Source organism: Phyllostomus discolor, chromosome X (assembly GCF_004126475.2).
Source record: "Phyllostomus discolor isolate MPI-MPIP mPhyDis1 chromosome X, mPhyDis1.pri.v3, whole genome shotgun sequence".
Lineage (NCBI taxonomy): Eukaryota > Metazoa > Chordata > Mammalia > Chiroptera > Phyllostomidae > Phyllostomus > Phyllostomus discolor.
In genome coordinates this window covers 11,104,175-11,226,070 of record NC_050198.1, presented here as the reverse complement: position 1 = coordinate 11,226,070, position 121,896 = coordinate 11,104,175, and the positions used below count along the sequence as shown (strand labels likewise).

The 121,896-nt window shown below is 42.7% G+C and overlaps 2 protein-coding genes and 2 long non-coding RNA genes across 4 annotated transcripts; 1 reads left to right on the top strand and 3 right to left on the bottom strand.

Annotated features, from left to right (window-relative positions):
• Positions 1-885: 885 nt before the first annotated feature.
• On the bottom strand, positions 886-13,283 carry LOC118498468. Its single transcript, XR_004900957.1, has 4 exons — positions 13,247-13,283; positions 11,715-11,824; positions 3,927-4,005; positions 886-1,155 (listed from the first exon to the last, which is right to left on the bottom strand). It is a non-coding gene; the product is annotated as an uncharacterized LOC118498468 (long non-coding RNA).
• A 12-nt stretch (positions 13,284-13,295) lies between these two features.
• LOC118498467 lies at positions 13,296-61,011 on the bottom strand. Its single transcript, XR_004900956.1, has 3 exons — positions 60,905-61,011; positions 14,059-14,132; positions 13,296-13,330 (listed from the first exon to the last, which is right to left on the bottom strand). It is a non-coding gene; the product is annotated as an uncharacterized LOC118498467 (long non-coding RNA).
• Positions 61,012-68,620: 7,609 nt separating this feature from the next.
• On the bottom strand, positions 68,621-70,957 carry LOC114505595 (transcription factor SPT20 homolog). Its single transcript, XM_028523422.2, has one exon. The coding sequence runs from the start codon at positions 70,931-70,933 to the stop codon at positions 68,621-68,623; it is 2,313 nt and encodes a 770-aa protein (XP_028379223.2). The 5' UTR covers positions 70,934-70,957.
• Positions 70,958-95,869: 24,912 nt separating this feature from the next.
• LOC114505594 (transcription factor SPT20 homolog) lies at positions 95,870-98,218 on the top strand. The gene has a single exon (XM_036016850.1). It carries the CDS (start codon positions 95,894-95,896, stop codon positions 98,216-98,218), a length of 2,325 nt encoding a protein of 774 aa, XP_035872743.1. The 5' UTR covers positions 95,870-95,893.
• Positions 98,219-121,896: the final 23,678 nt, after the last annotated feature.

Below are 121,896 nucleotides of genomic sequence, written 5' to 3'. Positions count from 1 at the left end.
GTTAGATACAGTGATCCTGCAAAACACACATGAGTATACCAACTTACAGATGAGAAAACCAAGGCTGAAAGAAGCTATGTAACTTGCCCAAGGTCAGCTACTGAAGTATGGTAGAGCCAGTAAATGCAACACTGAATAATTGTTCGGGGTTTTATTCAGTTGCCAAAGCTTTTCTGTCTGCCATGACTTGAAAACCTAAACAAGCAGAGGAAGTGATGCCGAAACAAAAAGTGGGAGGAGACATGTCCTCTAAAATTGAAATTGCTTCCCATAGACAAGCCTCATTTAAAAAATAAATAAAACTAGCCCTGGCTGGTGTAGCTCAGTGGATTGAGTGCTGGCCCACAAACCAAAGGATCACCAGTTTGATCCCCAATTGGGGCACATGCCAGGGTTGCAAGCCAGGTCCCCAGTGAGGGAGGTGGCGTGAGGGGCAACCACAGATTGATGTTTCTCCCCCTCTCTTTCTTGCTCCCTTCCCCTCTCTCTACAAATAAATAAATATAAAAAATAAAACCAATTTTGTTTTTATTGTATTTTTCCATTACCATTTAGTCCCCTTATACCCACTTTCCCCTTCAGAACTGTTGTCCCTGTCCATAGTACTTTTTCCTTTTTGCATAATCCCTCCACCCTCTACCCTTCCCTCCTCAGCTGTCAGCCTGCTCTAAGTCTATGTCTGTCTCTGCTTGTCAGTTTGTTCACTAGATTCCATATATGAGTGAGATCATATGGTATTTGTATTTCTCTGACTGGCTTATTTCACTTAGCATAATGTTCTCCACCTGAGGATATATTTATTGATTTTAGAGAGAGAGGAAGGGAGACAGAGAGACATCAGTATGAGAGAGAAACATTAATCTGTTGTCTCCCATACACGCTGGGACCAGAGATCAAACCTGCAAACTTTTGGTGCATGGGGATGATGCTCCAACCAACTGAGCCACCGGGCCAGGGCCCCACCAATTTTGTAACTGGTACTTCATTCACAAATGCTTGTTTGGGGTGATTTATTCCTGGCGGATTCCAGTGAAGGGGTTGTCCAGTTCAGCAGCAGATATGCAGGAAGAAGAGCCAAATGGCAGAGGTATCTCAGAGAACATAGTTCCAGCAGAAATCCTGGGGACTGCTGAGGACTGTGGTGGACTGTAGGATCTGAGGGTGGGGTGGGGACAGACAAAAAAGAGAATGAGAGCAGGAAAGGACACTTAACTTCAGTCCCTGGCAGCATAAGGACCCCTAGCTCATACCTGGATGACATATAATATTGGATTGTTAGTAAAAGCACCTAGGTGAGCTCCTACTTTCAACATTTAAAACTGGCTCTTCCATGAATGTTTCCAGAGTTCCATGTTCAAGCTAAAAGTGTCATCATTAAGATCTTAGATATGAGATTAATTTGGATTTTTCCCCAGAGCAGAGTGGGTGCAAGTCGCTTATTTGTGAGATGATGCCAAGCAAACAACACCAGGGTGCAGGGACATCAGCTATCAGAGGGCTTGCAATCAGGCAAGTTACTCCACAGGTCACTGCAGCTGCACCCCACTGGGGAGCTCTTGGAAGCTCCTGACACACGTCTGTGTTCTCCTAGCCAGAGAGGCAAGGGAGCTGCGGTATCTGTCCACCCATTCCTGTGGGGGTGGAGAATGAGGCATTTTCTTAGCACTTTTGGCCCCCTGTGTATACTACCCAAAATTGTATCCTTTCCTGGCTTTTACAAACAATTACTTTATCATGCACATATGTATGCTTCCATTATTTCATTTCTATTGTGTGGAACTTCAGAATAAGAGTACTGAGCTGTAAGAAGACTTTTGCAACTGGCTTTTTGCACTTAGTATTGTATTATATTACAAAGATTTATTTTATATTATGTGTGTAGGCATAGGAGTAATTTAGGCTGCTTGTACTTTTTCATTTCTCTCTCTCCTTCCTTCCTTCTTTTTAGTTATTTAGCTAGTGAATACAAATAGTAACCAGTGTTGATGTGAATGTTATTTTTGGACAGGCTTATGGATTCTGTAAGAATGTTTAACACTCTGAGATAATGCAACTTGATTAATCCAATTTATACTCCCATGGATGAATAAGAGATGTTAATCTATATCGTCCTCTTCAAAGTTTGGGATTGTCAGACAGCTCCATCGACTGTTCTAGTTTGGGGTTTGGGTGTTGAGTTCATGGGTGTTCATATTATTTATGTATTTATTTTAAAAGAGAACCATGCATGGGCCTGTGTATCTTGAGCCTAGGGCTATTATTAATTCAGTTGTATGTAATTATGGACACCCTCCAAAAATAATACAGTCACAGCATATTGATCAAGTTCTATAAATGTGTGCTATCAAGCTCCACAAGCACCTCCACCCAGTTAGGGGCTCAAAGACCCAACCTCATTCTAAATACCAGTCTGAGCTGGGCAGTATCGATTCTTTCTTCAGAGACCCCTTCTCTTCATGCTGCCTCCACATGACTGGTATCATCCTACTGGGCCTGAAAAGTTCTCCTTGCTTCTTATAGTTTCCCTTCCCAACAAAACATAACTCTTCAGGGTCCCATTCCCTCAAGACTCTGTTGTTTCCTAGCAGTAGCTCCAAGTGCAACCTTTAGGCACCATGGCCAAGGAGTTGGGTTGATAATTTTGGTGGTTGTAGGCCTTTAGGCATTCCTCATGACACCAGGCCAGGCCATCACCTGTTCCTGCTGAGGTGCAGGATCATCCCTAGATACTGATAATCCCTCCTTGTCTTCCCTCAAGATCAGACTGTTCCATATTATTTACTGTCTGTGTGGTCTCAGGTGAATTATCTAACCTCTTAGAGCTTTGGTTTTCTCATTAGAAAATGGGAGTGCTAAAGCCTCCTTTAAAGGTTTGTTGTGAGAACTGGAGATGGTGCCCTCCTGGCCTCAGGAAGCTTTCAGTTATGGGGGCTGCTGCTGTTCCGATATATTTGAGCATGACAGCATAGCCTCGTTGACACCTGACCTTGAAGTTCCAGGCCTACATCTGCCACAAACTAGCTCTGTGGTTTTGGGAAAATTGCTTCATCTTTCCATGCCCAGTTCCTCATATGTAAAGTGAGAGGGCTGGACTTCAGCTGATCTCTAAAAAGGAGATCATGAGTGTATGAGAAGAACTCTGACTACAATACTCAATTATTTATTGATGTCAGTGTAGTCACCCGCGGCTATCATTTCTTAAGTACTAACTTATTCAAGAGATCCCAAGGGAAGAGTTAGGACCAGCGCTTTCCAGAAAATGAGAGAAAATAATTTTGTTTTACTTCAGAGAATAATTTCCAAATCTGAAGAGCAAAGGAAATAATGAAAGGGGGGAAACCACCCCCAAGTTTGCAAAAAGCGATGTTTGTGTTCAAAACTGAGCTCAGAACTCTGATATTATTTGCCAATTACTCCAATTATTGTTTCAGCACTCAAGCTTATTTCATAAGCCAGAACTGTATTCTTTTTCTCCCTGTATAACTCCCTGTATAACCCTTTTCTTCATGTATTACTTCCCCTCAAAATGGCTTCATTCTTTCACTGCATTTTTTCTTCTTCTCAGAATTCCTGTCGTCACTTTGGTTTCAGTGAGAAAGTCACTTTTGTCTTGGGTAAGTTTTGTTTGGCAGCATGACCTGAGGAATACCTGTTCCTATTCCCATTGTTATGCTCTGTTGCTTCATGGGGCAGAGAAAGTTGGATTCCTATATATACCTCATAGTCATGGTCAAGGAACTCCATCTGAATTAGGTATAAGCTGAACTTCAGTAGGCAAAAAAAGTAAAGGAACATTTTCTCTTCCCATCATTTAAATCTTCAACCTGTGGCAACTCTTCTGGCTTTTCCAATAGCCTTCCAGGCTCCTCATGAGGTAAAATACTTACAATATCCTGCGCCCCCCTTAAACTTCTCCCTGAACTCACCTACCTAATATCCTTGTGTCCTTTGCTCACAGGACTGGCCATGCATGTCCCTGGTGAAGAGCTACTGCATACATACACGCTGGATAAGAAACAGTTGCAATAAAATGTTGATTAACTCAAATTGCGTGGAAACACAAAATCTCTCTAATAACACTAGGAAAATGAAAGGAAGAAAGAGAAAGAGAGGGTGAGTTCATGGTTCAAGTCTCAGAATAACCAAGGCTGGAGCCCAAGATGGCAGCAAGCGAGGACTAGGGAGCTAAGAGGTAGAGCAAGTGGTGGAGTAATCCTGGCCAAGGAGACAAGTGAACAAAGAAGTGCAGTGAAGATCTGGAGTCCTGTCCACCACCTACATTTTGCTTTCCATGAGGGCAAAGTACATGTGCAATTTTGTGGTGGACTTCTCACTGCCATGTGGCTTTTCCAGAAGACCCTGTTCTAACGACTGCCAGAAACACTCAGAAGAGATGACAATTACTAAGTTCTGTTCCCATCCCTCCCCCCATCAAATTCATGTGGTCACCAATGATTTTCACGAACAAGGGATACTTTTTAGTCCTTATTTTCCTTGACCTCATGGTCACTTTCTCCTTGTTGCAAAACTCTCTGTTCCTTTGAATTTAGTGGCTCCACTCCCTCCTTGTTTTTCTTCCTGCTTGCTACTCATTTCCAGGTTTGCTTCATCTTAGGGTTCCTTAGAGCTCTTTCCTAGGCCTTCCTCTTACTTGCTTCTCTCTTCCTAGGCAATCTCCACTACCCACATGGCCTCACTTACCATTAAATTTCTGACTCCCAAACTTGAATCTCCTGCCCCTATACATGCCTACTTGGCACTTCCACTGGAATGTCTCAGTGACCCCCTCAAGCTGTACATGTCAAAATTATTCTCATGATCTTCCCGCCCAAAATTCTTCTCTTCCAGTATTATTCCCATCCTTAGAAAATGGTAGCTCTGCTGAGCAGGTTGCTTAAACTAAGAGCCTAGACTTCATTCTTGATACCTCCCTTTCTGTAACCTCTCACATTGTGTCAATCACCAAGTCTTTTGATTCTGTCCTCTATGTCTCTTAAATCCTTCTACTTCTCTCCATCCTAACAGTTGTTACCATCCTGGCCAGGGCTACCATTTTTCTCACCTGGGCTATTGCAGTGCCCTTAGAACTGGTCTCCCAGCATCTTCTCTTGCCCCTCACTCCACTCTGTCATCTACTGCAGTCTAAGTGATCTTTTGAAAGGTAAATATGGCCATGACACTCTCCTTCAATGGCCTAGAAGGCCCTGCCTAGTCTAGCTCCTAGTCACCCCTCCATTTCCTCTTATACAGCACTAGCTCTTACTTAGTCTGCTCCAACAATACTGCATTTATTTTATCTCCTTAAAATGCCATGTTTTGTCTGCCTAGAGCTTTTGGAAATACTCTTCCTCCTGTCTGAAAGACTCTTCCCACCCCCACCAACCTGAGACAGTTAACTCCTGCTCATCCTTAGAGTCTGCCTTAAACATCCTCAGGAAAACCTTCCCTGACCATTCAGATGGACTAGGTCTCCTTTTAATCACTCTCATAGCATCACACAGTATTCCTTTTATAGCACATTGTACTCTTGAAGTTAATTAATAGCAATTTTTGGTTTAATGCCAGTCTTCCTCTTGTGGCTGTAAGTTCCACATCAGCAGAGCCCATGGCTATTTGTCCACCACTGAGTTCAGCTCAGTTGTGGAACCAACTCAGTTCCAAGCTGATAGTAGGCTCTTAAGAAAAACCTGTACAGTAACCGACTCTTTGAAAATTCCCACCAGTTGTTACTCCAACATTCTTGCTCACTAAACCATACTCGTCAAGTTGAAAACACCCTGTTGAGTCCTCCTGTATTAATTTCCTATTGCTGCTATAACAAATTGCCATAAGCTTGGGGGCATAAAACACAAATTTATTCTTTTATAGTTCTGAAGGTCAAAAGTCCTATAATCAAGGAGTTGGCAGTGGTGCATTCCTTCTGGAAGCTGTAAAGGAGAATTTTCTTTCCTTTTCCAACTTCTGGAGGCTGCCTAGGTTCCTTGGCTCATGACTGTGCATCACTCTGATCTCTGCTTCTATCATCACATCTCCTTCTCTGACTCTCCTAACTCCCTCCCATGAGAACCTTGGTGATTACATTGGGCGCATCTAGATAATCCAGGATCATCTCCCCATCTTAATCCTTAACCACCCCCCCTCACCCCATGTGACCCTTAATCATATCAGCAAAGTCCCTTTATCCATATGAGGTAACATTCACAGGTTCCAGGGATTAGGATGTGAACAGCTTTGGGGGAGGGGATATTATTCAGCCTACCACACCTCCCATGCCCAGTAGGGTAAAAGTTTTGCAAAGTTTTCTGGAACAAATTCTGAACTCTGCTACAAAATATCATACACCATACATATTCCACACACATCGTCTTACTGAAGACATGATAACTCTCTGAGATCCTCTTGTAAACAGTTTCAATTAGTCTGTCCTTCAGTGTGCACGTATACTCCATAGTGTCCACATACACATACCCAGATCCCTGTCCCCTTGGTGGAAGGCAGAACCATGGAACAGGACAGGGATGAGGTCCAGTGAAGCAGCTGAAGTGACATTGCCTTGTTTGATGCAAAACTACCTTCCCAACTCCAAGGCTCCCTTCTGAGCTCTCGAATTCTCCATAAACTAGATGACGGGGTAGCCACAAGGTGTCTCAGGTGGGAGAGTTTTAGCAAGAGGCTGTGGTTGAATGTATTTTTAGATACATTTATAATTTGTAAAACAGTGTACAGAAAGTGCTCTTACCACTGGCTGGTGTGGTTAGTGGATTGAGCACTGGCCTGTGCTAGTTTGAATCCCAATCAGGGTACATGCCTGGGTCATGGGCCAGGTCCCACATTGGGGGTGTGCAAGAGGCAACTGATTGATGATTTTCCCCCTCTCTTTCTCCTTCCCTTCAGCTCTCTTAAATAAATAAATAAATAAATAAAGTCTCTTTTTTAGAAGAACACTCATTTAGCAATGAGGAAACAAAAAGGGTTTCATGATACAAATAATTTGCATCTTAAACACTTGATTTAATTGGTATAAATATCCTTGTTTTTAAAAGAGTTTATTTATTTATTTTAGAAAGAGGGAAGGGAGGGAGAAAGAGAGGGAGAGAAACATCAATGTGTGGTTGCCTCTTGCATACCCCCCACAAGGGTCCTGGCCTACAGCCCAGGCATGTGCCCTGCCTGGGAATCAAATCAGTGACCCCCTGATTTGCAGGCCAGCACTCAATCCACTGGGCCACACCAGGCAGGGCAAGGTATGAATACTCTTAAGACTGAGAATGTTTTATTCTGAAGTGCTACCTCCAGACCAGTCTTGTTTTGTGGTATAGTTGCCCTTACATGCTTTTTCTGAAAGTTATAGAAATCAAACAGAAGATGTTGCTTCTGGCATCACTGGGGTACCAAGTAGGAGTGAATCTCTTGCTTCCAACAAGCATGATCTGGATTTTTGTGGAAGCAAAGACAGGCATGTTTTCTCTCATGGCATCTTCTCTCCTTGCAGTAACCAACTTTCATTTCTTTAATCCGTGATCCCATCTAGAGGCTACTGCTTTATGGACATTCTGTTTTTTTTCCAAGTCTTGATTATTTTACTCATGAGAGAAAAATTTCTAATTTTTAAAAATTTATTGGTAAGAGAGAGAGAGAGAGAAACATTGATTTGTTCTTCCACCTATTCATGCCTTCGTTGGTTGCTTCTTGTATTGAACCAGGGATCGAACCGCCAACCTTGGTGTACCAGAACATTGGTCTAATCAACTTTGCTACCTGGCAAGGCCAAAGATTTCTAAGAGGACAAGAAGGAATTGAAAAACACTTTTTGTACACTCTTCTTACCTTGATTTATTAAAATAAAACCACCACCAAGAAAAGGTCTAAGTAAATTGCTCTGTCATCTATCTCTGAGATGGACACGCCATTCATGTAATCTAGTCATGAAAGTTTAGAGCTTAGAGGGTAGAAGTCAGCTGGTCCACCCCCTCATTTGGTAGATGAGTAGCTGAGGTATGAACACCTAGAGAAAACACCGAAGGACATACAGGTCAGGGCTGTTGACAGTTTCATAAGGCCATAAAAGGTATCAATCAAGATTCTACATATCCAGTTGATAACACTCATAGATGCAGCTTCCCTATATTAAATTCAGTCTTCATTGTCTTAAGGTTTTATAATAATGGAACCTGAACTAGATCAAAGTTTATTTCACTCAATGAAAGAAAAGCTTACTAAGCAATTAATGGTATAAGAAGATCATAGAACATATATGTAGTTTACCTATCCCTAGGGGCAAACTGTTGAAAGGACATTTGCTTTTAACCACATGCAACTATACTTCTGATTTTAAAATCATTAAAATAGGCCTTGCAGCCCTGACTGGTGTGGCTCAGTGGCTGGGCATTGTTCAGTAAGGCAAAAGGTTGCTGGTTCATTCCCAGTCAGGGCACATGCCTGGGTGGCAGGTTTGGTCCCTGGTTGGGGCACATATGAGAGGTGATGGATGTTTCTCTCTTACATCAATGTTTCTCTCCCTCCCTTCCCCTCACTCTAAAAATAAATAAATATAATTAAAATAAAACAGGCCTTGGAGAACCTCAGTCTTGCAGGGGTGCCCAACCTTTTGGCATCTCTGGGCCACACTGGAAGAAAAAGAGTTGTCTTGGGCCTCACACTTAATACATTGTGACATGTAATCACAGACAGAAAAATCTCATCATGTTTTAAGTAAATTTATGATTTTGTGTTGGGCCACATTCAAAGCCATCCTGGGTTGCATGCAGCCCGTGAGCCACAGGTTGGACACCCCTCAAGAGTAATTTTATTAATTATTTAACCATCGTTATATACTTGCAATTTTAAAAATTATTTCTTTTAAACAATGAGCTTCAGGACTTTCACTGATCTAGCCTGATGATCCCTTCTGCTGACTCAGAATGAGAAGGGTTTAACTACAGGGCTTCAAAGAGAATCAGAAATTGTATGGTAAGACCAACTCTCCCAGAGTAACTGCCCTCATTCACCTTGAGTAAATTTCACATGCTTTTGCTTTGATGAATAAGGAGGGCAGAGTGTTTAGGAATTTATTTTCCCCACCAGTGCTAATGTACTACTTTTGATGGCAATCCCTAGTAATACACACCAAGGATTTCTTCAGATGAAAACTGATGAGACAAGCTACTACTAGGTACTAAGCCTTTCATGAGAAGTCTTTTGTCTTCCTGTCTCTAGCTCACACACCACTATCCTAGGCAGTTTTTGTCAGCCAGCTCTCTGAAAAACAGTGAATGGGTTAGGATTTGGTTTAAACTCTGAACCTCTAGCAAGACATTCAAGAAAAGTCCCCTAACTAGCCCTGGTTGGTGTGGCTCAGTGGCTTGAGTGCTGGCCTATGAACCAAAGGGTCGCCAGTTCAATTCCCAGTCAGGGCAAATGCCTGGGTTGCAGGCAAGGTCCCCAGTGGGGGGCATGCAAGAGGCAACCACACATTGATGTTTCTCTCCCTCTCTTTCTCCCTCCCTTCCCTTCTCTCTAAAGATAAATAAGTAAAAGAAATTTTGTAAAGAAAAGTCCCCTAATTCTTTCTTAATTGCAAAATCTGATTCCTAGTGTGGAAAGTTCTTTCCCTCATTTAGGAAAGGGACTGTTATCCAATACTAGGTACTTGTCAGAGACTTTGGCTTTGGGATAGTTTCCTGTATTGAAAACACATTTTTCATGTTCCCTATAACTACAGTTGTCTCTTGAACAGTATGGGTTTGAAGTGTGTGGGTCTAGTTTTACATCAGTGTTTATCAGTACATACAATAAATTTATTTTCTCTCCCTTATGATTTTAATAACATTTTATTTTCTCTAGCTTATTTTATTGTTAAGAATACAATATATAATACTTAAATATACAAAATACCGTATGTGTTGACTGTTTATGTTATCTGTAAGGCTTCAGGTCAACAGTAGGCTATTAATAGTTAAGTTTTCTGAGGGAATCAAAAGTTATACGCAGATTTTCAACTGGGGGGGGGGGCGTGTCAGTGCCCGTATATCTCCTTCCTTCTTCCTTTGCATCTCAGATTGCCAGGGAAAATACAGGATGTCCAGTGAAATTTGAATTTCAGATAAATGATGAATATATTTTTAGAACAAAAGTATGTCCCATGTACTACTAGGAACATATTCACACTTTAAAAACTTACTTGTTGAGCCCCAGCTAGTGTGACTCAGTGGACTGTGTGCCAGCCTACGAAGGAAAGGGTTGCTGGTTTGATTCCCAGTCAGGGCACATGCCTGGGTTGTGAGCCAGGACCCCACTGGGGGGTGTACAAAAGGCAAGCACACATTGATGTTTCCCTCTCTTTCTCCCTCCCTTCCCCTCTCTCTAAAAATAAATAAATGAAATCTTTAAAAAAAAAGACTGAATATCACTCATAGTATTTTCAGTCTATAAAAAAACTTACTTTTTGATTATCTGAAATTCAAATTTTATTGGGTACCCTGTATTGATTTTTGTTTTGCTAAACCTGACAACCCTGCATGATTCTCTTCTTCCAACTTTCTTTTGTTCTTTCTAAAATTTTATTTTTTTAAGATTGTATTTATTTATTTTTAGAGAGAGAAGAAGGGAGAAAGAGAGGAAGAGAAACATCAATGTGTGGATGCCTCTCGTGTGCTCCCTAAGGACCTGGTCCATAACCCAGGCATGTGCCCTGACTGAGAACTGAACCTGTGACCCTTTGGTTCGCAGGCCAGCATTCAATCCACTGAGTGATATCAGCCAGGGCTAAAATTCTATTTCAATAGGCTCTCTTCCCAATTCCATTCACCTCTTCAAGGACAATTTTTTCTTCACCTTCTGCTTTCATTTGGGGTGTCATGTTTTAGTGATTTGGGATTGTGATGGTCAGCACCAGAATTCTCTATAAAGGGGCTCAGAGCTGTGTTATCTGGTGAGATTTGAAGAGGGCCTGTCTGAAGCCATCTCTTTGGAGGTTCTGCCCTCAGCAAGTACTCCTTGGAGTTAAGCACTGCCTTCTCTAACTGGAACTTTTAACACACCCCAGGGAAGCATTAACATCGTGAGTTACTAATACCTTAGTTGAAATGTCAGTAATGAATGAATTTAAAATTTTATCTTTATGTACTTTTTTAAAGTACACTGTTTTTTGGAAGTACAATATGCATATAGAAGTGTGTCCAATTAATAAGTGCACAGCTAGGTGAATTTTCCCAATGTGAACATACCCATGTAACCAGCACCCACAAGAAAAAATATAACATTAGGGTATCTGAACTAGACAAATTCGTAGACATAGGAAGTAGAATGGTGGTTCCTAGGGGCTGGAAGAAGGGAGAGTGGGGAGTTGGTGTTTAATGGGTACAGTTTTAGTTTCATGAGATGAAAAAGTTCTGGAGATGTTTGACAGTGTGAATATACTTAACACTACTGAACTGCACACTTAGAAATGGTTAAGGTGGTTAATTTTCTGACATATACTTTTTACCACAATAAAAGAAACAAATACAACATTACCAGCTCCCCAGAAGTCTAGTGCCCCTTCCCAGTCACTCCCCCTTGTCCAAGTTAACCACTATCCTGACCTCTAAAAAGAGCCCATCTACATTTAAAAGAGTCCTTGAGTTAGTAAGAAAAAAAAAAAAAAGGTTAGTCAGACTCCTTTCCTCCCGACAGGGAGACTTCCTCAAGTCAGAAAAAGATTTCATCATCCCTACCACGTTGCTTGGCATTACAGTAGAAGTAGCTCAAAAATGCTTGTGAATTCCATGTTGACTCAGAGCCTCAGGCTTGTGGTTGTGGGAGGTGCCGAGGGAAGAAGAGGGCACTGCAGAAAGAAGATGGAAGTGCTGAAAACAAAGCCAGGTACTTTGCAATCTGGCCAAAGGTTAACCCTGCATATTCATTACAGGTTTATTCGCTGATGATGCGTTTTTTTTTTCTCCTTCACTGTGTTGACAACATGATCTGCAGGTTCATATTTGAATCCAGCTCCAAGTATATGTTTATTTCTTGTTACTATGTACATAGCACCAACTGCTTATTTTCTTACCAGGGTGTTTATTGCCAATATGCATGGCATGAGACAAAATAGATGTTCTTATTAATGTTTGCCTCCAAATTTCTCAGGGGAAAATTCTAAACTCAAGGATTTGGGTTCACTTCATTTTATAGTGGCCTTAAATATTTGATCCACTGGACTTTTTGAGTATGTCCTTTTTCCAGGAAGGCACAAAATGTTCTGAGGAACAAATGACAAAACTGGAAGCACTGATCAAGAGATGGATACAATTATTATTTTAGACCACAAATTATACTGACTGGAGCAGAAATGAATGATCTTTTAACAGTCTTGAAGCCAAGGGAATATGATATGGCACTCTCTGATGTCACATGATACGCAGATATGCTGTGGGCCTTGGAAACAGAAATGGTATTGTCATATTATGCTAAGGATAGTTATTTAGATCAGTGGTCTCAAACCCAACAATCCTTTTTATAATATATATTCACTAGTCCTCCTGTAATAACCTGTAAAGAAATTTGTAGGTGATACCACATAATCCTACACATCACTGTAAAAAAATTTATGCAATGACTTAGTTGAAAGGAAAAATAAAAGGAAACTAATTAATAATAAAACAACATGCACCTCCAAATGTAAACCCTCATGCTCGGCAATGCTAGCAGACAACACAAAGTAGGCAGATGCTTATACTAATCATAGCGTCACCGTGAGTGACAGCTCAAGACACAGACCGACACAGATGTGCTTTAGTGGCAACAAATTACGCAATCTGTACTGATGGTTTGTAATGACTTCCCAACATGGGAAACAACTCCTGGAAAGTTCTAAGCATAGTTAAGTGCAAGCATCCTTCAATTTGCATTCCTGGAAAATTAGGTGCTTATTTTCACCTATGTGAAGGTTCAGCAGGACGTTAGAAGGATACGTGGAACATGGGACAATTTGCAATTTTAGTGTCACTGGGCTTAACCCACCGTTTAAATGTTAGTAATGCCCCCCAATTATTGTGACAACCAAAAAAATACCATGGGCTTCTAAAATCTGCCACCCCAATACCACCTCCCATTTAGTACCCCTGAGGTGGAGTAAAAATATTTTATTTGCAGAAGCATTTTGAAATTCTTAAAATACATCATCACACTGACTGGGGTGGCTCAGTCAGTTGGCGTGTCATCCCATAACCGAAAGGCTGTGGGATCAGTTCCTGGTCAGGGCACATACCTAGGTTGTGGGTTCCATCCCAGGTGGCAACCAATTGATGCTTCTCTCTTCTCTCACTCCCTTCCTCTCTCCCTTCCTCTCCCTCTAAAAGCAATGGGAAAAACATATGCTCAGGAGAGGGTTAAAAAAAAAAACATGTCATCAATAATAGGATCCATATCCTCAGCAATTCCCCCCTTTGTGATTCACATTCTTTCACATTTACAAAACAACTTTTGATCTTTGATTTTACAATCCCGTCAAAAAGGAGTTTCCCAACATCTGAGTCAGTAAGATCATGAAGAGAGTCAATAAATAAAATTACACAGTAGTTTTTCCTTGGGAATGCTTACTTAGTATTTTAGTCATTAAAATAATAGGCTGACAAAAGGGGAAAAGAAGAGCAAAACCTTGCAGGTTGTCTCATCAAGAAAGCAATTTAATGAGAAGGTGTCATACAGATCTAGGATAGTGATACATATTGTAATTATTGTTTTTGTTCCCTTTTCACAGTTATTCTGTTTAGTTGTGTTTTTCAAAAATGTTCAGTAATTGTGAAAATACTTTACTAGTAGCACAAATACAAATCAAATACCCTCTGAACACTATCAGTTCGAATGTATAGAGCACTGCCCTCAGGTAGGGTTTCATCTGTCATGGGGCCAGTGGTGTGGAGCCAGCTGCTTCTAGTGCAGAAGAGCTCCCTGCACTCACATCTACCCAACTCTGCATTCGGTGATGTCAACTTGGGAGCCTGAAATCAGCAGTGATAGAATTATTCACACCACAGAAATTGGCAAATGCTGCAGGGCAGGTCCACAGCCAGCACACACCATCACTTCCAGAGAGCCCATTGTTAGAGTCACCAGATACCACTGCATGGGGCCAGCTCTTAGGAAAGAACCACCTGTCACGGAAGTACAAAAGAAGACTTTGTTACAAACCCTCTCGGAAAAGATCAGTCTAAATTGGGCTCTCCAGTGTTTCATCAAAGTCTAATAAAGTACTAAATGATGGCTCATAAATGACCAAGGAGCCAAAACTAAAGAGAAGCATTAATTCACTAGTATCCAAATAGTTATTTAGTGCTAACCATGTGTAAAACAGTCTACTTAAATCCTTTCTGGAACTAGGCAAGACACAAATTAAATAAGTATATAATGTGTGAAGGACCAGTGTATATGCTGCCAATTTAAAAGATAATTAAACATTGTCACTAATATTTTTCACCTTCATCAAAGGGAATACTAATATTTAATAAGTACTGTGCCAGGTATTAAGTATTATCTGGCTTGATCCTCACAACCACCCTGTAAGGTAATCATTAGTTTGAACCATATGAAATTGCTGCTATTTGACCATTTTTGACCTCTACAAATGGCAATGTCATAACGTTCCACCTAATATTTTTTCTGTGTTTTACAAACAAGAAAGTCAAGACCCCAATATAGCAATTTGTCAAATGTGGCACAGCTAGTAAGTGACAATGCCAGGATCCCTTGTAGACCTGACTGGCTCCAGAGGCCCACAGCACACACTCCCCAAATGACAGGTTGTTAGGTGCATTAGATATGTTGCACATGCAGAAAGAAATCTGAAGATTAAACCGTTTTGGAATAACTTGTAAAATCAATTAAGGATGTGCATTTTGCCATGTAACTAAATATTGGCTTCCTGGGTTTCTTAGTCATAAATGATTACGAATAATCATAACAGCTGATATATGTTAGAGACTGAAAACATTTTAATACAGATCGCATCATTGTTTAATTTGTTCTTTTAAAAAATTTTATTGAGCCCTAGCTGGTGTGGCTCAGTGGACTGAGTGCCAGCCTGCAAAGCAAAGGGTCGCCAGTTTGATTCCCAGTCAGGGCACATGTCTGGGCTGTGGACCAGGTCCCCAGTAGGGGGTACGCAAAAGGCAACCACACATTGATATTTCTGTCCCTCTCTCCTTCCCTTCCCTCTAAAAATAAATAAATAAATATTTTTTAAAATAATAAAAATAAAATAAAAATTTTATTGAATTTATTGAGGGTGACATTGGTTAATAAAATCATATAGGTTTCAGATGTGCAATTCTACAACACTTCATCTGTATGCCGTATAGTGTGTTCACCACCCCAAGTCAAGTCTCCTTCCATTACCATCTATCCCTCCTTTACCCTCTTCTATTTGTCCCCACCCCCTTTCCCTCTGGTAATCACCACACTGTTGTCTGTGTCTATGAGTATATTTTTCCTTTTTTTGCTTAATCTCTTCACCTTTTTTCACCTAGCTCCCAAGCTCCCTCCCCTCTGGCAGCTGTCAGTCTGTTCTCTGTGTCTATGAGTTTGTTTCTATTTTGTTTCTTTATTTTGTTCACAATTAGTTCTTAAGAGATCAAATTAATGTTTATTTGTTCTTAAGAAATTCCATTAGTGTTCAATTTATACTTGAGAAATTAATGCTGAACTTATACTTAACAATTGAGTTTTTAAAAGGCTTTGCTATTACTAGTACAAACTATCAAAGGTCTTATATTCACAGTCTGATTCTCAATCCATTAAAATAATCAACACATCAGAAAAAAAAATACAGTCACAAATCTTTGGACCACAGGGTATGGTACAGGAGTGTCTCTTAAATGTTTAAATTGAAACATTAAAATCTTGACATAATATACATATACATCTATAATTGGAACAAAAGTTTCATGAAAAGTTTTACTCTTAGTATGTACAATACACTCTGATGTTTTCTATTCTATTCATTTCATTTCAGCTGGCCTTGCCCTGGCTGGTGTGGCTCAGTGGATTGAGTGAGCACCTGGCTAGTGCTGTCCTGTGACTCAAAGGATTGCTGGTTGCATTCCCAGTCAGGGCACATGCCTGGGTTGTGGGCCAGGTGCCCAGCAGGAGCATGTGAGAGGCAACCACACATTGATGTTTCTCTTCCTCTCTCCTTCCCTCCCCCTCTCTCTAAAAATAAATAGATAACATCTTTTTAAAAAATGCTGGCCTCAACTTAGTATATCATTTTCACAAACTCACTAATGTGTTGTGACCCCCACCCCCAGTCCAAAAACACTGTCTTAGAGAAATTTATTTTAGAGATCTCACATTCCTCCTATTTTATTCCTTTCCCTCTAGGTTACTCTGTTCTTTTTATCTAGAACTTTGCCCCCAATTTACCAGCCCCTTCCTCCTTCCCTCCTTCCCTCCCTCCCTCCCTCCCTCCCTTCCTTCCTTCCTTCCTTCCTCCACAGATGTTTACAAATTGCCTGCTATGTGCCAGGCACTGCACTAGGTGCTAGAGATGCAATAGATATATCCACACCCTGGAATCTCAATATCCATCTAATCATCATACAAATAAACGCAAACTTTCAGCTGTGCTTAGTGCTACAAAGGCCAGGTTCCAAGAGAGGGAAATTAGACCTAGTTAAGGAAGACTTCCTGAGGAAATGGCACCTGAGATGTAAAGATATATTCTATTCTAAATATTTGGTTCTATTCTATTGTTCTCTTCTGCTCAATTTCATTAAGAGAATGCTGGCTACTCCCCATTACCCCCAACCCCTAGTCTATTCTCAGACACCACTAATCTATTTGTGATTCTATAGATTTCCTTATTCTGAACATTTTGTATAAATAGGATCATATGTCATATAAAATGTAGTCTTTTGTGACTGTCCTCGTCCACTTAGCATAAAGCTTTCAAGGGTCATCCATGTTATAATATTGTATGAATACACAATACTACATTTTGCTTATACATTTGTCAGTTGATGGACATTTAGGGTTGTTTCCACTTTTAGCTATTGAATAATGCTGCTATGAACATTTGTGTATAAATTTTTGTGTTGACATATGCTTTAATTTCTCTTGGGTATATACCTAGGAGAGAAATTGCTGGGCCATATGGTAACTCTAATTTTAACATTTTAAGGAACTGCTAAACTATTTTCTAAAACAGCTGTACAGTTTTACATTTCTACCAGCAGTGCATGAGAGTTGCAATTTCTCCACATCCTTGCCAACACTTATTATCTGATTCTTTGATTATAGCCATTCTGGTGGTGTAAAATGGTATCTCATGGTGGTTTTGACTTGCATTTCCTTAGTGGCTAATAATGTTGAATATCTTTTCATGTGCTTGTTGACCACTTGTATATAATCTTTGGAAAAATAGCTATTCAGATCTTTTCCTAGTTTTTAGTTGGGTTAGTTATCCCTTTATCATTGAGTTGTAAGAGTTGTTTATATATAACATTTTAGATACAAGTTCCTTATCACATAAATAACTTGCAAATATTTTCTCCCATTCTGTGGGTTGTCTTTTCATATTCTTGATGATATCCTTCAAAGTTCAAAAGTTTTTAATTTGATGGAATCCTAACACCCTATTTCATACCACACTTCCTTGATCACCTCCTCAACCATCACCTCCATTTTACCACAGCAAGAAGAGACCACGATATCACCCAAAGCTGCTTGAACAATGCTGTCTTGCGCCCCACTATAGACTTGCAGAGTGAAACCCTTTGTCCTCCTACCTTTCTCTCTGCCTGTTTCTGCCACATAGGCTCTGTTAACCCTGTAGGATTTCCAATGCCTCAGCCCTGTTTTCTTCCTGTTTGTCATACTCACCTCGTCCCAAACTTTTCTTAACCAGCTTAGCCCTTAGAGTTAAATACTACAAACTCTCTACCCCCAGAAAATTCTGCTCCTTCACCCCACTGTCTTTTTGCTATACATGTTCTGAAATCTCCAACCATGTATCATTCTAACCATCTGCCTTCTCTACTTCTATTGCTACTAAGCAGTGTTGAAAAAGTCATGCCAGCCTTAAGCGTTGGAACCAGTCCTGATTTGTAGTGTCAGCTGAACTCACAAACTTGCCCTGCATTCCTTTTTTTGACCCACTTTAGTTTCCTCTCCCATTCCCTCATGTCAACTCTAGTGTTCTCCCTTTCACACATGACATTCCCATCATGCTCTTCCTCAAACAAGCCAAGGTCACTCAAGTCTCCTTGGTGCTTGCTGTTCCTTTGCCTTAATCACTCTTCCACCAGATCCTTGAATGGCTGGAAACTTCTTATCATTCACATCTCAGTTCAACTGTTAGCTCATCAGAGAGGTCACTGCTACCCACCCTGTCTACTGTTGCTGCCTTCCTCCCATTGCTATCACATTACCCTGATTTATTTTCTTATTATCCTTATCTGTTCTATCTGTCTAGAAAAGTCTTACTCATACTTCTAAAACCCTTCCCTAGCTAGGGTTAGAGACTTGTTTGTCTGTGCTTTCAAAATAACCTGTGTAGAACTCTCATGCCCAGTATAGAACTCTATTGTTTAGTTGCTATTATTTGTGGATTACAGGTCTGTGTTCCCCTTCCAGATGCCAAGCGCAGAGTGGTACTCAATATGTGTGGGAGAAAGGTATAGAAACCCATTATCTATGAAGCATGGGGTCTACATGTCACAAATGAAAATTAACAATGGGGGGGGTGGGAAAACATACAGTCTAACACAAAATCCTGCTGTGCATTATTTATAATAGCAAAAATAGGGGGAAAGTATCTGAACATAGGGAAATGGATAAGTAAACTAAGGTGTATCCATTGGAATTTCACATTGCTATTAAGATGATGTCTGATATCCAGCAAGAGATAATAACACAGAATGTCCTTATGCCATGATGATAATGAAAATATAAAGCTTGTACACAGAAAGAGTGAAAGAAGATAAACTAAAATGTCATGCTAAGTTTCTTTTTCTATTGATTGATTTAAGGAAGAGAGAGAGAAACATTGATTTGTTGTTCTACTTATTTATTCATTCATTGGTTGATTCTTGTATGTGCCCTGACTGGAGATCAAACTCCCAACTGTGGCCTATCAGAATGATGCTATAACCAACTGAGCTACCAATCCAGAGCCCATGCTGAGTTTCTTTACATAGTACAAATACAGATGCTTTACTTCTTTCTTCAACTTTTATAAATTGTTCTAGTTTTCTCTGTGTATACATTGCTTTAATACTGAAATAAGCTCTAATATTTTATTTCTAAGAAAGAAATATAGCTCCATTCTTTCATGAAATCATATCATTTCAAATATTAATTTATTGACCAATACACTGGAAACCTGAAGAATGCAGAGTCAGTGATTTATCCAGCTTCCCTTAACAAATTAATGACAGAAAAAGAAATATTATGGGAGTCCTAAGGTGATGTTGGGGAACAAAACTAATTTCCTGTAGGCTCTGTACCATCAATATTGTATTTCAGATAGTTCTGTATTGGGTCCTTGGTAATAGGCTAAAAGGCAATAGTACAAACAGCATAAAAAAAACAGGGAGACTATAGGTGAAACCCCATTGAAATCAAGGTGAATTTAGTTCACTTTAAGAAAAATTATAAATTTGGGCTTGTTTTATGAAAGGATTTACAACAGAATTAGTTTGAGTTCAAAACCCTCCTACTATATTTAAAAACATGACCCTACTCATATAACCTATCAGAGAATACTTCTACCAGGTGAAGGCCTGTCTATGATTCAGATACAAGAACACATATTTAATATATTAAACTCCAGTCTACCAGAGAACTGGGAAAGTTCCTTAGAATCACAAAAGGATTGATAAACCTTGGGTATACACCTTATAATAAGCACATTGTTTAGATGGAGGAGCCACTCCGACCTGGCACTGAGTTTGAGAATGAACAGTTTAGAGGACAGTTAAAGCTGTTCAACAAGAGAACAGAGCAAACTGGAATAAAATGGATAAAGTCAGGAGGATGTCTTAGTTTGGGTTCCCCCAGAAGTAGGTATTGATATAAGGATTTCAGTGCAAATACTTGATTCAGGAGACTTATAGAAACATTGGCCGGTTAATGGGAAAGTCACACAAGGAAGAGAAGGGAAGGAGGCCACTTAAGGGTGTGTTGTCAGGCAAGTTGCCATTGTGGACCAGTGGAGCACAATCCTGCTGGAGAACTGGGTGACCAGGGTGGTTAGAGAGAATACATATATCTGAGTCACTCCACCTGGTAAGCAAGGCACTGACTGTTTGAGGGCTGCTCTGATGTCCAGACAGAGTCTCAGGGCTGAGCAGCCATTGCTGGCTGTTGAAATTGGGCCAGTGTGCATGAAAGAGTAAATGCTGAGGACTGGGAGGGGAGCAGCAAAGCACCTCCTATTGATGGAATAAACAGGCTTGTGCACAACATTTTAGTTCACGTTGGTGCATTTTTTCCAATTAATGCTGAAAAATCAGTCGGTAATTTTAATCACAATTAATGATTGATTAATGGATTAACAATTTACACAGTAATTTAGATGGCATAAGGTCCAATTAAGGGAACACTCTCAATGTGCAATTGTGCCCATTAGTAATACTTAAACCTTTGGTGCTTTTTAAAATGAGGTTTTTGTGATTTACATTTATGGTTGAAACTCCTTAAAGCTGTCTTTCTGTCTACCATAGTCTCTTGTGCATACTTTCCCTTGTCTTGCCCCACTGGGCAGAGGGGCTGTGCCCATACTGGTAAGGACACATCCTTCTCTTCTGCGCGCTCCACCCTGTTCCTGGAGGTTGTGCTGGTTAACAGCAGTGGGCTGAGGGCCTCCCTGCCTAGCAGCTCATTCTGGTCTGACCTGCCATCTGTTTTTGGTAGCTGTGGCCCCAAAAATATGGCCTACGCTGCTGTTTCAGCAAGAGGCCTGACACCTTTAAAGCATTTCTACAAACAACCGGATCCAGTTTTATACTTGTTGAACATGTTCCCTGAGCAAGGAACAAAAGACCAAATGCAGTTAGTCACTCCAGAGGGAAAACTGGCCATTTGCATTCCAAGACAATTTTGTCTCCTCCCCTTTTCCTCCTTCCCTTCCTCCCCTTTCTCCCCACACCCTCTCTTGAGGTGAAGAATTCTTTCCTAAGCAATTTTCAAAGTTCAGAAAAAGTAATTGCAGCGCTAGTAATGCGCAGCTTATGGCATGAGAACACTTGGCAGAGGAAACAATAACAAAGTCAATGCCACCTTGCTCTTCTGTGCGGTTATGTAATAAAAGGGCCAACTGCTGTTTCATACAGCAGTGAGAGGGCTGTGACAGGGTTGGGCAGACAGCTCTGCACACATCTGCGGTGGGGGGAGGCATTCTTCCGGGTGTCAGAAGCCTCTGACAAAGCAGATGTCTGGGTCTCTCCTCTCTGTCTCATCACCTAGTACTAGGGCTGCACCTATGATACCTTAATGCAGATCTCAAAAGGCACCCATTTCTTCCTCCCAGAGCACACAGTTTGGCAAGTGGTGCATGGGCTATGTTTGTGCTCCTGTCCCGTGTCCTCGGCCAAGTGTCTGAGTGCAGAGCACAGCCCACATGATGCACATGGGGACCCTAAGACTGACAGAAACTCCTCGGGGCCTGGCATCAGCCACCCCACCCCAGACCAGTGCTTACAGTTTACTCTTTGTTTGGCTCAAGATCCTGAAAGCTCATTCTTTCCACTTCAGAGGACAACTTCAAACTTGCTTTCTTTATAAATTACCTGGAAATCCCTGCCTCTCTATTTAGGTTAGTTGACTTAAATCATTTGGCCCGCTCTGTCAGCATCTCCCCCACGACCCTTAGGCTATATCTATCTTCCTCTGCAGTGGCATCACTTTGTGGCAAGGTGTCTGGGGAGGCAAATTATGTGGCTAAATAAACAAAAGGCTTAAAGGCAGGTAAAGGTCAGATTTGCATCTATATGAGGAAGTTGGCCTAAGAACCTCAGGTATCTTCTGGAAGGAAAGTAATCAAGACCTCAGGGCAGAGTCCCTTTCCCAAACCCCCATAGATACCAAATGACATTAATGGAGGGCCACAAGCCAGGAGAAAGAAGACAGGGAGAGTGGGGTGGACCTTGCATAGGCTAGAAGTAGAAAGAAGGCAGGATCTGTGTCTGGGATACAGCAGACACTAGACATGTGCTAACTTGATTCTCCTGACAGCAAACCACCACCCTCAGGAAGGAGTTGTGTGACCAAGCTGGCAAGTTGCCCTCTCAGCAGCTGGCTCCAGAGTCACAGACCTCAGACGTAGTCTAGGGATTCAGGAAACCACTGCAGACCCATTGGCTTCAGAGGCATACCAAACCTATTGTAAGCTACATACGCAAAGTTTCCCACCATGCCTCTTTCCTCAATTAAAGGGGGCTGAATTAGTCTCACTTGACTGCATCTGAGGGATGGAATGGAAATTACACACCTGCCAAGGAGTCTGGGAAATGTGGTTTTTTGATTTGTAGATACTGGTATATATAAAGGCACACTGAAAGGAGGTTGATATAGATGCTGAATAATCATTTCCAGCACAGTTCCTCCATTTGGAAGCCTTCAGTGGCTTTCTGTCTGGGTAGTGCTGTGGAAAGAAAGCAGGGTCTGGGTCCAAGATATAGCAGATTCCAGCAATAAATCTAAACTCTACACTACACCACTAGCCAGTGTGGCTCAGTAGGTTAGAGCATCGTCCTGTGGACTGAAAGAAAGATCATGGGTGCAGTTCCTGGTCAGGGCACATGCCTGGGTTGTAGTTCAGATCCCCATTTTGGGGCGCGCAAGAGGCAACCAAAAGATGTTTTTCTCTCACATCAACGTTTCTCTTCCTCTCTTTCTCCCTCCCTTCCCCTCTCTAAGTACATCCTCGGGTGAGAATACAAAATAAAAATAAAAATAAATAAACTGTAGACTACAGATCCTGGGGAGACCAAGACATTACAAGGTGTTCTTGACCTCCTTGCATTCCAGTCATTTTCTGTGGACTGGAAATAAAACATTGTGGCTTTCATATATGTGTTCACCTATTTTTCAAACATGGAGGGAATTTGGACTCAAAAAATACAAATCACTGGAAACCTTCCTTACAAACACCGTTTCTCACCCACAGACCCCACTTCTCTGCCTAGAATGGGAATACAATCTCCCTCCTCTGTTGACAATACCTATCCATCATTTGAGACTCAGCCCAGGCCACCACCTGCCCTGACCTAGAAGGTGATTCTCACTATTTCAAGGTGAGATACATCATCCTCATCTGTTCTCTCCTAGTATCCTGGGACGTTATACTAATGGTTGTGATAAAATAAAAGTGAGCTTTTATTGGCTTACTTTATGCCAGGCTCCATGAGGTGTGTATTCTTATTATCTCATGTTACAGATAAGGACACAGGCACAGAGAGGTCGCACAACTCACCCAAGGTCAATTATTACTCAGTGGCGGCCGTGAGTCAATCCCAAGCTGCAGTCTGTCTTCAGAGCCCATGCTCTTGATCAGTAATCTCATTTCTTCTCATCCATTCTATGATTACTGCCTGCCCTGCTATATCTGTCTGTCTGTCTGTCTATCTATCTATCTATCTATCCATCTATATGTTAATCTGTATATCTGTCTCCTCTGCAAATAACCAATGCCTTTCTATGATGTTAAAATGGAAAAAATAAAAGTCAAAAGTTTTTCTTCCCTTCCCAACACATTGAAAATTCCAGGACAAGGATCCAAATTGCTTGAACCTTCCTTCTCTCACCCTCCACTGTCTTTTAACACAGGGACTATTTTCTTCTTCAGCAGAGAATACCAGACTAAATTACAGAGCAGGCTATGAAATTGCTACCCTCGGCTCCCTTCTTTGCCTGTTTTCTCTATAATAGATTCTTTCTGTTGGTTGTATAAATACAAGACAGAACTCACCATTGCTTTGAATCACATGGGAAACTGTATTATCAGCACTGAGCTCTTCTGGAACAGACCTTCTGGCCAGGATCCATGGAACACTCCCCAGGACAGGATGAGGTTCCTGGGAATTCCAGCGCACAGGGCAGCATTCTCATGCAAACACTTAGGAGACTGAAACTGGGGAGAACTTGACATTTCCCCTGAAATCAGGAGGTATTTCCGTATCTGTGTTTTTACCTTCACTGTTTATTTCCCCCACCTCCCACAGACGACACTTGCCTGTTTCCTGTGTCTCGGCACCTAGAGGCTGTGCTTGCACATGCCAACAGCCCTAACAGGTAAGTTAGCTGGTCGCCCCGTTATTGGGCTCAGCCACATACCTTTCACTCGCTGGATGTGCCAATGTACCCCAGACCCATCTCTCTTCTTGGTTTGCTCAACTGCCATTCTCTTCCTTTTCTACATGAAGTGTTTGATTTCTTTTCAGCCTCTTTGTTTTGGCTCATAAAACAGGCATTTCCTTTTCCCTCTTGAAGGTAACTTATCAAAGAAAACTTCTTTAACCATCTTTCAAGTACACTGCCTAGGCTCCTGTTTGGGGAAAGTCCCCCACTGCCTACAGGCTTGTGTCTCTCTACAGGGACACGATGCCTTCTAAAGGCTTGTGTCCTCTACAGGAAACAGCTAGAGAACAATTCAAATGAATCAGGCATGTTGGGCTTCCCAAATGTCCCTTGTGGAATTTATACATCTGAAACCATCATTTCTTCCAGTAAGCACACTGTTTTATCAAGGCACATCATCTGCAAGAGAGATAGGAATGCATATCAAATATGCTTAGGGAGTGACTTTTGTAACTCATTGTTTTAAGACATCTTAGTTTCCATTCAGGCTAAATGACCTGGCATGTCCACAATCACTTTAGAGCTTGTCAGAGAGTGGGATGTTGTCAACATAGTGTAACACAAACACTTCAAGTGTTCCTCTAAGGAAAGCCAAAAAAAGTTGATGTGAATTACAAAAAATATTATAATCAATAAGATATGACATTCAGTCCTCGGCTAATGTTGATCCTGAGCAGCACACCCGCACAAGCCAAAGAGGATCTGAGGTTACAGAACAGGTTCTCAGCCTTGGCTACACAGTAGAATCACTTACGTATTTTTATCTTTATTTTTTCACTTTTGTATTTTTAAAAGTCTTCATGCCCAGGCCAATCAAATCGGAATTTCTAAGGGATAGATCTCAGGTATCATTACATTTTAAAGCTCTCCCAGGGAGTCCAATACGCAGCCAAGTTTAAGGTCGACTAGCTTAGAACATCTGGCCCTTTCTCACCACTGCTTAGACCTCATTATCAGCCTCTGTGAGGTGTGTGGGGTGGTCAAGAGGGCACCACATGCCTGGTCATGCCACTCACTCATGCCAGCCCAACTTTCCAGCTGCCCACTCAGCTACTGAAGCCACCCAAAAGGTGGAAACTCAACATAGAGCTGATGGTCATGTGAGGGTTAAGATTACCAGATACCAAAGCACTGAAAACAGGAGAACATAGAGAATAGTGACATGACTGCACATTAAGTGACAGCCTGTGACATCATTACCGGCCCTGCCCCCAGGGGGTGGGTGGACTTGTCAATCTGATATATTGCCAGCTGATATTCCATTGAAAAAGGGGGCATGAAGTGGGCTTCTGAACTGCTGGTCATGTTCTCTTTCTGGGTATCAATAACATAGATATGTTTCAGTTTGTGAAAATATGTCTACCTGTATACTTACAATATATGTACTTTTGTATTTGTACTTTGTGCTGTAGTAAAAAACATAAATAGAATCATAGGGTATGTGTTTTTGTGTGTGTATCTGGCTTCTTTCCCTTAGCATGTTTTCAAGGGTCATCTATACTGCAGCCTTTACTAAAACTTCATTCCTATTTATTGCCAAATGATCGCCCATTATATGGCTATATCATATTTTGCTTATTCATTCATTAGTTGGTATACAATGTGCTATTTCTCCTTTTTGGCTATTACAAATGATGCTGCTATGAACATCCATGTAGAAGTTTTTGTGTGGATGTATGTTTTCATTTTCCTTGGGTATATTATCTAGGAGTGAAATTGCTGGGTGTGGTATAATACAAAAATATGGTTGGTCTTTGCCCATAGTTCCTGGCCAAGAACTCTAAAACCCTTGGAATTTTCTGAGCAACAGGAGTGTCTTTTTGTTGTTGTTAGTCATAAGAAGCTCCTTCCAATCACACCTGAGTTTATGCTAATGAGGTGACTTAAATAGCCATAGGATAGGGTTGATCACTGTAAACACTGTGATTTGAGGACTGGAACTTTCAGCCCCATCTACAGACCTCTGGGAAGGGGAGCTGGTGCTGGAGATGGAGCTCTATAAAAACTCTTCAAGAATGAGATTCAGAGTTTTCAGGTTGGTAAACACACAGACTTGCTGGGAGGGTGGTACACCTGGAGAGGGCACGAAAGTTCCAGACTCCCTTCCCCCTCTAGACCTTGCCCTGTGCATCTGTTCCATCTGGCTGTTCCTGAGTTGCATGCTTTACAATAAACTGGTAAATATATCCCTGAGTTCTGTGAGCCTTTCTAGCAAACTACTGAACCTGAGGAGCAGGCTGTGGGAACCTCTGATTTAAAGACAGTCAGAAGTACTATTGGGAAGGTACCTGTGAATGGTGTCTGAAATGGGGGCAGTCTTGTGGGACTAAACCATTAAATATGTGGAATCTCATGCTAACTCCAGGTAGTTACAGTCAGAATTATATTGAATCGTTAGACATCCAATAGGTATTCAGAGAATTGGAGAATTTGTTGTTGGTGTCAGAATACACTCCAGACTGGGTCATATGGTAACTCTGTATTTAATATTTTGGAGAACTGCCAAACTGGTTTCCAAAGCAGCAGCACCATTTTATATTCCCCGCAGCAGTGTATGAGGATCACAACTTCTCCATATCCTTGTCAACACTTGCTATTGTCTTTTTTATTATAAGCCATCCTAGTAAGTGTAAAGTAATATATGATTGTGGTTTTCTTTTTTAACATATTTTATTGATTATGCTATTACAGTTGTCCCATTTTCCTCCCTTCACTCCCCTCCACCCTGCACACCCCCTTCCACCCACATTCCCCCCCTTCATGTCCATGTGTCCTAAGTTCTTTACCTTCTAGATTTCCCATTCTATTCTTGCCCTCCCCCTGTCTATTTTCTACCTACCATCTATGCTACTTATTCTCTGTACCTTTTCCCCCCCTCTCTCCTCCTCCCACTCCCCTGTTGCTAACCCTCCATGTGATCTCCATTTCTGTGGTTCTGTTCCTGTTCTAGTTGTTTTCTTAGTTTGTTTTTGCTTTAGGTGTGGTTGTTAATAATTGGGAGTTTGCTGTCATTTTACTGTACATGTTTTATATCTTCTTTTTCTTAGATAAGTCCCTTTAACATTTCATATAATAAGGGCTTGGTGATGGTGAACTCCTTTAACTTGACCTTCTCTGAGAAGCACTTTATCTGCCCTTCCATTCTAAATGAAAGCTTTGCTGGATAGAGCAATCTGGGATGTAGGTCCTTGGCTTTCATGACTTGGAATACTTTTTTCCAGCCCCTTCTTGCCTATAAGATCTCTTTTGAGAAATCAGCTGACAGTCTTATGGGCACTCCTTTGTAGGTAACTCTCTCATTTTATCTTTTAAGATTCTCTCCTTATCTTTAATCTTGGGTAATGTAATTATGATGTGCCTTGGTGTGTTCCTTCTTGGGTCCAACTTCTTTGGGACTCTCTGAGCTTCCTGGACTTCCTGGAGGTCTATTTCCTTTGCCAGATTGGGGAAGTTCTTTTATTATTTGTTCAAATAACTTTTCTACTTGTTGCTCTTCCTCTTCTCCCTCTGGTACCCCTATAATTCAGATGTTGGAATGTTTAAAGATGTCCTGGAGGTTCCCGACCCTCTCCTCATTTTTTTTGAATTCTTGTTTCTTCATTCTTTTCTGGTTGGATGTTTCTTCCTTCTGGTTCACACTGTTGATTTGAGTCCCAGTTTCCTTCCCATCACTGTTGATTCCCTGTATATATTCCTTTACTTCATTTAGCGTAGCCTTCATTTTTTTCATGCAATTTGTCACCAAATTCAATCAATTCTGTGAGCATCCTGATTACCAGTGTTTTGAACACTGTGCATCTGATAGGTTGGCTATCTCTTCATCGCTTAGTTGTGTTTTTCTGGAGCTTTGATCTGTTCTTTTGTTTGGGCCATTTTTTTTTGTCTTGACACACCTGTTCTGTAGTAAGGGGTGGAGCCTTAGGTGTTCACCAGGGCGGGGCAACCTACGTCACTGGGTTGTGACACTGTATGTGGGGAAGTGGTCCGAGAGGAAACAATGGCACTTGCTCTGCTCTCTGCTGGATTTCAGTTCCCCTGCTTCCCACAAGCAAATTGGGCCCTTCTGGTGCTGATTCCCAGGTGGGTGGGTTTGTGTACATCCTGGGACCCTGTGGTCTCTCCAACGAACTCTCCTGTGAGGCTGGGAGTTTCTCTGGGCACCTCAACCCCCACAGGTGTTTCCAATCGGTGTTTTTGAGGCTTTATTTCCACATGCTGGGACCCTGGGTTGCACGGTCTGTCTCACTCCACAGTTTCGCCTGATTTATCTGCGTGTGAATGTGGGACCACCTGATCCACCAGCTTCCTTGTGCACCTCGCCCCTCCATAATCCGCTGCCTCACTGGGCCCACCAACTGCACCCTGCACACCCAGGGTCTGCCTGCTACCGCCTTTTGTGTGGAGGTGGGGGAATGGGTTCTGCCAGCTGCCCTGCTACTCAAGCCTCCCTGACTCTGCCCCTCCTACCAGTCTGGATGAATGCGTCCACTTTAACTCATTGGTTGTCAGACTTCCATACAGTTCAATTTTCTGTCAGTTCTGGTTGTTTTTTTGTTTCTAAATTGTTGTTGATCTTATTTGGTTGTGCAGGGAGGTACAATGTGTCTACCTACACCTCCATCTTGGCTGGAAGTCCCCCATTGTGGTTTTCATTTGCATTTTTCTAATAACTAATGATGATGAGCACCTTTTCATATGTTTATCATCCATTTGTGTATCTTCTTTGGAGATATGTCTTTTCAGAGCCTTTGCTAGCTTTTTAATTGGAGTATTTGACTTAATATCAAGTTATAAGAGTTCTTTATATGTTCTAGGTACAAGTCCCTTATCAGATAAATAATTTGTAAATATTTTATCCCATTCTGCGAATTGTGTTTTCATTTTCTTGATGGTTTCTCTTGAAGTACAAAAGGTTTTAATTTTGATGGAATCCAACTTATCTATTTTTTTCTTTTGTCAGTTGTGCCTTTGGTGTCATATTTAAGGAGGCCTTCAGGAACAACATCTTCTAATATTCACATTCTTGCTGCCAAGCACAAAGCCTGGCATGTAGCAGGCATATTTAGAATAGAAGTGATATATCTTTCTTTATCTTAACTTGGGAATTTATGAGCACTCTATCAGTCATCAATTGTTGTTTAACAAATAATCTTGTTTTAGTGGTTTAAAACCACAAACATTTTATTTTGCTCACCATTTGATGGGTTAGTTGGGCAGTCCTTCTGATCTGGGCCAGCTCACATGACTGTGTTTGGCTTACAGATTGGCAGGTGTCAGATGATCTACAATGGTCTCATTCACATGCCTGGTAGTTGGTAGACTATCAGGTAGGATGCCTTGGTTATCCTCCATGTAGCCTTTTACCCACTAACAGGCTAGCTTAAGGTCATCTTAGACTTCCAATCGCAAGCTCTAATACCCAAGTACTTTTCAAGTCTCATCTTGTATCACACACCTTATTGACCAAAGCATTTCACAGAGCCAGGCCTACATTTAAGAGACGGAGAAATAGACTCCAGCTGTTATGAGAAGGGAAGAATTTGTGGCCATTTTTGCAATCTGCTACAAGTACCTTCTATGTTCCTGATACTGTTAGGCTCTCATGGAAGGTGTAAAAGGAGAACCTCTCTTCCTCTCAAGGAGTTTACAACATCTTTGTGGACATTCATTCATTCAACAGTTCTGGACTCTTGAAATTTCTCAATAAGCAGGATAGACTAAGATCCTTTCCCCTGTGGAATGTACATTCTAATGGAAATGACAGTAGGAATAATTGCAAATAGGGTTCCAACAAATTGTTCTGGTGATGGTGAAAATTTCTTTGATTGCACCTGTGTACAATCAAGATTAAATCTAAGACTTAGTTTCTGGGAGCAGGAGGGAAGTAGAAATGCCTTTAAGATCACATGGCAAAAGAGGAGATGATTACAAGAGATCTTAGGAAAGAAAAGCAGGCTCTGGTAGGAAATAGGACTTTGTTTTTATATTTTAAAAGTGAGCCCTGGCTGGTGTGGCTCAGTGGATTGAGCACCAGCCTGTGAACCAAAAGGTCACCAATTCAATTCTCGGTTAGGGTACATGCCTGAGTTGCAGGCCAGGTCCCCAGTTGGGGACATGCAAGAGGCAACTGATTGATGTATTATGTTGCACATTGATGTTTCTCTTCGTCTCTTTCTCTCTCCCTTCCCCTCTCTCTAAAAATAAATAAATAGAATCTTTTTTAAAAGTTTTAAAAAGTGGGTTTGTATCACTCAGAGTTCAACCAGAGATATGTAACCAACGGAAGATATATATTAAAAGATTTAGTGCAAAGAACTGTCTTACAGAATAGTGGAGGCTGGCTAGGCAAGTCTAAAATCCATAGGGCAGGTCACCAGAAAGAACCCCCTGGAACTCCTAGACACAAGCTAAAGCTGCAGTCTGCAGGCAGAATTTCTTCTTCTTCTGGGAAATCTTAGCTCTTCTCTTAAGGCCTTTCACCTGGTTGAATCAGGGTCACCCAGATTATCTAAAATAATCTCCTTTATTTAACTGATTATGGATGGACTTTAATTACACCTACGAAGTACCTTCACAGCAGCACCTAGATTAGTGTTCAGTTGAATAATTGGGCACTATAGCCTAGCCAAGTTTACACTTAAAACTGACAGTCACAAGGTTAGATTGCACAACTCCAAATACACTAAAAACCACTATACATGCTAAATGGGTTAATTATATGGTATATGAAATATATCTCAATAAAGCTGTAAAGAAAAAAAACATGAAAAAAAAAAACCCATAGGCTAATTCCATGCATGAAAGATCTAATTTTAAAAAAGTAAATGTGAGCTTCATTTTTTTAAAAGTTTTATCATAAATGTGTTTGATTCAGCCTGGGAAGTCAAAACAAAAGATGTAATCCATGAGAAATGCAGGTGAACTCACCCTGAGCCTGGCACTGTTCTGTCCTCTCAGCTAGAAGTCAGTAATTTCTTCATGGCTTCCTTACTGCCTCTGTGCCATAGACCAATTGATGTTTAAACTCCCCAGCCAGTCACCACAGGAGGCAAATGCTGGGAAAGCTGAAGCACACAGTCTGTTCTAAGAGCTCAGGAGGATCCTTGGGCCCATGGGCTGGTTTGGGGGATGTGGGACCTGGCGCCACCTAATAAAAACCATGTCACCCCTGATTAGGTCTGTCTTCTCTACACTCAAGTAGCTCTGGCCTGTGGGCACCTATTAGAGCTCAGTTACAGAGACAAATAAGTAGGTGGTGAGTTTTTTTAAACATGCGGTGAAGGCTAGACATGTTCCAGGGATTTGGAGGAGAGTGAGATCATTCTGGGCTGGAATAGCTTGGCGGAGGCCCATGGGAAAGGAAAAAATGAACAAAATGTGAGTGCAAATGGGACAGGACAGCGTTCATCAGGACCAGGAACAAACAAAGGGCTAGAGAAGGGTAGAGGCTAGGCTGGCTGGAGCAGAGTGTCCTGGAGGGGCTGGGTGGGTACAGGAAGGTGGGTGCAGGGCTCTTGAAGAACAGGCAGAAGAATGGGGACTGGATGCAACCAAACCACAGGCCTCCAAGGAGGGGCATACACTGTCAGGGGTGGCCAAGATGATGCACTGGGGTTGGGGGAGAAAAAGTGATAACTTCTATTAGATTTCTTTTTGAGCCATAGAATAAGAAAATAAACTCAAGCCCTGGCTGGCGTAGCTCAGTGGATTGAGCGCAGGCTGGGAACCAAAGTGTCCCAGGTTCGATTCCCAGCCAGGGTACATTCTTGGGTTGCAGGCCATAACCCCCAGCAACTGCACATTGATGTTTCTCTCTCTCTCTCTTTCTCTCTCTCTCTCTCTCCCCCCTCCCTTCCCTCTCTAAAAAAAAAATAAAAATAAATAAAATCTTAAAAAAAAAAAGAAAAAGAAAATAAACTCAACTAGTAGGTCATATATGGATTGATGCCACCACCTTCCCCTTATGGGTAGGTCAGACAGTCACAACATAAGAACAATACTCAAATTATTCTGAAGACAGAGTGTGAGTTCCTCAATGAAGGGGATGATAAGGCTTTCAGCATTTTGCAACATCTCAATGTTTTTTTTCTGTCAGGTTAAAATGTGTTTAGGGCCCTGGCTGGCATAGCTCAGTGGATTGAGCACGGGCTGGGAACCAAAGTGTCCCAGGTTCAATTCCCAATCAGGGTACATTCCTGGGTTGCAGGCCATAACCCCCAGCAACCGCACATTGATGTTTCTCTCTCTATCTCCGTCCCTTCCCTCTCTAAAAATAAATAAATAAATAAAATCTTTTTTAAAAAATGTGTTTAGGGATTCTAGTCTCCAGTTATAATGAAACCAACCCTCACAAAATAAACAGGTGACTTTGAAGAATCCCACACGCACACACACACAAAACAACCTGGTTGGAAATAACATTAATAAGACAAAAAAACAAACAACCGGAAAATATTAGATTTGTCCTGACAATGCAACAAATGTTGCATTTCTTGTCCTTCTGGAAACTTCTTTGTCTCCCACAGTTGAAGTCCAAACAGTAACCTTCTATTCAGATCTCAAAAGAGGTTGTTCAAATAACTCAAAATTATCTGGGTACCTATTGGAAATATGGATAGAGAGCTTGCCCAGGGTATGACCTCTGACTTAAAATCCTGGTTAATGATAGTATATTATTTATAAACAAATGCATATGAATATAATGGGGTATGTACTGATGAAGGTACACAAGTAAAAAAATCTAGACTTCATTGCTGTGAGCAGTGTGAAGGGCTTTTTTCAGAGAATATTGCTTAGTATATGAAGTGTGTTCTAGGTTGGGTTCCCCCAGAAACAGACCTGGAAATGAGGATTTGAGTGTGAGAAGCTGAATTGAGAGATGGACCCAAGAAGCACTGATAGGGACGTAGAGATGTGAAAAGGAAAGGAAGAAAATCAACATAGGTCACATTAGTGAGAAGGTTATCACTGAGTGTATAACTGAGGCAACTGAAAATTGGCATCCCATCCTAGAGGAAAGAAAAGTGGAGTAGTTATGGCCAATTTCTGCCATCATTGGTTGAGAGCCACTCCTGGGGCATTTACTCCCTACTCTGCTCTCTGCTTGGGAAAGCCCAAGAAAGCCCTCAGACTGATAGGGACAGGGCTTGAAGGAGGAAGCCACTGGCATGGATGGGAATGGTGAGGGCCAAACAATATGGATGGGGTACATGCAGTGTCAGCTACCTAGTCTTGTTTATGGTTTGACTTTTGACAATATGCAGCATTTATTCTCCATCTCAACATTCCTTGTGTTAAACATTTCCCTTGTCAAACTCTGGGCAGGGCAATGAGCCCATGCATGGGGGTCCTGAAGGCCTTGGAAATAGTGTACTACCAAAGGCAGAGAAACAGCAGAGGCAACCTTTCCAGTACTCTAAAGGACATCACATGGTACTCCCAGCCCATTTTAAAGGCTCTTCTGGGCTGTTAGGTTCTACAGAGGAGGATGGTATTTGAAATACTGCCTAGAATTCTAATATGTAACCCTGCATCAGAAAATACAGAAAGGAAGGGTTAGGGCTGGGAGTTCTCAGGGAGGTTGCAGAAGGTTCAGAATGTTCACTCCTGCTAGGAATGAGGCCAAGACACCCAGTTTAGCCTAGTTCAGAAGTCAAGTTGAATTAATGCCAGGTTGGCCAGAGAAGATCAGGTGATTTATGAGTTGCTGTGGGCCCTGGTTTGCTTAGTGTCATCCCAATACCTCAGGGTGGCAGGTTTGACACAAGGATCAACCAATGAATGCATAACTAAGTGGAACAACACACTGATGTTTCTCTTCCCTCAACTCATTCTCTAAAATCAATAAATTAAACATTATAAAAATAAGTTACTGTGGGCCAGCCCAGAGAGGTCCAGGTAGTAAAGAAGACATTTTGAGGAACTCCAACACTAGAGGTGAGAGTAGATTTTGCCTATCACCTGCCTACACTAAGGGCATCCCATCTACCAAGCAGAACCTTCTATGTGCTGTGCTTGAAGCATGTGTGCTTGGAGGGATAAGCATGCCCTATTCTATTTGGTCAACCACTCTGGTGTAAGTGGAACTTCAAGCCCAGTCTAGACTGCCATTTGGGAATGTAGTCCTTAAAAGGAGAATCCAGAGCAGTGGGGACAGCATCCAGACCAATGAGACTGGCAGCCTAGTCTCCTAGGTGCCCAGGGCAGACGTGTCCTATGGGCAAGAGGAATAGCAGCTAAATTCAGAGTAGGCATGAGGAGCCCTCACTGGCCTGTCCTCCAGGACAACAGGCTTTAGTGGGGACAGAGAAGAGATAGCTGAAAGCCATTCCTCCCACCACATGGTGTTAGGAACAGAAAGAGAGGCAGAGAGGGGACTTAGGAGAATACCAAAGATATACCACCATTTCATTATTTATTTAAGTTGTTCTATTGTTATAATGACTTAGAGGTTATGTCACAGAGGCCACATAATCATTAGTACTTTAACACAGGTGAATGGAGGTGGGGGGCATGAAGCTACTTGGTACCTTGAGACCTGAAGGGAAGAACTACAAGGTACGTCAATAGAGTCAATGGAGAGGAGCAGAAATGGCAACATGAAGGCAAAAAGCTGGGAATTAATGGTATCTGGTATCTTCTGGTACCAGATACCAGACAGATTTCTGAAGTATATATGTTGATTCTTACTGTGACCCCAAAGAGAAGTTAAGGCCTCTCCATTTAACAGATGAAGAAACTGACTCAGAGAGGTTAGGTGACTAGCTGTGTTAATTCCTTGGGTCCTCTGAGAAGTAGATGCCATGACAGAAAAAGATGTATGGGGGTAAATGCCTGTGAAAGGCTCAGGGGAAGGAGCAGGAGAATGCAGGGTATGCCTTCTGGATGGCAATGCCAGTCAGGTCCCTGTGGAGGAGAGAGAGAAGGGAGCAGGACTTCTAGGAAGAGTCCTAGGGAGGTGCAGCTCCTAGGAAAGTCAAAGCCATGCTGACGGAGCATTCTCAAGCCAAGGTGGAGAATGTCATTGGCTGGGAGCAGCCCGTAAGAAACAAGGCCTGGGTGCAAATGCAGCAGTGGATCCAGAGGGGGAAAAGCTGTGCCCTCAGTCAATCATGCTCCTGAAGCATGAAATAACATTTCTATAGCTGCTATGATAGCCTAAAACCACGTGGCCAGTAAATAGTGGGAGTAGAATTTGAGCTGAGACATTTCTGAGTCTCAATCCCACCATTATTTTTGCTACTGCACTATACACATATAGTCATAAACATGAACAAAGTGGCATCAGAGGACTAAAGCAAACTTCATAGATGCTCCAATTCCAGCAAAGGCTCCCCCCATGCCAAGGATAAAAAAATCACTGGGAACAGATTCTGAACTTTCTCAGATCATCTTCAGAAGCCACACAAACTCTGCAGCACAAATTTCTAAAATCAAAATCTAGCTGGGTAGCATGAGTCTTTATGAAGAAATCAGAAAGATTTTTAAAATCATATTAAAATTGTTTTGTCAATTCTCATCCATTCCTCCCCATCCCCCACCAAAAATACATTCACAAATATTTATTAAACACTTACTCTGTGCCAGACTCTACATTAGGTACTGGGTACACCTACATGGAATTTACGATATGGTGGAAGAGGCAACCATTAACAAGTAATGATGAAAAATCACAGGTAAGGTTATGAGGGAAAGTTCAAGGTGCCTTGATGGAGAAGGCAGGAGAGACTTAGATAGTGGGCATTGGGATGTCAAAATGTCTAAAGCAATTAATGACCCATAGAAGAACAACCCTGGTGTTGGCAGAGCTAGGTTCTAGCCCAAAGCATGTGCTGTTGACTCCTTTGAGTGTGAGGAGCTGGAAGCCAGGCCACTGTGCTTAACTTCCCTTCTGTGAGCCCTGTATGTTCCAGAGGGCTCAGTATATCATTTTTAGGAGAGGGTGTTACTTGACTATGGTATTTATAGTGCTTGAATTGTTGATCTCTTGCAGGTGATTTAAACACATAAATAAAATAAACACATCCCATTGTTCTAAGCTTATTTTTTCCCCTAGGAATAAACTGGATTTGAGCTTCCTATCAGCCGGCTGTTCCAGCTATCACAGTGTAATGATTAAAACCCATGTATTTTATGTTGCCAGTTGGTAAAACAGCAGGGGGTACTCTCAGATTATATTGTTTAAAGGCTGTAAAGCTCCCCTATCTCCTGGTTACAAAATGTTTGCCTTTTGGTTGACTAACTGATTTCGAGGCTCACTTATTATACTGCTTATTCAGGTTGGAAATCATTAAACGAAATGACAGGTCTTGGTTTAAGAGGACACTATCTAAAAGCAAAACATTTCTTGTGATAGAGTGCTCATCAGTTTCTCAGTCCTACTAAAAATAATTCTTTTCCTGTATGGAAGCCCACAAAACCAAGCTTTTATTTAACAGGCTCAAAACACTTATCAATCATCACCTCATTAATCCTCACACTCTTCCCTGTTAAACAGGCACAAGTGTCATTACATCACAGTGAGCCAAGACCAAAGAGATTACAGTTCAATGGGAGATTATAGGTCTTATAAGAACAAACAGGGTACCCAATTGCCACTGAGGTATCAAGGTTGAATCAAAGAACAATAGCATATTAAAGCTGGAATTTTCCATAAAGATGGAGACACAGGGTTTAAGAGCAAGTGCTCTCTACTCAAATGGAAGCTTTGACTTTTACCCCCTTTTACTTGGGCTAAACCCTAGCTCTGCTAACACCAGGGTTGTTCCTCTATGGGTCATTAATTGCTTGGAATCCTTGGGTAAGGTTCCAAGCCTGTTGAGGCCTAATTTTCCCATCCATAAAATAAAGTAAGTGATATCTGCTCCATGCTGAGGTTGTAAGGATTTAAATGAGATAGCACACATGTGGCACTTAGTGGAGTGCTCAATGAATGGTAGATTATTATTAGGCTCAAGATCAATTCTTCAGGGACTTTAGAGATGAGGATACTGAAGCCAGAGAGGCTACATGATTTGTCCAAAGTCCCAGAGTAAATTAGGGACAGGTTAATGTAGGGGAGAGGATCTAAACTTATCCTTCCAATGACAAATCAGCAAAGGGAGTCAAGCATACCAACAATGTCTTATTAATTTAACACTCTTTTTTTTTAAGATTTTATTTATTTATTTTCAGAGAGGGAAGGGAGGGGGAGAGAGAGAGAGAGAGAGAGAGAGAGAAACATCGATGTGTGGTTGCTGGGGGTCATGGCCTGCAACCCAGGCATGCGCCCCGACTGGGAATCGAACCCGTGACACTTCGGTTCGCAGCCCAAGCTCAACCCACTGAGCTACACCAGCCAGGGCTAATTTAACACTTTTAATGGACTGGAGCAGACTCATCCCCTCCCCACCCTCATGCTCTATACTGGCCTGAGAGTCAAAAGACCTCGCACAGGTCATATTATCTTGGTAGGCCTGACTCAATCAGTAAGGAAATCTCATAGTCTATTACATATTAAAGATTGTCATAAGGTTTTAAAATCCAAATTCATTTGTTTCCTTAATTGATGATAAATTGAACCAGGTGTCATGGACTCAGAGCTGAATGGTGTGTCTAGGGTTATATGTACTGAGTCTGGGAAGTTCCTTCGGAGCAGTCACCTGGAGCCATTGGGAGCTTTGTCTGTCTCTCTAGCTGTGTAGCCTTCAAGTCTGGCTCTCAGTCCCTCCCCAAGGCTCTGAAAGTTATCTAATATTTTGAATAAACTCCTTAATCTAGTGAGAGTGGATTCTGATGTTGGCAAATAAGAACTCTGATGGATTCACAGTAGAATATACAGGGTGAGGCAAAAGTAGGTTTACAGTTTTTTTGTATGGAAAATAATACAATAATTAATAGATAATACAAGAATAAACTGTGTTTTGCATACTCACAACTGCAAACATACTTTTGCCTTACTCTGTATTTAAAATTAACCCAATACTCTTGCCAGAATTCCCAAAAGTTTCATAACCAATGTCTCACAATATTTTTTAAGTAGGAGTAGCAAAATAAGAATGTTTTTGGTTCTTCCATGTGTGCATTTACCTCCCAGAACACCAACAATCTCTAAACTGAAGAATGTTCATAGGCAAGGAATCTATTGAAATAAAGATTCCTACTTTGTGATGAGACTCTGCCAATACATTTCTTGGCTGTTTCTTCCATGGTATGTCTTAGGAGCCTCATTAGAAGATGCCTGGCACTAACCTATCAGATGAATCTCAAAGTCAGAGCTTTCCTTTTACTAGTGCCACCATCTCTTCTTACTGTGAACTTTCTAATGGTGAAGCTGAAATACCATGTACAATATACTCACTGTAATCAAAAATATTCCCAAGCCATAACACAGTGTTTTATATTCTGCACTGGCATGATGAAAACTATTTAGGGTTATCAGAAATCTCCCTACAAGGATAAGGGAATAAAAATGTCATTGAAAACAAAAATGTCACATGCACGAATAGTGTTACTGACTTAATTGACAAAGTCTGACCACTTCTTTCCATTATGTAATGGACAATGGTAACTATTATACAATTACTCCACTCTTTTTTACCTCAGGAGGAAAATAAATGGTGCCATAAATTTCAGGTTTACTGGAATTTGGACAAACTCCCTCTCTAGTGAAGTTCCAACTTACTTTCACAAGAACTATTTAAAGACTCATAATTTCAGCCATACATTAGTATTTTGTTCTTATGTTGAGACTACCCCTTTTAAAAGCTATACTTTAAACCCCTAAATATTCTACAAAAAAACCTTGTTAGTTTCAGCATACAAAATAAACACATAAAAACCAGTTACACTTAGTCTGTACACTAACATTCTGAAAAGGAAAGAAAACAATTCCATTTACAACAGTACCAAAAGAAATAAAATACTTAGGAACATACATAACGAACAATGTGAAAGACTTAGTTATACACTGAAAACTACAAACCACTGTGGAAGGAAATAAAAGAAGGTACAAATAAATCAAAAGACATTCTGTGTTCATGGATTGCAAGACAATATTGTTAAGACATCAGCACTACCCAAAGTGATCTACAAAGTCAATGCAATGCCTACCAAAATCCCAATGACATTTGTTTTTAAAGGAATAGAAAAATATCTTAAAATTCATATGGAAGCTCAAGGGACCTCAAATAATCCAAACAATTTTGCAAAAGAACAAATTTGAAGGAGTCACACTCCCTGATTTCAAAACATATTGCAAACTAAAGTTATCAAAACAGTGAGGTCTAGCATAAAGACAGACACATAGATCAATGGAATAAAATAGCACAGAAATGAACCCTTACATATACAGTCAAATGATCTTTGACAAGGGTGCCAAGACCACTCCATAGAGAAAGGATAGATTCTTCAACAAATGGTGTAGGAAAATCAGAATATCCACATGCAAAATAATGAAATGAAACCCTTATCTTACACCATTTACAAAAACTAACTTGAAATTGACTAAGGCTCTAAATGTAAACCCCAAATCATAAAACTCATAGAAAACATAGAGGGAAAGCTTCCTGATATTGGATTTGGCCATAATTTCTTGGATATGACACCAAAAGCACAGGCAACAAAAAAAAATAGACAAATGGGACTGCATCAAACTTAAGACATCAAAGGACACAACCAACAGAGTAAAAAGGCAACCTAAGGAACAGGAGAATATACGTGTATTTGCAAGTCATATATCTGATAAGGGGTTAATATCCAGAATATATAAATAACTCCTATAACTCAAAACCCACAAAAATCAAGTGATCTGGTTTAAAAATGGGCAAAACTCCCTGGCTAGTGTGACTCAGTTGATTGAGCACTGGCCTGAGAACCAAAGGGATGCTAGTTGAATTCTCTGTCAGAACACATGCCTGGGTTGCAGGTCAGGTCCCCAGCAGGGTGTGCATGAGAGATGACCATACGTTGATGTGTCTCTCCCTCTCTTTCTCTTTCCTCTCCCCTCTGTCTAAAAATACACAAATAAAATCTTTTAAAAAATGAGCAAAAGACTTGAATAGACATTTTTCCAAAGATGATGTACAAATACCCAACAAGTATATGAAAAGATGCTCAAAATCGCAAGTCAGCAGATAAATGCAAATGAAAACCACAATGAGATATTACCTCACACCCATTAAGATGGCCACTCTCCTGGCGTAGCTCAGTGGATTGAGCGCGGGCTGGGAACCAAAGTGTCCCAGGTTTGATTCCCAGCCAGGGTACATTCCTGGGTTGCAGGCCAGACCCCCCCCAGCAACCGCACATTGATGTTTCTCTCTCTCTCTCTCTCTCCCTCCCCTCTCTAAAAATAAATAAATAAATCTTAAAAAAAAAAAAGATGGCCACTCTCAAAAAGACAGAAAAAGACAAGTGTTGGCAAAGATGTGGAGAAGTTGAAACCCTGGTACACTGTTGGTAGGATTGTAAATGGTGCAACTGCTATGGAAAAGAGAATGGAGATTCTTCAAAAAGTTAAAAATAGTACCAGCAATTCCACTTCAGAGTATATATCCAAAAGAATTGAAAGCAGGATCTTGAAGAGATGTTTGCACACCCAAGTGTACTTACTTGGCAACTGGGGTATGGTTTTGGTTTCCAATTCAAGTGAGTTCCCCCCCTCACCCACTATTGCTCAGAATGCAATCCTTAAGACCTTACCTGCCCAGACTTATGGAAATCTACCTATTCCCATTCTCTTGCCATGCCCTTATAAGAATTCCACATGATTTTCAGTTCGGCCTGAAAATTCCTGCCTGTAGTGATGGGAATCAGAATGCATAGCACTCTCTTGACCCAGGAGAACACTACAATCACAACCAATTGGCCACCAGGCCAGGAGAACATTGCAGCCGATGAGACCACTTGTCTCTACTACAGCTGCTAAAACAGGGTATAGACCAAGAAGCCATACAATGTGACAAAGAACAGGTCCAGTAACCAGGGCTTTTTGGAGCCATCCACATGGCCACTTTACTAGGCTACGCCAGTCCCCAGGAAGACTGCACTGGGACAAGTCCATTGATGTCCCACACTTCAGAATTAGGAATAACTTTCTGATTCACAGCTATAGCCAGCCCACTGCTCCAGTCTCACCCAGCCCTACATAGTAACTGCATTGCAGGATCCTTGTTGCCCATTCCCTACCTACCACTGCTGTTTGCTCTGTTTCACCTAAGTCCACTTCAACAGATTTCATCTCTGAATCTCAGGGAGAAAGTTTGGTGCTGACAGTGCCTTCCCTTCCAGAAGGCCCTTGGCCTTCTTATGCTAACTTTCCCATTGGTCTGCCAACAACATTCAAACTCAATATATCATGAGTTTGCTGAAAAAGAAATAAGAAGGAAAATTCACTAGGTACCAAATAACAACCCTTCTCTCTTTTTCTAATGGAAGGGTGGGATAGAGGTAGGGGTCAGGTAGAAATACCAAGGTGGGAAGATTCATGGAATATTTTTCACCAGTTTTTCCCCCAGCCACTGGGTTTACCACCTCTGAAAAGCCTAATGATCTTCCTTCATTCAGTAGTCCAATCACTCTCACTCCTATGTTTCTCTTTGAATCTGCAATTCTGTCTTTGAAGAGTTCCTATAAGTGTTCATGGAATCAAATTGCAAGTGAGGTTGAAGAGACAAGGATTATTTCAAATTTCCCTGGCTTTGGAGCAACTGTCAATGTATTTTAATAAGGTATGATTATCCCTAAAGGCAGTGGAAGGGGGTTTATTCCAGGCTTGGCAGTGAGGAGCTACCTTAAGTCTTAAAGGCTATCACCTCCTCCCATCAAGGAATTCCTTGCCTGTGCCTTGATAGAGAATGCATTGCATTTTGGAGAAGACACAGCCCTATGAGGGAAAGGTGTGTGCAGTTTGGGTGGAGTCACATAACCACCCAGCTGTGGGCATGAAGAAAGAGCAGAGGCTGAGAATCAGGTTAGGTATGAGGAGACCCTTGGGTGGTCTCCAGATGCAGAGGAACCAGTTCTGAGTTTTCCACAGTGCAGTTCAAGGCCATTTTGACACTGGCTGACAGCTCAGACTTTCCTGGAAAACAATGGGCATTTTCCCAGAAAAACAGCTTAGAGTATAATGCATCTCTACAGGTTTTAAAGTTACAATCTAAATTTTAAAATGTATCCCAGATATAATATTGGGACACTGTGATACATGATATTATGGTAACATTGCCTTCCAACCAAAAACATTTATCAAGTGCCTTCTATGTGACAGGCATCATCGGAGATGTTAACAACCTTGATCATCTAAACTACACAACATCCTATGAGGTATGTAGAATTATCTCCACTTGGTTAATGAGAGAACTGAAAGTCAGAGAAGCTTTCCCAAATTCACGTGATTCGTCAGCACAAGGTATGAATTTCAAACCCAGGTCTACCAAACCTGTATGTGCCCACTACACCATGTGGTGTAGTGCTACACTGCAGCACCTAGAATTTCTTGCTTTCTCCCCTCATCTCTGTGAAAGAAAAAATCATTCAGACACATGTTAAAGATGGTATGGAAGACTGTTCAAGAAGGGAACTACTTCAATGGCAGTTTTGCAGTAAGAGACAGAGATCAGGCTCAACTCTGAATACAACAAGGACAAGTAGAGATTTATAGCCATGGAGCAGCAAGGGGAAATACTGAGGAAACATCAGCTAGTGGGATTCTTGCTAGGCTGACAGATTTAACAGGATTCTTGCTGAAGGCAGGCCAGGGTGATAAAAAATATTGGCAGTGGGATTGAGAACTTTGATCAGATATCAAGGGTGATCGCATATCAAGGTTGGGGATTTTCACTAAACTGATCCAGCAGGATTTTTGCTATAGTGGAATAACCAAACCAAAGACTGGGCCTCAGGTCGAGACCTAGTCAAAAAGAGAACTCAGACTGTCGGTGGGAATGCAGATTGGTGTGGCCACTATGAAAAACAGTGTGGGGGTTCCTCAAAAAATTAAAAATGGAACTCCTTTGTGACCCAGTGATTCCACTTCTGGGTATATATCCAAAGAAACCTGAAACACTGACTCGAAAAAATATATGCACCCCTATGTGTTGGGGACTGCCCTGCCTGGTCTCAGGAAGCTGTAACCCCCCGTGACTTAGGCTGAGTGAAAGACCTCCGGACCAGAAGCCACTAAGATGACAAAACTTATTTCCCTGGCATGAACGCTACCTGTGCTAATGCCTGGCTTCCCTTTTGCATGATCGGCAGTCAATGACGGGTAACAATTCTCTAAGAAAGAGAATGAATCTAAGAGACACGATCAAGTGGGAATGCCCTAAGGGAAGAGACACAGGGCTGTGGAAATGAAGGGGTGATCAACATCACCCCCTGCCCCCTCGGCTTTGTCAAAGCCTGAGTCCTTGTGAGAAATCCAAGTCTCCTGGCTGCCTTTGTCTTCTCTGCCCTTCTCAGGCCTGCAGGGGCGGTGTAGCCCAGACCAGAAACAGCGGACCCCCGGAGTAATCAGGCCTGGGACACAGAATATGCAAGATCCTGTGAGATCTGTTTGCTGGAGGATGTTATTAGATTAGAATTTGAAGGCACAGACAGGAAACCAAAACTGCCCTTTGAGCCCTGTAGTGAAAAAACCCCAATCTCTGCCCAGAATCACAGCAGGGGTTCTGTCTGCACCTTTGTAAGTCACCTACTTCTTTTGATCTTTTCTGTCAGACTGTGAATCCACAAACTAAGTCTGTATTCTCAATAAAAATCTTCTTGGGAATGGAAACGGCATGCTCTCCACTAGAGAGAGTGGCCATGGTGCTCTCCCCACTAGAGAGAGTGGCCCTTCTGTTCCTATTTCCCCACAGGACCTGGTCGTCTCTGTGTATGTTTTTTCTCATGTTTCAATGAGCATCCGCAGCCGAGATGGATACTGCTGGCTGGTATCCTCCACACCTATGTTCACTGCAGTGTTATTTTTGCCATAGCCAAGCTATGGAAGCAGCCCAAGAGCCCACCAGTAGATGAGTAGATGAGAAAACTGTGGTATACTTATACAATGAGATACTTACTGAGCCATAAAAGAGAATGAAATATTAATGATTTGCAACAGTATAGGTGGACCTAGAGTGTATTATGCTCAGTGAAATAACCAGTTTGAGAAAGACGAATGCCATATGACTTCACTTATATAGAGAATCTAAATAACAAAATTAACGAACAAACAAAACTGAAACAGACTCATAGATACAGAGAATAGACTGGTGGTTGCCAGACTATATCCCCTATGCTGTACTTTACATCCCTGTGACTGCTTTGTAACTACCAATTTGTACTTCTTAATCTCTTCACCTTTTTCACCCTGTCTCCCAACATCCTTTGTGTCTGGCCACCATCATCAACCTGTTCTCTGTATCTAAGAGTCTGTTTTAAATACTAACCTATAGGACGGCTGTTTCTACAAATGCCCATAACCGGAGCATTATGAATGAGAAACTTCTAGCTGTCTCCCTTCTCATTGGGGGACATCTAAGAACCCAATTTCCTCCTGGATATCCATAAGTATCTGGAAGCTTCCATGATGTAAAGACAGCTGTGGTGGCTATAAAAAAGACTGGATATGGGATCAGATCAGTGGTGTGACCAGCAGGCTTGAACCAGCTTGCAAGAGCCGATTGATAAGTTATCAGGAATTGGGCAAACCAGTTGTTAAACACAGTCATTATGAAAAATTAAATTGTAGAAACTGACACTGAATGGTAGACCAGCCCTTGAACCTCAGCCCTAGCCTTCGTTCCCCGGGTCCATCCTAAGGAGGTGGCCATTGCAACAGATCACCTGACTGTGAGTGCAGCCTGGAGGTGGGTCCTGGGCTTCTCCTGGTACTCAGGGCCCTGGCCACTCATGGCTCGTTCCCCACAGCCAAGCCCAGCTCCCATCATGGGGAGTCTTCTTCGATCCTGTTCTGTTTCTCTTTAGACCTGATTGGGGATGTAATCCTGAGGTCCTTCTTATCTGCGGTCTGGCTTTGCTCTTGAAAAATCATCTCCCCAGGTTCCCAGACCCCAGCAAGTGCCAACAGCTTTTAGCCTCAAACCATAATCCTTAACCCTAATCTCTAACCTCTAACCCTAAGCCTAACTTTAATTTCTAACAGCTAAGCTTAATCAAAACCTCTAACACTAAAGAAAATCTTAAATGGTTACTCCAATCCTTAATCCTAATCTGAACACCCAACTCTACCATCAATTCTATCTGTAACCTTCTAACCTCAATTCTAACATGTAACTCTAACCCCCCAACCTAACCCAAACTTCCCAAGTCCTTTCTCAGGGATTCTGCTCACCTGCCCCAACTCCTTCCCCTTGTTTCTTCTCAGGGTCAACAGCTTTTTTAGAGAAGGACTTGCTATTTCCCAGAACCCTTTAGCCAGGCTAGTCTAGCCAGCTGGAAATTCTTTGGTCTACACTTGGAGGGTTGTCCAAATAACAGAGTCATTTGGGCCTGACTTCCAATCCCAGCATTTCCCTTCCTACACCATCCTGCTCCAGGAATGTGTCATTTCCCAGCCCAAACCTGAAACAGGATGAAAAGCTTCAATTAACTGGGAAATTAATTTAGGAGGAAAATGTCTTCCTTTATAATGTTCGCTAAATTAAGCAGCTTGAATTCTGGAGCTAGCCTGCTCAGCCACTTAACTCCTGGTGTAACCCTGGCAAGTCACTGAACTTCTGTGCCTCAGCTGCTTTCTCTATAAAATGGGTTCAATAATAGTACCTCTCCCATGGGGTGGCTGGGAAGATTTAATGAGTTAATATGTGAAAGCACTCAGAAAAGTACCTGGCACCACAGTAACCACCAAATAAATGTTTGCTTTTGTTCACATTAGTATGAATATTGCAAAAAAAAAAAAAGTATACATTTGCCTTTTCAGACTCCCACTTTCTTTTATGAAGGCAAGAAAAGAAAAAAACTAAACATGCTTATTTTAGAAATTTCACAAAGAACAGAAAAGTATTAAAAAGAAGAAAAATGGCCCACATCCAGCCAGTTACTTACGTTTCAAGGACAAAGGATAATTTGACTTTGCTAACAGTCTGCATTTTAGCAGATTTTCAGTTGCTGCAGCCCTGCCCAGCCGAGCAGAGCTGTACTTTGATTTTATTTTGCTCTTGGCACTCAACTCTAATTCCAGGCATAACATGGGGTCCCTGTATGTTTGTCTTTCCCACCCAGTTGGAAGCTCCTGGAGGAGAGGAACAGTGTCTTTTTTATTTTTTATATTTATTGATTTTAAAGGGGGAAGGAGAGAGGGAAGAAGGGAGAGAGAGAGAGGAAGGGAGAGAGAGGGAGGGAGACAGCAAGGGAGGGAGGGAGAGCGAGAGAGATGGATTGATTTGTTATTCCGCTTACTTACGAGTTCATTGGTTGATTCTTGTATGTGTCCTGACCAGGAATCGAACCCACAACCTTGGCATATCAGGAGAACACTCCCACCAATTTAGCTACCCAGCCAGGGCCAGAACAGTGTCTCTTTAATCTCTTCATTCCCCAGGACACCCAGCACAGATCCAAGCCTAGGACCATGTCCTCTCAATGACATTATGACTGATTCCCCCACTTTGGATTTCTGTTTCACGTGTTTTTGCTCTCAAATGCTGTGTTCTAGCAGAACTATCTTTGAAATAAATGTAGGAAGAAAAGAATTATCCACTTTGAACTGGGTGGGGTTCTGCACAACCTCTTTTCACAAATCTTAGAAAGGCCACTTTCCTCTATTGGGTAATTTCAAACATTTTTTCCATGCGGTATGTGGTTCATTAAAGTGGTGATTTTCCACTTGCACATACAAAAATGAAAAGTGAGCTGGCCAAAGCCATGCCCCAAAGAAGCATGGCATCTGTTCTGAGCTTATTTCTGCTAACTACCTGCCAAAGACCACAAACCAATGAGGAGGTTCTTTCTCAACACAGATAACTATAGTCTGATCAACACTGGCTCCTCCCTTAAGCTTAGCAAGTGCCTTCCCAAGCTGTAAAATGAGAAATGGAAATATGAGGCTTAATGTACCATGAACATGTTTTTTTTTTAAAGAAACTGTTATTTTATTTTTTAGGGTTAATAAGATTTGTTTAATGTATAACTTTATTTTCATTTTTAAATTTTTATTTATTTTTTTAGAGAGAGGGGAAGGGAGGAAGAAAGGAGAGAAATATGTACTGGTTGCTGCACACAGGTCCCCAAACTGGGGACCTGGCCCACAACTCAGGCATATGCCCTCACTGGGAATCGGACCAGTGACCTTTTGGTTTGCAGACCAGTGCTCAGTCCACTGAGCTACAGCAGTCAGGGCAAGAAACTTTTTAAAGAAAAATTTGGAAAGAGCAAGAGAGGATGGAACAGACATGTCAATTTCTGGTATAATTCTGCTTTCCATCTCAGCCACGTATGCCCTCTCCTTTCCCTCTGATATTCTTTCCAGTTGGCCTGATGTTTACAGCAGAGAGAGCTGATCTAATTTTTTTTCCTTCCCAGAGAGGCATTTTATGATGTTTATGTGCAAACTGAATATTCTTACTGGAAGTCAAGTAGGGGACAGACACAATAAAAGAACGAATGTGCAAGCTTACAATCCAAAAGAAAAACAGACTCCCCCACCAAATCATGAGCAGCTTCTAAATCACACAGAGCATCAGCAGAGGCAGAAAATATATGTATATATGTATGTAGATGAAAGAAATGCTTACGTATAATATAAATCTATGCATCTGCCTACAAAAGCTGACAAGAAGAAGAAAGTAATCAAGGATTGACTCTGTATACCAAAACTCAAGAAAGGGCTGTCATGTCATTGCTATTTTTGCTCCTCCATAATAGATTCTCTTCATTCTTCCACGAGCATTTTACCACGCTGTTTAGGGTGCACGTCAGAGCTGGGAAGCCAACTCCGAAAGCAAGACTTTCCCAAGGGTGTCATCTGGTGGTGCTTCTGTGTATTACAACATGGCTTCCACCTCAAGCAGACAAAGCTGGAAGCAAGAAGCAAACGACTTGACATCAGTCCTTTCAGGATTTAGAAAGCTGACCCTTTGGGATTTGGCACTGGATCATGAGTAGCAAGTGTCAAACACACAGGTGTTGAGAGACAGTGCTGCTACAAGGTAGAAATCATACATCAGGAAATTGAAAGTGTTGGGTCAGCCCGAATACACAGCTGGTTTCATTAATTAGCACGCCTCGTCCTTTTTTTTTTTTTTAATCCAGCCATGAAAAGATTTACAAAAGACCACTGAGGATAGACTCATAAAAGTGCAATTTATAGGGAAAAAAGTTAGAATTTCTACATTTTAGGGACAAAATATAGCAATTCCTTTAGCTGTGGGCTTCTTAACCTAGGGACCATGATCCTGCTTTAGGGAAACTGAACTCCTCAAAATTGAAGAGAAAAAGAAGTAAATATGTTGGCACATCCGGGTACTTTACTAGAGAGGATCCATGTTTTTTTATCAGATTCTCAAAAAAGTCCATGGCCTAAAATAGGCTAAGAACTAATGCTTTAGATCCTAACCTAACCTGTAAGAAAATTCTGTCTACAACAGCCTTGACAAATTCAGTTTCTCTCAATTTGGACTTTACTGCTGTGGAGACATCATTACTTTGAGGCAGTTGGTAACTGCTTCTAAGCATTTGAAAGTGTCAGTATTAAGTTGGACTGTGTTTCCCCAGGATGTGAACCCACAGGGCTTAGTCCCACTCTCTATCCCAGCAGAGGATAATCTACTCCTTTTCCAAATGGTCTTCCTTCACACATATAGTGCTGGCTTGGATGTCCACCTTCCAAATATCCCTTTTCCCTCAGCTAAACCCAAGCAGCATCTACAGCTTTCAATTGCCATAATTTTCAGATCTTCCCTTTCTCAAGTATCCTCTCCCTTTTCTGAGTTGGCACTTCCTTCAAAAGTGGACATACAAAACTGAATGCACTACCCACCACAACAGCCCCTTCCACCAACAGATTGCCTGGCTTGTACTTGTTCAAAACGTCCTGGGACTCTTTCTATTTCTGCATCTACCTCCAGTTTCATCAAGAGTCTTTCACCCTTTCCAGTTGATTTTTTAAAGATTCTATTTATTTACTTTTAGAGAGAGGGGAAGGGAGGGAAAAAGAGAGGGAAAGAAACATGGATCAGTTGCCTGTCACGTGCACCCCGACCAGGGAATGAAACTGCAAGCCAGGCATGTGCCCTGACAGGGAATCAAACCTGCGACCTTTCGTTTTGCAAGTTTATACCCAACCCACTGAGCCACACTGGTCAGGGCCACCCTTTCCAGTTAAAAGAGCACTCTCTTTAGTAAACAACAAGGGAAATGAAAAAGGCAAAACGAATAAAAAATTGTGTGATTTTCCTCCCTGACATTTGTCCCTATCACTTCACTCACCCTGAGCAGACCTATCCTTTCCTTATTTCATTTCTGGTTCAAACACAGTATAAAAGCTCTTTTATTGCTATCATCAGTATTGTTCTCAAATCTGACCTTATTCTTGCCTTTTGATTTCAATTCTGAGACATGTATGACAGGCTTTGTGTTTATCTTTTAATGATGCCAGGTTTCTGGTTTTGTGCATAGCTCTTTAAAACCAAAGCTACTGTAGAGTCCTTTCTGCATCCCTGATGGCTTCCTTAGATCTGCCCTATTTTCTCCTTTCTCTGGCTTCTTTTGTAGTTGTATCTTATGAACAGGCTTTAAAAATATTTTATTTTATTTTTGACTTTAGAGAGAGAAGAAGAGAGGGAGAAAGAGAGGGCAAAAAACAGTGATGTAAGAGAAAAACATTGATTGTTCGTCTTCCATATGTGTGCCAGGGTACTGAGCCCACAACCCAGGCATATGGCCTGATGGGAATCGAACCAGAGACCCTTTGATTTGTGAATGATACCCAGTCCACTGAACCACACAGGCCGGGGCATGAACAGGTTTTCAGCAACTATTTTCCCTTATTCATTTTTATCTTTTGGACTCTTTGACCATGAGCTCATACCCAGATTTTTTGGTAAAATTTTAAAATTCTTCTTTCTTAAACTCTGCAGACATGCCTGGGGGTCCCTTTCTTGGCTAGGTCAAATTGTCCTTGTCATGTCTTCCCTGTCTCCCATCGCTCCCCTGTTACTTCACTGATGATAATTAGGATCAGTGTATTGGTTCTTCTCATACCTTCATCAGCAATGTAAGGTATGAAAAGTACACAAAAGAGACACTGTCAAATGATGAAGGCTAGAGACAAAACTATGAAAGAAAGGATAGAAAAGGCAGTTTAAGAAGGAATGCTAGACTTGCTGTTTGCTTCTCAGTTCTCCGCCTGGGCTCAGCCTGGGGGCAGGGAGTATTTTCAGAGACCAGGCATGGAGATCTGGTAGTGGAGTAAGCAGAAAATGTACAAGGGTGGGTGCAAGCTCTTGCCTCCTCCTTACCTTGGGACACTAATTCCCGAGCACCAGCAGCACAAGTCCTCTGGAACGTCATGAACTGGAAGCTGTGGACCTCGTGCAATCCCTTAGCTCCAATTGTTCCAGAAATCCGGGCAAGCTGAGCAGGACTACTGAAGGCATCAGAGCCTGCAGCCGAGGGACCGAGTACCTGGTGGGACAAAGCTTGCCCTCTAGCTGCACACAAGTGGACTCTAGGCCAGTGCATGCCCTGTGTGTACTGGTATATTGATATCTGGTGTTCTTCATCACTTCTCTCCTGCCCAGTCCTTGCTCATCTTTCTTTAACCACCTCCTCTGGCTACAGGCCCAGGCTTTGTCCTCTTCTTCCTGGTCCATCACCCTCATATGCCATGAGAAGTAGGTTGTCTGAATCTTAAATACTATCCAATGAAGTTGTATGTACACTGGCCTCATTTCATGAATATTCATGAAATGAATATGTTACTCATATGAGTAACACCCAAGCTTATATAAACCCCCAGGTCCTCTGCCTTACATCAAGATATATCTTGCACACTTGGCTGTGTTGTCCAATGTGGTAGCTTCTAGCCACCTGTGGCTATTGAAATTAAAATGAATCCCCTGGCTGGCGTAGCTCAGTGGATTGAGTGCGGGCTGGGAACCAAAGTGTCCCAGGTTCGATTCCCAGCCAGGGCACATGCCTGGGTTGCAGGCCATAACCCCCAGCAACCGCACATCAATGTTTCTCTCTCTCTCTCCCTCTCTCTCCCTCTCTCTCTCTCTCTCCCTCTCTCTCTCCCCCCTTCCCTCTCTAAAAATAAATAAAATCTTAAAAAACAAAACAAACAAAAAAAGAAATTAAAATGAATCTTTAAAACAATAAAATAAAATGGAGTAAAATTAAATTAAATTAAAATTCAGTTCCTCAGTCCCACTAGTCACATTTTCAGTGCTCAATAGCCACATGTGGCTTGAGGCTACTGGGATGGAACCGCACAGACAGGACATTTCTGTCATCGCAGGAAGTCCCATGGGATGGTAAGTGCCACTTCCAAGGCTAGCGTCACTGGTTCTTCTCTTATAGACTGAATAAAATGAGTTCTCTTTTGCTGGCTTCCATAGGCTCCTGTACATTACTCCTATACTGTGTCTACCCTAATTTACAAGGATGCTAACATGCTGCCTGGGGTGTGCGCTGGAGGATAGCAGTGAAGGTAACCTCTTCCCCAACCTCCCTGGGTCCCAGAGAGCATCAGGGGCAACTGAAATTCTTTGGGCTGTAGGCCTGCTTCTTCATCCAGGGACTTTCTTGTGCACCACACACACTCAACCACATCTCATCTGGTTTGCCAGCACCTACCTCCCCTGAGTCCCCAGTCCGCACAGGACACTGGGAATGTGGTGAAGGGTTTTAACACAAAACTACACACAGCACACTCCCCTCGCCCGCCCCCTGTCAATGTTGAAATCTCTGGTTAAAAATAAAATGAGGGGCGTGGACCTTGCCAGCATCCCTCTTCAGGACCTCAGAGGGATCAAGACTCCCCCCACCCCATTTTAAATGGGTTTTTTAGGACCAACACAGCTGACATCCTTTAAGCAGTTGGGCGCTTTCTGCCTTTAGGCAGGAAACTCAGCAGCAGTTTTGTGGACCCTTGTCTTAAAGTCAATTAAACTCCTTAACACTTGAGTAGTCAGTTCCTGCCAATCCACCACCTTTATCTGCACCTCAAAAGAACTTACTTATGCTGATCACGCCTATTAACCTGACTTCTTAAACAGCCCTGAGGAGTTAGCACCAAGTCTCTTGCCAGGTGCAAACTGGCCTATTAAAAGGGGTTTGTTGGGGGTGGGGAGGAGGCAGGGTGGAGAGAGGGTTCCTAAGCCACTACACAGCTCTCTAAGGAGAGTCCAGGACCCAGGACTTCTATCCTCAGTTTTGTTTTCCCTTTCTAGCTTGTCATTTCTTGGGGTTATCCCTATACCTTCATCGAATGTTTGTGCGATATCATGAGTTTGTGTTTGGGGAACTAAAGGACAGGCTTGTGTCCACTGCTGGGAGGAAAGCTGTAGAGCAAAACCCACCAACCATGAGGCTCTGCAGGCACAGGCTGGCTGGGGAGAAAGCCCTGGCCAGAATGTATCTGTGTGCATATGGTACGTAGACCTTTGGCAGAGGGGTCTTTCAGAAATATAGGGCAGAGCAAAAGTAGGTTTACAGTTGTAATACAAACGAATACTATAATAACTAATAAATAATCATACAAGAATAAACTCTGTGTTTTGCATACTCTCAATTGGCATCCTACTTTTGCCTCGCCCTGTATTTAGAAGGACAATCCAGGAGGACTGGAATTGCCATGGTGTGGGGGATGGGCAGTGTATCAGGCAGGTCCCTGCAGTAACAACACAGCACACTCAAAAGCGGAACTGGCTCGGCCTGGTGTGGCTCAGTGGACTGAGCACTGGCCTGTGAACCACAGGGTCACCGGTTCGATTCCCAGTCAGGGCACATGCCTGGGTTGAGAACCAGGTCCCAAGTTGGGGCCACATGAGAGGCAACCACACATTGATGTTTCTCTTCCTCCCCTTTTCCCTCCCTTCCCCTCTCTAATAAGTAAAATCTTATTTTTTTTTCTAGTGGAACTGGTGATCATTTAATGGAGATGTACAAAATGAGAGCAAGGTTTCAGGAAATCAGCAAGGGGTAGTGAGGTGCCCCAGGGCAAGCGACAGAGGAAGCCCCCTCACACCCAGGCCTGAAGAGGCATGGGGTGGGAGCAGTCACCAAAGCTGGTGGTAGCCCTGGCCTTTCCTAGGAGAAAACAGCTGCTGTGCTACCCAGCCGGGCAGAGGGTGAGCTGGGGGAACAAATAGTCCAACCACCCTCTTCCAGTCTCCAGTCTCCTTCCAGAGACCCCACTGGTTGGACTCAATGCAGGGGCAAATGGAGAATCTCCAGCTCAGGAGCTCAACTTATTTTCCAAGTTATCGTCTGGAGGCCTTGAAGACATCTATCTGTGTGACACAAAGATACACAGGAGCCACTGTCTGTAGCTTGTCTCTGTCCAGCACCTCCACCTTCCTTCTTCTGCAAACAGAAGCCCTTTTATCATGCAGAACTGCCTTTCTCCTATTTTGTGTGGTTCTCTCCCCTCTAACAACAAAGTTGGCTTGTCATCAAGGTCTGGCCAGTTGTAATATGCCATCTCCCCAGCCACTGGAGGTAGAGGTGGGAACATGAGCCAAGTAGAGCTAAATGGGATTCTTCCCTAATATCTCTCTCTCTCCTGTCCTTTCTTGCTTCCTTCCTATTGTCTGTTTGTCCATCTATCTGCAGCTGATAGACTAGAGAAGCTCTTTTCTATGGGGTTAACTAAGCTGGGATGTTGTGAGCTTTGCTCTCTCCCCCCACTACAAGGAAGAATGTCTGGAAATAAAGAGACCAACACGGAAACTCAGAGCTAAGAACAGAGAGTGGCAGAGAGCCCTTATGATGTAATTTGACATCTTAGGGTCCTACAATAGGTTCTACCTCTGAACATGTCAGTTTCCAGAGCCAATAAATCCCTCTTTTTGCTTAAAGTGGCTTGAATTGGATTTCTATGACATGCACTAGAAATGGCGTGCCACAGGAGCCCTGACCAACACAAGCACACACTCAGATGCACACTGACCTATCACTACCCTCTCTCCAGGGCAGCCACCCCACACTCTGCCAGCCTCCATGCTTTATAACCTGCATTCACAGAAAGCTGTAATCTCGTCAACCCCCACAGAAATGCTAAATCATTGTGTAATTCTTTTTAGTATGGCATATAAGGGGAAGCAATTTTAAATTTAAGAAAATGGACTTAGATGAGTATACTATTAAAGATTGTCTTATAATTTCCATTTTAATATATTCTTTAATAGTATTCATAATATAGAAAGAGAAAGTTTAGCTCTTCCCCATTTAACAAGTGATGCATGCTGCTTAATTTATTTTAAATTAAGTATGCAAGAAAGAGCATGGTTTATCTACAAATTCAAATGACATATTAATACCGCATTTGGTCTCCAAATGCGGTATTAATATGTAGATTGAAATTTAACTATGTGTTTCAAGCCTCCAAAGTGCTTCCATGACCTGATATTTGGAATTCTTAAATTTTGCACTTAAAAAAAATCAATTACTTTATTATTATAATTTTCATGTTTTGTTTCTAAAAGAGGAGACAGAGCACTTTCTGGCTGCTATTTGCAAGTGCTTCTCCAGAAATAACACACTGTGGGTTTGGATTATTTTATTCCCATAAAGGAAATGCCAAATTGGATAAAATTTTTCTCCTTTTAACTTTTGTTTTGAAGAACTAGAAATATCCTGATGTAACAAGAAATGATAATATGAATGTACCTTACAGGTCTAAGGTCAAAATTCAAAATAACCATGTCTATGTTCCTCATTAGCTCATTCTATTTTTTGTACCATCTCATTTTTAAGTGTACAGTTCGGTGGTTCATTCTATTCACTAAATCAGTATTCTTAAATCCTCCTCTCTTTAACCAATGAACCATTGTGTTAAACAACTGAATAAATAACTGAAAGATGTTAAATGGTGAGAACCACTACTGTAGCAGGTGAAGTTGTCAGCTGGGTGATAGATAGAAGAATCGTCTTCCTGGTTTGTGCTAAGCAGCACTGTCTGACAGACTTTCTCTGGTGACAGAAATGTCCTATAGTTTGCACTGATCTCTACAGTCCAATACCGTAGCCACTAGGCACATGTGGTGCTTGATGATATGGCTTGTGCAACCAGGGAATTGCATTTTACATTTCATTTCATTTTAATCACTTTAAATTTAAATAATAATATGTGGGGCATAGTTATACTAACAATTATTCATTATTTACTTGAAACTTCTACTTAATTGGGTGCCCTGCATTTTTATTGGCTAAATGTGGCAACCTTAGTTACAGAATCTCAGTAACATTGACCTTGACTCCTCCAATGGGAAGTTTGAGTGGAAGGTTCTCTACCCGTGACCAGAGGAAGCAGATTTGACCTTATCTTGGCCAGAAAGGGCATCTGGCTGATGTTCTTTTTAAAAAAATAAAGATTGTATTTATTTGTTTTTTCAGAGAGGAGGAGGGAAGGAGAAAGAGAGGGAGAGAAACATCAATGTGTAGTTGCCTCTTGCACTCCCACAACTGGGGAGCTGGCCCACAACCCAGGCATGTGCCCTGCCTGGGAATCAAACCTGCAACCTGTTGGTTTGCAGGCTGGCACTCAACCACTGAGCCACACCAGCCAGGGCCTGATGTTCTTTTTTTAAGACAGCCTTTTAGAGGAATATTGGCTGAGAAAATCAATATAACTGATGACTAAAAAGATAAACTTGTTACTATCATTCATATAGTCATACTTATTTCTATGCAATGGAATCCATCCTCCATAGACAGGTTGCAATGGGAAATGGGGGGCTGTCCAGGGAGCCTAATTTAGTCAAGGATAATTTTGGGCTTGGGGCATGGTCCTTGGTACTAGGACTGCAACAGGGAGAAATGGAATCCTTGGGTCATGATACTGATTGTAAAGCAAACCTTCCCTCCAGAATTGCTTAATTCCTTAATCACTTCAATAAGTGACTACCACACTAAAGTCATCTTGTGGGAATCAAAAAAAATAACATCCAGATTCTTTCCTTATGACTATACTTACACTTTGCTTCAAAAACAAACAAACAAACAAAAAAAGTATAGCAACTAGAATATTGCTGGTTCTCAGGAGGACTTGGTAATATTTTCCCAACAACCCTGTAATTTCAAGATGTGATCAAACATAGGTGCCTTTATACCTCCATTTGCTCTAGCCCTCATTCTCTGCCATAACCATCTCTTCTTTGGCTTTTGTAAGAAACAGGTTCTTGATGCCTCGAAGCTCACACTTCATATAACAAAGCGGTATTTTATAGTTACTTATTAAGTAGATATTTGATAACATCATTTTTAACTAGAGTGGGGGATCGTGAAATTGGCCCTCCTTCCCCAGGGATAGCAAAGAAAGCACACACAGTATTTTTATGAAGGAAATGGCATTCCAGAAGGTAGGTAGATTCTTACAAAACCCAGGCCCTCATGTTTCTAACAATGTCCAGGTCAAAGAGTAGTGATTGTAGTTTTTCTCTTGCAAAACGTTTTACTGTAACCAACATAGCCAGCAGGCTTAAAAACAAAGCCTAATAACACTGTGTCTAGACCATCACCTTTGATATCTTCTCTATTGCTTAAAATATCCACATGGATGTATATTTAGCTTTGGAGATCTGGAGACTTAGAAACCAGTGGGCCTCTAGCAAGATTCTTGGGTGATCCAATTGTTCTCCTCTCCCAGCTCCCCCCTCTCACAAGTTCCTTCTAGTTATTGTCATTGTTGTGATTGTTTTACCCATTTCACCAAAAAAAGGGGGGGCACTGAGTCTGGAAGACAACTGGCATTCTGCCCAGAGGACTCAATTTTTTGATAGGGCTCCTCTAAAAATAGCTCAGGTTTAAATTTGGAAATAGGGCGCTCACCCTGGAGGGCCACCCTGTGATTGGCACACAGACTGTGGTTCTTAGTGAGGGTGGTTCCTGGCCTAGCAGCAGCAGCAGCAACTAAGAACTTTTTAGAAATGCTAATCCTCAGAGCTGACTCATGCAGACCAATCTGTATGACTTCAGTTACCTGAGCATTTTATCCTGTTTCATTTTTTAAACCTTTCAGGCTTCTCTTTCTTCCTTCAGAAGCAGAGCACCTTTCCCCATAGAGTAAGTAGAGCAGTGGTTCTCAAAGTGTGGTCCCAGATACCAGAAGCATCTGCCTCACCTGGGAACTCATTAGAGCAGCATAGTCTCAGCACCATCCCCTCCCCCGCCCCACCATCAGCCTTCTGGGTTTTAATGAGGACCCCAGTGATTCTGATGCACGCTAAAGTTCCAGAAACAATGACATCAGAGAAATCCCTGCTACTGAGCCTTTTCTGTGACCTGGAAGCCTGCCCCAAAAGCCCTGTGATTTTATTCTCACGGGATTTCATTCCTTTGTTAGTCTGCCTTATTCTCAAAAAAGTATTAAAAATGGTAAATGCCACTCACAGTATTACTGGGTAGGCATAAATCTGTGTGGGATCTGTGTGGATGGGAGGCAAGCAGAGAAAGCCATAGATTTGAAAATGCCTCCTTTCCCCCTTGATGTAGGTAGATAGATGAGTGAGTGAGTGAGTTTATTTGTTTGTTTGTTTGTTTGTTTGAGTTGGTAGACCAGTCCACCAAGATTTGGATCTACTAGAGCATAAAAGCCCATTTTTACAGTCCACCCAGGAGCCTATTATTGGGAAGAAATTTAAACTCTCAATCTTGAACTTTAAAAGTTAATGCTAATTTAACTTGTCAATCTACTTATATTATGGACGCAAATGTAGGGGTGTACTTCAAGTATGATGGGTATGAAAGTAAGGTTTAATCCATGGGTCTCCCTGTCCAATCCTTCTTTCACATTCTTGCCAGCTAAGTTTTGATAAACCACAGCTTCAACCATAGCATTTTCCCCAAACAGTGGCTCCCCAATGTTTACTGAATTAACTTCATATTTCTCACCTGGCATTCAAGACCAAAACTGTAGATATTGAATTGCACCAAGTGAAATTGCCATTTTAATTGGGCAATAAAGGTCAAATACCAGCAATTTCACATGATTCAACTTAATATTATCTACCTCACATTTAATTTGTTAAACTTCTCTGTTTTGTTTTCATATTCTAAGATTTTAAACTTTTTGGAATTTTCATGTTTGGGCTTAAAACTGCCGGCCCAAACTGCTGGTGAAAAATCTCAGAAAGATAAAGAGAAAATGTCTCTTCTCCCCCCTCCCAGTACAAAAAAACAGTCACTATTGGGAGGCACAAAGCCAGTTCTGTGTCATAAATTAGAATTGGGAATATTTACACAAGTATCTGTCACACTCTCCTGGCCAGTGCAGAGGTTTGAGAGAAAGGCCATGATCCTGTTTTGTTTTCTGTTACTATAAAACTGTCCTTTCGAAACAAGCCAGGCAGTGAAAGACAAATACCGTATGATCTCACCTTTAAAGGAACCTAAACAACCAAACAAACAAGCAAAATATAGCCAAAGACACTGAAATAGAGAACAGGCTGACAGTGACCAGAGGGGAGAGGGGAGGGAATTTCAGGGGAAAAGGGGAAGGGTTTGCAGGAACAAGTATAAAGGACACATGGATAAAAACTAGGGGGGGAGAAATGGGTGGGTGGGATGGGATGGGGAGTAAAGGACTAAAAACTGTACTTGAACAACTATTGAAATAAAATTTTTTTAAAAAACTGCCCTTGGTGGTGTTATTTGTAAACAAACATATCTCTTCAGATACTTGGATATTAGAGTTTATTGCTATGTTCTCTAAAACAGAACCTATAACACCTGAAGGTCTGCGACTCTGGTCATCTTGTTTAATAATGTGTTGCTCTGGTGATAATACTTAAACTGTCAATTATGCTTTCTGTAAAGCAACCAATATTTCTGTCAGATTTCTCTGTGAAGTGGAAGAAGAGCTTTGGAATTTCTTTGTCTCCCTTTAGGCACCAAAATATTATAAATCCCACTGTGACTCTGTTGGATTCCTTATTGAAAGAGTAGAGTCTTTGTTTCATTTAAATTACCAAGAAGATCCATGATATGGGGCCAATCTGTCACTTCAGCCTTATCCTTTACTTCCCCTCTGCACACACACCACGCTATAGAGAGAGGTCCTCCTCTGTATACAATATCCTTTACCATTCCTTTGCTAGTACTGTTCCTCTGCTTAGACAACCTCTTCCCATCCCTGAATATAAAATCCAAGCCAAGATCCACCCAAAGATCACCTCCTTTGTGAGGCCTTCCTCAATTCCATCCAATAAGATTTTATCTTTAATGGTATTTGCCATAGTCTACTTGATTTATAGTCATTTGTGTATTTCCTTTCTCTCTCTGAGTTGACTTTCTTTCTTTCCAGCTTCATTAAGATATAGCTGATTTTTAACATTGTATTTGTTTTACTTGTACAACATAATGATTTGACATATGTATGTATTGCTAAATAATCACCACAATAGATTTAGTTAATGTCCATTACCTCAATGAACATGTATAAAGGACCAATGGACAAAGCCAAAGGGGGATAGGCTTGAGGGTGGGAGGTAGGGGTGGGTGGGGGAGGGAATGTGGTGATGCGAAAATGGAGTCAACTGTACTTGAACATTAATAAAACAATGATGAAAATTTAAAAAATTCATTACCTCACATAGCTACAACTTTTTTTCTCTGAGTAGACGTTAATGCCACTGAGGATAATGTGCCTTACTCCTCCTTCAAGGACCCAGTAAAAGGCCTTGCATGTAAGCATACTGTCAATAATTAAAGGGTGACCTGGAAGAAGTCTCCCACAACCAATATTAAGGAACATCTTAATTTAGTTGAGCCCTAAGACCAAACCACCCTCCGTCCCTACTGTGTGAAGTCAACTCCCTCACATACCTTAAAGATTCTAGGGCCTGATTCACTGTCACTCTCTCCAGAACTATTAGAATTAGAAGCGTGGTGATTTGGTATCCTCCTAGATGATCCTTCCAACAGCCTGGCCCCTCAGCTCCTGGACCTCCCCTCTCCTCTCTTCCAGTGATTGTGTTCACCACCTGCCTCATGCGGCAACTCTGGATTTACCCTAGACTTCATCATTATCAATAACCAGAAGCCCCCATAATCTTAACTTCAAATGCCCCATTCTCCAAACAATGCCAAAAAAGAATTCCAAAATAACTCTGGTTTCTCAAAGAGTCTGAAAAAGATGCATAGGCCCAAATAACACTTCTTAAAATCACCCCCTTCCCTCTCCACCTCTTCGAGTAGAAGCTCCAATGGTTGAGGAACAGGAGCTGCTTAGAGCCCAAGAGTAATCCTGCTGGGTGAGGGCGGGGCATGAGAGGATTTGTGCGGGACAATATTTGCATAACACTACACAATTCTTTTCCAGATCAAAGAATGCCCCCCAGCTATTATTAGGGTGAATTTCTCAAACAGCACCCCCCCCACCGACTTCTTACTGAAGTCTAACAATAAACTCTTTTAAAAAACTCACCCCAAACAGTCCTTTGAAAAACTGTTCCACCCGCCGTAGGCCTCTGCCCTTTTAAATCCACAAGGATGGGCGAAGGCTGGACAGCATCGTGTGTGTGCGCGTGCGTGCGTGCGTGAGTGCGCGCGCATACAACAGGACTTTTCCTGTTGTCCCAGAGTTGCAAAAGCCCACAGCTGTGAACAAAAAGCATCAGGTGCTCCCACATCCTGAACAAAGACTTCAACTTGCCAGCAGAGACGTCCTCTCAGAGACAGTACAAAGAAATGGCACAGCTGAGCCCTATCGCGACTCAACTGTTCCCTCCAACCGCCACCCACTACCCACCATCCACCCCCGCCCCCCACCCTTTGTAAATACAAGAGGATTGGGGAGGTGTGGGAGAGGAGCAAAGTGTTCCTGCTGAAATGTTGCTTCTCTTGGGGCGGAATGGGGAGAACAGGGGAGAAAAGGAGTGCTGGTGCCCCTGCTCCCCTAAGCCCACAGGCGTGTAAGGGAGAACCCTAAAAGAGCTTCTCGAGGAGGGTGGGAAAGAGCATGAATGGAAGATTGGCTTCCAGTTTCTTGCCTGGACTCTCGCTGGGCTGCACAGATCCGCTGACCCACCCTGCAGCTGTCTGCTAGCAAAGTCTTGGAGGAACTCAACAAATACTCTCTGTGCTGTGTGAACCTGGAGTCTGGTGCCCTCTTGTGGCCGAGAAATATATGAATGAGAGGCTCAAAAGTACTGAGACGCTTGGAAAGAAAACAGGGAACATCATTCCCACCTTGATCCATAACCCCACAGCCTTCGGAGTTCGAAAAAGGACCTCAGCAATTCCCAAGGCTCCAAATGAAGGAGTACAGGCTTGTTAAAGAGGTCCTCCAGGACACGGGAGACAACCTGGAGAAGGGGGTAGGACTCAGCAGGCAGAGAGTTGATCTTCTAGCAAGGCCCCGGAGAAGGAGGAGCCCGGGTGAAAACCAGAACGGCCCCCTATGCAAATACCCCCCACCTCAGCAGATCGCAGCAACAGAATTGGAAAAGGACCATATGGTCTCTGTCTCCCTTCTCTCTCTGCTTCCAAGACCAGAGGACATAATATTGAAATTCTAATTCGAACTGATCAAGTTTACCAATCAAAAGAGTCCCCAAAGCTATGAGATCTGCCAAGGTATCATAAAAAGTGGAAAAAGGAGCTCTGGGCGAGTGGCTCAGTTATTTGGAGTGTCGTCTGTCTGTACACCACAAGGTTGTGTGTTCAACCCCTGGTCCAGCGCGTACGGGAGGCAACTGAGCATAACATCGATGTTTTTCTCTCTCCCCCTCTCTCTCAAATCGATAAATATATCTTCAGGTGAGGATTTAAATAAATAAATAAAAATGTTTAATGGAAAAAAAGCTTGGTACTACATGGTTGAAAGCTGTGATTGGGAAAAAAATAAGTTTCATGTATACAGCCCACCACTCAAGACCTGTCAACACATCCCTTACATGGACTCAGGCACAGGCATGGACTTAGGCAGGGGAGAGAATATACTGACTGTGCCACTTAATAGCTTTATTGCCTCAGGCAAGTCCTATCTGAGCCTCAGTTTTTCATTTGTAAGAGGGTAATATCTAATGGGCAAAGTTACTAAAAGATTAGAGGCAGGGTATGTAAATGAACAGAAGCTACTATTTATTTATGCACATGTTTACAAATGTGGGGAGGCATTGTTCCCCGTTTCCTTTAACAAAAGATGTAAAGTAGTCTGTGACAAAAGAAATAAAAATTAAAAATAAGGAACAAGAAATGCTGAAGTGCTACCCATAAACGCATACTTGGTGAGTTCAGTTTCAAATTTGGGTTTGAGTTTCCTGGCAGCCGAGGTGCAAAGGGAAACCTGACAACTCCTTTTATCAGAAAGGAGGAGGGATGCCACCTTCTCAGAGGAGACTGGTTTTTCTTGGCTCCAAACTTCAAAAGCAATGTCTCAGGAGTTTTCTGCATGGGATTGTAACTTACCTGAAACCTTGACTATTATTCTTCACCATGGATTGCCAAAGCGTTGGAACCAGTGATACAGGAATTGGGACTGGGGCAATTTACTGAAGGTGAATAACATAGATTTCTACATTTCTGATCACAGTGGTATTCTGCAGCAATTGTTATCCCTCAGTTCTTCCAATTTCTTCAGATGAGCTTTCCCTAACACAGGCATTGGTGAGATCACACAAAGGGAATTTAGAATCATCACTTCCATGACCAAGGAAATGTTTTTATTTGTAAGTCATGCAGAGGCTTTAGACCCAGGAGTGTCCAACCTTTTGGTGTCTCTGGGCCACACTGAAAGAAGAATTGTCTTGGGCCACACATTAATTACGCAAACACTAGCAGAAACAAAACAAAACAAAAAAAAACAATCTCATAATGTTTTAAGTAAATTTATGATTTTGTGTTGGGCCGCATTTATAGCCATCCTGGGCCACATGCAGCCTGTGGGGCTGCAGGTTGGACACCCCTGCTTTAGACCAAAGACAGATATCAGCAAAAGGATAGATGTATTTTTAGATGCAATAGGCTAAGTTCAAAAGACTGTCTCCTTCCAGACCCAATTCAAGCCTATGAAGACCACACTGGTCTCCCTTGAAGGCTAAGGTCACCTTTCTGGGACATTAGTACATGAAGTCAACAGCCTTTGCAAAATAGTGCCTCAGTGAGCTTTCCCACCCCAACCCCAGAGGCACTGCAACTCATCTGCATATGCTAACAGGAGTTTCCATGGAAGATGCCAAAATAAGCTCCTGTCCTCCCTCACCTTTACTTTAATCCCCACATAGGTTTTGCTTTTACCATATGGTAATTATTTCCAAATCACAAGTGCAAACACTCACTCTGATTGGAAAATTAGCAGATTTCAAACTCAGGTAATTTGTCCCTAATGAGGAACTTGTTGAACTGAATTTAACAATTAACTCGCACACCCTTTGCTGCCTGCAGTGATGGGAGTGAAGCAGGGAAGGAGGAAGGGCAAGGCGAGGGCCTGGGTCTGGCTGGACTGCAGGCACACGATGAAAGTTGGGATGGGGAAGGTGTTTAGTGGGGCTGTAGGAACACCAGAAACTTGACTGTTCAAATTGACACACAAATATATGCCAAAGGAGACATATAAAGAGAGCAAGAGTGTGTGTGTGTGTGTGTGTGTGTGTGTGTAGCCAATTATAAATACATGCCAAAGTAGACATATAAAGTGTATGTGGACGTGTGTATATATACAGGATCTGGCACAAATAACACCCCCTTTTAAAAAAAAGATTTTATTTATTTTTAGAGAGGGGGAAGGGAGGGAGAAAGAGTGGGAGAGAAACATCGATTGGTTGGCTCTCATACACCCCCAAGTGGGGACCTGGCCCACAACCCAGGCATGTGCCCTGACTGGGAATTGAACCAGCAACACTTGGGTCCACAGGCCTGCGCTCAATCACTGAGCTACACCAGCCAGGGCATACCATCCCTTTTTATTACAAAATCTTTTATAACAAACTCATATGCATGTAATTCTGTAACATAACAATATCACACTCAAGCACATCATATGGCATTTTAGGTGAAGTGTTCAAATGAAAACTATAAATTATTACACCCATATTATTACCCCACCAATCACACTCAAGCAGGTCTTACTTCTGCCAGGCCCTGTGTGTATGTCTGTATCCAATTACGAATATATACCAAAGTAGAGAGAATAATATAATGACCCTCCTTGTACCCATCACCCAGTTCCCACATTATCCAATCATGGCTGGTCTGGTTTCTCTGTGCCGAGGACTTAGAAACCCAGAAAATGAACAGGGAGGAGTAAAACAAAGAAGGAAAAGGCAGGTGGTGTGACTCCTGTCCTGCATTCCCTCAGGTTCCATGCTCCTGGGGTCCAGGTGGGATGGCTGAGTTGTTCAATTCACTGCTGGAATAGTTAGTGTCCTCTAATTAGATGTTTTGCATCTGAAAGGGAAGAGCCCAGCTGACCCTTGTGGCTCCATGGCAAGGGCCACTTACTGTCTACCTGCACACCCAGGCCCAGGCCCAGGCCCAGGCCCAGATGATCTCAAGCCTGAGGACTTCCTGGAGGTACAGCTTAGCACACAGAATCACTTCATCACACATCCTTACTTCTACTCCAACAATGTGTTCTGATGATCACCCCCCACCTCATCTCAATAACTGGTACCCACCTCATGCCTGAGGCACCCCTCAGATCTGCTTTGCTCCTTCGTCGCTTTAGAAATTCACCGTCCAGCACCACAGCCATATGAGGCTACGGACCACCAGAAACATGGCTCGTGAGACTGAGGAACTGATTTTTACTTAAGTAATTTAAATTGCAAAGCTGATAGTTGATCAGATTATTAGAAAATGCCTAAGAATGTTTGTAAGATGAATCCACATTTTCAACTGTAGATTTTATTAAAATCTAAACTGAGATCAAGTATTTCTGATGAAAATCTCACACCTGAGTTACGATAGGCTGTAAGTGTCTGGATATTGAAGATTTAGTAAAAATAAAACAATGTAAAATATCCCATTAAAATCTTTGAAATATTGATTACAAATAGAAATGATAATCTTGGATAAATAGGCATTCCTGGTTTGATTTATCACAAGACCCTCCACCAGCAAAAAGGTCACAACTTGCGCAATGCTCAGATGATGGTGAGCATTGTTTAGCCACAAAGTATTTCTAATTAAGATGTGCATTGCTTGTTTTACACACCATGCTATTGCACACTTAATAGGCTACAGAACAGTGTAAACATAACTTATATGTACACTGGGAAACCAAACAATTTTGAGTGACTTGCTTTATTGCAATACGTGCTTTATCTGAGTGGTCTGGAACCAAACCTGCAACATCTCTGAAATATGCCTATGTTGCGTTAAATAAATGATTAAGGGTAATTTCTCTTCTTTCCTGTTACTTACTAAAATGTGGCTACAGGAAAATTTAAAATAATAAATGGGGCTCATATATTTCTATTAGACAGCGCTTACCTACAACTAGAGTCCTCCCTTCACTTGTGAGTATCCTCGGGAATATAATTCTGTTCACAAATGGCCATCCTGTGACAGAGACATGTCATGCTGTACTGGGCCCACAAGGATTTTCCTGGATAATCATCTCCTGAACCACCTTTGCTAACATCTGTGGCAGCATTCTGTGGCCACCTGCTTCCCCACAACTACCTCCCTATGATTGGTCAAACACTAGGTCATGAAACCCAGGCTGCACAAAACTAATGAAAGACAAAGTGTATGGACTTGACCAGGAGTCAGCAAAAGCCTCCAGGTTCTCATGATACTAAAAGGAGGAAGAAGTTCAATTATATAACATGGCTAGTTAATAGTGTCACAAGGGACCTTGTATTAAGTACCAACTTTGGTAGGGATCATTAGAAAGATATAAAAAGAGGCCACAAAAGGTTATTGAAACAAAGCTAACTTTATTTGCTTGCCAGGGAAGGGAGTGCCACATCACTCTAGAACAAGGTCAGTAAAACAGAGGAAGTACATCAAATCTGGCTAGAATCTGAGTTCAGGTCTCTGGTTGGTTCCCAAGGCCGAGAGTGGACGCTTCTTGGCAACTGAACATTGCACTGGTTCCCTTCGTGAAAGTGCGGGGACCATTCCCAAGAGGTCCAAGTGGGTGACGGAGGCTCGGCCAAGCGCAGTGGTCCTCAGATGGCATACGTGAGCAGTTTGTTTGAGCTCATCTCAAATCTTGCCTTAATGGAATCAACAGCACAGGAGGACAGCTGACTTCATCAAGTAAGACTCACTGGTCACCTGTCCCTTCACTCATCTCTTTTGGAACTACCAGACCAAAGTTCCCTTTTTTGTTGGGGCGAAAGGCATAGAAACATACATGTGTACTCAGAAAAACAAATCTTATGTAGACAGGGTGCCCTTTAAAACCGTAACAGAGTAAAATATGAGATACAAAAACAAATAACCTGTACAGAAAAGCTCATAGCAACATCACACACAACAGCTAATAGGTAGGAGCGACTAAAATGCACACTCATGGAGATTTAATCAACAAATGTGGTACATTCAAACAATGGGATATCACTCAGACATAAAAAGGAATCAAGTACTGTACATGTTACAACACAGATGAACCTCAAAAACATCATGCCAGGGAAAACAGGCCAGACAGAAACGGCCACATACTGTGTGATTCCATCAGTGTCTAGAGAGCAGGGAAGCTCATCCAGAAAAAGGCCAACAGGTGGCTTTGGGGCTGGGGAAAGGGAGGATGGGAACCACAAACTAAAGGGCTTCAGAGATTTCTCTGGGGTGATGAGGTGTTTTTGGAACAGAGATGGTGGTGACACAACACTGTAAAGGAGTAAGTGCCACTGAGTCGTACACCTCGCATGGGCTGTTTCTTATGCCCATCACAGCTCAATAAAAAGAGAGGGGAAACGAAAGCAGAAAAGTGCAGGGACCTTGGGCGGCCCATGACACGCCCCAGAAGCAGAGAGGAGCTCAGGGAGCCAGGCTGCAGACAGCTGGCAGTCAGCAAGCAGGGAAAGGGAAGGGGTGGGGGTTCTGCTTTCAGAATCTAACCAGGCTGCAAACACTTGAAAGACAGACAAATAAAACTCATTTCCAAACATTTTAGCTGTTTACTTTTCTACAAACAAATAAGCTAGAAGTTCTAACAGTAGAAACGGTCACATAACGAGAGAACACCAGACATCCCAGAAGTGCCTCTTCCAGTCCTCCTCTGCCGCCTGGGACCACGGCCCTGGCCGCAGGTCCGCCCGGAGCCGTTCTGCATGCTGCGAAGTCTCCCAGGTCCTCACTGCAGGTGTGAAAAGCATCATGTTTCCCAGTTTTAGCATTTGTCCAAACAATTTTTTAAAATTGATTCTCATACACTGCCTAAAACCTCCTGACCTAAATATTCAAATACCAAAAGGACCTTCTTCTCCAAGATGTTTCCAGTATTTCACAGGCCACTCCAGCATATGTCATGCAGTGGGAAACCATTGAAAAGGCTGGGACCCTCCTGTTGCATGCTAACGTGGGTGACCTGGAGGGTGTCACACTAAGTGACAGAGGCCAGCCCCAAACTGACCACGACTGCATCACTGCACTCACACCAAGTGCCTGAAGCAGTCCGACTCAGAGGAGCAGAAAGGAGCCCGCTGCCCGCCAGGCTCTGCAGGGAGAGCGACATGGGCAGCTGGTGCTCACCCAGTGCAGCTTCTCTGTTGCAAGACGGAGACAGCTCTGGAGACTTGGTGTGCACCACGCAACTCGAAAGAGGCTAAGATGGTGCATTTTATGTGATGTGCTCATTTAACTCCTAAAAAGTTTTAAAAAACCGTTCACCTTGCTAAATTAATGTAATTTTAACTTGATCGGTATTGCAGATTTATTGTTTCAGAGAAACTATAGGCTTCAGGAGTTTCAGCTGAGCCTACTGTGGATTTGATACACTTTGGAACACTAAAATAGAACTCACTATGTTAACAACAGCAACCAAAACAATGGCATAAGCCAAACCATCTCAGGTTATTAAACACCTTCTTGTCTCTACGTACAGTCATGAGGTTGTGCTTCTGAATAAAGTTTACATGTCTAACGACTGAAGTACTGACACATCAAAATAAGGCAGAATGAAGTAAAAACTCTATCGCTTTGGGTCAATGCCCTCATGTTTTGCAAAAGAGAGGACCCAATGCAAGGCTCAGGATTTGGAAGGGCGGGGCAGACCTCCATTCTGTTTGCCTTTGCCCTGGCCTGCTACCTGCTGGCGCCCACCCTGCTGAGCTATTTGGGGTGCTGCTGCCACTGGGGATGGCAAGACTCTGAGCCTTACCTGCTGGGGCTGTGGCTGCTGTGGGAAGGCACTGGAGAGCTGGACCACGTGTTTCGGGCGGCTCTGCCCAGGTGCTGTCTGGGCAGAGGCAGGCTGAGACTGCACCACGGTCTGGGGCTGCAGAACACTTCCGACCTCATTGCGGTTCATGACAGCAGCTTGCTGAGCAGAAAAGGCTGTTTGTTGACTGGCCGAACCTTGTACAATTGAACCCTGCAACATGTGCTGCTGAAGAGTAGTAGGGGGCTGCTGAAGCTGTGGTGCTGAGATCAACTGGCAAATCAGCTGCTGTGTTTCCGGGCTTCTCCAAATGTCAACACCATGTGGAACCCAAAGTACACCAACGGGCTTAAATCTTGAAAGGTCTATATTATACTGAACTCCTCCTTGAGAAGCAGCCTGTGGCACAGTGGGTCCTATACTTGGTGGCTGGCCTCTTGAGGACAGGTGGCTGGGCCTAATTGGTACAGGAGCCCTAGCCCTAGCAGTAGAGCCCTTCGTGGCTGTAGAAACTCTCACCACAGTCCCTGCAGGAACAGGGACTGCCAATTTGATGAGGTCGGACCCAGCAGACTCAGCCTTGACATGGCTGGCTGGAATTGTTTCTGCTGAGTTGGCAGCACACAGGGAGGCTGCAGGAAGTATTCTAACGTTGTTCGCTTCCACAGAGGGTTTCTGGGGAAGACTCGGTGGCTTTGAAGCAGGGACAGGAGACGGCATTTTAAGAAGGCGAATGCGGCTTGCCTGCTGGGGAGTCAAACTGTTATTACCTGAGGAACTATTTCCTGAGCTGGAGAGAAGGCTGATGGGTGGAGGGGTGTGCTGGACTCCCTCCCTAGGTACTGAAGGCTGAACTGCCAAGGCCAGAGGCTGTGCTGGTTCTTTCTGCACAGAAAGCTGGCTGAGAGGGGCTGAGCTGCTAGAGCCCTGTGACACCTCAAAGGTACATTCAGGGCTCAGCGGCTCCAGTTCCTCAAACAGACTCTCTACTTCCCCAGTGTCAATGCCTGACTCAGGCATCAAACTATAGCAATGCTCAACTTTGGAGGACCGGTACTGAAACACACGTCTCCCGCATGTGGCTTCTTTAGGTGCACTTTCTATTCCAGAGATAAATGGATCATTAAGAGACTTCATGAAGGTCAGCTTTGTTGTCTGGGACTGATCACCAGCTTCACATCCAAATAGAGAAATATCATCATTTACCCCATAGGCTGGCCAGTCTGTTAGTGGTGAGTCATCGTATTGGACAGACCTCTCCTCTCCAGCATATTTCTCTACATCCTCCTCAAAAGGGACTGCCAAATCACAGGGTCTCTGGTTCCACATATCCACACAATTTCCTGCTTTGGAAATTTTGAGGTCATTTTGCTCAGCTGCTGGACTTGCCTTGCTTTTTTTGTGAGGGTCTGGACTACAAGACGGCTCCTGCGGCTCATTTGGGGAGGCTGTGGAGTACCTCTTGAGGTTCCTTCTCATGGTGGGCGTGTTCATCTTTTGCCTGTTATGGAGCAGCCTGTTTGCAGTGCAGGCTACTGATACAGAAGGGTCAAGACACAGGGGTTCAGCTGTAGCTAAGATCAGCTGGCTCTCAAGTAACAGTTTGTCCTCCTGGGTCCATTTCTGGTTATTGCTGGTTATGGACTGTACATCGCAGGCTAACGTCTGCATCGTTGGGCGTAGGAGGACGTGCCTGCTTTGGTAACCAAGGGGCCCTGCATTACCACCCTGCCTATAGTCCCGTACTTCTGCTATGACACACCCACTGTGAAACATGTTCAGTTCGGACTTTTCCAGGAGATCCACCAATGCAGGAGACAATTCCTCTGCATCCAGGTATTCTAGAAATGCGCTTTCTTCGTAAGGCAGTTGAATGGTCTCTGAATGTGGTTCACTTGGCCCCTTGAGCATCAGCGAATAGCCCTGCTTTCCTGGGTACAGGCTGACCACCAAGCGGGACAAGGACTCCCTCTGTACAAGCTTTTCTAACAAGTTCACATTGCTTATTAATTCCTCCATAACCTCGGGCTCTTTTCCACATTCTTCGACATATAGGTCATACAGTTTTTCATGGAGAGATTTCCCCCCACCAGATGACTCTTTACGTTTAGGGGGTCTCTGCCGCGCACTTTCAATGACACACTCTGCACGATCTAAAGCTCGTTCTAAAGCTTTTTCCATTGTGGCATAAAATGGCGGCCCTAAAAGGATAAAAAAATGTAAGGCCGCTGATGCACGGAGCGAGTATTGTGTCTTTAATGTCGATGTATCCCTTTGCAAAAGCCACGTCTCCACCATGGAGCCACGAGCCTTACTACAAAATGGACACCGCGAAACCCGCTACCCGGAAAACCCCATAAAATACTTACGATTTGGGGGTCGCCTATGCACGCAGGGGTCCTGCAGAAGCCGCCGTCTGGCAGCGCCTGCCTCGAGGACTGCAGGCTGAGCCGGATTCTCCCAGCCACCTGTGCGAAGGTGTGCTTGGCGCACTCTACTGTAGTGGCGGCTAGCACCACCCTTCATCCCATTGTCTCCTGCTGCCACCCCTAGGGGGCGCGAGGCCCTTTCGTGAGGACCTCACTTTCCACACTTCCTGTTCTGGTGCCCACACTTTTGCCGGAGAGCAGGACCAGGAAGGGTCGTTTCTTTGCTTTTACCACTAAAAGTGTGCACACCAAGACAGAAGCCACCAACGCAAAAAATGCCTCCTGGTTTGGTACGGTTTTGCTACACACTAATTTGTTCTGGAATGCGACTGCTGGGAGAGTCGGGGAAGGTGGTCGTCTCTTTTCTCTGCGAGACCTCCATCAGGGATGGGTGACGGTTTTTGGACTTTCTTGTCATCAGTGGCAGGGCTGCTCCTAGAGCCCAGCAACTGAACACACTCCGAAGTGTCCACGTGCGTGGCTTTTGCATAGGTGGAGGCTTTGGTGCGGGCATTGGAATTCTTCATTGACTCTTCCGGGAATGTCCTGCCCGCTGGTTTTCAGAGACTCGTACATGTGCAGGGAGCACGGTGTTCTTTCACATAAGTACTGACCTTTTATATCCCTATGTATTACATAAGGGCATCTGGTAATTTGTTACACAGTGTGGGGTAGGTAAATCATATTGTCTATGAATCCCAGTTCAGGGTGAAACTATTTACTTAGAAGGTGATTTGCATCTGAAGGGGTTGAGAACTATTGTTCCAGGCGATGGCAGCAAAGTTCATTGAATACTGGAACTCTAGACCATAGCTACGGTCCTAACGACAGATTTGGACTGAGACGGAGTCTTAGATACTTTATGGGACATTGATTGCCATCACTTCTATTGCTTTGAAGCCTGCCAGCCTTTCTGGACAGGTTTTCAAGAGAATCTCTTGATGTCGAGAGGGAGACCTAATGATGAAATGATGTTTGTAGTGAAGTCTCACAAATGAGAAGAGGTCAAGACAATGTGGTGAAACTCCTGAATTACAGACTGGTATAACATAGATGTGCTTCTTTAACTGATAGCAATTATGATAAGTATACACATAGTAGATGCAGTTTATTGCACTAGGATTAAAATCTCCTTGACTACTAAGTGTTCTTTAAAGACAACCCTGGTCTGGGACACAAGAGCAGTTTTTTCCTGGCCTATGAATTGTCTTAGAGCAAATGTACCTTTGTGGAGCGCCACAAGAGGGCACTAAACTAAATCGGTTTAGTTTCTGAACTCTTCATCTTTCCCTGACTCTCTTTCTTCCCCTCCACCTGCCCCAATTTAGGCGAAGCAGAAGACTGGATAGCTAAGTCTATTTTGCCATCCAATAATCGAAGTATCTGACTTTAATAAAGCCCGAGTTAATGAGGTGAACATGAGCTCTGACTGTCACTCAAAGCACTGCCTTATTCTTCCCACTTAAACACGTGAACTTAGCTGCCAACCAGACTTGCAGGCTTGTCACCAACCAGGATCCTGTTTCCCTTCTGTCCCCAGGAGTTTGCTGAGTGTTGGGTCTGAGAAAGGGTCAGTCTGTAACAGTGGTCTGTGAGATGGAGAGGCTAATTAGGAGGGCACAGCTCTGCTTCCTCATTGCTTGGAAGTAGGTATTTTGTTGGATGAGAAGTGGCACAGGGGACCTGTGTTTGAGTCAGGTTATCCTCCTAAAAGGGAAAGAAGCCGACAGCTTCTGCCCGCTGCTCCTGGCCTGCAGACTAGACTTTCTGGCTCCTGAGCGTGGCACAGGAGGAAAGCCGGGCAGGGCTGGGGCTTGTGGGGGCCTGGGGCAGCAGCGTGAAGGAGGCACCCACTGTCTGGGTCAGGCAGGTCCCACCAGGGTCAGGGCCTTCCATGCCTCACTTGCCACCCCTTGCCCCAGCCCTGCCAAGGGTTCCTCCCCACCTGGTCCCTGCCTCCTGCCCAGCCTCATCTCTCTGTCTCCTGTGTTTCATGTGTCCACGCTCCGAACGTGGTCACCATGCCGCAGATAGGCCAACACTTGCAGGGCTCTGTGCCCTTGCAAAAGGCTGTTTCCTCTGCTGAGAGGCCCCTCTCTGCTCAGCCACCTGCTGATCCCCACCTTCCCCCTCAAACAGCGCTTCCTGACCACCAAGGAGCACACCTCCTCCTCTCTGCTGCCCCGCCAAAGCGCACCCACCACATGCCTTATCACAGCCGGGCTCCCACAGGAGAGAGAGGCATTGCGTGTTTGCGCGGTTTCCCACACACAGCCTCTGGATTTTCTGAGGGCAGAGATGATGTCTCTTCCCTGTCTGCTTGGTCACCGACTTGGTCATTATGTGGCACAGGGTTGGCACTACAGAGTGAAGGAATAGGGGACTCCACATTCTACCTACCTCAACTCAAGACTCATGAAAACCTTGCAAAGTAAATGTCTCATCATCTTTTTGGAGATGAAAAAAGTACCCGGTCCTGGGGATCTGACTCTGGTGCCACACTGTGCGGGGGTTTCTGTACATGGCACCAGCGGCATTTGCTGGTGGGAGGGCGTCCCGTGCGCTGTAGGATGTTCAGCAGCATCCTGGCCTCACCCCCTAAACGCCAATGGCACTCATCCCCACTTGTGATCACCCAAGTGGCTTCTGAGATTGCCAATGTCCCTGGGGCAAATTGCGCCCTGGCTGAGAGCCACCCCACCACCCTGCCCTGCAAAGCAAGAGAGTCTCCCAGATGCAGCTCTGGTCGGCTGTCCCGGGTGTGTGTTCCTTAGTAGACAGGTGTGTCTGCCCACTGTGCCGTGGGAGGGACTCGCTCTCCAGTTGCTGCCCTGACTGTGTCGCAGGTTGGGCTTCCTCAGAGGCCCACCCCGGTAAAGGGATATCAGTGTGAGTCATTGGGGATGTCCTCTGGAGCAGCCCTGCTGAGGGAAAGGGGAGCTGAGTCAGGGCTGGGAGAGAGGACAGTCACAGGCATGTTGAGGGTCAGGAGGCTGCTGTGGACAACTGGTTCCTGCTGGGGGCCTCTGGGAGATAGCCCAGAACAGGCCTTGGGTTGCATTAGCCCAGAGACAGCAAAGCCCAGGTGTTTACTCCTTCACTCCTGTCTCATGGGCCGTGGGCAGTCCTGGGGTCATTGTTCCCTGTCACTCTATGTTGCCATATGCGAGAGCCATCTGTGTGGATGTGGCCCGACAGTGCCCTCATAGAGAGAGTCCCTAGTGCCCACAGTCAGACTGCCTGTGTGTGTACAGCAGCAAGTGCAGGAGGAGATGGGCAGGGCACCTACTGTACCTGTGACTGCAGCTAAGCGGGAGAAGTGGGCCTTTCAGTCCTGAGGATGTAGAGAAATGGGCCTTGTACCATACCTCAGGTCATGCAGAAGTGAAACTGTCCTTCATCCCAGTGAAACAGGAAACTTCATGTGCTTTTGTTTGTCAGCTATGAAAGCCAACATGGCCCACAATGGAGGCTGTGGCCCACACCTTACTTCCCCCCTGGAGGACCCCAAGGTCACCTGGGCTACAGGTGCCCTGGATGAGCCTGTGAACGTGGCTGTGCATGTATCTGTGTGCATGAGTTTGCCTGGCATGCTCTTCATGGCTCAGCCATTCCCTTCGCTTGAGCTCCCTAATGCCACAAGATGAGGGCTTAAAAAAAATTACTCTGTGCACCATTCTTGGAGCCTTCCAAGCACGTTAACCAGCATGCCGGCCGATTTGAAGGGTCCCAACTCCTGCCTTTCCCGACACCAGCTAGATATAGATACACATGCATAGAAAACTCATGGGCAGACTAAACTACACTGGAGGAAGAAGTGAATTATATTAATTTTAAAATAATTTATCTAATTTACAATTATCAAACTGGTGTGTTCCATATATTGAGATCTAGGTCTTTGCCACTTCTCCTTGATGCAGCTAATCAGAGGGACAAGCCAGATAACTTGGAACTACAACGAGCAAAGGTGGAGGAAGGTGACAATATATTCATTGCCTCTTGGTCTTATCTCGGGTTAACCCTCCATCACTCACCCTGACACTTAATGTGTTTCTCCTGTGATTGGGCCTCAGACACCAGAGAAAAAACCAGGGAATGTTGTTGCTCTGTGAGGTTATGTGAGTGAAAATCACTCCCACAGCCTATTACATCATTCAGTGCTTTCACATCTGCTAGTTGCTTAGTGGATCTAAGAACTTCTCTGAGCCTGTAAGTGCTGCACAGCATACTTATTTCCTCTCCTCCTCTTCCCCCCTTTTCCTTTTCTCAAACTCTATCCCCTTTCCCTTTCTTCCACTTGAGCATCATTTTACTATTTTACTGAAATAAAAATAAAATTAGATTTCATTCTGGTTTTATTCCTCTGCAAAGATTTGCATTCTGCTCCCTGAGATGGATAGCCATATTCTAAGCTAGGGTTTCTCAGTCTCTGTGTAGTTTACATTGTGGGGGTAGCGGGGCTGTCCTGTGCCTTGTGGGGTATTTAGGAGCATACCTGGCCTCTACCCACTAGATGCCAATAGCAGCCCTCTCCCAGTTAAGACACCCAAAAATGTCTCCAGACATGGCTACACGCCCCCTTGGGGGCAAAAATGTACCTAGCAAAGAACCACCACCCATCCCATGGTATCACAAAACTGGATCTGGAGAAATGAGGCAGCCATCCTCAAAACATGAAACGCTTTACAGTTCAATTTCTAGTCCAGTTTGAAGGATTGATGTGACTTTTTATTTTATTTTTGTTTTATCACAATTACTGTTATGGTTGGCCCTGAATTATCTTGCTAATACTGTGAATTTTCCAGTGGATTTGATCAACTGAGTTTCTGACCAGTGGGAGAGATCCAAACAAAAACATCTAAAATCTTTAGAAGGTAGATTTAAATAAATTAACTACCAGGGATTTTTTTTTCATTCATCTGCCAGATAAACAGTCACTAACCACTTCCAATTTTTCAACAATTGAGAAACTTTGCTCATTTCAATAATTTTTCTTTGTTCTTCATTTAATGTTTGCTTATTCAGTGTATGTTCTCTGCACTTTATTTTGTTTTCTTCTTTTTTAATTTTTTATTGTTGTTGAAGTACAGTTGTCTCCATTTTCCTTAAAATGCCAATGACAGATTTCACAGATATAGAACAAATATTTTGTTTCCTTAATGTTAGACCATCCATAGATTCGGTCCTTCCACCACTTTTTTTTTCTATTTACAGGCAGTTCTTGGATGACTTCATGTAGTCTGCTGGATTTAAGTGCTATCAATACACAGATGGTTTCAAAAGTCATGTCTCCAGCCTGCACCTCTCCCCTGAACTAGAGACTCATAATGTCAAACTTCCTATTCAAAATTTCCACCTGGATGCCTAATGAGAATTTTAAAATTAACATGTCTAGACCCAACTCCTGATCTTCTACCCAAATGTGTTCCTTTGGCATTGTGTCAGTGGAGTCTGACCAGGGAATTGGAACCACTATGAAGATATGGAATACTTTATTTATTTATAGGGATCAGACCTCACACAATTGTGGGAGAAGCTAGGGAAGTAAAGGTATAGAAGAGGACAGTTGGAGGACCAGAGAAAACTCATTAATCAGGGTTCAGAGGAAAGTCACTAATCAGGTGAAGAAGTCTATGGAGGGCTGTTGCTTCTGCATCTAAGCATGCACATGAGAACATGGGAGATCATTAGAGCAGTCAATAAAGAAGAAAAACTGGGCATGAAGCAACAGAGAGAAGACCAACTGGAACCCACAAGGACTAGCTGGAACCAGTGAGGACTTACCCATGATGGTCTTTCACTGCCTCTAACTTTAGTGATGGAGGTGACCTGATGCTTTCTACCATGGAACTGCACATGTATTTGGTCCAGGACTCAGAGAAACTGAAAGAAAAGAGCCAATGAAAGATAGAAGAGTTATGGACCCAGGTTCTGCCTATCCTGCTGATCCCCACCACAAGGGGATCCCGATAATCAGTGACAATGTATGTGAGCTGCAGTGACCTTCAGAGTATAATGGCTGCTGCTTCACTCCAGCCTTGCTGATCTCACAAAAATTTCTCTTTTGGTTAACCCTAATCCAGAACCACAGAGGAAAGGGAATTCTAGGAAACATAGCCCCAGTCAAGCTAATCTGACACAGCATAAAACCACCAGAGCAGCCCTCCCCATCTCAGTTAATAACAATTCCATCCTAGTTAGTTGCGCAGGCCAAAACCCCTAAAATTAGTATTGCATCCTTGATTCTTCTCTTTCTCTTTTTCTCCCTGCATGAAATTTGTCAGTGCATCCTATAGGCTCTATCTTCAATGTATCTTCAGAATCCAGCTATCTCCTGCCACATCCATAGCTACCACCCTGGGCAGAGGTGCCATCATGTTGCCTAGACTGCTATAGTAGCCTTCTAATTAGTCTCCCTGCTTCTACCCTTGCCCTTATACATTTTATGTTAACACAGCCCCTACAGAAAGCCTCTTATAACACGTCTTATCATGCTATCTCTCTGCTCAAAACCTTCCAATGGTCTCCCATTTCACATTCTTTCCTATGGTCAACAAGATGGATGTTTCCCTCCCCATCGTCGTCTCCCATTATTCATCTCCTCACTCATTCATTCCACTCTGGTCAGAGTCTTCCTTACTGTTCTCAGACATGGCACCCATCTCACAGCATTTGCAGTTGCTGTTCCATCTGCCTGTAATGCTTTTCCCTTAGATATCTGTATGGCTTGCTCTGTCATATCTTTTAGTCTTTGTTCAGATGCCATCTTCTCTGTGATGCCTTCCCTAGCCACATCCACACAGCACTCTATCTTCCTTTATTGCTCCATTTCCTCTTCCTGGCTCTTATCACATTATAATTTACTTACTTATTTTATTTACTATCTGTCCCCCCTTAAATGTGCATTTCACAAGATCAGATTCTCATGCACAGGGATCCCCCACCCATTTAGTGCTTATAACAGTATCTGGAACATAGTAGGTACTCAGTACATATATGTTAAATAAATGGATGACTGAAAATAAAAAATGACCTATGAAGAGAAAACATATTCAGTTGTAGGGTTGTTTTGGGGGGTCAGAGAGAGGAAACACACAATAAGGTAAGAGGAGTATAACCTCAACTGTTTTTTCCCACACTAGTCCTGCTCCTTGATACCTATGCATTTCTTAGTTACACCTATCAGCTGTGGATGCAATTCTTAGGGGTCTCCTCTTAGTTATCACAGGGAGGACCCCCAGTAGTGAATTACTGATGTTCTTTAACTGTCATACCCTCCAAATCCCTACCTCTTGGTCATTTCACTGTCCACCAGCCCCTCAGACCTCTGCCATAGAGAATAGAAGAAATAGAAGCCATTCAACTTTCAACTTGTCAATAGTGAATAAGTTTGGTGGCTTAACCAGTAAAATTATGTATTGCATTATTGCCTCATTCTGAGCTATCATCAACCTATTGGCTATGACAAGGTGACTTTCTATGGGCCTCCTTTTCCTGCTTCAGCAAGACAAGCTTATGGATAAAGAATGCAAATTTCTGTATTTGCCTCATATTTGAAGTATTTACAAGATAGTCCTGGGTGTGAGCTCATGGGCAGTACTTGGGCTTACTTATGGCAAAAGGAAAGAATGCAACAAGTGTCAGGGGTTCTCCTGAATTTACTGATTCAAGTGACTGCAACCAAGTAGGCCAGTCAGGGACATGGCAGAAAAGGTGAGTTATAAACAGGTAAGCCTTTTAGAGAAGGATTTCTTCTCATTTTCTATCAAATGATCTCTAATCAAAATAAAATACCACCAGCAAATTTGGAATGTAAACTAGGGTTTGGACAAATGAGTCAACTAACTGAAGCTCAAACCTCAGCCCTTCCACTTTCCATGTTACACTTAAGTCATTACATCTCAGTCACTTCATCTGAAGAATAGGAACATTACCTACCTTGCTGGTTTATTATTATGACTACATGAGTCTTTTGTGTGAAAATACTTCTTAAACTGTAATAAGCTATGCTCAGGTACTATGTTATTGCTGTTACAGTGAATGTCTGCAGCCCTTTCTATTTGGGTGTTCATTTGTGACTTGTTCCAAGGTTGGTGCCTCTGGGCTCTGACTATAAGGCCTGTGAGTGGTTAAAGCTCTGGGTCAGTAGCACAGCATCCTGGATGACAGGCATCCTTTGTTTTGAAAACATAACCTGAATCCATTATTACAGCAACACATTTTTTCATTATATTTCTTCTCACAGCCTGCAGTTTTATATTTGTGTACAAATAATAACAATACTATTGAGCATTTACAACCTGCTTAGTACGTTTCTATACATTTATTTTTTGAAAAATTTTATTTATTAATTTTTAGAGAGGGGAAGGGAGGGAGAAAGAGAGGGAGAGAAACATCAATGTGTGGTTGCCTCTCACATGTCCCCAACTGGGGACCTGGCCTGCAACGCAAGCATGTGCCCTGACTGGGAATCAAACTGGCAACCTTTTGGTTCACATGCTACCACTCAATCCATTGAGCCCACACCAGCCAGGGCTTTTCTACACATTTTAAGCATAATATCCCATTTAATCCTCCCAACTATCCAATAAGGTCATTATTTTTTCAATGATAGATATTAATTGTTACAGAAATAAAGTTGTAGTATATGTTCAAAATATATGTTCTGTTTCAATCAATTTGTAATAGATTGTGAGAATTTTTCTCTTATGGTCACCGTGATTATCTTTTAAAAAGTTGTCAGACTTTTCCCTGGCTGCTGTGGGTCAGTTGATTGAGTGCTGACCTGGGAACCACAAGGTCGCTGATTTGATTCCTGGTTGGCGCATATGCCTGGGTTGCAGGCCATGTCCCCAGTGAGGGGCATGCAAGAGGCAACCATACAATGATGTTTCTCTCCCTTTCTTTCTCCCTCCCTTCCCTTCTGTCTAAAGGCAAAATAAATAAAATCTTAGAAAAGTTGTCAGACTTTTAGCCTGTCTCTAATTTCTCATACGGATAAATAAAACTATAAAGAACATATTTGTACATAAAAATTATATTTACCTAAATATTTTGACTTTGGTCCTGTAATTTTTTCCCTAACTCTTTATGGAAATGTTACATTCATATAGAAAAGTTCATGTGAATGTTCAGCTCAATGAATTTTCACAAAGTAGGCACCCTCATGTAAGCAGCACCCAAATCAAGAAACAAAGTATTACCTGCACCCCAACCCCTTCATGTCTCCATCCAGTAATCACACCATCACCTTCCACCAAGGGTAACTACTACTGTCTTGACTTCTGATGCCATAGATTTCATTTTGCCTGTTTTTTAACTTTATATAAATGGAGTCATATGGTGTGTACTCTTGTGTTTGGCTTTTTTCACTAAGTATTCAGCTATCTTGTGTGTACCTACAGTTGGTTCATCTTAAAGAAGGTAGGTATTATTATTAACCCTACTTAATAGATTAGAAAACTGAGTCACAGAGAGATTAAGCTAACTTTCTCAGAATCACACACTAGCAAGTGGCAGAGGTGGAACTGGAGCCCAAATAGTTTGACCCCATTCTATTAACTATTTTGCCATAGTGGTCTTCATAGTTATTTATTTAATGTCTATCTTCTCCTCTATAGTATAAGGTCCATTCTTATGCAACAGCTAGCACATACATGATGATCAATAAATATTTCCTGAGTGAATGAGTAACAAATGAATGAATGAATGAATATGAGACAGGCCTGCTTCTACAATTCAGTGTTTTGTCTAGTTTACTTGATATGCTTCAGAGGCTCTGTATCTTCCTTTTGTTCACCTTGATTATGGCTACCTGCTCTGACTCATTCCCACCACCTGTGGTCACTGCCCCCTGTTATCCATTTGGCCACTGCACCATGTCAAAGAAAGATTGGCTTGTGTCTAGTCCTTGGAGAGTTCCTGGGCCTCATTTTGTTGTCCCACATGAAGGAGATGCAAGGGTAATACCACTTGAACACTGCTCTAGCAATTGGAACGACCCCTCTACAAGTTCCTGCCTCTGTAAGTCCCGCAGCAATTGGAAATGATTAGTACACTTTTAACCCTCAGCTTTCTGAGCAAAATTGTGATGTCCATGGACAGTTGATCTCCTGAAACAAGAAGGAAATCCTACCATTTGCAACAACATGAGTGGACCCTGAGGACTATGATAGGTGAAAAAAAAATCAGATAGAGAAAAACAAATACCATATAGTCTCAGTTTACTGTGAAATCTAAACCCTCCCTCCCTCAAAAAAAAAAAAACCTACCCACAAACTCATAGAAAAAGAAATGAGATTTGTAGTTACCAGAGGCAAGGGGTGGAGGGAGAGAGGATTGGAGGAAGGTGGTCAAAATGTACAAACTTCCAGTTATAAGATAAATATATACTTAGGATGTAAGGCACAACATGGTGACTATAGTTAACAGGAAGCTGGCCTTTCACAATTCTGCCCTTGTCTGTGCCTCACTCTTTCAGGCTCTTCAAAGCAGTTCCAATAGCCTAAGAATACTTTTACAAAAAGAGTTACAGACCATTAGAAGCAGGAGCACACAGAAGCCAGGGGAGGAACATGTAGAAACTGTAAATGGGATCCAAAGGGACCTGGGTGGGGTCCAAGGAGTATCCACATTAGAATGTGATATGCCCTAGCAGAGGCTAACACTGTAGGGTAAGGGGTGAGGTTTTCCTACAGTGTAGTGAAAATTGTATACTGAACAAATCTAAAAAGGGGACTCTCTCTTTCTCCCTGGAAGGGACAGAGAGTGGGCCTGGAAACAATGCTGAAAACTGGGATGTGCCTTCAAAAAGACCCCACTGTTGTCAGTGAAATGTTTAATGTCCTTAGTTCTTTTCCTTTGGACTATGATAAGAACAATAATTAGCATCCAGTGAAAAGTATTTTCTACCTTGTAATGACACTGAGTTATCCCCAACTGGGCAATAAAATCTTAAACACATTCTCACCTGCTGTTCTGTTGGAATGGAAGGTAGGCCACCACAGGGAGTGTGGCCCAGGCCATATCACTCTATAATGCTCAATGATAGCAGTGTCACATGGAGGGGAAATGGCTGCAGGTGGCAACCCAGAGCAGAAGTTCGTGAAGCAGAAATGGAAGTGTCAAGCCGGTGACTCTGGAGCAGATAGGTGACAACCCCCATTTTCTCTAAGTATAATAGAAAAAAAGTCACCTTTGATGAGAGTAGACAGAAAGTAACTCTTGGGATACATTTAAATTGTCACACCAAATGTGAGAGGTTTTTTTACAAGAGATGACATCTTCATACCTTAGCCTCATAAGGGCCAGATTGTTATCAAAATGACAATGGCACAAGGCATTGACTATCTGAGATATGAACAGATAATGAACAATATTTCCAGAAAAATGTAAGCCAGGAGTCAGCTTTTATATCTGACAAAACTAAAATTACAGTTGGGGTTATCATCCTTTCTTAGTAATGCATTTCAACTATAATTTGGTATTAGACAGTGTTATATACTTAGTAACATTAGTCAGCCTTATTAAAACAGATCTGATGACACAATTTTTTCTTTTAAAAATATTTTAAGTTTTTACTCTTTTCAAAATATCGGATGACTAAATAGAAGGTACTTTGTCTACAGGGACTTCTTTGGGTAAGGTAAAATAGTGAGCTTAAATACACATATAATTTAACATATAAATACAGTATATAATATTAAAAATATAAAAATATTAAAATTACATACACCAAACCTCACTCTCTTCCCTTATATTTTTATATTTACTATATATCTATATATACTATTTATCATTTATTTATTTATGTATTTTTTAGAGAGGGGGAAGGGAGGGAGAAAGAGAGGTAGAGAAACATTGATGTGTGAGAAAAACATCAATTGGTTACATCTCACACAACCGCTAAACTAGGGTCTAGCCCATAACCCAGACGTGCTCTGACTGGAAATTGAACGAACAACCCTTAAGTTTGCAGGATGATGTCCAACCCATTGAGCTACGCCAGCCAGAGCTATATGTATTATTTAGACAATGTTTATATGTAAAATGTAAGCATTTATATAAAATTATAATATATATACACCCATATATACAAGTATAATTTAATTTTTCTGAGTACCAAATTTACTTTTCATTTTCTAAGAAACATTTGGTATTTCTTGCAAAACCATGCAATCTATAGACTGGTTTTGATATCAGAGTGTTGTGGATAATGGAAAAAAAAAGGTCTTCAGTTTTAGCTCTTGTCCTTGGAAACTTTTCTAAGTCATAGCATTAGTCCGCTTCCCAACCTAGCAGACATAGTGGATACAACTGAGTCTTTGAATGATGATGTTAACTTAGCTTTGCTTCCAGATCCTGATCCTGAATGTTGTCTGCATGGTAAGTCTCTTGGATGTGAATACATTTTGGACCTGTTTATTTTCTTGTTATTTTCCCCTTTCCAGTGTTTTTAGGGTCTGCTAATTGAAATTCTAATGGACTATACACTTCATCTGAATTAAGTGCTTCACCTTGGGAAGAAATAGAGGGGAAAAGCAGAAGCTAGAATATCCTTGCTAGAATATCTGCCATCTTTAAGATAGATGCTAAGAAGCCTATAGGCTTCTAGGCAGCACATATTTAAAATATTTTATTTGTTTATTTTTAGAGAGAGGGGAAGGGAGGGAAAAAGAGAGAGAGAAACATCAATGTGTGGTTGCCTCTCATGCACCCCCTACTGGGGACCTGGCCTGCAACCCAGGCATGTGCCCTGACTGGGAATCAAACCAGCAACCCTTTGCTTTGCAGGCTGGCACTCAGTCCACTGAGCCACACCAACCAGGGAAGCAGCACATTTTAATCCCAAGAGAAAGATGAAGCTTATCTTCCAGGGGGAAAGAAAAACAAGCCTTGACTGGTATAACTCAGTTGGTTGGTCACCATCTTGCAAAGCAAAGAGTTGCCAGTTTGATTCCAGGGTCAAGGCACATGCCCACACTGTGGGTTCATTCCCCACTCAAGGTGCATGCAAGAGGCAATCAATCAATGTTTCTCTCCCTCTCTTTCTCCCTCCCTTCCCCTCTCTCTAAAACTAATAAATAAAATCTTTTTTAAAAACCCAAGAGATATATTTTGCTAGTGGGGTTGTTTCTGTGTGCTTTTCCAGGCCACTGCTGAAGAGATGGAGGAGGTCTGTGGGGGAATGTTCCATTTCTGCAGGCCTATTGGCCTGGTCACTTTCCCAGCCCATACACTGCCAACTCCTCTTTGCCCTCAATTCACAGTTTACACTCAACAACTCCATCTCCCTGCCCTAAATGTAACCAGAAGCAGGGATTACTCCATGACATAAATGGAGATTACCTGCTCTTTGGTTCCATTTAGCTTTATAGAATAACAGTTATTGAGTGCTCACTGTGTACAGAGTGTTTGCATGCCTTAATCTCTCCAAGTCCACTATAGGCTCAATTTTACAGATGAGGAAAGGACTCAGAAAGGTTTTAAGACTTGTCAATACTTACATAACTGGAGCAGACCCAGGAATATGAAACAGCCCTGCCTGGTTTCAGAGCCTGAGTTCTACCCATGATATTGTTCTTATTAGGTTTGTTTTACATTCCCCAAAGACCCTAAACTTCTTACTTATTTGTTTATGAGATTTGAGATCTGGAAGACAAAGACTGTTATGAAATTAAAGAATTATGACATTAGATGTTCTGGGAAAGGCTGCATTATCTTTTGCGTGTATCTTCTTTTCCTTTAATTTCAATCAGATATTAGATAATCAGGTAGCATTTTTTAAAAATTTTTTTATCCTCACCAAGGACATTTTTTTCACTGCTTTTAGAGATGAAGGGAGAGAGGAAGAGAGAAACATTGATGTGAGAAAGAAGCACTGATTTGTTGACTCTCATATGTGCCCAGACTGGGCAAGGAACTCGAGATCCAGGCATGTGTCCTGACCAGGATCAAACCCATGACATTTTGGCTACAAGATACGCTCCAACCACTGAGCCACATCAACCAGGACCAGGTACCATTCTTTCGTTACAGAGGGATGGAGTTCTGCAAACTTGGATTTAGCAAACTGCAAGCAGCACAATACAGGTCTTCCCTAATTCTCAGCATCATCCATGACACAAAACATGTATTCATTTTCTAAAGCTGCTATAACAAATTACCGCTAATGTAGTGGCTTAAAACAACACGAAGTTATAATCTTAAAGTTCTGGAAGTCTGAAGTCTGAAACAGATCTCGCTACGCAAAAATGAAGGTGCTGACAAGGCTGCATTCCTTTTTGGAGACTCTAGGGAGAATCAGTTTCCTTTGCTTTTTCCAGTTTCTACAGGCTGTCTGTATTTCTTGGCTCATGGTCCTTTCCTCTATTTTCAAGGCCAGCAGCATAGCATCTTCCAATCTCTCTGACTCTCCTGCCTCCCTTCTTCCCTTGTGAGGACCCTAGTGATTATATTGGGCCCACCCAGAAAATCAAGTATAATAGTCTCATCTCCAGCTCCATAGCTTAACCATACCTACAAAGTACCCTTTGCAGTGGAAGGTAACATATTCGTTGGTTCCAAAGATTAGGATGTGGATATCTGGGGTGGGGGGCACATTATTCTCTCTACAACTACCTAGATATGTGCAAGGCATTGTGCTGTGTCCTGGGTAACCAGTGGTGAGCAAGACTAGCAGTCCCTGCTTTATGGTGGCTTACAATCTAAAGAATGTCACCATTCTTCAAGTTCTTACTATGTGGACCAAAACATAAAGGTTGTGAATTATATGTTATATCATATAAGTCACCAGAAGCTATCCAATCTCTTAAAACTAGCAACTCTGGGGTTCCAGTCAAGATGGCAGAGTAGGTGGGTGTTACACTCACCTCCTCCCATGAACACACAAAACCTACAACTCAATTACAGACCAATCAACCTGGAGAACTATATGAAGACAAGCTGAACAGAAGTCCTATAACTAAGAATGTAAAGAAGCCACATCAAGACTAGTAGAAGGGGCAGAGATGGGAAGCTGGCTGACCCCATACCTACATGTGGCAGTTGAAAATCCAAAGGGGTATCTTAGTTGCAGAGGTCCCCCCTGAAAAGTGAGAGGTCTCAGTCCCAAGCTTTGCTGCCTAGCCTGGAACCACCATACCAGGAATAGGAACCCACAAAACATCTGGCTGTGAAAACTAGCAGACCTGGCTGGTGTGGCTCAGTGGATTAAGTGCCAGCCTGTGAGCCAAAGGGTCACAGGTTCGATTCCCAGTCAGGGCACATGCCTGGGTTATGGGTCAGATAACCCCCAGTGGGGGGTGCACGAGAAGCAACCACACAGTGATGTTTCTCTCTCTTTCTTCCTCCCTTCCCCTCTCTAAAAATAAATAAACAATATCTTTTTGAAAATTGGTAGAAATTTCTCTGTCCCTCCAGGTGAGATGAAAGACTACTAGAAACCCAGGTGTCCTCTTAAAGGGTCACACATGAACTCTCACTCACCTTGGACTCCAGAGGAGGGACAGTGGATCGGGGGGTGCCAGAGACATACAGTATGAGACTTAGTTGTATGGCTTTGATGCAAGGGATAGAAGGATGGTGCCACTGTCCCTGTGCTGAGTGCTCCTCCCCCCAGCCACCAGGTACCCTCTTTCCTGTGTTGAGCCTTCCCCCACCCCACCCACCACATCGGAAGCTGCATTAGCCTGGTAAACTCTGCTGCTCCACCCTGATGAATCCCTGAGATCCTACCTTACCCAACTCACTTACTGACTGAGGCTCTTCCAGTGACTGAGCCTTATGCACTGCTGGCAGGAGCAGCATGTCTTGGGGAGTCTTGGGTCTTTTGCTGACCTGCCCCAGGCCTGGTACTAATGGCTGCCAATCTTGGTTCACAGCATGACCACTCCCATGTACATCCAGGTGCAGTACAGCTACCTACAACAGATCACTTTGTATGTCCTAACAGGTAGCCCTGGGCCAGTCACAGGCAGTGTCTGACATTAACTTATACTGGAGTGCCTCCCAAGAGGACACAGAACCAACACACTGGATGGCCAGCTTCAGAATGCAAGAGAACGCCACCTGATTAGCTCCGCAAGTGGCACACACAAAAGGAGGTCTCAGCAGGCAGCAGACGCCACTGGGGCAAATCCCGCTCTGTGGGGTCATCCCCCGTACAGCAGCTTGTACTCTTTGATCATGGCCAATCCTCACAGCCAGGCAGCCTGAGGGTCAATCCCACCCACTGATGTTCCAACAGTAATCAAGGCTCAATAACAACAGGAGGGCACACACAACCCTCACAAGGGACACTCCTGGAGCACCCAGTTTAGATAATAATGGAGACTGTGCTACTGAGCCCCACAGGGCACCTACTACATAAAGCCACCATTCCAAGACTGGGAAATGTAGCAGATCTACAAAGTATATACGAACAGAGAGGCAGCCAAAATGGGAAGATAAAGAAACACGGCTTAAATGAAAGAACAGGAGAAAACTCCAGAAAAAGAGCTAAAGGAAATGGAGATAAGCAATCTGTCAGATGCAGAGTTCAAAACACTGGTTATAAGGATGCTCAAGGAACTTACTGAGGACCTCAACAGCATTAAAAAATCCAGTCACAAATGAAGGATACACTCATTGAAATAAAAAACAATTTACAGGGAAACAACAGTAGAGTGGACAGAGCTGAAAATCAAATCAAATCAAATCAAATATGAAAAGATGCTCAACATCACTAATCATCGCAGAAATGCAAATTAATACCACAGTGAGATATCATGTTATACCTGTCAGAATGGCTATCATCAATAAATGAAGAAACAACAAGTGTTGGAGAGGATGTGGAGGAAAAGGAACCCTAGCACATTGTTAGTAGGAATGCAGACTGATACAGCCACTCTAGAAAACAGTATGGAGTTTCCTCAAAAAATTAAAGGTGGAACTGCCTTATAACTCAGTGATTCCACTTCTGGAAATATATCCAATGAAATTGAAAACACTAATTCGAAAGAATATATGCGACCCTATGTTCATTGCACCATTTACAGTATCCAAGCTATAGAAGCAATGTATATGCCCATCAACAGACGAGTGGAGTAAAAAGCTGTCATATACCCACACAATAGAATATTACTCAGCCAAAGGAAAGAATGAAATCTTACCATTTGTGACAACAGCTCAAGGATGGACCCAGAGGATGTTATGCTAGGTGAAATAAGTCAGAGAAAGAAAAATACCATATGATTTTCACTTATGTATGGAATATAAAGAACAAAATAAACAAAACAGGAACATAGTCATGGATACAGTGAATAAACTGAGGATTGCCAGGTAGGAGAGAGTGGGATGGATGGGTAAAAGAGGTGAATGGAGTAAGAAGTACAAACTGGTAGTTTAAAAATAGTCATGGGGATGTAAAGCACAGCATGGGGAATATAGTCAATAATACTATAATAACCATGTATGGTGCCAGGTGGGTACTAGAATTATCAGGAGGATCACTTCATAAATTATATAGTTGTCTAACCACTATGCTGTATACTTGAAACAAATATAAAATAAAAAATAAAAGCTACCAACTCTGAGTTAAGTTCATCTCTTTCCTTGTTTTCAACTCCTATAACCAATTACTAATGTAGCTCTACTCAATTTATCTGAGGCATGTCTCAAGTGTACATCTTGAGATGTACATATATTCTTTCAAATTAGTGTTTTCAATTTCATTGGATATATTTCCAGAAGTGGAATCACTGAGTTATAAGGCAGTTCCACCTTTAGTTTTTTGAGGAAACTTCATACTGTTTTCTAGAGTGGCTGTATCAGTCTGCATTCCTACTAACAATGTGCTAGGGTTCCTTTTCCTCCACATCCTCTCCAACACTTGTTGTTTCTTCATTTATTGATGATAGCCATTTCCTGTACATCTTCACAAACATTGACCTCATGAGTTGCCACTGGGGTATTGCAGACTTCCTAAGCTGTTTCCTGCCACCAGTACATTGTCCTCACCATAACTCTAGTTAACATGTTAAAAGAAGTTACTCTTTGTTTTCAAACCCTTCATTAGTTCCCTACTGTACCTAAGAAATAAAGTATAAGGGTTCTCAGGCAATCAGAAGGGTGGTAGTGAAGGAAAAATTGGCTAACCTTTAAATGAGTTCCCACTACATGCCAGGCATTGTTCTATGGACATGGTTTATGTGGACTACGTCACTTAAACTTCAAAACAGCTAAACAAAGTAGGCATCATCATCATTACCACCATCCCAATTAATAAATCAAGAAATAGAGGCACAAACGAGTCAAGTAACTTGCTCAAGGGTACACAGATAATTAGTGGAACTAGGATATAAACCAAGAAATCTGTAGAAACTGACAAGGTGATTCTAAAACGTGTATGAAAAGACTAAAGAACTAGGATAGCCAATAGTTACTTTGCTAAAGAAGAACAGAGTTGGAGCTTTATTACTACCTGATTTCAAAACTTATTTTTTTATTTTTTAAAGATTGTTGTTTATTTGTTTTTAGAGAGTGGAAAAGGGAGGGAGAAAAAGAGGGAGAGAAACATTGATGTGTGAGAGATATATCGATGGATTGTCTCTTGTTTGCCCCCAATTGGGGGCCTGCCCCACAACTCAGACATGTACCATGACTGGGAATCAAACTGGCGACCTTTTGGTTAGCAGGCTGGTACTCAATCCATTGAGCCACACCAACCAGGGCTCAAAACTTATTATAAAGCAACAGTTATTAATACAGAGTGGTATTACCACAAAGATAGACAAGTAAATCAGTGGACCAGAATTCAGAGCCCAGAAACAGGGCTTCACATAAATGGTCAATTGATTTTTCACAAAGGTACAAAGGCAATTCAATGGAAAAAACACAGTCTTTTCAACAAATGATACTGGAGCACTTAGACATCCATGTGCAAAAAAATGAACCTTGACTTATACCTCATACCTTATGCAAAAATGAACTCAAAATGGACAAGCTTAAAAATCTAAAACTTCCAAGAGAAAACTCAGAAGAATAATTTTGTGACCTTGGGTCAGGCTATAATTTTTTAGATATGACACCAAAAGCACAACCGAGAAAAGAAAAAAGTGATAAATTAGACTTTGTCAACATTAAGAAATTCTGCTGTTTGAAAAACAGACTGTTAGGAGAAAGAAAACTGCACTAAAGAAAAGGGGAAAATGTTTTCTAAACACATATTCTTAAATGATTTTTTTTTAAAAAAAGATTTTATTTATTTACTTTTTAGAGAAGGGAAGGGAGGGAGAGAAACATCAATGTGTGGTTGCCTCTCGTGCACCCCCTACTGGGGACCTGGCCTGCAACCCAGGCAGGTGCTCTGTCTGGAAATCAAACTGATGACCCTTTGGTTCACAGGCTGACACTCAAGTCACTGAGCCACACCAGCCAGGGCATATTCTGAAATGACATATCCAGGCCATATCAATGAATTTCAAATGTCACTAATAAGAAAACAGCCCAATAAAAAAATAGGCAAAATATTTGAAGAGACATGTCAACAAACATATGTGGGTGGAAAATAAGCTCATAAAAAGATACTCGAGATTACTAGTAATTAGGGAAATATAAATGGAAACCACAATGAGATATACTAAACACCTATTAGAATGGTTCAAAACAAAACAAACCTGACAATAACAAGTGCTGAAAAGGATGTGGAGCAACTAAAATTCTAAATGTTGCTGCTAGACATATAAAAGGGTACAGCCACTTTCAAAAACAGTTTGTCAGATTCTTATAAAAATAAACATAAACCTACCACATGATTCAACATTGCCCCACATGGATATTTACCCAAGTGAAATGAAAATGTATGTAGACAGAAAATCTTGTTTATAAATGTTTACATCAACTTTGTTCATAATCACCTAAAACTGGAAACAATCCAAATATCTTTCAGCTGTTAAATGAACAGATTCTGCTATATCAAAAAATGGAATACTAGACAGCAATGAAAAGGAAAAACTAATTACATATGAAAGAACATGGATGAATCTTACATGTATGCATGTGATGGAATCTAGTCACAAAAACTATATGATTTACAATTCCATTTATATGACATTGTGGAAAAGGTCATTTATAGGCATAGAAAACAAATCAATATCAATAGTTGCCCAGGATTTGGGGGATAAGAAATTGATGACAAATATGTACAAGGGCATTTTGTGCATGAGGGAACAGTTCTATATCTTCTTTTAAATATTTTATTTATTTTTAGACAAAGGGGAAGGGAGGAAGAAAGAGAGGGATAGAAACACCAATTCACATAGGCACCAGATGCCTGTCTCACACCCCCAACTGGGGACCTAGCCCCCAACATAGGCATGTGCCCTGACTGGAAACCGAATCAGTGACCTTCCAGTTTGCAGGATAACACCAAACCAAACTGAGCCACTCCAGTCAGAACAACAGTTCTATATATTGACTGTAGTGGTGACAATGCAACTGACAACATTTTTCAAAACTCATAGAACTGTACTGGAAAAGGTAAATTAGACTCTATGCATATTACATTTAATTAAAAATTTCATGCCTGACCTCAATAAATGTGGAGCAACACAGTTTACTATTGCAAAGAAGGTTAATTATCTTGAAATTAATTCAATTCACTCCTTCCTCCAGTGTAGTTTAGTCTGCCCATGAGTTTTCTATGCATGTGTATCTATATCTAGCTGGTGTCGGGAAAGGCAGGAGTTGGGACCCTTCAAATCGGCCGGCATGCTGGTTAACGTGCTTGGAAGGCTCCAAGAATGGTGCACAGAGTAATTTTTTTTAAGCCCTCATCTTGTGGCATTAGGGAGCTCAAGCGAAGGGAATGGCTGAGCCATGAAGAGCATGCCAGGCAAACTCATGCACACAGACACATGCAAAGCCACGTTCACAGGCTCATCCAGGGCACCTGTAGCCCAGGTGACCTTGGAGTCCTCCAGGGGGGAAGTAAGGTGTGGGCCACAGCCTCCATTGTGGGCCATGTTGGCTTTCATAGCTGACAAACAAAAGCACATGAAGTTTCCAGTTTCACTGGGATGAAGGACAGTTTCACTTTTGCGTGACCTGAGGTATGGTGCGAGGCCCATTTCTCTACATCCTCAGGACTGAAAGGCCCACCTCTCCCGCTTAGCTGCAGTCACAGGCGCAGTAGGTGCCCTGCCCATCTCCTCCTGCACTCGCTGCTGTACACACACAGGCAGTCTGACTGTGGGCACTAGGGACTCTCTCTATGAGGGCACTGTCGGGCCACATCCACACAGGTGGCTCTCGCATATGGCAACATAGAGTGACAGGGAACAATGACCCCAGGACTGCCCACGGCCCATGAGACAGGAGTGAAGGAGTAAACACCTGAGCTTTGCTGCCTCTGGGCTAATGCAACCCAAGGCCTGTTCTGGGCTATCTCCCAGAGGCCCCCAGCAGGAACCAGTTGTCCACAGCAGCCTCCTGACCCTCAACATGCCTGTGACTGTCCTCTCTCCCAGCCCTGACTCAGCTCCCCTTTCCCTCAGCAGGGCTGCTCCAGAGGACATCCCCAATGACTCACACTGATATCCCTTTACCGGGGTGGGCCTCTGAGGAAGCCCAACCTGCGACACAGTCAGGGCAGCAACTGGAGAGCGAGTCCCTCCCACGGCACAGTGGGCAGACACACCTGTCTACTAAGGAACACACACCCGGGACAGCCGATCAGAGCTGCATCTGGGACACTCTCTTGCTTTGCAGGGCAGGGTGGTGGGGTGGCTCTCAGCCAGGGTGCAATTTGCCCCAGGGACATTGGCAATCTCAGGAGCCACTTGGGTGATCACAGGTGGGGATGAGTGCCATTGGCGTTTAGGGGGTGAGGCCAGGATGCTGCTGAACATCCTACAGCGCACGGGACGCCCTCCCACCAGCAAATGCCGCTGGTGCCATGTGCAGAAACCCCCGCACAGTGTGGCACCAAAGTCAGAATCCCCAGGACCGGGTACTTTTTTCATCTCTAAAAAGATGATGAGACATTTACTTCGCAAGGTTTTCATGAGTCTTGAGTTGAGGTAGGTAGAATGTGGAGTCCCCTATTCCTTCACTCTGTAGTGCCAACCCTGTGCCACATAATGATCAAGTCGGTGACCAAGCAGACAGGGAAGAGACATCATCTCTGCCCTCAGAAAATCCAGAGGCTGTGTGTGGGAAACCGCGCAAACACGCAATGCCTCTCTCTCCTGTGGGAGCCCGGCTGTGATAAGGCATGTGGTGGGTGCGCTTTGGCGGGGCAGCAGAGAGGAGGAGGTGTGCTCCTTGGTGGTCAGGAAGCGCTGTTTGAGGGGGAAGGTGGGGATCAGCAGGTGGCTGAGCAGAGAGGGGCCTCTCAGCAGAGGAAACAGCCTTTTGCAAGGGCACAGAGCCCTGCAAGTGTTGGCCTATCTGCGGCATGGTGACCACGTTCGGAGCGTGGACACATGAAACACAGGAGACAGAGAGATGAGGCTGGGCAGGAGGCAGGGACCAGGTGGGGAGGAACCCTTGGCAGGGCTGGGGCAAGGGGTGGCAAGTGAGGCATGGAAGGCCCTGACCCTGGTGGGACCTGCCTGACCCAGACAGTGGGTGCCTCCTTCACGCTGCTGCCCCAGGCCCCCACAAGCCCCAGCCCTGCCCGGCTTTCCTCCTGTGCCACGCTCAGGAGCCAGAAAGTCTAGTCTGCAGGCCAGGAGCAGCGGGCAGAAGCTGTCGGCTTCTTTCCCTTTTAGGAGGATAACCTGACTCAAACACAGGTCCCCTGTGCCACTTCTCATCCAACAAAATACCTACTTCCAAGCAACGAGGAAGCAGAGCTGTGCCTTCCTAATTAGCCTCTCCACCTCACAGACCACTGTTACAGACTGACCCTTTCTCAGACCCAACACTCAGCAAACTCCTGGGGACAGAAGGCAAACAGGATCCTGGCTGGTGACAAGCCTGCAAGTCTGGTTGGCAGCTAAGTTCACGTGTTCAAGTGGGAAGAATAAGGCAGTGCTTTGAGTGACAGTCAGAGCTCATGTTCACCTCATTAACTCGGGCTTTATTAATGTCAGATACTTCAATTATTGGATGGCAAAATAGACTTAGCTATCCAGTCTTCTGCTTCTCCTAAACTGGGGCAGGTGGAGGGGAAGAAAGAGAGACAGGGAAAGATGTTGAAAAGAGTTCAGAAACTAAACCGATTTAGTTTAGTGCCCTCTTGTGGTGCTCCACAAGGGTACATTTGCTCTAAGACAATTCATAGGCCAGGAGAAAACTGCTCTTGTGTCCCAGACCAGGGTTGTCTTTAAGGAACACTTAGTAGTCAAGGAGATTTTAATCCTAGTGCAATAAACTGCATCTACTATGTGTATACTTATCATAATTGCTATCAGTTAAAGAAGCACATCTATGTTATACCAGTCTGTAATTCAGGAGTTTCACCACATTGTCTTGACCTCTTCTCATTTGTGAGACTTCACTACAAACATCATTTCATCATTAGGTCTCCCTCTCGACATCAAGAGATTCTCTTGAAAACCTGTCCAGAAAGGCTGGCAGGCTTCAAAGCAATAGAAGTGATGGAAATCAATGTCCCATAAAGTATCTAAGACTCCGCCTCAGTCCAAATCCGTCGTTAGGACCGTAGCTATGGTCTAGAGTTCCAGTATTCAATGACCTTTGCTGCCATCGCCTGGAACAATAGTTCTCAACCCCTTCAGATGCAAATCACCTTCTAATTAAATAGTTTCACCCTGAACTGGGATTCATAGACAATATGATTTACCTACCCCACACTGTGTAACAAATTACCAGATGCCCTTATGTAATACATAGGGATATAAAAGGTCAGTACTTATGTGAAAGAACACCGTGCTCCCTGCACATGTACGAGTCTCTGAAAACCAGCGGGCAGGACATTCCCGGAAGAGTCAATGAAGAATTCCAATGCCCGCACCAAAGCCTCCACCTATGCAAAAGCCACACACGTGGACACTTCGGAGTGTGTTCAGTTGCTGGGCTCTAGGAGCAGCCCTGCCACTGATGACAAGAAAGTCCAAAAACCATCACCCATCCCTGATGGAGGTCTCGCAGAGAAAAGAGACGACCACCTTCCCCGACTCTCCCAGCAGTCGCATTCCAGAACAAATTAGTGTGTAGCAAAACCGTACCAAACCAGGAGGCATTTTTTGCGTTGGTGGCTTCTGACTTGGTGTGCACACTTTTAGTGGTAAAAGCAAAGAAACGACCCTTCCTGGTCCTGCTCTCCGGCAAAAGTGTGGGCACCAGAACAGGAAGTGTGGAAAGTGAGGTCCTCACGAAAGGGCCTCGCGCCCCCTAGGGGTGGCAGCAGGAGACAATGGGATGAAGGGTGGTGCTAGCCGCCACTACAGTAGAGTGCGCCAAGCACACCTTCGCACAGGTGGCTGGGAGAATCCGGCTCAGCCTGCAGTCCTCGAGGCAGGCGCTGCCAGACGGCGGCTTCTGCAGGACCCCTGCGTGCATAGGCGACCCCCAAATCGTAAGTATTTTATGGAGTACTTTCGGGGTGGCAGGTTTCTCAGTGTCCATTTGCGGTAAGTCTGGTGGTTCCACAGTAGAGACGTGGCTTTTGCAAAAGGATACATTGATATTAAAGACATAGTAGCCGTTCCGTGCATCAGCGGCCTTACATTTTTTTATCCTTTTAGGGCCGCCATTTTATACCACAATGGAAAAAGCTTTAGAACAAGCTTTGGATCGTGCGGAGTGTGTCATTGAAAGTATATGGCAGAGACTCCGTAAACGTGAAGAGTCATCTGGTGGGGGGAAATCTCTCCCTGAAAAACTGTATGACCTATATGTCGAAGAATGTGGAAAAGAGCCCGGGGTTACGGAGGAATTAATAAGCAATGTGAACTTGTTAGAAAAGCTTGTTCAGAAGGAGTCCTTGTCCCATTTGGTGGTCAACCTGTACCCAGGAAAGCAGGGCTATTCACTGATGCTCAAGGGGCCAAGTGAACCACATTCAGAGACCATTCAACTGCCTTACGAAGAAAAGACATTTCTAGAATACCTAGATGCAGAGAAATTGCCCCCTGCATTGGTGGATCTCCTGGAAAAGTCCGAACTGAACATGTTTCACAGTGGGTGTGTCATAGCAGAAGTACGGGACTATAGGCAGGGCGGTAATGCAGGGCCCCTTGGTTACCAAAGCAGGCACGTCCTCCTACGCCCAACGATGCAGACGTTAGCCTGCGATGTACAGTCCATAACCAGTGATAACCAGGAACAGACCCAGGAAGACAAACTTGAGAGCCAGCTGATCTTAGCTACAGCTGAACCCCTGTGTCTTGACCCTTCTGAATCAGTAGCCTGCACTGCAAACAGGCTGCTCCATAACAGGCAAGAGATGAACACTACCACCATGAGAAGGAACCTCAAGAGGTACTCCACAGCCTCCCCAAATGAGCCACAGGAGCCGTCTTGTAGTCCAGAACTTCACGAAAAAAGCAAGGCAAGTCCAGCAGCTGAACAAAATGACCTCAAAATGGTCATTGCAGGACCCAAAGCAGGAAATTGTGTGGATATTTGGAAACAGAGACCCTGTGATTTGGCAGTCCCTTCTGAGGTAGATGTAGAGAAATATGCTAGAGAGGAGAGGTCTGTCAAATATGATGACTCACCACTAACAGACTGGCCAACCTATGGGGTAAATGATGATATTTCTCTATTTGGATATGAAGCTGGTGATCAGTCCCAGACAACAAAGCTGACCTTCATGAAGTCTCTTAATGATCCATTTATCTCTGGAATAGAAAGTGCACCTAAAAAAGCCAGATGTGGGAGACCAATGTCTCCCCGTCACTCCTTCAGAGAGGACCATTGCTATAGTTTGATGCCTGAGTCAAGCATTGACACTGGAGAATTAGAGAGTCTGTTCGAGGAACTGGAGCCGCTGAGCCCTGAATGTACCTTTGAGGTGTCACAGGGCTCCAGCAGCTCAGCTCCTCTCAGCCAGCTTTCTGTGCAGAAAGAACCAGCACAGCCTCTGGCCTTGGCAGTTCAGCCTTCAGTACCTAGGGAGGGAGTCCGGTACACCCCTCTACCCATCAGCCTTCTCTCCAGCTCAGGAAAGAGTTTCTCAGGTAATAACAGTTTGACTCCCCAGCAGGCAAGCCGCATTCGCCTTCTTAAAATGCCGTCTCCTGTCCCTGCTTCAAAGCCACCGAGTCTTCCCCAGAAACCCTCTGTGGAAGCGAACCACGTTAGCACACTTCCTGCAGCCACCTTGTGTGCTGGTAGCTCAGCAGAAACAATTCCAGCCAGTCATGTCAAGGCCGAGTCTGCTGGCTCCAACACTGTCAAAGTGGAAGGCCCTGTTCCTGAAGCCCAGATTGTGGTGAGAAGGTCCAACCCTGGGAGGGCGTCTGTTGCTAGGGCCAGGGCTCCTGAACCAGTCAAGATCAGTGGCCTGCCCTCAAGAGATCAGTCCCCAAATATGCAACCCACTGTGCCACAGGCTCTTTCTCAGGGAGGTGTTCAGCATAATTTAAGAGATTTTTCAAGATTTAGGCCTATAGGTGTTCTCTGGGTTCCAGAAGGTGTTGACATTTGGAAAACCCAACAACCACAGCAGCTGTTTTGCCAGTTGTTTCCAGTACCACAGCTTCAGCAGCCCCCTACTATGCTTCAGCAGCGCATGTTGCAGGGTTCAAGTGCACAAGGTTCGGCCAGTCAACAAACAGCCTTATCTGCTCAGCAAGCTGCTGTCATGAACCGCAATGAGGTCAGAAGTGTTCTGCAGCCCCAGACCGTGGTGCAGTCTCAGCCTGCCTCTGCCCAGACAGCACCTGGGCAGAGCCGCCCGAAACACGTGGTCCAGCTCTCCAGTGCCTTCCCACAGCAGCCACAGCCCCAGCAGGTAAGGCTCAGAGTCTTGCCATCCCCAGTGGCAGCAGCACCCCAAATAGCTCAGCAGGGTGGGCGCCAGCAGGTAGCAGGCCAGGGCAAAGGCGAACAGAATGGAGGCCTGCCCCGCCCTCCCAAATCCTGAGCCTTGCATTGGGTCCTCTCTTTTGCAAAACATGAGGGCATCGACCCAAAGCGATAGAGTTTTTACTTCATTCTGCCTTATTTTGATGTGTCAGTACTTCAGTCATTAGACGTGTAAACTTTATTCAGAAGCACAACCCCATGATTGTACGTAGAGACAAGAAGGTGTTTAATAACCTGACATGGTTTGGCTTATGCCATTGTTTTGGTTGCTGTTGTTAACATAGTGAGTTCTATTTTAGTGTTCCAAAGTGTATCAAATCCACAGTAGGCTCAGCTGAAACTCCTGAAGCCTATAGTTTCTCTGAAACAATAAATCTGCAATACCGATCAAGTTAAAATTACATTAATTTAGCAAGGTGAACGGTTTTTAAAACTTTTTCGGAGTTAAATGAGCACATCACATAAAATGCACCATCTTAGCCTCTTTCGAGTTGCGTGGTGCACACCAAGTCTCCAGAGCTGTCTCCGTCTTGCAACAGAGAAGCTGCACTGGGTGAGCACCAGCTGCCCATGTCGCTCTCCCTGCAGAGCCTGGCGGGCAGCGGGCTCCTTTCTGCTCCTCTGAGTCGGACTGCTTCAGGCACTTGGTGTGAGTGCAGTGATGCAGTCGTGGTCAGTTTGGGGCTGGCCTCTGTCACTTAGTGTGACACCCTCCAGGTCACCCACGTTAGCATGCGACAGGAGGGTCCCAGCCTTTTCAATGGTTTCCCACTACATGACATATGCTGGAGTGGCCTGTGAAATACTAGAAACATCTTGGAGAAGAAGGTCCTTTTGGTATTTGATTATTTAAGTCAGGAGGTTTTAGGCAGTGTATGAGAATCAATTTAAAAAAATTGTTTGGACAAATGCTAAAACTGGGAAACATGATGCTTTTCACACCTGCAGTGAGGACCTGGGAGACCTCGCAGCGTGCAGAACGGCTCCGGGCGGACCTGCGGCCAGGGCCATGGTCCCAGGCGGCAGAGGAGGACTGAAAGAGGCACTTCTGGGATGTCTGGTGTTCTCTCGTTATGTGACCGTTTCTACTGTTAGAACTTCTAGCTTATTTGTAGAAAAGTAAACAGCTAAAATGTTTGGAAATGAGTTTTATTTGTCTGTCTTTCAAGTGTTTGCAGCCTGGTTAGATTCTGAAAGCAGAACCCCCACCCCTTCCCTTTCCCTGCTTGCTGACTGCCAGCTGTCTGCAGCCTGGCTCCCTGAGCTCCTCTCTGCTTCTGGGGCGTGTCATGGGCCGCCCAAGGTCCCTGCACTTTTCTGCTTTCGTTTCCCCTCTCTTTTTATTGAGCTGTGATGGGCATAAGAAACAGCCCATGCGAGGTGTACGACTCAGTGGCACTTACTCCTTTACAGTGTTGTGTCGCCACCATCTCTGTTCCAAAAACACCTCATCACCCCAGAGAAATCTCTGAAGCCCTTTAGTTTGTGGTTCCCATCCCCCCCTTCCCCAGCCCTGGAAGCCACCTGTTGGCCTTTTTCTGGATGGGCTTCCCTGCTCTCTAGACACTGATGGAATCACACAGTATGTGGCCATTTCTGTCTGGCCTGTTTTCCCTGGCATGATGTTTTTGAGGTTCATCTGTGATGTAACATGTACAGTACTTGATTCCTTTTTATGTCTGAGTGATATCCCATTGTTTGAATGTACCACATTTGTTGATTAAATCTCCATGAGTGTGCATTTTAGTCGCTCCTACCTATTAGCTGTTGTGTGTGATGTTGCTATGAGCTTTTCTGTACAGGTTATTTGTTTTTGTATCTCATATTTTGCTCTGTTACAGTTTTAAAGGGCACCCTGTCTACATAAGATTTGTTTTTCTGAGTACACATGTATGTTTCTATGCCTTTCGCCCCAACAAAAAAGGGAACTTTGGTCTGGCAGTTCCGAAAGAGATGAGTGAAGGGACAGGTGACCAGTGAGTCTTACTTGATGAAGTCAGCTGTCCTCCTGTGCTGTTGATTCCATTAAGGCAAGATTTGAGATGAGCTCAAACAAAGTGCTCATGTATGCCATCTGAGGACCACTGCGCTTGGCCGAGCCTCTGTCACCCCTTGGACCTCTTGGGAATGGTCCCCGCACTTTCACGAAGGGAACCAGTGCAATGTTCAGTTGCCAAGAAGCGTCCGCTCTCGGCCTTGGGAACCAACCAGCGACCTGAACTCAGATTCTAGCCAGATTTGATGTACTTCCTCTGTTTTACTGACCTTGTTCTAGAGTGATGTAGCACTCCCTTCCCTGGCAAGCAAATAAAGTTAGCTTTGTTTCCAATAACCTTTTGTGGTGTCTTTTTATATCTTTCTAATGATCCCCACCAGAGTTAGTACTTAATGCAACTGTCATACTAATGAAGAGGAGAGAATATCTCCCTTGAAGTAAAACCCCAGAGAATATACTGATTCAAACAGCCATGTAGGAAAGACTCCCATGTTTCTGGCAGTGTGTTTGGCCTGGAGTGGGATGGGGAGAATACAGATACCAAAGAAAAGTACCATAGCTTTTTACAATATAGATCTTATAAAAACTTACATAATTTTATACTTCAGCAAGTTAAGCTAGATTCCAACTATGATAAAGACTCACTGGAATAATGAATGTTACACATATAAAGATGATTGCAGAATAGAGAAAATGCCAAATACCAGAAGGTTCCAGACTTTAGTGGCTATCACCATGCCAGAAATTTGAGGTCAGAACTCAGACCAAGGTGATAATAGAAACAAGAATCCAGACAGAAAAGTATATTGCCCACCCCATGAGGTCCAAATATGTGTATCTGCATAGAGAATTTGTACTTATTTATGAATGATAAGTTTAAAAATCTATTATTTATTTCAGATTTGTCTTGAGAAAATTTGGGGGAAAACACACAATTCTCGTAGGAAATTTGTTTATATCTAAAAAACAACAGAAACATGGTAGGTTCCTTGCTGGACAGACTGTCTGCAGGGTCCCATTCTCACATGTCCTACCTTCCTACTGATTCCAGTATTTTCTTTGGTTCATGTCATGTGCTGCCCCCTGAAAACACCATGACCACCTGTTCCTTAGAGAAAGCTGAATTTATTCTTCCTGGTGAGGGACAGGAGAACCTTGGCAGAGGCTTAGTAGTGTTTCAGTGAGTTAAATCTTTTTCCATGAAATCTAATAAAATAATCTATGTCCAGGACTTCAGGCTTTTATCTGCAGGGAAAATATACTTATCTGCTTTCATTGCATTTTGAAAAATACCTAGGCTATAAAATACAGGATTTTTCCTCCTGTTCTCTAGGCACCATTTTATGTCACATTTTAATTCACTCAGCCCTCGCCTAGACCATGCAAGGAAAGCGCAATTATGGATGAGAAAACAAGGCATTAGGAGCTGAAGTAATTTGCCCAAGGTCACCCATTTATGAAGTATCAGAACTCAGATTTGGACCCAAACTGCTGGCGGCCAGAGACACTGTCTTTTTCCACACTGCGCTCTTCACTGCTTCAGGGAGGGCAAGACACAGACCCGCCCATAGTGGGCCCACCATATGGCTGGAGAGACCCTAAGACACATGGTTGAAGTGACAGATTACAATCTGTCACTTAGTCTGTTGCTATTGGACAGGACCTAATAACTGCCATCTCTGCTGTAATCTGGAACCACTTGAAAGAGAACGATTCAGGAGTCAGACATCTGGACATCAATATATTCTCTTTATAGGTGATGCTCATATATCCAAGGACATAATTTAGATCTGCATTGGACCAAGTAGGTTCCCCAATACTGCACCATGTAATTAGGGAGATTCTTCCACTCACTCACAGGCAGGGCTGGAGAACTGCAGACCCTTCCGGATAGGTCTGGCCCTGTCACTAGGGAAAGTTGAGTGGGCAGAGCAAGGCCAATTTTATTCTACCAAAGAGCTACTTACCCACTGGGGATTAGGCAATAAGCCCCTTTGGTGTTTGGTGAAGCTTACAGATCTGTTCTTAGAATAATCTTTTCATGTGCATAAAATAAATTATATATGGCATTACAGAGGAAGCCAGTTACACTAAAATACAACTCTGAAAGCATAAATAAATAAATTTATGATAAGCCATATGTGCTTTTTGTTAATGTGTTAAATAATAAGATTTAGCCCTGGCTGGTGTCGCTCAGTGGATTGAGCGCGGACTGCGAACCAAAGCATCGCAGGTTCGATTCCCAGTCAGGGCACATGCCTGGGTTGCAGGCCATGGCCCCCAGCAACCACACATTGATGTTTCTCTCTTTCTCTCTTTCTCCCTCCCTTCCCTCTCTAAAAATAAATAAATAAAATCTTAAAAAAAGAAAAAAGAAAATTAATAAGAAGAAGAAGAAGAAGAAGAAGGAGAAGAAGAAGAAGATTTACTGGCAGGACTAATAAGTATTATAATTTCAAAGTAGTGATTAATGTAAATGATGTTTTCAGATGTTTGCAACCAGTGAAATGTCATGTGAAAATATCTGTGATTTCTACCCTGGCTGGTGTGGCTCAGTGGATTAAGTGCCAGCCTGGGAATGAAAAGGTCGCAGGTTCTATTCCCAATCAGGGTACATGCCTGGCTTGCAGGCCAGGTTTCCCACTTGGGGGTATGTGAGAAGCAACCAGTTGATTTATCTCACATTGATATTTCTCTCCCTCTCTCTCTCCCTTTCCCTCTCTCTAAAAAGTAAATAAATAAAATCTTTTTTTAAAAAGAAACATCTGTGATTTCTCTTTAATACAAGTTCATAGACATTGTTAATACTACTGTGGTTTGTTATCTATATTCATATTTGTAAGAAATATTATGCTTCAGTTAGACATCAGAAAAAAATAAAGATGTAAGTTCTGTGGATGTCCTAAAAGTATCCATGGACCTCAGGTTAAGAGTACTGGCTCTGCCCCAGCTGATGTGGCTCAGTGGATTGAGTGCTGGCCTGCAAACCAAAGGGCTACCGGTTTGATTCCCAGTCAGAGCACATGCCTGGGTTGTGGACCGAGTCCCCAGTCAAGGGAGTACAAGAGGCAACTGATCACTGTTTCTCTCACACATCAATGTTTCTCTCCCTCTCTTTCTCCCTCCCTTCCCCTCTCTCATAAATAAATCTTAATTACTGTAATGGAAGCCCCTCCCTGGACATAGAAATATGTAATAAACATCATCTCCAACAGTATGTGTTATATGAGCAAGGCTATGGGTGATGATCAAGTTTGCTTGAATTGTATGTAAGGCGCCCAGATTATAGAATGGTTATCACAGCAGGCTGTAAAGGAGTTGCATATGAGGTGTGCATTATTCATTCAGTCCTTAAAATAACCTTATTGGTGATTAGTGTTGTTAACTCCATTTTCAAGTGAGGAAACTGAGAGATTAATATAACTCGTCAAAGGTCAACACATCTGGTTCATGGAGGGGAAAGGATCTAAATCTAGATAGTCTGGCTCCAGAACCCACGGTTTTAACCACTAAACTAAAGCTGCTTAATACGTTTTGAGAGCTAGTCTAAGAATAACGAGGGTTAGGTCTGACTGCTGCCTTTAAAGTTATTGCCATAGAAAAATACATATAAATAAATCCTTAGAAAATAACTCTTCTATAGATTGGGACTTCCTCCATAGGGACATTAGGGAGTATTGAACACTGTGTAGTTGCCAGTTATCCACTGTATTAAAATAAGCAGAATTATCTACAGGAGCCTCATTCTGGCTTGCTGGACAGAGCAGAGTATGGAGGGGGGGCTTCCACTGAACTCAGATTTTTGACGGAGGGCACATCACTTCTAATGGGCTTTGTCATGAAACTGTGGAAGGTATAAGACTTTCCCTGCTTACAAGCTAACAGATTAGTCTGCCTCAATTTCACGGATGCTGACAGAAGATACAAGAATATTGGGTCAGAGACAAATTACTTTATTACTCATAGCACAACAGGCAGTATGAACTTCATGTTTGCCCTGGTTCCCTTCTGCCCCTAAGTCCCATGGGGGCAACACAGAGGTGGGCCCAAGTGAATGTGTGCCACAGGGGAAGAGCCCACGCTTAGGAAATTCCAATATCTTAAGGGGGGCTACAAGTAAACCAACCTGCCCAAGTTTTGCTCTAGAGGCAGATACTATCTTTATTACACTCATTAACAAACAATTTTGTCTTTGGCTCCACAGGGTCACACTGTCTCTATCTCCTAAAGTTGTTCATTATACAAACTTCCTTAGAGAGTTAGTCTAAAATAAAAGCTATGAAAGTCTTTGTTCACAAGATGTGCAGAAACAAGAGAAAACCATGGAGAACTGTCTCCCAACGGAGTTCATCTGCTGGCAGCTGGAATTCCCAAGCGATTTCTTTAAATAGCTAGAGCCTAACTCCAGAGTGCCTGGCACCCGAGCACTTTGTGTGCCCCTTCACTGCTAAGGTTGTTTTCTCATGCTCATCCTGTAAAAGGAGAGCAATGAGGGTGCAGGTCCCTGTGTTGGAACAGAGGCCCACACTATGCATCCAGGAGGGGGAGGTGGCACTGGCACTCCTTTCTAATGGATGTTGGGAGGAAGTGGACCCTACCACCTTCCCTTCTCTTGCTGCCCTGGCCTTGCAAGCTCTCCTTCCCCCCAATAAAGCTGATGACTAAATTCATTCCAAGCGTGACAGGCAAGATCCACATGGTCTCATAGATGATAAAGAAAAATAACAAAACATCTAAGAATTCCCAGCAGCCAGAAGGGAGAAGATCAAACAGAAACAGGACAGGCACCCAGCAAAACAGAATTAATAGAGGAAACAGATAACTTAAAAAATAAAGCTAGGATTTAAAGAGATTCAAATATAGCATCAGAGTGACCAACTATTTCATTTTCCCTGGAGCTGAGTTTCAGGGACTTGGGGCTTTCAGTGCTCAAAGCAGGACAGTTCTGGATAAACAGGGTAAGTTGGTCACCCTGTACACGCACACCTCTTCCTGTACATATGAACTTTCTGTACCTAGATGTTATGCTTTCAAACTTAAAATACATTAGATGAACTAAAAGAGGCTACTACAGTTGCAGCCAGAGTTAGTAATCTGGGTGAAGGGGAAAAAAATATCTCAAAGCATAATATCTCAAAATTACAAAAATGTGGGACTCATTGGGAAAAAAGATAAGCAACTTGGAGGATAGATCTAGGAGACTTAAGCAAAAATAGGAGATCAAGAAGGATAAAAAAGGAACTGAGAGAGGAGTAGTATGATTAAGCAAGTGATAAGTAGAAATTTCCTTAAACAAAACAAAGACCCAAGTTTATAGTTAAAAAAGTGCACTGAGTTCCCAGGAGGTTCGATGAGAATTGTAGTAGCTAATCAACATATTATAGAATAAATTACTGTTGAACAGCTCTGGCTGGTGTGGTTCAGTGGATTGAGCACCAGCCTGAGAATCAAAGGGTCACCAGTTCCATTCCCAGTCAGGGCACTGGGTTGTGGGCCAGGTCCCCAGTAGGGGATATGCAAGAGGCAACCACACATTGATGTTTCTCTCTCTTTCCACCTCTAAAAATAAATAAATAAAATCTTTAAAAAAATTACTGTTCAATAATCATCAATTCCCTCCCCTTTGTCTAATATGAATTAGCAGGTTATACTTCCCTATATCCTAACTTCTGTTTTTATTTTTAGAGAGAGGGGAAGAGAAGGAGAAAGAGAGGGAGAGAAACATCAATGTTTGGTTGCGTGTCGCACCCCCTACTAGGGACCTGGCCTGCAACCCAGGCATGTGCCCTGAATTGGAATCTAACCAGTGACCCTTTGGTTCGCAGGCCAGCACTCAATCCACTGAGCCACACCAGCCAGGGCATGTGCACTAACTTTAAGTTGGCCAGGTGACTGTTTGTGGACATGATACAAGCAAAACTTGATTTACACCTGCATAATGGGCTCACATCCTGTACTTCTGCTTTCTGGGGCGCCTGACTTGAGTAGAATGAGAACTATATCAAGCAGCTCTGGACCCAACCTGAATCTCAGAGTCAAGCATAGTGTAGACTTGTAGATGTGTGAGTGACTAATAAATGCTTATTGTTTAGTGTCAATGAGACTTTTGTGTTAGTTTGTTACATAGCATTATTGTGGTAATAGCTGATATACATACTTAGGTATACTTTGATCAAATTCTAAATCTCAAGAATAAAAAATAAACCTTAAGTTTCCAGTCAGAAAGAATAAACCATCTACAAATAAAACATAAGATGAATTTTGCATTTCTATTAGATAGCACTAGAAGTCCTAGTAACTAGAAGATGTGGAAATAACATCTGGAAAGTAAAAAACTGCAACCCAAGAATCCCATACTCAGCTAGTATTTCATTCATCCATCAGGGTAAAAAAACCCTTTTAAATATTATAAAATTGTATACCTGAAACCTATGTAATTTTATTAACCAATGTCACCCCAATCAATTCCATTTTTCAAACTTTTTAGTTTTTAAAGAATGTTTAAAAATTAACAAGCATATGAGCTAGTTGAGGAAAATGCTCAAGAAATCATTCTCAGCAAACAACAAATGAATAAGAATGGAGGCCTCAAGTACTAAAGTTTAAATTAAATGGGTAATGATAGTATTTCTAAAAATAAGTAACATGGTTAATCTAAATCAATCATAAATGAACATCTTAGAATATGTAATATGAGCACTGGATAAGGATTCTTAAAATAAAAGAGGTTGCTGCAAAGGCAATTTTAATAATAATTTAGAATTAAACTATTTCAGAAAAACCTAGGTGTTGGATGGAGGTACAGTAGGGAAAGAGCATTTGAAATTCCTCAACTAGGGCAAGAAGGGGGAAGGGAAATTAAAATAGTCTAACAATCTCATCTTAGTAGGATAGAGAGTGCAAAGAGAAATATACTGTTTTGATAATAGCTGATGAGACTTGTTTTCAAATAATGATAACAAAATATACACTTGGTTAAGAATACGTGTGATTTGGGACACTGTGGGACAACAGAAGGCATGGTTTAAGAAGTAAGTGTCAAATCCTTGGCTGGTGTGGCTCAGTGGGTTGAGCACTGACTATGAACCAGGGGGTTGCAGGTTTGATTCCTGGTCAGGGCACATGCTTGGGTGGTGGGCCGAGTCCCCACTTAGGAGAGTGCAAGAGGAAAGCAGTAGATTTATCTCACATTGATATTTCTTTCCCTATTTCTTTCTCCCTCCCTTCTCTCTCTAAAAAATAAAAATAAATAAAATCTCTAAAAACAAGTGTCAAAAACCTGTTATGTTTCGAGCAATGTAACAGCTAAATATAAAAAATAGGAAGCCTAGGACTGAGTCCTGAAAGATATCAAAGTTTACGGGTTGGGAACAAGATACACTGGAATGGGCAGGTGAGAGGGAGGAGGTCAAGGAAGTGGAGAAAGCAGGAAAGTGAATGTTGGCAATTTCTGGAAATCTCACTTTCATCCCCTCAGGCAGGCTGAGGGAGGCTGCCCTTTCACACAGCCTTCCTTTCTCCTGCATCTGCAATTCGTAACAGATTGTAATTGAAACGCACAGTGCAGAATTAGGTTCTTTTATCTTCATACAAGTTTTGTAGGCTGGAGTGTTGTTAAGAAGGGAGCAGCTGGCCAATGTATGGGTGATGTAGAACACACCAGTATTTGGCAGGAAAAAAAAAAGAGGGTGTCCATTATTTCTCATTAAAAGATCCATTTCACTTGCTGAGACTTAAAAAGGCCATCTAAGTTAAGACCACTTAGTGTTTCTGACCCACTAAAAATCCCTTTTTCTCTTCTATTTACTAATCAGGAATCTTCACTTACTATCAAGTTTTAGCAATAATTGTATGGAATTTTCTAATATCTATAGGAAATAAAACTGTTTAATATTAGCAAATACATATCGAACCCCATTTCCATGCCCTAAGCTATGCAGAGCTTGCCCTTTCTAGTCATGCTGATCTGTAGCACTTAGTAAATTTTTGAAACAACATTCACCATATATACTGACTACCGCTCTCCCCCACCCCCCCCCCACACACACACAGGGGCTCTTTTTTTCCTGGAAGAGGTAGTAAATTGTGAAAGAAAAATAAGGCACTCCACAAAATACAGTTATGATCAGGATGTCACTTACCTGGGATGTTCTACCTCTTTCTAGTCTTTAAGGTGTTGCTGGCAATTCCTTGTGCAGGGAATTAGGGTGTGAGGATAAAACGCAGCTGACCAGACTCAAGCAGGAGGAGAGAAGTGAAAGGTCCGCTGCTGTCCCAAACAAGTCTTGCTCTGGTGGGGGAGCTGAGGAGATGTTATCAAAGGTTATTGCAACTGGAAGAAAAGTCAGTCCTGCAGACCTAAGGCACAGCATAGTGATCCTAGTCAACAATACTGTATTCTAGACTTCAAAATTGCTAGAGACTAAATCTTAAATGTTCTCAGCCCCCAAAAATGATAACTATGTGACATGATAGCAGTGTTAGCTAATACTACGGTGGCAAACATACTGCAATATATAAATGTATCAAATTGACACATATACCTTAAATTTACACTTTCTATGTCAATTTTATCTCAATTTTAAAAATAAATTTTGAAAAACTTCCACTGAGTAGAACATTTGAAAATGGCTAAAAGCACCCACTTGGAATTTTCCTCTAAAAAAAATAGAACCAAAATGTGTAGCCATGCTATCTGAAGTGTGGTCCCTGATTGGCAACATTTGGCAGGACTTGGGTGCCTATTAGAAATGCAGAGTCTCGGGCCCCACCTCAGACCTACTGAATCAGAATCTGCCTTTTGCCAAGATCCCCAGTAAGTTTGTCAAATGCTGCTGCAGAAAATCTCTTGGTGACTAATAAACAGCAGAGTCCCAAGCTATTGACATTTAAATTTAAATTTCTTAAAATTAAAATTTAAAATTCAGTGACATTAGCCACATTTCAAGGCTCAAGAGCCCCATGTGGCTCATGGCCAGCCTACCCTGGACAGTACAGGTAGAACATGTCCATCATTCCAGAAAGTTCTGTTGGACAGCACTGGTCTCATTGGTTCTCAATCTTGGCTGCACGTTGGAATCACTGGTCAGGGTTTTGTTAAACAGGAAAAAAAAATCAAAGTTTAACACATACATATGGGGAATTCGCATAGGCATGAAAATTCCCAAGACAGTAAAGCATATAAGGCATTTTGGACAAAGGAGAAAGGGGAAAATGGGGTATCAGGTTTCAGAAGTGAGAATGGACAATTTACAGGTAGTTAAGGAGGAGTGAACTCTTGTCAGGAAAATCCTTGCTAAGTGACTTGGAAACAATGGGACACAGTGGGGGGTGGGGGTGGGGATCTAGCTAACAGGTGCCCACCTGAAGCTCTCTCTTTTTTTCCTCTCCTAAGTGCATTTTATTGTGCAATATTTAGCAGTATTAAAGTACCAAAAACATACTGATTCTCTTCGTTATTGATAAGTTAAATTTCAAGTGCTGTATTTGTTTTTATTGTTGTTCAAGTACAGTTGTCTCCATTTTCACTCCACCACAGGCCCCCTGCCCCACCCAGCCCCACCTCCCACCCTGGAACTTACCCCCTTTGGCTTTGTCCATGGGTCCTTTATACATGTTCCTTGATGGCACTTCCCCTACTTTCCCCCATTATCCCTCTCCCCCTTCCTCTCTGGTTACCGAAGTCCTCTTAATTTAGTTTCTTTTAAATGTTAATAGAGAATGCTTACTTTATGCCTCATCCTATAGGCATTGTATCTTCATAGGGACTTGATGTAGCATTTTCTAGTAAGATGACCATTAGGAAAACCAAGATCTTGATCTCAATAAAACTTCTCACATCTTTCATGCTCAGATAATTGTATGAGATATTGTCATTTAAGTTTGCTAAAGTTCAGGCTATGGTGTCAGGTTCTACACGGGTAACATTGTGGATGTGATACTTTTTTTCATTTTTACTTTTATTAATTGAAAAGTTTACATTAAAACACTAAGAAAAAGATTTTACACAGCCCTGGCTAGTTTGCTCAGTAGGTTGCGGCATCATTCTGTACACCAAAAGATTGCAGGTTCGATCTGTCGTCACAGCATGTGCAGGAAGCAAGCTATTGATGTTTCTCTCTCACACTGATATTGCTCTTTCTCTTTCTCCCTCTCTTTCTTCCTCCTCTCTCTCTAAAATAAACATATCCTCTGGTGAGGATTAAAATTCTTTAAAAAAATATTTTATGCAACCAATATGCTATTTCTCTGACACATTTTTATTCAGGGTCTTTACCCTCTAGTCCTTGGATATTTGCATATTTTCACAGGTCATCCCAGCCTGGCTGTTTACAACAATTCCAAAACTATATCTCTCTACATCAGTCCCCAACCTACAGAATATGCAAAAATATCTCCAAATGCATCTTCTGGCTCTTTGCAGGGGGCGTGGATTCTAGTTTGTTGCACATATATTGTTATACAAATATAATGCACCTCTTTCAGACTTTGCTCCTACAAGGACAGTCGTGCCCAAGGGACCCAGGTTGCTATAGTAATGTCCTTTGCTGCTTCAGACTCATAGACATGACTCTAAGAATCTCCAAAAATCACCTCGTAGGTTATATTCATAAAGTGGCTTTTTATGGAGATTTGCATGGTGAGACACTTTCATTTGTTATTATATCCTTGTTCCAACAAGAGCCCCTGGAAGATGTTCTTGACATTAGACTACAGTACTCCCCTCCTTATCTGCAGGAAATGCTAATGGATGCCTGGAACCTCTGATAGTACAAAACCCCATATAGACTATGTTTTTTCTTATACATACACACCTTTTCACTTAAAGGAAGCACTTTACCACTTCTCATTGGCATGTCTGACTTGTCAACATCACTTACTCTTGCACTTTGGGGCCCTTATTAAGTAAAATATGGGTGACTTGAACATAAGCTCTGCAATAACTAGACAGTCAATCTCATAACTGAGAAGTTATAAGTGACTAACAAGCATCTACATTGTGGAGATTTGGACCAAAATGATGATTTATGTCCTGAGTGGGACAGTGCATGATTTCATTACGCAACTCAGCACAGTGCACAATTTAAAACATGAATTGTTTGTTTCTAGAATTTTCTATTTAATTTTTGGGGGTTGTGGTTGACTGGAAAGACAAACCACTGATAAGAGGGGACTACTGTATGTGCATGGAAACATCCTCTCTCTGATCAGCCATTCCCCTAACCCAGTGTGTGCATTTGGATTCTCCCTCTTTGGGGGGTTAGTAACCAGTGGCCCTTATTCTCATCAGGGCTCAATTCAAGATGCAAGAGAGCACTGGTGGCCCTACACGGCTAGTCATTGTCCTTACCGGGGCTAGGATTAGGGGGAGGCAAGTGAGGTGCTCACTCTCAGAGTCATGCAAATGCAGGCTAGAACCTTCACTTCCAATTTTGATACTGTGTTCATCATGGATTTTTTTGCCTTCATTCCAATTTTGAAAAGTATTTTTTAAATTTGTATTTATTTATTTTTAGAGTTGGGGAAAGGAAAGAGAAAGAGGGAAAGAAACATCCATGTATGAGAGAAATATTGATCAGTGGCCCCTCACACACCCCCAAATAGGGACCCAGGCTGCAATCCAGGCATGTACCCTGACCAAGAACCAAACCAGTGACCTTTCAGTCTGCAGGATGGCACTCAATCCACTGAGCCACACCAGCCAGGGTTGATTTTGAAAAATATTTATGAAACTAATTTGAACTTGATTACTAAAGCTTTTTTGTTTGCTTGGCACTCCATTAAATTTTGTGCAAGTGCCTCACTCACCTCACCATAGTCCCAAGCCCTGGTCCTTCCCATTAGGTTCCTTTATCTCTCATTCAAATAGAGGTTAGACTCAGTGGATTGAACACTGGCCTGTGAACCAAAGGGTTGCCAGTTCGATTCCCACTCAGGGCACATGCCTGGATTGCAAGCTAGGTCCCCAGTAGGGAGCACATAAGAGGCAACCACACATTAATGTTTCTCTCCCTCTCTATCTCCCTCCCTTCCCCTCTCTCTAAAAAATTAATTAATTAATTAAAAAAAAGAGCCTAGAGCTCATGCTACCAAGTCATGCCTAATATAAATCCCTCCCATTACCCAGCTGAGGCCCCAAAGCTACACATAGATGATTGTTACCTAGTTTAATCATGCTGTTCACCAATTTTTGTATTATGTTTAATTTCCACAAACAATTGTTTCATATACAATTTTCCCTGTTTCTAGGTTGCCTTAATTGCCTCTTTTAACAGCTGCAAGATAGTCTACTTGGCTGATGCACTATACTTAACTATTCTCCTATTATTGGATAGTTAGGTTATTTTCCATTTCTCATTCAATGAATCTTTAGATCTGCCAATGAACTGAGTGTTGTGACAATGGCAATTGACATAATTTGCTCTGCCTAATAAAGTGGCAAGCTTTTTTGATGTCATTTTTTTTAGTTGTTTGTTTGTTTTCTGGTGGTCTGCAGAGGAGAGTTAAGCAACTTGTTGAAACTCTGGAGCTCAAGCTAGAAGAAAGAGCAGAGGGACCTTTTAAAAAGAGAGATGTATGCTTTTGAATTTAAGGTATCAAGTACATGGAGCCACAATGAGGCCCCCTGCTGTTCCTGCCACATCTTTAGTAACTGTCCATCACAGTGCAGACTGACTCTGAGACACAAATAGGGAGTTATTAACACACTATTTTGCATGTATACAAAAAAAAGCTACTAACAGATCAATTCCATCTCACAAAGGAAAAACAGGATTTATATAAGGGAGAAAGAGGAGATAGGAGAGAAGAAGAAATGGTAGGCATTTGAAAATGGTGACATTTGTTTTCTTTTTCTTAGCATCTCTTCCAATACAAATCTGCTGGCAGTGAACGAAGAGGCCAGTGCAGATGCCCACCAATGGAGGACCACCGGGAACACACCTGTAGTCAAAGCAAATTAGCTTCCATTAGCTTGCCACAACTAGCAAGAACTCACTGCAGGGACCATGAAATATTTCAATAAGAGGGACTAGCGAGGGGGTTAATTACAGGATTTAGGCAGGTGTTGAAGGATTCTTTTTTTTTTTAATTGATTTGAGAGAGAGGGGAAGGGGGAGAGGGAGGGAAGGAAAAAGGTAAGATGGAGAGGGAGGGGGAAGAGAGAGAGACAGAAACATTGACTTGTTGTTCCACTTATTTATGCACTCGTTGCTTGAGATATGTGCCTTGACTGGGGATTGAACCTGCAATCTTGGCATATGAAGATGATGCTCTAACCATCTGAGCTACCCAGCCAGGACAAGTGTTAAGGGATTCTTCAGGAGGGGGTGCATATTCTGAATTCTATGTTGTCAAGAGGCAGAAGTAACATAACAATTTGGCATTTTCTCTGAGAGATGGGAAAATTAAGAAGGGGCTAGAATTGTAATTGGTAAAGGAGGCAGCAGTGAATCTTGTTAGTCAAAGGTGGGGGACTGTGAATCAATTTCCTTGTTGAGAAGTGGCCTTGTTTCTGAATGTGGTCGTGGAGTGGCTTTCTCTGGACATATTTGTTTTCCATGAGTGCTATTTATCTTCATTTGGGAACATCTAGACCTAGCTACCAGCAAGGCTGTTTTTCACTTCCTGTCTCTGCTGACAAGGTCAGCCCACAGGACATTAATATGCGGGGTTCACAGCAGTCAGGGCATTCTACCCTTGAACCCCTGGATTGGTCATCAAGGGAATGATTTTGGTTGTTCACAGATGTACCAGGAGGTCCTAGGGGTCTCCTGTCATATGTTTGGGACAGGCTGTTTCTGCTTCATGTCTGCCAGTGTCCTTTGGCAGTACCTTTCAGGTATGCTCTCTCATCCAGCTTCTCTGAACAGATGCAAATGCTGGGTCTTAACTTCAGTTCCCTCCAAATGCAGATGCCAAGGTGACAGCATGTGTATAGGTAATTTGCTGCAGGAAGTTCTCCCTCTCACCAAGAATAGCTCAACTGACCAGAGGCCCGCCTGAGGGCCTGCACAAATCCACCTTAGAGTGGTCTACCTGAGACCAGAAGGACAGGAGTCTTTACCTAGTGGCCCATCTTCATGTGGATTTGCCAGAATGACTGAGCAGCCCCCATAGATGTTCCCTGCCTAGCAGCTGTTAAACATTTCTTCTATGTGAGAGATTAATGGATAAGTAAAAAACATGTTATGCCCCTGAGAGTCTTCAGTGACTCCTCTGACCACCATATAAGCAGGATCAAGTCCCAAAGAAGTTGAAAAACCTTATATCTGACCTGGCTGGCCTGGCTTTACCTAGCTGATATCCCTGGCCTCTTTAGAGCTTTTATAAGCCATCAGCCAGAGCTCTCTTCCAGGCTCTCCCAGACCAGAGAGAAGGTTTTGTCTTTGTGGGTGAAAGCCCTTGGCAAGTACATCTCCTCATGGACCATGGGCCCAACCCACTGTCGGCCCAGTAACAAGAAAAAGAATAAAAGAGTGAAGGACAAGAGACTAGCTTTATCCTGCTCCTAGGCCATCGAATTGGTTGCACACCTTCTCCAGGAGCCCTAGCTGGACAACATACCTCAATTTTAGTGATGTAACTCCGGCAAAACTCTGGGCAGTAAAGTTTAAGCATTCAGCAGGTTAAGAAACACTTCCCAAAACTGAAAAGGAGCCCAGAATGTAATGATTGAAGCTGGTAATATACATAAATAGCTGGACCAGTTTCTCTCTTGTTCAAAATCCTATTGTATTTGTGAGTAATTTTCTTCCACTTCAAACCCTCTCATTATATACACTTTCATTCAAAATGTTAATTCTCCCTCCTGTTGTAATCGAATCATGCACTAATCATTTCTGGGGTGGAAACACATATTCCTAAGTGAAACTCTTCTAAAGAGCTAAATTAAGCAGACAGTGTGCTTGTTGCTCTAATTTCTTGTCCAGTGGTTAATAGAATTGCCAATGAAGAACTTTTCCAAAGTTTTAAAAATGAGCCATGGTAATGTTTTTGTGCAAACTAAACTTTTGGGGGCCAGATGGAAGTTTACATCTCAGCACCTGAAGTAAAAAACAAAAAGACCAAATAATAAAAATATGTTGCCCCAAAGTGATATTTACCAAAAAAGTGACTTAATAATCTATAAACATACAGAGTAACTCTTATTTCAAATAAAAACCATGAAGATATGGATTCTAGCCTTGGGTCTTCTGGTGACCAGCTAAGTGACCTTGGGCATGTGTCTACATCTTCCAGCAGGTTTTTAAGTCCATTCATAACAAAAATGATAGAAATCGGATCAAGAAACACAAAGAAGACAATAGCAAAGAAATTTTATGTAAGGAAGAGAAAAATCAATGTGTTGGGGCAGGGGAGAAGTCAGATGCTCTCCGGCTGGTTTCGACTACCATAGATTCTGTCTCGCTTCTTCTAGGGCTCAAGGGACTATCTAATCAGAATAATTTATGGTCTCCTTAGCGAAAGTACCTTCTCAAAGATGTCAGCATTGAGCAAGACCAGCTAAGACTTTCCTATGTTTGAAGTTGACAGATAAACTAGCAATTGGCTCCAAATTATCTCATTTATAAACTCTAAACAGAATCCACATATGGTCAATGATTCCTACTGAATCCAGTGTCATCCTTTATCACTCTATTAAAAAATACATTTATTTATTCAATTTTTGGGGGGAGGGAAGGGAAGGGAGGGAGAAAGACAAGGAGAGAAACATCAATGTGAAAAACATGAATCAGTTGCCTCTCACACATGCCCCAACTGGGGACCGAACCCACAACTTAAGCATGTGCTCTGACTGGGAATCAAACCAGTGATCCTTTGCTTTGTGGGACAGCGTCCAACCCACTGATCCACACCAATCAGGGTCCTTTCTCACTCTAGAGTAGCAAATCTGAGCATTTTGAGAACTTCCACTCCCTCCTGTCCCCACAAAATTAAAAAAAAAATTCCCAGACTCTAGAATTCATGGTGTGGTAAATCACACAGAGGACCCAATTCTTCAGCCTTCCCTGTATTCACAGCCTTTGCCATGCAATTTTATAGTGCTCTCTGCTCTGGCACTCAGCCAGGTGCAAAGCCTGGATTTGTGGGGCCCAGTGCAAAATGAAAATAAGGGGGTCCTTGTCTAGACAGCAGCAAATGAGTGCCATGTCACCTACTAAAATATAGCGCCTGTGTGTGTGTGTGTATGTGTGTGTCTGCCTGTCTATCTGTCTCTCTCTCCACTTATCATGGCAGTTTTGTTTGCTATTTAATGTCACTGTAAGTAAACAAAAACTTGAAACTATTAGCATGAATTTTACATTTCATCATTATATTTTGAGGCCAGAATGCTCATGGAAAGTGCAGGAGGCAGGAAGCCCCAGACTATAGAGGCTGTAGCATTTTCATCTTTGAATCCCCAGTGCGGGGCGTGGTGCCTGGTACATGATAGGCAATAAACATATATTTAAAGGGGAAAGAGAAGGGGGAAGAAAATGAGTTTGAAAACCAGATTTGCTTGTGAGAATGTGGAGAAGTTGACACACTCAGATATTGCTGGTGGGAATGTAAAGTGATGCACCTGCTTTGGAGAACTGTCTGGCAGTTCCTTAAAAAGTGGAACATAGAGTTCCCACAGGACTCAGCAATTCCACTTCTAGGTATATACCCAAAAGAACTGAAAGTCTACACTCATGCAAAAAATTATACGTGAATGTTCACAGTAGCATTATTCAGAAGAGGCAACAAGTCAAAACAACTCAAGTGTCCATCAGCTGATGAATGGATAAACAAAATGTGGTTCATCCATACAGTGAAATATTATTTTGCTAAGCAAAAGAATGAGGTATTGATTCACACTACAATATTGATGACATGTCCAGAATAGGCAAATATATAGAACAGAAAGCAGATTGGTGGTTGCCAGTGGCTGGGTAGAGGGAGAAATGGGGAGTGCCTGGGTATAGAGCTCCTTGTTAGAGTGATACAGTGTTTTGGAATTAGACAGTGATGATGTTTGCACACTTTTGTGAGTATACTATAACCACTGAATTGTAGGAATTTCATGGTTTGTGAATTATATCTCAATTACAAAAAACAAACAAACAAAAAAAACCCCACCCTGGCTGGCGTAGCTCAGTGGATAGAGTGCGGGCTGTGAACCAAAGTGTCGCAGGCTCGATTCCTAGTCAGGGCACATGCCTGGGTTGCAGGCCACGGCCTCCATTAACCAGACATTGATGTTTCCCTCTTTCTCTTTCTCTCTCCATTCCCTCTCTAAAAAGTAAATAAATCTTAAAAAAAAAAAAAAAAACCCAGAGCTGCCTTGGTCCATTTCTTACTAATGGTGTGACTTTTGAAAAGTATGTAACATCTCTGAACTCCAGCTTCCTCAACTGTAAAGTGGAGAGAAATAGTGCTCACCTCATAGAAAGGTTTGTGAAGATCAGGTTGGACATTAAATGTAAAGCACTTTGCAAGGGCCACTTGTTAAGCTTTAAGCCCTCTGCTGTTACCCACTGCCCTGAGGTTCAAGGAGGGTTGCTGACCAGATTCAGGGTAAACTGACCCAATGGGGAAGTAGAATGTGGAAAACATTCAGTGACAGAGTGGAAGGATCGCAGTTCTCTTCCTCCTATCCCTAAGTGCATTCTCTCCCTCTTTCCCCGGGGTGGTCATGTGGAGCTGGCTGAAGCTTTCTTGGGAGGGGCTCTCTTCCTTGGAGGGACCAGGTAAGACCCAGGGGAAAAGGTGAAAAAACACTGCCTCCCCCATGTTGGCTGTGAGCTAGGCTGTAAAGGGCAGAGTAACAGGGCTTCTCAGTATTTCTATGTGGTCCAGCCACCCTCAGGCCCTCAGTGTGGGAGTAATAGCATGCATATTTCTTGCTGGACCCAGACACTCAACAGGAGTACAATTTCAGGGAGGAGAGCTCCAACATCTGGCACAACCAGGGCTAAACAGGTTCATGTGGCACTCTAAGCAGCAAGGATCAGATACTTGTTCAAACAGAATGTTCTTGAATTGTATTTGCTCAAAATTAGTGAGGGTGAGTGGTATCAATAAGGAGTGCTTTTGGATATCCACCAGAGGGTGCTGTCTACCCCCTTGGTCACCACACCAGTGTTTCATAAGTATATGCGAAGTTAATTCATACTGAGCAATTATAGGAAAGTTTTAACACTATGAATGTGACTCTCCAATCTACACTTTTAATCCTAAACTTCCCTCCAAACACTGGTTCCACATTTTCAGACTTCTGTTTTCGATTTCTGTTTCTATGTTTGCTGATACACAGAACTATGTCCTGAACTGAGCTCATCACCTTTCCCCTCAACCTGAGTTTCTTATCTCAGTATGTAAATAGAAGGCAGCCAATTCTATTCTGCAGAATGTGAATTGCAAAAGTCTCCCCAGCTGAAACCCAAGCAGCATCTTTTTCTACTCTGCACAGGGGTCCCACAATGGCTAGCAGCAGTCCTGGGCACCACACTCATCTCACGGACTGACCTTGGCCATTTGCATGTAGCTGCTTTTCCCTGTTCTGTGTCTACCACCATCCCTGAGTGTCCAGATCAGTTGTTTTGTTGTTGTTGCTTTTCCCTGAAGATCCATCACAAATGTTGTCACTGCCATAAAACCTGCCTGGCTGCTTTCTCTCCTGCCCTCCCACCAATTTTGTCAGCTCTTTTTCATCCAAATTTTCAGAGCACCTTACTATACTTTCTGGTGGCATTTACTCCTTTCTGCCTGGTACTCAGTTATTTGTACGTGTGTGACTTAAAAAAACTCCACAGCATTAAATTTGTCATCATAACCATAGTAAGCATGCCATTCAGTAGTATTGAGTATGTTCCCACTGTGGTGCAACAAATATCTAGAACTTTTTCAGCTTATAATACTAAACCTTTAAATCCACAACACCAATTCCTCCAGCTCTTGGTAATCACCTTTTGGCTTTCTAGATATGATTTTACTACTTTACATACTTCATATAAATATCTTCTTACACCTGGATTCTTTCACTTAGTACAAAGCCCTTGAGGTTCATCCATGTTGTAGCATGTCAGAATTTCCTTCTTAATCAGGTTGAGTAATATTCTATTATTATGTATATACTACATTTTCTTTATCCATTCATCTGTTGATGGACCCTTGGGTGGATTATTTCTACCTCTTTGCTATTGTAAATAATGCTCTGATGAACATAGGTGTGCAAATATCTCTTCAAGATCCTGCTTTTGAATTCTTTTGCATGTATACCCAGAAGTGGAATTGCTGGATCTTATGGTGGTCCTATTTTTAATTTTTTGAGGACTCTCCATACTGTTTTCCAGAATGGTTGCATCATTTTACATTCCCACCAGTGGTGCATAAGGGTTTCAACTCTCTGTACCCTCATCAGCACTTGTTATTTTCTGTTCTTTTGAAATGGTATCTAGCTATTTCAGAACAAGTTGCTATATTCGCTTCCTAGAGCTGCTGTAACATAACCACAAACTAAGTGGCTTAAAACAATAGAAATTTATTCTCTTGTAGTTCTGGAGGCCAGAAGTCCAAAATCAAGGTGTTGGCAAGACTGGTTCCCACTAAAAGCTCCAAGGGAAAATCCATCCCATGCCTCTGTCCTAGCTGCTGGTGGCTGCTCACAGCCCTCAGCATTCCTTGGCTTGTAGTAGCATGAGTCTAGCGTCACTCTACCTTAGTCTTCGCATGGCCATCATTCTTGTGTCTTCTCCTTTTCTATCTCTTATAAGCACACTGTCATTGAATTTAGGGCCCATCCAAATGGAGTGGGGACAAAATTCAACCCAGTGCCATTGTCATTGCTTGACTAAGCTTCTTAAGATCAGGATCTATGTCATGTTCATATTTGTTTACTCCCAAGTACCTAGTACAGTACCTTAACATAGAGAATACTCAATATGTGTATTAAATTCATAGGTGGATAGACCGATGGTTGGCCAGGTGGTGAATATTGTTTACCCTATTGAAATGACATCTGTGGCAGTCCACATTGGGAAGTGTGCATTAGGGGTTCACATACCCCATAGAAACTTGATCATTCCAGGTATGCCTTTAAAAATACAGCACACAGAGTGCAATGAAAAACCACACAGGGCTTCACAGCCACGTAGCTTAAAGGAAATAACTGCTTCCCAGTTCTTGCAAATACATCCCAGATGAAGTCTGTCTGGCCTTCAGAGATTAAGGTAAACTTGGCTGACACCCCAAGTTGCACAATCAGAGTCAACAGCCCTCCCCACAATTTCTGCAGATTCTCAACTCTCCACTTCATGGTCCTAATTTGTTGTTCTCATGTGTGTTCTTGATTCCTTTCCTTGCCAAAGGTCAGACCCTTCAGCAGATGCTGCACAAGATCTCCAACGGCCTCCCACCATAAGCATTTTGTAAATTTAGAACTTCGCTAAAGATTGAGAGGTTACACAGTACATCCCCCAGGCTTCAGCCATCTTGCCCACTCATTCCACTTTCTCCTTTACTTTTGTCTTCCCCCACCCCTCTCTGGTTCAAAACATAAATTCCTTTCCTGCCTTGTGCCAGGCAGTTCTGCTCACACTTTCAACCCTTGACATCTCATCTCCTACTCTAAACAAGCTTCTTTTAAAAATGTAAGGAAGGCAGGCAAGCAGATAAGGGGGAGAGAATGGAGGGGGGTGTTGGGAGGAAGGAAGATGGGGGGGGAGAGAGAGAGAGAAAGAAGAAAAGGAAGAAAGGGAAGGAAGGAAGGGAGGGAGGAAGGGAGGAAGGGAGGAAAGAGAAAGGAAGAAAGAAACGAGCAAGCTTAGAAGGAACGGGGATCTTCTAAGAGGAATTCTCATACCAGCTATTAAAATAATATTATCTTTTCTTGTATTTTATAAATATTAATAAGTTAAAGCTGGAAACTCTTTAAGTAGGGAGAGAAATTTAACAATGGCCTTTGGTCCACTCGCTGTAGACTCCCCCACCAACCTTGGCCTTCTTACTAGAATGAAGCAATCCTCTTCTCGAGTTTACATTTAATTATAATTGCAACTGTCATGATGATTAAGCCTCTCCCTTTGTCATTGTCTTTTCTTGGCATCATTTCCTTGGCTCAGCTTGCATGCTATAGACCGCGTATGAATCACAGGGAATCTGGGCTTTTTAACTGTGGCGAAACCATAGGCAGCTTTCTGTTTATTTCCAGAATCAGTTCCAAAACAGCTGTTAAATGTTCATCCTTGGTTTTGTCATCTTATTTCAGGGAATTGTAACAGCAGCATCTTCTGTTTTTAATTCTCCTCGAGAAAGCAAAAAAGAACTCCCCGAGATGGTGTGCTGTGCGTAGGTGCTAGTTAATGACTTGTTTCCTCTCCTTTCCTTAATCAGGAAATTTCATAGTTCAGCAGCAACAAGGTTCCCATGAACATGGACCTGACCTAAGCCAAGCTGTGTGAAATACTCGACCTTGAAAACAGCTTGCTCTGCAAACCTCTGAGTGTTCCAAACTGAGGCCAACCAGAAGCTTCCATTTGACACAGTGGTGAGGAAAGCTTGTAAATGTTTCATGGTTAGCGATGGTTCCATCTCTAGTAAAATCACTCAGCAGGAAAGTACTACATGTAGTCATCGGTCAACTGGTAGGTTGGACTCAAATTGTCTGGTGGGTTTTACTTTAGACAGATTTCCTTCTTAAGAACTGCTGTTGAGTGATGGACACACTTAATACTTTGTGGTATGAAAAAGCACTTAGGAAAATCAAGACAAATTGT

Bases quoted from the DNA above. Each gene is read 5' to 3' on its own strand.
- LOC114505595 (XM_028523422.2), bottom strand. From the start codon at position 70,933: ATGGAAAAAGCTTTAGAACGAGCTTTAGATCGTGCAGAGTGTGTCATT.
- LOC114505594 (XM_036016850.1), top strand. From the start codon at position 95,894: ATGGAAAAAGCTTTAGAACAAGCTTTGGATCGTGCGGAGTGTGTCATT.